Source organism: Mobula hypostoma, chromosome 6, assembly GCF_963921235.1.
Source record: "Mobula hypostoma chromosome 6, sMobHyp1.1, whole genome shotgun sequence".
In the NCBI taxonomy this organism is placed as follows: domain Eukaryota; kingdom Metazoa; phylum Chordata; class Chondrichthyes; order Myliobatiformes; family Myliobatidae; genus Mobula; species Mobula hypostoma.
The window spans coordinates 54,555,450-54,686,139 of record NC_086102.1 but is presented as its reverse complement, the minus strand read 5'-3'; the positions used below and the strand labels follow the sequence as shown (position 1 = coordinate 54,686,139).

At 41.4% G+C, this 130,690-nt stretch overlaps 1 protein-coding gene across 1 annotated transcript; it reads left to right on the top strand.

The window, feature by feature from the left end:
* Positions 1–10,715: 10,715 nt before the first annotated feature.
* On the top strand, positions 10,716–75,115 carry LOC134347544 (cell surface glycoprotein CD200 receptor 1-B-like). The gene is made up of 7 exons (XM_063049898.1): positions 10,716–10,812; positions 53,931–54,091; positions 55,898–56,218; positions 57,140–57,424; positions 61,363–61,483; positions 72,286–72,310; positions 74,407–75,115. Exons 2-7 carry the CDS (start codon positions 54,019–54,021, stop codon positions 74,491–74,493), a joined length of 912 nt encoding a protein of 303 aa, XP_062905968.1. The 5' UTR covers positions 10,716–10,812; positions 53,931–54,018; the 3' UTR covers positions 74,494–75,115.
* The last annotated feature ends 55,575 nt before the right edge of the window (positions 75,116–130,690 follow it).

Here is a 130,690-nt window from a genome sequence, read left to right as displayed (position 1 = left end):
TTTTATATTCATCATCATCATCATCGTTACATGCCGTGTCACAATGAGGGCGATCGTGGTCTTTGACCATGATTGTTCTTGGCAAACTTTTCCACGGAAGTGGTTAGCCATTGCTTTCTTCTGGGCAGTGTCTTTACAAGGCAGGTGACCGGATATATTATCCATAATCTTCAGATATCGTCTGCCTGGCATCAGTGGTCGCATAACCAGGACTTGTAATATACACTAGCTGTTCTACAACCAACTACCACCTATTCCCATAGCTTCATGTGACCCTGATTGGGGGGCTAGCAGGTGCTACACCTTGCCCAAGGGTGACCTCCTAGCTAGCGGTGGAAGGAGTGTTTTACACCTCCTTTGGTGGAGATGTATCTCCACCTTGCCAGCTTTTCATGCATAACATTTTTATATTGGCTCTAATTAAAACACAGGTAGATCACAAGCCACCTAAAAAGCATCCTGCTGATCTGTCAGCAATATTAAGGAAAACGAAGGGGAATATATAAACCCAAAGCCAGATGATAGTGCTGAAGATGAGGTAGCTGGATTACAAACAGAAGCAATGCATAGTGAGAAGAGGCTGTTCATAGGACAAAATTGCAGTCGACAGGATGGGTCGCAACGTAAAAGGTGGACAAAATTGAGAAGGGTGAATACAGGACTGAAGGTGTTATATTTGAATGTGCGCAGACATGGAATAGGGTGGATGAACTTGAAGCACAGTTGCAGATTGCCAGGTACAATGCTGTAGGCATCGCTGAATCATGGCGGAAAGAGGATTAGAGCTGGGAGTTTAATATCCAAAGATACACAATGTATCAACAGGACAAACAGGAAGGTAGGAACGTTGCTGCTCTGTTGGTAAAAAAAAAATGAAATCAAATCATTGGAAAGAGGTGACATAGGGTCGGAAGGTGATGAATCATTATGGATAGAGCTAAGGAACTGCAAGGATGAAAAGACCCTGATAGGAGTTGTGTACAGACTCCCAAACTAGTAAGAATGTGATTTATGTGATTTACAAAGGGAGATAGAAAATGCATGCCAAAAGGGTAATGTTACAATATTCTTGGGAGAATTCAATATGCAGGTAGATTGGGAAAATCAGGTTGGTGCTGGATTCCAGGAGAGGGAATTTCTCGAGTGCCTACCAGAAGGTTTTTTAGATAGCTCATGGTTGAGCCCACTAGAGGATCAGCCATTCTGGATTGGGTGTTGTGCAATGCACCAGAATTGATTAGAGGGCTTAAGGTAAAAGAACCCTTAGGGGTAAGTGATCATAATATGATTGAATTCACCCTGAAATTTGAGAAGGAGAAACTAAAGACAGGTGTGTAAGTATTACAGTGGAGTAAAGGGAAGTACAGAGGTATGAGAGAGGAGTTGGCCCAAATTGATTGGAAAAGAACACTGGCAGGGATGACAGCAGGGCAGCAATGCCCGAAATTGATGGAAGCAATTTGGAAGGCTCAGGATATATACATCACAAAGACGATGAAGTATTCTGAAGTTCTGACACAACCATAGTTAATAAGAGAAGTCAAAGTCAACATAAAAGCTAGAGAGAGTATATAATGGAGTAAAATTAGTTGGAACTTAGTGGATTGGGAAGCTTTTAAAAACCAACAAAAGGCAACTAAAGAAGTCATTAAGAAGGTAAAGATGGAATACGAAAGTAAGGTTGCCAATAATATTAAAGAGGATACCAAAAGCTGCTTCAGATACATAGACTCTAAATGAGAGGCAAGTGTGGATATTGGATCACTGGAAACGATGCTGGAGAGGTAGTAATGGGGGGTCAAGGAAATGGTGGTAAACTGAACAAATATTTTGCATCAGTCTGCACTGTGGAAGATACTAGAAGTACAGTAGGAATTCCAGGTGTCTGCTTGACCCAGCACGATACAACATTTTATGCAAGGTCAAAGAAAAATTTAGGACACTTCAAACAAATCCATATTTACAATGCTTCCTTTGAATTACATGTAACGGTTTCAAATGCCTGGATCTTCCAAGCATTGCATCCTAACTAAGTGTTAGTTAGTATCATATCCATGCAATGGGAAGATGATTAGGTTTGTACATTTGTAGACAATTAGTTAAGTGCCTGTTTCCTGGTCTGTCTGGCTACAGTTTACTGTTCTGAACTGCATTTATAATTTAATCTTCAATACATATTTGAATCTGAAGGTAAGTGGCTGAAGTCAAAGTTATTTACTACATGTGCTAACCCAAAAAATTGCTCTAACAAGACTACAGATACACTGCATCCTTCCTCTTTGATAATCAGATTTATTTACTAGTTTAGGTTATGAAAGAATACCATATCACAGAGATATATGATCGCCTGTGAGTTAACCTTCAACTACAAACTGTCATGGAATGACTTCCTGGCCGCCTTATATCACATTCCAGGGAGCCACAGCAAATAGAAACATAGAAAACCTACAGCACAATATAGGCCCTTCGGCCCTCAAATCTGTGCAAAACATGTCCTTACCTGAGAAATTACCTCAGGTTGCCCATAGCCCTCTATATTTCTGAGCTCCGTATACTTGTCCAGGAGCTGCAGCTCAACACACCTGGTGCAGATATGGCCGTCCGGGAGGCTGGGAAACTCCAGGACCTCCCACATCTGATACTAAGCACAGAAAACTGGCCTCCCACACATACTTCCTGTCTGTATTCTACTCAGGTAACCTACCTCGCCTCAACCTGTTAATGCCGAAGCCCCATTGAGCCAAAGCCTTCCTACTTTGTCTCTCCCTACTGAGTACTCACTCTATAAAGCTGTCTCCTTTTAAACTCTTCTCGCTGTTCTCACTGGCTGACATCCATGCACTTGCTCAGCTGTGCCCCGATCAAACCGCTGAAGAAATAGCGCTGAGGAGATGTATGCCATCTCTTATACCACTCAAATTAATGATGTTGTTTGCTTTAATTTCAGTGACAATATAAGGTGCCGTCTTGAGCACTGGAATATGCTCCATTGCCAGTTTCCCGCAAGTACAGTCAGTCTCTAATTGCACATGTGCTAATAAAGGCCCCCTTAATAGCCCTGGCCTTTGAACTTCCAGTCTCTGAGCTGCTGATTGATAAACAGTTCCACATGATCTGACCATCTGTTCCATGTGACCTGGCAACAGCCATGCTTCAGTCATCTTGTGGCAGCCCACACTGCTGGATACTTCATCTGCTTTGCAGGAAGGATCGACCCTGAGCATAAGGGCAACCCGTTGACTTCCCCAGGTCTCCACATGTTTTGTCCATAGAAATGGAGAGATACAAATACCAGTATTGTAAAATTTTAATTGCAATTTTAAGGGTGATGTTCATTTGCAGCATCCGTCCAATATGCTGGGAGACACCAGGTGATATCTCCTACATTGTACTAATGCAGGTATATTTGAACTAATTATAACTCATCAATGATGAGCCCCTTAACCAATTACTCCTGTTTCTATACATTTCCAAAGAGTGGCACTTTGCTTCACCTCTGCACAAAATCCACTTTCCTTTAGTCAGTTCCTCTTTGCTAGTCCAAATGTTGGTTGAGACCTTGAATCTTTTAGACTGCTTCTCAACATCCATGGTGCTTTAACAACATAATGGCTAATGCAGCCAATAGCAATGCACATCACAATATTTTATCAGGTTATCGCCTCAGGTTGAGAGATCCATTTATAAACTAGAATAGTAAGACATTGACAAACATGAGAAATGTGTGTCTTGCTTCAGTAAGTTAACGATATCCATATTTATTTGGCAATGAGATATCCTTCCTGAAGCACAGTGTAATTAATTGCATCAACTGAGCATTTAAAAAGGTTGCCAGTGTAGCAGAAATATTGAAGTATCTGTAGTGAATTATGGTGTTTGAGGTGTCAGGCACCATAATTCAACCCGTTTACATGAGTTGAATGCAACCTTTGCACTTGGCTTATTTCATCTTTTGAAAACTGTCTCTTACTCTTTCCGTTCTTTGGGACTCTGCCCGAAAAGTTGACTGTTTACTCTTTTCCATAGATGCTGCCTGGACTTCTGAGTTTCTCCAGCATTTTGTGTGTGTTGCTTGGATTTCCAGCATGTGGAGATATTCTCTTGTTTATGATGGGCTTACTCTCTTATACAAGTTTCTATCCTTAGCACAATGGAGACATTCAGAGAATGAGCAAGGCCTGTCTCACACTACAAACTTGCTCATGTTCCTTGGCCTGTTTTATTTTTGAAAGTCTCATAATAAATATCATGATCACAAGCAGATTCGCAGAATTGGAATGGAGTTCAGATACAAACTGTGAGAAAAGTGTCCCTGTTGTGGCATCTGAATTATCTTGCAATCATTTTTGGAAGAAAAACATAATTTAATGACTCATGGCAATCAAACTTGATCTCAAGACATGCAAAGGCACTAGCAATCTTTATCAGAGGGGCATTGCAACATGCGTTATATCAATAGTTGTCAATCAGACGAGACTAAAATTGTTGTAGTAGTTGAACATTAGTCAACATTAAAAGGGAATGTAAAGTCAAAAATAATGTATTACAAAGAAAAATCAACGAGTACTTGGGGAAAAAAATTGTTTCAACCTCTTACATAGCTTGGAACATTCCCCATTTGTAGGAGACAACTATGAATACATTGACTATTGAAGCACACTAGAAAGTTTTCATAGAACTCCACAGTATTGACCCACATGTGGTTACAACCTGATTGCTGGCAGCCCACTCCATTTCGCAAATGTATGTGATGAACACAACTTGATGTTGTTTGGAAGGTCAAACTTCAGACAGCTGTCCAGGCTGGGATTACTGGTTGTGGGGCAGGTGTGAATTTCCTGCTGGAGGGGCCATTATGGGCAGTGAATTCCCTCATGTAGTGAAATACTGATCTTCTGCACTTGTTCTTCAGGCAGATTGGAGACTAAGTAGACAATAGTGCAAAGATCTGGAGGCACACAGAACATTTCATTATATTTCTAACTGACAGTCTCTGTTGTCTTCACTTTTCTTAGATTCCGTCTTCTACACAATCTGAGTAGGACTCTGCTCTCAGTGAAGGGTATGAACCAGGAGGATGTCTCTGCTTTTGCAGAAGAGTTGATCTCCCATACGCTGTCTCCCCTTCCATAAATCTGCTCACATGTATTATCTCTTTGGTTCTGTAAGAGGAATGAGCTCAAGTCCAGCAACTCAGTTGGTACATGGAGAAAATTCAAAAATTGGAGTTGGAAGTCCTTGTTGCAAGATTCCCTAAAGTTAATTTGTAGGCTGAGTCGGTAGCAAGGAAGGCAAATGCAATCCTTTCAAGAGGCTTTGAATATCAGAGCAGGGATGAAATGCTAGCACTATATAAGGCATTGGTAGGAACACACTTGGAGTATTGTGAGCAGTTTTGTGTCTCTTATCTAAGAAAAGGTTTGTAGGCATTCGAGAGGGTCAAGAGGAGGTCCACAAGAATGATTCTGGCAAAGAAAGAGTTGACATATGAAGACTGTTTGGCTCTGGGCCTGCACTCACTGGTTTAGAAGAAGGAGGGGGGTATCTCACTGAAGCCTATTAAATATTGAAAGAGGGGATGTGGAGAGAATAGTTCCTATTGTGGTTGAGCCTAGGACCGGAGAGCGTAGCTTCAGAATACAGAAATGTCCATAAGAATGGAGATGAGGAGGAATCTCTTTAGCCAGAGTGCCATGAGTCTGTGGAATTCATTGCCATGGCTGGCTGCGGAGGCCACGTCGTTAAGTATATTTTAAGTGGAAGCTGGTAGGTTGCTGATTAGTCAAGGCAACATAGATTTAGATTTAGATTATGAAGACACGCAGTCCTCCTTTATTGTCATTTAGTAATGCATGCATTAAGAAATGAAACAATATTTCCTCCGGTGTGATATCACAAAACAAAGGACAGACCAAGACTGAAAAAACTGACAAAACCACATAATTATAACATATAGTTACAATAGTGCAACAATACCATAACTTGATGAAGTCCATGAGCACAGTAAAAAGTTCAAAGTCTCTCAAATGTCCCACATCTCACGCAGACGGGAGAAGGAAGAAAAACTCTCCCTGCCATGCCCGACCACAATCCATCTCTGAGTCATCCGAAAACTTCGAGCCTCCGAATCAGCTCTCCGACACCTAGTACTGAGCGCCATCTCTGTCCGAATGATTCGACCTCAATCTCGGTCGCCAACAACAGGCAAAGCCGAGGATTTTGAGGCCTTCCCTCCGGAAGATTCCCGACCGCGCAGTAACGACAGCAGTGAACGAGCGTTTCAGAAATTTCTCCAGATGTTCCTCTGTGCTTTCACATCCGTCTCCATCAAATCAGAATTGTCCACGGCCCCTATTTAATGGATACGATATCATTTTTCACCGGAGGGCTGCGCGCTGCTCTCTCTCCTCCCGCCTTGCTTATGGGGAGAAGGCAGGAGAATGGGTTTGAGGGGGAAAATAAATCAGTCATGTTGGAATGGTGGAACAGACTCAATGTACTGAATGGTCTAAATCTACCTGTATGGCCTAAGGCCTTGTGTCTGTTCATGTAGTGCATTAAAGTACCTTTTGACACCTTCCAGTATTACTCTATTGAGCAGAGATTCTAACTCCTCGAGGAGACAGCTGAAGCCACCTCCTATCAGCACATTTAACAGTGGCTGTTTAGATCTTCTGAATCCTTCAGTGCATAGGTCTTTCCTCCCTGTATGTATTCCATCATCGAGGACTTCAACATCATCTCAAATGATCCTGAGTCCTCTTATTTTCCGCAGCAACCTCTCTCCTCCAAGGCTGTATCCTGGCTGCCAAATGATTGCTCCCTTCTCTCACTGCTGCAGAAAAATGTGTTGGAGTTTGTATCAGACCAAGAACTGCCCTGATGGTATCTGTGTATGGCCCATTTTAAAGCTCTGTTTTATCTGTAAACCATCCTACCACCATCTACTCAACTGATTTTGAGGTGGAACCTATCTGGTGTGAACACTAAACACAGCCCACATTTTAGTGCCCTAAGGTACTAAAGGAGATTACATTCTCAACTTGAGCTATAGGCTTTTGTTTGGGTATATCCACCAGCTCACATCCTCAAGCTGCTCAGACAACTGCAAACTCCCTGAATGATGATCCATCAGTACTGACTCTTGTTACCCCAGGATCAGGCACCAGGGTAATCTCGACAGTAAATCGAAAACATTGTTTATGTGCCCTTTGAGGTTTTGCTTTCATGGGTGTGTTAAGGTGGTTGAAGTACAATGATGTAATTCTGTCTGTTGATGTAATACATGCGGGGAGCATTGAATTATCTTTTGTACTGGGTCAGGGAAAGATGAATCCAAAAGGTCGACAGAAATCTTTGTGCCTGGATATACCTAAGGAAAGTGGATGATGATTGAATATGAATTGTTTTTATAAACCTCAATATTGAAATGTTAAATATGAGTAGTTAAAGTCTAGAAATTGTGCATCTTCCAAGTAATTAAAATGAGATTCTGTAGAAAAACCCACCCATTAGTTAATTTCTGTTGTTCCACTGCTTTAAAACCACCATTGTGTAGGAGGCTTTCTCCACACGCAACACTTACAGAAAACACAAAACTAAGATTAACAAATGGAATTTTAATTTCACCACAGCCATCATTGAAGGAATGTTTCCTCCAATTTCCTCTTGAACTATTTATCACATCCATGACCTTTTTTGTAGAATTCATGTCAAATGTTGACATTAAAAAGTGATTTTCCTTCTAGGCAAACGATGTTTATCTTCTAGTTTATGAACAGCAAAGTAAAGCACTTAGGGGGAGAGAACTGATTGGCAGAGAAGCCTACTGTTATCAGAACTTGTCTTTAACTTCCTGGCCTTTTGATCTTTTTCAAAGAACTCAAACTATTGAAATAGGATACGTATACATTCAGGGGTTCAGCCTATTCACCAGCCCAGTAGAGGTTGTGAAGGGCTGTTTCAGTTATCGTCTCCAGGAATAAGAACCCCTGCTTGATTGGAGTAACGTTAGGAGATGTCATAAGATGCTTCAAGGCAAATTATAATGTTTCTGATGTGAACTATCCACAAGTATGATTTCCAGGTCCAATTCCAGTCAATCTTCAAACCACTGACTTGTTAAAATCAATTGTGGTTCAGATGAGCCATGCTGTTCTCAGGAAACACACTGGTTGCTAAAACCTTTCTAATAAGACTGCACAATTCTTATAGAATGTCTGTTCTTAACTATTGTCAAGCATGTCTCCCTAGCCTTAGAATATGTAATAGGTCTGGATCATTGAGTTATTTTATTACCGGAGTTTTTGCGGAGCATGAAAAGAAACACCTCCTTCAGACATACGAACCAAAGCTGTAAATATCTCTCCTCCTAACCTAACTGGCCCCAATCTCCTCCCTCAACCCTGTTCTTCAACTTTTTACTCCAGCCACAACCTCCCTGTTCTCACTACCATTCTCCCTGAAGCCATGTACAGGAGGATCTTTCACCTGACTGGGAGCAGATCTGCCAAAGTGTCAGGTGGAAAGTTCTGAAGAAACAAACTAAATTAACTTAGAGTTACATTCCACAGTATTGTTCACCTTTCCACCTGCATTCACATATCAGGCTTCTTCAAACACCACCATATCACTCCTTAAAGAGATTAGTTTTTTTTGTCATATGAGCATCGAAATATACAGTGAAGTGCATTGTTTGCATCAAACTAAATCATGTGAGAATTGTGCTGGGCAGTCCGCAAATGTTGCCACATTTCCAGCACCAACATAGCATGCCCACAGTTCTCCAACAGTAACTGTACATCTTTAGAGGAAAGCAGAACACCCAGAGGAAAAATGTGATCATGCGGAGAACATACAAACTGGTGGGAATTTGAACCCTGACCTTACACTGGGTGCTGCAAAGCATTGCACTAAGCACTATTCCCCATCCCACTCCTTCAACCACTGATCAGATCCCACTTCTTTAGAGGGCTCCATTCAACTTGAAAATATCAGAGACTTTGTCCTTGTGATAGACATAGTGAAGAATCAATTTTATTCACCCTAATACAAATAGAATTTCTCCATAGCCACTAAACATTTGGCTTTTTAAAGACAATACAGAATAAATATCTCCATAAGCCCAACACATTAATGCAATCATGAAAAAGAGTTTCAGCAGCTCCATTTTAGAAGTTTGAGGAGATCAAGAATATTTCCAGAGATTCTTAAAATTTTCTATAGATATACAGTGGAAAGCACTCTAACTGGTTACATCACTGCACGGGGTTACAACAGACTGAAGAGCATTGTAGACTCAAACAGCTGCATTGCAGGCACAAACCTCTCCACTTCTGAGGACATCTTCAAGGGGCAGTGCCTCAAGGAGGCGTCATCCATTACCAAGTACCCTCACCATCTAGGACATGCCTTTTTCTCATTATTACCATCAGGGAGAATGTGCAGGAGCTGTAAGACCCACACTCAACTGATTCAGATACAGCCACTTCCCCTCTTGCATTGGATTTGAATAGTCCATGAACATTGCCTCATTATTCCTCCTTTTTGCACAATTTATTTTGTAATTTCTGGTAATTTTGTGTCTTTGCATTATACTGCTGTCACAAAACAATAGATTTCACACCATATAAGATAGTGATACTAAATCTGATTCTGATTATTCTTCGTCTTTTACTCATAGAACATGATGGTGAGCTATCCTCCAAACCTTTTCCAATCATTAGTCATACCATTAGGTTAAGACTCTTGGAACTTGACTCAGTCACAATGAGGATTCAGCAGTACGTTTCCAAGTCAGGGTAATGGACCAGCCCAATGCCACAGGGATTAAGAGGTTGCCTACTTAAATTCAATCCTGACTTCTATGCCTCTTGTAGAGAGTTTACATATTCTCCCTATGGCTATGTGGGTTTCCCTTGTTCTTTGATTTTCTCCCATGCTCTAAAGTTGTACATGTTCATAGGTTAATTGATTTATGTAAACCACCCCCGGTGTAAATTGGTTGAAAGTTAATGGGCATATGTGGAAAAAGTGAGTGAAAGGGATATCGGGGGTGAGGATTGATGGGCATGCTCTGATAATCATCATAGATCCAACCAGACAAATATCGTCCTATGTTAGAATGAAAAACGAGAAATACGAGTGTCTAATGTGGTGGCAACATTGTAGCTAAAAGAGTTCTCACATTCCTGGGTATCCTGTCCTGCTGAGTGTTTGGGACAGGAAAATACCAAACAGATTTTGGATAATAGACAGAAGTTAAACTTCAGTGAAAGCAAATTCTCTACTATGTAAAACATTACGTTTATCATAACTGTTAACTATAAGTGGTACAACATTTGACACGATGAAAATTATCATGTTTCATCGTGAATAGTTGTGGATATTCCTGTCATATCTTAAAGTCTCTGCTTAGCAGTAAATATCATTACAATCATGTTTTTGGAGTAAACTGGAAATAATGATTCCAAAAGTATAGTTTTAATAATGGAAAATATAAATAGTTAACATAAAAGAGAATTAGTCCCACACTTAAAAGATTAAATTGAAGTTCAAATGCACAGTGGTATTTGCTTATATCGGAAAATCCTCCTTCCTCTGGTTTCAACTATGCTGAGCTAGTAACACCTCTGAGTCAGAAAGTTGTGGATCTTGTAATCTTTCACTTCAGTGCAGCTCAGTGGTGCATTTGCTATTTTCAGTGCTGGAGGTGCATTTGTTCAATTGAGGTCTGAACCACATGGGACTATTCAGAACAGAGAATCTTCTTGACATACTGCACTAAGTTCCCTCTCCAAACGACATCAAAAGGTAACGTGCTAGTTATTACAGTGTTGCTGGTAGTGTGAACTGGTGTGTATGCTGATAGTCAAATGTACCGTCACAACAACAATTATCATGATGAAGAGCTGTTGGGATATTTCTGTGAATAGCAATAAGATTTTTAAAAAAACATCATTCTGCATTCATATTCCTACTCCTGTAAATTGATGGCAGAATAAAAAAAATCATTAATGCAAATCACCACAAGATAACGAGCATAAAGTGTTAAAGATAAAAAGACCTGCTGATCACTGGTCTTCAAATTCTTGTAAGGCATATTTTGAAACTAGCTTCCCTTTTTTACTAAAGGGACAGATGTAGATTGATCTACTTCTTAATCACTGGCTCTCTGATCAAAGCCTAGGATTTTTTTCTGGGTTCACACCAGTTGAATTCAAATTGAGAATGTAAAAGAGTAGGAAAGAAGTAGGTCAGTGATGTTACTAGGATATCTATTGTACATAGACACCTGAAGAATTATAGTTCTGGTAGCCTATATAATTCAAAATAATCCATAAATAGCTTTGTACTTAACTTGGAACAATTGCTATATATATTTCTTTATTCCTGTAGAATGGAATTATTTAGGCTGGTCTCTGTAATCATTACAGTGCCATGATTGCAGGCAAGACAAATGTATTTGCTGAGATAGAGATCCATAGCTGATTTTTAAAATAATCCTCAGATACTTCCTAACCTCAATCCTAAAAGGTTTAAAATTGGAAGCCTTTTAGGGAAAGAGGACTCTTACTATAGAAATTACCAAGTAATGAAAAAAAAATTCTACAATAATGCTGAAGTTTTGGATGCCATGAGCAAAACTTATAATTTATTATTAATATCATCATCAACCACTTCCCAACACATCTCTAATCACAGCTTTCATTTGTCTCTTTGGGCCAGGAAGTTTTCTCTTTGCGTGTACAAGATAGATTAATGCAACCTTGGCCGTTGACTAACTGTTATCATTTGCACAATCCAATTCTTTCAAACCGATCTCTTCATTTCGTTGAATTTATCAACTTAGAAACACAAAATAAAGAGGTAAAACAGAGCAAGAGAAAATATTCTTATTGGCAGAAGGATCCAAGAAATGAGGAACAGAGAAGGAAGGCAGTTTGCAAAACAACCAAATTTTTACGGAGCAGTTGTCAGGGTCTGGAATGTATTGCAAGGAGTGACAGGAAAAGTAGTGTCAATTGTAATTTTCTAAGGGGAGCTATATCTGAAAAAGAAAAAAATTGCAGGGCTGAAGTGTGAGAATGATTGGATTGTTCTTACTTAGAACTAGAATGGACTAATGGCCAAATAGTTGCTCCTGCACCACAAGCATTCTGTGCTGTTTTATTCAGATACTTTGGTTCTTCTTAAGCACACGTTTCAGCATTCAGATTCCTAAGGATTTAATAGGTTTTATGATCCAAGTTTGCTGCAAACAATCTGAAATTTTTTCCTATGGCAATTAGTTCTTTGACAATTAGTTGATGTACTGCATCTGCAAAAGAATATTTTTCTTACAAAGTGTACATTTATCATATAATAGAAAATATTCTCAATATAGGAATTTTTTGTATATAACAAAGTCAAGACCCATTTACCACAAATGCTTTCATGTGAAGGAATATTTTAACTCATGTATATTTTGCATTTGTTTCATAGAGCTTCCTTACAGGTATTTATAATTTTTTTCAAATTCCTTTAGAAAGTATAAAGCTATTCAAAAACACTAGTAGGTTTTACAAAGTTTAATGGATGGAAAGCCTAAAATCTTCAAACTAATTTCTTCATTTTGTTGAATTTATCATTTAAAAGCCCATTTGACCTCAGTATCCAAATTCCTCATGCATGCTGTCAGTATATAGCTCCATTACAAGAGCACTAATTCCAGTGGAAGCAGATCTTCCAAGGTATGCTAAGTTTGCTTGCCTGGGCAAGCAAGTTGTTGAGTTAATTTTCACTTACAAATTAAAACTGGTGAATGGAATCTTTCAACTTTGATGGATTTGTCAGGCCATCTGAATTGCAAATCAAAATTTCTGGTCCTGACAACCACGCTGCAGTCATAATACCTGTGTATTTCATTTGTTTGTAATGTTTCAAGCAGAAGGTAATAAATTACAACTTTTACAAGTTGTCCTGGGTAGGTACCTCTCTTCCATTCCCACTTCCACCCCACACATAACAGTATTTAAAGAAAACAGAACATGCTGTTTCACTGACAATATCTGCACTGAATATGATGTCAAATTAAACTGCCTGTTCTGTCTGTAAATCTCCCATATTCTTCCATTCCATTCATATTCAGATGGCTATATTAAACTTTTAAACACCACTATCATACCAGCTTCCACCACTACACCCAGAAGCCCATTACAAACATACACCACTTTTAAAAATAACCTCCCTTAAGCTTTCCTGCCTCACCTTAAATCTATGTCCACTAGTACTTGATATTTCAATCCTGGGAAAAGAGTTCAGACCACCTACCTTGTCCACACGTCTCATAATCTTATACAACTCTCTCAGCCTCTGACAAGTTAGAAAAGAAAAAAAAAACAACCCATGCTTATTCAACCCACGGCTAGTACGAGAGGGCACAGCTTTAAGTTGCTTGGAAGTAGGTACAGAAGAGATGTTGGGGGAAGTTTCTTCTTACACAGAGAGTAGTGAGTGCATGGAATGGGCTGGCGGCGACGGTGGTGGAGACAGATACGATAGGGTATTTTAAGAGACTTCTGGACAGGTACATGGAGCTCAGAAAAATAGAGGGTTATGAGTAACTAGGTAATTTCTAAGGTAAGTACATGTTTAGCATAACTTTGTGAGCTAAAGGGCCTGTATTGTGCTGTAGGTTTTTCTATGTTTATAGTATTTCTTTGTGTCTCATACTTTCTTTCCTGGTAACCTGCACCCTCTCCAAACTCTCGTAAACACAAAATACTTTGCAGATGCTGGGGTCAAAGCAACACTCACAACACGCTGGAGGAACTCAGCAGGTCGGGCAGCATCCGTGGAAAAGATCGGTCAACATTTCGGGCCAGAACCTTTCGTCAGGACTGTAGAGGGAAGGGGCAGAGGCCCTATAAAGAAGGTGGGAGAGGGTGGGAAGGAGAAGGCTGGTCATTTCCAGCTGAAAAACCAGTAAGGGGAAAGATAAAGGGGTGGGGGAGGGGAAGCAGGGAGGTGATAGGCAGGGAAGGTGAAGAAAGAATACGGGAAAACACAATGGGTAGTAGAAGGAGGCGGAACCATGAGGGAGGTGATAAGCAGCTGGGGGAGGGGGCAGAGTGACATAGGGATAGGGGAAGGGAGGGGGAGGGAATTACCGGATGTTGGAGAATTCTATGCCACAGCAGACAGGATCTCTCGGTTGCCACCCACTACAACTCTGCTTCACATTCCCATTCCGATATGTCCATACAAGGCCTCCTCTGCTGCCATGATGAGGCTAAACTCAGGTTGGAGGAGCAGCACCTCATATACCGTCTAGGTAGTCTCCAGCCCCTTGGTATGAACATAGAATTCTCTAACTTCCGGTAATTCCCTCTGCCCCCTTCCCCTATCCCTATGTCACTCTGCCCCCTCCCCCAGCTGCCTACCACCTCCCTCTTGGTTCCGCCTCCTTCTACTACCCATTGTGTTTTCCCCTATTCTTTCTTCACCTTTCCTGCCTATCACCACCCTGCCTCCCCTCCCCCACCCCTTTATCTTTCCCCTTACTGGTTTTTCACCTGGAACTGACCAGCCTTCTCCTTACCACCCTCCCCCCACCTTCTTTATAGGGCCTCTGCCCCTTCCCTCTACAGTCCTGACGAAGGGTTCCGGCCCGAAACATTGACCGATCTTTTCCACGGATGCTGCCCAACCTGTTGAGTTCCTCCAGCGTGTTGTGAGTGTTGCTTCTCTCCCAGCTCTCGACATCCTTCCTTTTCTGGGGCAATCATAACAGCTAACAATACTCCATGACCTGCTATGTACTAAGTCATTCTGACTGTCACTATGATGCCATGTTTTTCCAAATGCATGCCAATCCTATCCCTAAGAATCCTCTCCAATAGCTGAAAGATTATATAATTCTCATCAGCCTATACATTCCTGAATCAACCCCATTTCAGTTTTTGAACATTGGTTACATTCAAGTTGCTTGAGGATGCAAAGGTCTATATCAAAGCCCCACCCTTGCCTCTTTCAATGACAGTGCTAATCGGTTTCTTTCTCCTTAAATAAAGATGGAGCAAGTCCTCGAAAAAATAGCTGAAATAATTGTTCTCGATTCCCAGTATATTGGCTGACTATAAAGGCAAGAATGTTATATCAGATTCAAATTTGGTATTTATAACATGAGATTATGGTTGTTTGGGCATGATGTTGCATCAGAATCAGATTTGTTATCTCTGATTGGGAATATGATTGTTTGGGCACTTGTTTACTGATAGACGTTAGAGTTTCATCATCAAAAGTTAGTGCTGAAGCTTAAATAGGAGATTTACTGGGGTCAATGAGGGCAATGCTGATATTACCTTCAGTCTCAAAGCACTAAATTGGAAAGGAGAAAAGATTCCAAAGCCAGTTCTCCTTGTAAAAGAAGCCAGAGGAGAAGAACTCTAAAAGGAAGAGATGTCCTGCCATGAACTGTCAAGGTTTCTACACCATCTTACAAACGTACACCCTTTACCTCCAAGAAGAATAAGAATGGTACTCATAGAAACAGCACCACATGCATGTTCACTGCAGGTCTTTCATCTTTCTAACCCTTCCCTCCTGCATAGAACTCCATTTTTCTATCATCCTTGTTCCTATCTAAGAGTATCTTAAATGGTCCTCATGTATCTGTCTCTACTACCAACCCAGGCAGGGTATTCCATGCACTCACTACTTACTATGTAAAGAACTTGCCTTTGACATTCCCTCTGCTTTCCTCCAGTCACTTTAAAATTATGACCCCTTGTGTTAGCCATTTCTGCCCTGGGAAAAAGTCTCTGGCTATCTAAAGTTCAAAGTACATTTTCATTATCAAAGTATTTATATATAATACAACCTTGAGATTCATCTCCCAACAGGCAGCCACAAAACCCCGAAACCCAGAAACAAACCCCATGTATATGAAAAAAAGACTGTCTAATGCCCAATGTGCAATTATAAAATATTCATGCAAACAGTAACCACAAGCAAGTCGTGTTTCTGGACTGAAATCTGCAAGAGAGTTCCATAGTTCAGCGCAGCGATCTTAAATGGCCTGTACTTCGCTTTGGGCCCTGACACACTGACCTTTTCAATCTGGCCCAGCTCCATCTGAACATTACTTGCGATGATCGTTTGCCAGAAAAACTGTAGTTACCAAAGTATTTAGTTGCTATCCTTAACAACTCCACTCGATCTATGCCTCTTCTCATTTTGTATACCTCTATCAAGTCACCTCCCAAAGGTGATTTGGTGGAACAAATGAAGAAAAACATAACAAACTAAACAGACAGTTCAAAAAAAATAGCAGAGATGGAAGGATTCAAGTACAAACATATACCTGCTTAAACGATTTAAAGATATATAAGGAGAGCAAAGCATAGCATATGGGACACAGTTGACATTTTCCATCTAATCCAAGTTACCATACTTTAGAAAGGATGTGAAGATACAGAAAGGGTGCATTAAGTGTTAGCTGGAATTACTCCAGAGACCAAAGATTTCAAGTAAAATGTTAGACAAGAGAACTTGAGCAGGTTCTTAATGGAGCAAGAAAGACAGGAAGTTTAATGAAGACACATCAGACTGATTTAGTTAAATTAGTTGGAGGCAACTTTTTCCTGTTGGTAGATGGTATAATTAGAATCAGGTTTATTATCACTCATATAGTGTAGCGAATTTTGTTGTTTTGTGGTAGCAGTACAGTGCAAGGCATAAAAATTACAATTAGATACAAAAAAGAAAATAAATAATGCAAAAGAGTAATTCTAAGGTGGTATTTGTGGGTTCGTGGACTATTGAGAAATCTGATGCAGAGGGGAAGAAGGTGTTTCTAAAATATTGGATGTGGGTCTTCAGTCTCCTATACCCCTCCCCAATGGCAGTGATGAGAAAAGGGCACGTCCCAGGTGGTGAGGCTCCTTGACGATGAAAGCTGGCTTCCTGAGGCACAGATATAAAATTCTGTAAGAAACAAATGCAACAAGAACACATTTTTCCATCAGCAGGTTATTAGGATCTGCAATTAACTTCAAAGTTCAAAGTAAATTTATTATTAAAGTACACATACAGTAAGTCAACATGCACGATCCTGAGATTCATTTTTTTGTGAGCAAGCTCAGTCAATCCAATAGCCATCATAGAATCAATGAAAGACTGCACCGACAATATACAAAAGATGGGACAACAATATGCAAAAGAAATGAACTGTGCAAATAGAAAACGGAAGAAAAAATAATAAATAAGCAATAAATATTGTGAACGTGAGATGAAGAATCCTCAAAAATGAGTCAATAGGTTGTGGAAACAGTTCAGGAATGGAGCAAGTGAAGTTGCGTGAAATTATCGCCTCTGGTTCAGGAGCCTGATGGTTGAGGGTTAATAACTGTTCCTGAACCTGGTAGTGTGAGTCCTGAGGCTCCTGTACCATCTTCCTAATGGCTGGAAATAAAGTGGAATCAAATAAATTAGTGCTTTTAAAAAAGGGAAAGGGCAAGATCTGATAGAGAATAATTTGCAGGTTGTAGAAAACTTCATTTTCATATGAGTTATTGTGGATGGATGAGTGGTTGTGATATGGCGTACTAAACAGAGATCTCACACTAACAGGATGTGCTCTTTGAAGATGCGTTCCCTGACTTCCTTCATTCCACTGAGAACATCCATCCCCTTCAGTAACAAACAACAGGAATTCTGCAGATGCTGGAAATTCAAGCAACACACATCAAAGTTGCTGGTGAACGCAGCAGGCCAGGCAGCATCTATAGGAAGAGGCGCAGTCGACGTTTCAGGCCGAGACCCTTCGTCGTCTCGGCCTGAAACGTCGACTGCGCCTCTTCCTATAGATGCTGCCTGGCCTGCTGCGTTCACCAGCAACTTTGATGTGTGTTCCTTCAGTAACAAGTTCTATTTTGTATCTTCTCCACTAACACAGTATTCAAAGTTATACCATTTATAGCAATTCCGAATAATCAGTGGCAAGAAGCTGCAATCCATCTCGTTATGAAGAGATGCAGCCCATCATTAAGTTGCCCAGACCAACTTTAAGTGCTGCAAATTAGTTACGATGCTGAACCCCACAACCGAGGTGCTCTGCTGATGATAAACCTGGTTAGAGCTGCCACATGTAGCAAATGCAAAAATGAGCTGGCATTTCCAAGTTACTGCACCAAATGGTAAGTGAACTTAGTCCACACTCACACCCCCCATTCTTCCCACAACCACATTTTAGAGCTGCAGATCTGCAGCTTTGATCACTTGAGATTATCTGCCAAAGTGCCCCATGAGGTTAAAGGGACATTAGAGCCCAGTATGCCTGAAATGACTGTTCCCCACATCCTGCCCCTTGGCTTCCCTGATGGGTTTAAAATACTCATTACCAAAGGTCATTGATCTGTTTTACGTGTCTCCAATGATCAGAAAAATGGTAAAGGTTGTCCAAATAAGATAATAAAAAACCCTAAAATATCATTTCATCTTAAATTACCAGATAATACTCAATAAACTAAAGAATAAACAAATAATCCATTTGTCAATTTAATTAAAGTTGGTATTCAGTTCAGAATCTGAATGAGTTTTATTATCACTGACTTACATCAAGAAATTTCAGATGAATGGGGTTGTGCTGCATACCCTTCTGGTCTCTAACCTCAGGATGTCCACTGGCGAGGCAGAGGTTATTTGCATCAGCATGTGGCCCTGCCACAGTTTGGCTCTGGTGTACTTACTGTAGCCTGTAGGTGTGAAATTCAGAAGCAAGCCGATCCGAGAAAGATTTCCTGAGTGATTTTCTATGGAATTGCCAGTCAAAAAGCAAGCATGTTGAGGCTTATTGTGCTGCCTATATGGGGAAACTAACAGGCATTGGTGAAGTAACCCAACTTAGACCCTTGAGGCACAGTCAAGATGCAAAATTTGCTTGTACCTGCATCATTGAAGGTTGTGGTGAGAATGGGCAAGGTAAAAGTAGATGCAGACAACTTACTGGCACTGTCATTGTGATAAAGAGCTTTGAGAGGTTGGTAATGAAGCATATCAACTCCTGCCTGATAAATAACTTGGTTCTGTTCCAACTTGCCTACTCATCACAACAGGTCAACAGCAGATGCCATTTCATTGGCTCTCCTCAGCTCTGGAAATTCTGGACAATGAAGGTGCATGCATCAGGATGCTCTTCATTGACTACAGCTCAGCTTTTAACACTATCAATCCTTTGAATCTAATCAATAAGGTCCAAGACCTTGGCTTCAATGCCTCTTTGTGCAATTGGATACTCGATTTCCTCACTTGCAGACCCCCAGTCAGTTCAGATTGACAACAACGTCTCCTCCACAATTGCCATCAATGCAGGTGCACCACAAGGCTGTGTGCTTCGCCCTCTGTTCTACTTGCTTTATACTTAGAACTGTGAATATAAGTGAAGCTCCAATGCCATATTTAATTTTGCTGACAGCACCACTGTTGGCCAAATCAAAGGTGGTGACAAATCAGCATACAGGAAAGAGATTGGGAATCTGGCTGAGTGATGCCATAACGACAACCTTTCACTCAACGTCAGTAAGACCAAAGAGCTGATTATTGACTACAGTAGGAAGAAACCAGAGGACCATGAGCCAGTCCTCATTAGGGGATTGGAGATGAAAAGGGTTAATAATTTTACACTCAGTGGCCACGTTATTAGATATATTTTGTATCAAATAAAGTAATCAAATATGTTTGTGGTCTTCCACAGCTGTGGCCATCCACTTCAAGGTTTGACATGTACTGCATTGAGAAATGCTCTTCCGCACACCACTGTTATAACATGTGGTTATTTCAGCTATTGTTGCCTTCTTGTCAGCTTGAACCAGTCTTGACATTCTCCCCTGATCGTTAACAAGATTAACAAGGTATATTTGCCCACAGAACTGCCACTCACTGGTCATTATTTTTTTTGATTTTGTTTTTGCACCGTTTTCTTCAAACTTTAGAGACCATTGTGGGAGAAATGGTGTGAGAAACAGCTTCTGAGGTACTCAAACCACCTGTCTTGGCACCAACAATTATACAACTCTCAATGTCACTTCAATCACATTCCTTCCCCATTCTGATATTTGGTCTGATCAACAACAGAACATCTTGACCATGTCTGCAAGCTTGTATGCATTGAGTTGCTGCCACATAATTGGCTGATTAGAAATTTGCATTAATTGGATTGTACGGTGTACCTAAAGTGGCAACTAAGTGTAAATTGCAACTTGTTATTACTTCAGACGTTCTTTCCTGGGAACAATACATGGATGCTGTTACTTTCTTGAAAGTTTGCACATATTCTGCATGTCATCAAAAACGTTGATAAACTTCCAAAGGTGCACAGTGGATAGTATTCTAACTGGTTGCATCATGGACCAGTATGGAAACACCAATATCTAAGAATGGGGGGAGAAAACCTATAAAAAGTAATGGACATAGTCTAGTACATCACAGGAAAAAGCCCTCCACAACACTGAGCACACCTAAAAGGCATGCTGACACAATAAAACAGCATCCATCATCAAGGACCCCCATCATTCGGTCATGTTCTCTTCTCAGTGCTGCCATTGGGAAGGAGGTACAGCCAACTTAGTTTCCACACAACCAGATTCAGGAACATATATTACCTTTCAACCTTCAAGCTCCTGAACTATTGTAGATAACTTAGTTCATCTCAACACTGAAATGATTCCACAACCTATGGACTCACTTTTAAGGTCTCAACAACTCATGTTCTCAACATTATTTATTTATTTTGTATTTGCACAGCCTGCCTTCTTTTGCTCATTTGTTTTTTGTCTTTGTCTGTAGCTTTTCATTGATTTTATTGTATTTCTTTGTTCTACTGTGAATGCCTGCAATAAAATGAATCTCGGGGTAGTATATGGTGACATATGTACTTTGATAATTACTTTGAACTTTGTCAGTTCTGCAAATACAATTTCTCCTGACAGAATACATTCCAAAAAGGGTAAAATTATAGAAGTTCACACCACAATTATTCAGTGTTCTTTAGGTGAATTGCAAAATACAAGCATCACTGCTCATGAATGAGGAGAATAGCAAAAGCTGTTTAAACCTCATGATGTATTGTGCTTGTTTCTAAACTCTACAATTTAGAAAAGGATGCAAAGCCTTGAAATAGGAATGATGTTTTGTAGGATCACCATGAGCTTAATGGACTGAATGACCTCCTCCTGTCTTGTCTCAATCTGTATTATGTATGTTGAAAATGTTTGGAGATCAGCTCTACAATTAAAACCTTGTGGAGGATGCATGTGCAGTACCCATTCTCCTGGTACATTCATTAGCTTTGTATAGCAAGTCAGACTCACTACTCAACCTGTAAATATAATTCTTTAACAAGTAAGCTTGCTCTTACAGAAAGCCACTACGATTTAAAAAAAAAGATTTCTTTTGAAGATAAATCCTCAACTAGAAAGTGTGGAAATGTAACAAAGGCTTTAAATATTACCTTTCTTGTCCTGACTTAGGCATTAATTACTAAAGGAACTCAACAAAAAGCAAACAAAAGCAGGGCTGATCCCTTCTGTCATTAGATGTACCCAAGGAAATTGCTTTTCTGCCATTGACAATGTATACGTTCGTGGTGAGTCAAACTGAGTGTCAAAAATGGAGTAGATCTTCATTGCAAAAGTAACTTAACATCTAGTTTTTGTCTGAAGCTGCTTTACTGTAGTGTAAAAAAACTACCATTTATGTGGCACCCTGCACTTGGATAGGACAGTCTTGTCACAGTGCCAAAAACAGGAATAAAATACAAGAATAGTAACTGGTTTTAGTCTTATTAGTACAATTACAGATGTATTCCCCTCAGCAGAACTTAATAGTCAAAAAACTGTTTTGTATTTGACTAGATAATGCAAAGGTTTAATAAACTTAATGATAATGTTAAATTCTACCAAGAGTCTGTGCAACAAAGTCAGCCATTTTGAATGGCCTGGCTGGTCTCTCTCTATATTCACACTACAAGCAGGCTTTGTCCAAGTCCTCTTCATCTAATATCAACTTACCTTTCTATTCTGTTATTTTTTCCATCTTATCTAATTTCTAGTCCTACTATATTCATACAGAACCTTATGGCTTCACTTGATCACTGAAACACTTCTGAAATAATGTAATTGAAAAGTAACAATAAACATAGTGCTTTTTATTTTGTTTGTTTGGTGAGACCAACAGCAGAGGAGCTGCACACCTTCTGTTCTTATGAGGACCAGGCCCCCATGCCGTGTGGTAGCCTGTTGCAGTTGCCCAAGGGAGGAGATGCCAGAGGCACTGTAGCACGATAGACATTGATGCTGGATTGAGTATTGGCCACTCCCTTTGGTGCCGCCCTGCAAGTGTTCGCTTGGGGGAAGACAAATCAGATTGCATTTGTCTGCGGTTGAGAAACTGCTATATACTTCTTGCAGAAACGTGGCTCCAGGTCAGCATCCCATGCACCATCAATCTACAGGATATGACACTTAGGGACCTGGGCTATATTTTTTGTGTGATTACGTTTTATTGTTATGGAAACTATATGTGCTATATGTGATCTGTGCTGCGGGTGACTGTTGATACTGTTTTGCACCTTGGTCCCGGAGCAGCACGGTTTTGTTTTGCTGTATTCATGAGTATGGTCAAACGACAATTCAACTTGAACTTATCTCATTAGCATAGCCATTTCATCACTATTTGTGAGTCTCTACCATTGTTTTTCTATATTGATATAATCTCAGCACTGAACCCACATTAATTGTCTTATATTTGCCCAATGAATTGTTATGTGGAAGGCATAGCCTGAATAAGGTGTGAAAGTACTTCCACTAATAACTTGAAATTGGTCATGTTTAAGGTCAAATGTGTTCAAGACCTTTGAGTTCAGAGCAGGGAGTGGTAACAATGGGATACGTTTCTCAAAGCTCCAAAAGGACCACAACCTCGTCATGGTTTGGAGGCTTGAGTACCTCAATGACCCGAGGAGCTTTGCTGGCTGGAGTCAGGACTTTATGCTTTGGCTCCTAGTAGGATCACCCATTCCAAACAGGTCAAAGAGTAGAAGGCAGAGTAAGGTCCACCAGGTTCCAGGGTTCAGCTCAGGATTACTAAACCTGACTGGTACAACAAAAAGCAATGAAGTGAGGCAGTATTCCTGAGTCTCCACCCAGGTTTTTATGACTGACAGGAGGGAAAAACAAGAGGAAGCTACTGACGCGATGGAGAAAGCTGTGAACATCACCAGAGATGGAGGGCTTTCATTGCTGCCTTAAATGCCAGTGGTGTTATGGGCAAAAGAGAGATATTTATCAAAATGACCCACATTAAAAATACACTAAATGGCTGCTTTCTCTACTGTTATTTTTCTAGGGATGAATGTTGAACAAAATTTTAAACTTTTAGACTGTTGGTTATGAATATAGATAGAGTGCTTATCGACTTGGTAAAAATAGTTCAAAGTAGAACATCATTATATTTATTAAATGTGGTTAAGTAGAAGCTGGCACTGAAAATGAACAACTGGCTAAAATGCTAATACAATTTGTTTGAACAGCTGCCACGTGTAAGAAAATAATTGGTGCTAATACCCTCAGTGACATCAGACACAATTTGGTTGAAAAACTGTTAAGAAATTTTAATTCTGGATCTGTTGTTTTTGCCCAAGCTATTTTGTGCTGTTATGTCTGACCCAATTACAGAAACTAAAATTGACTGTTGCTAGGATTCAGAGCCAAGGGGGGAGAAAAAGGGAGTAAATCCTGAGAGCCATTTTCTAATTATTCATTTGAAATAAAATCAATAAATTAGTAGCACTGTCACCTCTTTGCCCATTGTCCTAATTTTCAAGTCCTTCTGCAGCCTTTCTGCTTCCTCAACATTAGCAGCCCCTCCACCTATCTTCATATTGAACTCAATCTTGGCCACAACGCCATCAATTCCTTCATTTAAATGATTAACATATAGCGTAAGAAGCATCCCAGGACAGACCACTGTGGAACACCACTAGTTACAGTCAGCCAATCTGAAAAGAATCTCTTTATTCTCACTCTTTGGCTAACCGACCTATAATTTCCTTTCTTCTGCCTTCCTCCTTTTTTGAAGAGAGAAGTGAAATTTGCTATTTTCCAGTCCTCTGGAACCATGCCAGAAATGATTGATTTTTGAACAATCATTACTAATGCCTCCACAATCTCTTCGTCTACCAACTTTAGAACCCTATGGTGTAGTCCATCTGGTCCAGGTGACTTATCTACCTTCAGAAATTTCAGTTTCCAAAACATCATATCTCTGGTAATAGCAACTGCACTCATCTTTGCCCCTTGACACCCTCGAACTCTCTGCATATTACTAGAGTCTTTCACAGGGAAGACTAATGCAGGCTACATATTCAATTCGTCTGCCATTTCCTTATCCCCTGTTACTATTTCTCCAGTATCATTTTCCAGCGGTCCAATATCTACTGTCACTTCTATATATCTGGAAAAAAAACATTTGGTATAAATTTTGATATTATTGGCCAGCTTACCTTCATATTTCATCTTCTCATAAGACCATACGACATAGGAGCAGAATTAGCACATTTGGGCCATCGATTCTGCTCTGCCATTCAATCATGGTTGATCTCTTTTCCCTTCCTCTGCCCCACGCCCTGACCTTCTCCCCGTAGCCTTTGATACTGTATCCAATCAAGAAACTATCAATCCCTACCTTAAATACGTCCAACGAACTGGCCTTCACAGCTGCCTGTAGTAATAAATTCCACAAATTCATCACTCTCTGGCTAAACAAATTTCTCCGCATCTGTTTTAAATGGACACCCCTCTATCCTGAGGCTGTACCATCTTGTCCTAGTCTTCCCACCATGGGAAACATCCTTTCCACATCTACTCTATCTAGGACTTTCAACATTTGAAAAGTATCAATGGAATACCCACTGGTCCTTCTAAATTCCAGTGAGTACAGCTATCAAAAGTTCCTCATATGATAACCCTTTCATTCTCGGGATCATCCTTGTGAACCTCCTCTGAACCCTCTCCATTGCCAGCACATCTTCTCTTGGGGATAAGGAGCCCAAAACTGCTCACAGTACTCAAGGTGAGGCCTCACCAGTGCCTTATAAAGCCTCAGCATCCCATCCCAGCTCTTGCATTCTAGACCTCTTGAAGTGAATGCTAATGTGCATTTGCTTTCCTCACCACCGGCTCTAACTGCAAGTTATCCTTTAGGATTTTCTGCACAAAGACTCCTAAGTCCCTTTGCATCTCAGATTTTTGGATTTTCTCCCCATTTAGAAAATAGTCTGCACATATATTTCTATTACCAAAGTGCATGACTAAGCATTTTCCAGGATTGAATTTCAATCGCCACTCTCTTGCCCATTCTCTTAATCTATCTAAGTCCTTCTAGAGCCTACCTGTCTCTTCAACACTACATGTCCCACCAGTAATCTTCATAACATCTGCAAACTAGGCAACAAAGTCATCTATTCCATCATCTAAATCATTGATATACTGCATAAAAAGAAGTTGTCCCCACACTGACTCCTGTGGAACGCCACTAGTCACTGGCAGCCAACCACACAAGGATCCTTTTATTCCCACTCGCTGCCTCCTACCAATCAGCCAATGCTCTAACCATGCAAGTAACTTTCCTGTAATACCATGGGTTCTTAACTTGATAAGCAACCTTGTGTGTGGCACCTTGTCAAAGGCTTTCTGAAATTCCAAATATCCAAATCCACTACATCCCCTTTATCTATCCTACATGTAATCTCCTCAAAGAATTCCAACAGGTTCATCAGGCGAGATTTTCCCTTGAGGAAACCATGCTGACTTTGTTCTAAATTGTCCAGTGTCACCAAGTACTTCACAACCTCACCCTTAACAATTGACTCCAACATCTTCCCAACCACTGCGTTCAGGCTAACTGATGTATAATTTCCTATCTATTGCCTTAGATTGGAGTGGCGTTTGCAATTTTCCAGTCCTCTGGCACCATGCCAGAGTCCAATGATTTCTGAAAGATCATTACTAATGCCACCACAATCTCTACTGCTACCTCTTTCAGAACCCTAGGGTGCAGTTCATCTGGTCCAGGTGACTTCTGTACCCCTGGGTCTTCCAGCTTTTTTGAGCACCTTCTCCCTTGTAATAGTAACTGCACTCACTTCTCTTCCCTCACACCCTTCAATGTTTGGTACACTGCTAGTGTCTTCCACAGTGAAGGCTGATGCAAAGTATTCATTTAGTTCATCTGCTATCTCCTTGTCCTCTGTTATTATTTCTCCGGCCTCATTTTCTAGTAGTCCTTTATCCACTCTCATCTCTTATTTTTACATACTTGAAAAAGCTTTTACCATCCACTTGGATATTGTTTGCTAGCTTGCTTTCATATTTCATCTTTACCCTCCTCATGATTCTTTTAATTGTTCTTTGTAGGTTTTTAACTGCTTCCCAATCCTCTGTCTTCCCACTATTTCTTTCTTTATTATAAGTCCTCTCTTTTACTTTTACATTAGCTTTGACTTGTCAGCCACGGTTGTCCTATTTTGCCATTTGAGTATTCTTTATTTTTCTGAATACATCTATCCTGCACCACCTTCATTTTTCCCAGAAACTCTCACCATTTCTGCTCTGCCATCATCCCTGCTGGCATCTTCCAATTCAGTTTGACTAACTTCTCTCTCATACCACTGTAATATCCTTTACTCCACTGAAATACTGCTATGTCAGACTTTACTTTTTCCCCATCAGATTTCAGGATGAACTCAATCATATTGTGATCTCTGCCTCCTAAAGGTTCTTTTACCTTAAGCTCCTTAATCATTTCCAGTTCACTACATAACACCCAATTTAGTATAGCTAATACCCATGCCCCTTATGTTTTTTTATATATATGCCCTCTGTTGGTTTATAAAAGCTTCCCAATCCTCTAACCTCCCACTAATTTTTACTGTATTATCTGCCCTCTCTTTTGTTTTTGTGGTGCATTTGACTTCATTTGTCAGCCAATTACACCATCCTGCCTTTAAAATACTTCCCCACAAACACGAGGAAACCTGCAGATGCTGGAATTTCAAGCAACACACATAAAAGTTGCTGGTGAACGCAGCAGGCCAGGCAGCATCTCTAAGAAGAGGTACAGTCAAAGTTTCAGGCCGAGACCCTTCGTCAGGACTAACTGAAACAAGAGCTAGTAAGAGATTTGAAAGTGGGAGGGGGAGGGGGAGATCCGAAATGATAGGAGAAGCCAGGAGGGGGAGGGATGGAGCCAAGAGCTGGACAGTTGATTGGCAAAAGGGATTTGAGAGGATCATGTGTCAGGAGGCCTAGGGAGAAAGAAAAGGGGGAGGGGGGAAAGCCCAGAGGATGGGCAAGAGGTATAGTGAGAGGGACAGAGGGAGAAAAAGGAGAGAGAAAAAGAATATGTGTATATAAGTAAATAAATAACGGATTGGGTACGAGGGGGAGGTGGGGCATTAGTGGAAGTTTGAGAAGTCAATGTTCATGCCATCAGGTTAGAGGTTACCCAGACGGAATATGAGGTGTTGTTCCTCCGACCTGAGTGTGGCTTCATCTTTATAGTAGAGGAGGCATGGATATACCGACTCTCACAGCTATCTGGACTATTCCTCTTCTCACCCTGTCTCTTGCAAAAATGCCATCCCCTTCTCGCAATTCCTCTGTCTCCGCCGCATCTGCTCTCAGGATGAGGCTTTTCATTCCAGGACGAAGGAGATGTCCTCCTTTTTTAAAGAAAGGGGCTTCCCTTCCTCCACCATCAACTCTGCTCTCAAACGCATCACCCCCATTTCACGCACATCTGCTCTCACTCCATCCTCCCGCCACCCCACTAGGAATAGGGTTCTCCTTATCCTCACCTACTACCCCACCAGCCCCCGGGTCCAACATATAATTCTCCGTAACTTCCACCACCTCCAACGGGATCCCACCACTAAGCACATCTTTCCCTCCCCTCCCCCCGCTTTCCGCAGGGATCGCTCCCTATGCTTTTCCCTTGTCCATTCGTTCCCCCCCCCCCATCCCTTCCCACGGATCTCCCTCCTGGCACTTATCCTTGTAAGCGGAGCAAGTGCTACACATGCCCTTACACTTCCTCCCTCACCACCATTCAGGGCCCCAGACAGTCCTTCCAGGTGAGGCGACACTTCACGTAAGTCAGCTGGGGTGATATACTGCGTCCGGTGCTTCCGATGCGGTCTTCTATATATTAGCGAGACCCGACGCAGACTGGGAGATCGTTTCGCTGAACACCTATGCTCTGTCTGCCAGAGAAAGCAAGATCTCCCAGTGGCCACATATTTTAATTCCACATCCCATTCCCATTCTGATATGTCTATCCATGGCCTCCTCTACTGTACAGAAGAAGCCACATTCAGGTTGGAGGAACAACATCTTATATTCTGTCTGGGTAGCCTCCAACCTGATGGCATGAATATTGACTTCTCAAACTTCTGCTAATTCCCCACCTCCCCCTCGTACCCCATCTGTTATTTATTTATTTATATACACACATTCTTTTTTCTCTCTCCTTTTTCTCCCTCTGTCCCTCTCACTATATCCCTTGCTCATCCTCTGGGCTTCCCCTCCCCTTTTCTTTCTCCCTAAGCCTCCTGTCCCACGATCCTCTCATATCCCTTTTGCCAATCAACTGTCCAGCTCTTGGCTCCATCCCTCCCCCTCCTGTCTTCTCCTATCATTTCGGATCTCCCCCTCCCCCTCTCACTTTCAAATCTCTTACTAGCTCTTCTTTTAGTTAGTCCTGAGAAAGGGTCTCGGCCCGAAACTTTGACTGTACCTCTTCCTAGAGATGCTGCCTGGCCTGCTGCGTTCACCAGCAACTTTGGTGTGTGTTGTTTAGAATACTTCCTCTTGTTTTTGATGTATCTCCTCTGTGCCTTCTGAATTGCTCCTGGAAACTCCTGCCATTGCTTCTCTGCTCTCATCTTTGCTAATGTCCCCTGCCCATCAACTTCGGCCTGCATCTCTCTCGTGCCTCTATAATTCCCTTCACTCCACTATAATACTGATACATCTGATTTTAGCTTCTCCCTCTCAAATCACTGGATGAATTCTATCATATTGTGATCACCGCTTCCCAAGAGTTCCATCACCTTATGCATCCTAATCATACCTTGTTCATTGCACAACACTCAATCCAGAACTACTACTGCCCTAGTGAACTCAAACACAAGCTGCTCCAAAAAATCATCTCAGATGCATTGCACAAGTTCTCTCTCGGGATTCAGCATCAATTTGTTCTTCCCAATCTATCTGCATATTGAAATGCCCAATGACTGATGCAACATTGCCTTGGTGACATGCTTTTTCTATCTCCCACTGTAATTTGGAGACCACAACCTGGCTACTGTTCTGAAGCCTGTAAGTAACTCCCATCAGAGTCTTCTTACCATTGCAGTTTCATAACGTTACCCACAAGGATTCTATATCTTCTGATTCCATATCACCTCTTTCTAAAGATTTCAATTCATTTTTTTACCAGCAGAGCCACTTCTCCTCCTCTCCTTACCAGTCTGTCCCTTCAATAGATTGTGTATCCTTGGATATTAAGCTCCCAACTCCAATAGTCTTTCAACTATGACTCTGTGATACCCACAATGTCATACCCGCCAATCTCTAACTGTGCGACAAGATCAACTACCTTATTTTGTATACTGTGCGCCTTCAAATCTAACACCTTTAGTTCTGTATTTCATCCTTTTCAATTTTGTCTCTCTTACAATGCAACCCATCCCAAAAACTGGAATTTTACACTATCATTTGCTTGTCCTTCCTGATAGTATAGGCTTCCATAAATAAAAACTGTGTGAGGCATTTTATGTTTAAGAAAAACCGTAGCAAATCAATTATTGAATTCCAAAAAACTGAATACAAAGCCCGGTAAAAGTACGTCACATAATTACATCATCACGTCAGGCCAGCTTCTTAAAGTGAACCCCAACTCAATTTAGGAACATGAGAATTATTTATGTTTCCACCAATTACATTACCCTACATAGGCCTTCCCAGAATTTACTAAAACCGGCATTGTGAGTCTGTCCGGAGTTTGGGTAGCAGAACAGTAGGTGCCTCTGGCTCATCCAGAGGTGTGTAGACACACTTATGGTAGTGTCATGATAGCAGGGGCATGGTAATGGAATCCATCAAAACTTGGCTGGTTTAAGGTGATCTACCGAGGGACACTAGGATTTACTCATCTCATCTATGATAAAGTTCTATTATCTCCATTCCAAAATGCGGAATGGGCCATCATAAGGGGGCCTAAGGGGATGCTAGTGTGCATCATGGTGGACAAAAACAAATGAGGTGGAACGTAGGTCAACAGGAACCCTAGAGTGCAGTACACCATGATGGACGGTGGGAATAAGTGTGAAGGAATTGAATTTACTGGGGAGGGTGGAACACTGTTGAGAGGCCAACCAGGCAGTCACGGCATTAGGAATGAAATCACCCCTGGCGTTCGTAATGGCTGTCCGTATACCCACTCAGCCGTGGACAAGTCCAGGTCCTCTTTTGGAGCCGTTCTGAGCACCAACAGGATCCGCAGGAGACAATCATGCCAACACTCAATGGTCAGAGCAGTCTTCAAGGAGCGGTGAAACCACTCGTGTAGGCCATTGGACTGCAGGTGATATGTCATGGTGTGATGCAGCCTAACACTGAGGTTCTGGGCCATCGTAGCCCAGAGAACTGATGTGAATTAGGGACTGTAGTTAGAGGAAATATCAGATAGGGTGCCAAACTGAGTAACCCAGTTGTTGATGAATGCCTAAGGCACGTCTGTGGCCATCGACGATGCATGGTACGGTCCACCATGGAAGTGAGTGAAACTGCAGGAGGGGGAATACAACCAACAAGGTCCACGTTGACATGGTCAAACTATCACTCAGGGACCTCAAAAGGTGCCAGTGGCACCTGGATATGGCTTGATGTTTGCCAGTGGGCACTCCACACAGGCGGCTCTCCAGTCACACTTTTCTAAGGCTGAGTCACACAAACTTTAGTGCAGTTTCTGTGAGGCCTTCCGTCCTGGATGCAATAGTCCACGTATGGTGTTAGAAACAGTCCACCTCCAGTTTGTGGGCATGATGGGGCATGGACAGCTGTTTGGGACAGCACACAGGAGAGAAACCCTAGCTTCCCCACACTTCATGTCAGCCAACTGCAGGTTTGTGACTCCTGTTGTGAAGCCTGGATCTCTAGGTCAGTAGCATGGTCAGCTGCCTTGCCAGCACAGTCAACCCCTATGTGTAAAGTCTCAATGGCTGGTCATGAGAGACAACCAGCCACAGCATTTTCTTTTCTCCCTGATATGTTGTATATCCATTGTGAACTCTAATATGGAGGCCAGGTGGCATTGCTGCCATGCAGACCAAGGATCTGATACTTTAGCCATCACATGTACGAGGGGGTTCATGGTCAATGAACGCTGTGAAATGGCGATCCTCTAGAAGCAAACAAAAATGGCAGACAGCGTGATACAGACTGAGAAACTCACGGTCAAATGTACTATGCTTCCTGAAGGGCGGAATGGAACTGCTGGCTGAAGAAAACGGGTGGCCACTGGAAGATCTTTATCTGACATAGCTGTTCGGTGAAAAGCTCTCCCAATCTAAGTCGGGTCTCACTGATATACAGGAGGCCACACTGGGAGCACTGGATACAATAGATGACGCTGACAGACTCACAGGAGAAGGCTCACCTCACCTGGAAGAGCTAGCTGGGGTCCTAAATGGTAATGAGGGGGGAGGGGGAGGGGTAGGTGTAGCAGTTGATCGGCTTGCAAGGAGAAGTGCCAGGAGGGAGATCAGTGGGGAGGGTTGAATGGACAAGAGAGCTGCGTAGGGAGAGATCCCTGTGGAAAGCAGAAATTGGGGGGGGGGAGGGGAGAGAAAGTTGTACTAAGTGGTGGGATCCCATTGGAGATGGCAGAAGTTACGGAGAATTATGTGCTGAATGCGGAGGCTGGTGGGGTAGTGGGTGAGGACAAGAGGAACCCTATCCCTGGTGGATTTTTCACTCATCTGCCCTCACCCCAACCTCCCGCCACACCACCAGGGACAGGGCTCACTGAGCACAGAAAAGCAGAATCTCCCACTGGCAACCCATTTCAATTCCACTTCTCATTCCCATTTCAACATGCCAGTCCACGGCCTCCTCTACTGCCACGATGAGGCCACACTCAGGTTAGAGGAGCAACACCTTGTATCCCATCTGAGTGGCCTCCAACCTGATGGCATGAACATCGATTTCTCAAACTTCCAGTAATGGTTTCCCCCACTTCTACTTCACCATTCCGCATTCCCATTTACTTCCCCTCCCATTTCACCCATCATCCACGACTTGTATTTCTTCCCCACCTTCTTTCCCTGACTTCTCACCTTCTTTTCTCTAGTCCTGCTGAAGGGTCTCATTCAAAACGTCTTTTCCCCAGGTGCTGCCTGCCCTGCTGAGTTCCTCCAGCATTTTGTGTGTGTGTGTGTTGCTTGAAATTATCCCTTATTGTTTAAGAGCCTGATGGTTAAACACCTGTTCTTGAACCTGGTGATGCAAATCCTGAGGCCCTTCTCCCTTCTACCTGATGGCAGCAGTGAGAAGAGAGCATGACTGGGTGGTGGGGATCACTGATGATGGATGCTGCTTTTCTGCGACAAAGTTTCATGTAGATGTTCTCAATGGTTGGGAGGGCTTTACCCATGATTGACATAGCGGGCCAAATCCACTACTTGTAGGATATTCCATTCAAGGGCATAGGTGTTTCTGTACCATGCTGTGATGTAGCCAGTCAATATACTCTCCACTACACATCTATAGAAGTTTATCAGCATTTTGCATGTCTTGCAGAATCTTCACAAACTCTTCAGGAAGTAGAAGTTCTGCTGTGCTTTGCAATTGCACTTGCGTTCTGGCCTAGGACAGGCCTTCTGAATCAGTAACACTTAAGAATTTGAAGTTGCTAACCCTCTCCACCTCTGACCCTCCAACGAGGATTGGGTCATGGGCCTCGAATTTCTTTCTCCTGAAGTCTACAATCAGCTCCTTGGTCTTGCTGATATCGAGTGAGAGGCTGTTGTTATGACACCACTTAGACAAATTTTCAGTCTCCCTCCCATATGCTGATTTATTACTACATTTGATTAGGCCCAAGAAAGTGGTGTCATCAGAAACTTGAATACTGTATTGGAGCTGTGCTTAGCCACACAGTCATAAATGTAAAGCGAGTAGAGCAGCGGACTAATCACACAGCCTTGTGGTGCAGCTGAGCTGATGAAGTTCATGAAGAAGATGTTGTTGCCAATCCAAACTGACTGGGGCTGCAAGTGAGGAAATCCAGGAGCCAATTACTCAAGGAGGTATTGAGGCCAAGGTTTTATTGATTAAGTTTTAAGGGAATGATGGTATTGGGTGCAGAGCTGTAATCAAAAAACAGCATCCTGGTACTGTATGTGCATCTTTGTCCAAATGTTCCAGGATTGAGTGAAGAGACAATGAGATTAGATTAGATTAGATTCAACTTTGTTGTCATTGTGTCGAGTACAGATACAAAGCCAATGAAATGCATTCAGCATCTGATCGAAAATGCAAAGAATAGTGTTATTTACAAAATAACTGCAAATAAAAAAAGTGCTACAGCACACAAATATAAAAGTACTGAGACAGTACAATACGGATGCAATACTGCTTAACGCTGTGATGTGAGGTTCAGCAGGGTCACAGCCTCAGGGAAGAAGCTCTTCCTGTGCCTGCTGGTGCAGGAGTGGAGGCTCCTGTAGCACCTACCGGATGGGAGGAGAGTAAAAAGCCCATGGTTATGGATGGTATCTGCAATGGACCTGTTGCACTGGTAGGCAAATCGAAACGGATCCAAGTGGCCTCCCAGACAGGAGTCGATATGTTTCATTACCAAATAAGGATGGCATTGGAAAACTCAAACATAAAGGGTAAAAAAGTGTTAATTTAAAATGCCACACCAAAGTTTGCAAAGAAGGCCCAGTTCCTTATACCATCTGTGATAAAGTAGCCAGTGAGCTAGATTGCATGGAGGATGAAGGAATTCTTTTCAAGGTTGAGTAGAGCCCATGGGCAACACCAGTGGTCCCAGTAGCCAAGAAGAATGGGTCTATCAAAATCGGTGGTGATTTAAAGGTTACCATCTGTCCTCTGCCCAGGAGAGAGGAAATTTTTGCAAACCTTTCTGGAGCAAAATACTTCAGCAAAGAGCCCTTAGCTGAGGCCTACATGCAGATGGTGATGGCAGAAGAATCCAAAATGTTTCTCACCATAAACGCTCACAAAGGGCCTTATCGCTAAAATGGGCTTATTTTTGTAGTAGCACCTGCACTCATGTAGAAAGCAATGAATCAAGTGCTGCATGGTTACTCAAGCACTCAGTGTTAACTGGATGACATCATTGTTACTGGTAAGGATGAAAAGGATCATCTCTAAAGCTTCAAGATAATGCTAAAAAGATTGGAAGATAATGTGCTCAGAACATGACATGATAAGGGTAAATTCTTGAAAGCAAACCTCACTTACAGCATTCACAAGTGTGCTGAGAAAATTCAAGCAAGGTCAAAAGATTTGTCAATTACTGTAACAGGTTCGTGCCAGAGCTGTCTATTTTGCTCCACCACTTGAACTCAATACAACAGCATGGAAAGAAATGGTAATGGACAAAGCAGTGTGAGATGGCTTTTAAAAAGAGTAAAGAAATGGTGACATCAGACACTGTACTGACACATTATGATCCATAGTGTCCACTGAAGCTTGTCTGTGATGCCTCACCTTATGATATAGGTGCTGTCCATGTCACATAATATGAGAGATGGAAGTGAATGCGCTATAGCCTTTGCATCATGTACCCTTACCGTTGCAGAGAAAAATCATGCATGGATTAGTAGAGAGGCTTCAAGTCTGGTTTGGGGTGTAAAACGTTTCAACCAGTACTTGTATGCGAGAGAGTTTACCACATTCCTGATCATCAATCCCTGGTGCTCCACTAACAGCAGTAGCACAAGTGCAGAGATGGGCTCTGTTTCTTGCAGGACACATTTACAAAATTGAATTCAAGAGGACGACTAATCATAGAAATACTGATGGATTTTCCTGTTTGCCCTAGACAAAGGAAATAGCAGAAAATTTACAAAAAAAAACACTCCTCTTGGCGTATTCTCTTCAATGCCAATCAAAAGTCTCCCTATTACGGCAGAGATGATCTAAATGGAAACTAGAAAAGACCCTACGCTGTGTCACCCAAAATGGCTGGAATTTGCAGCTGAAGTTCTACTTCCATCACTTTTACCAGTACCAAGATAGTCATAGTCATAGTCATAGTCATAGCCATACTTTATTGATCCCGGGGGAAATTGGTTTTCGTTACAGTTGCACCATAAATAATAAATAGTAATAGAACCATAAATAGTTAAATAGTAATATGTAAATTATGCCAGTAAATTATGAAATAAGTCCAAGACGAGCCTATTGGCTCAGGGTGTCTGACCCTCCAAGGGAGGAGTTGTAAAGTTTGATGGCCACAGGCAGGAATGACTTCCTATGACACTTTGTGTTGCATCTCGGTGGAATGAGTCTCTGGCTGAATGTACTCCTGTGCCCAAACAGTACATTATGTAGTGGATGGGAGACATTGTCCAAGATGGCATGCAACTTGGACAGCATCCTCTTTTCAGACACCACCGTCAGAGAGTCCAGTTCCATCCCCACAACATCACTGGCCTTACGAATGAGTTTGTAGATTCTGTTGGTGTCTGCTACCCTCAGCCTGCTGCCCCAGCACACAACAGCAAACATGATCACACAGGCCACCACAAACTTGTAGAACATCTTCAGCATCGTCTGACAGATGTTAAAGGACCTCAGTCTCCTCAGGAAATACAGACAGCTCTGACCCTTCTTGTAGACAGCCTCAGCGTTCTTTGACCAGTCCAGTTCATTGTCAATTTGTATCCCCAGGTATTTGTAATCCTCCACCTTGTCCACACTGACCCCCTGGATGGAAACTGGGGTCACCAGTGCCTTAGCTCTCCTCAGGTCTACCACCAGCTCCTTAGTCTTTTTCACATTAAGCTGCAGATAATTCTGCTCACACCATGTGACAAAGTTTCCTACCGTAGCCCTGCACTCAACCTCATCTCCCTTGCTGATGCGTCCAACTATGGCAGAGTCATCAGAAAACTTCTGAAGATGACAAGACTCTGTGCCGTAGTTGAAGTCCGAGGTGTAAATGGTGAAGAGAAAGGGAGACAAGACAGTCCCCTGTGGAGCCTCAGTGCTGCTGATCACTCTGTCGGACACACAGTGTTGCAAGCACACGTACTGTGGTCTGCCAGTCAGGTAATCAAGAATCCATGACACCAGGAAAGCATCCACCTGCGTTGCTGTCAGCTTCTCCCCCAGCAGAGCAGGGCGGATAGTGTTGAACACACTGGAGAAGTCAAAAAACATGATCCTCACAGTGCTCGCTGGCTTGTCCAGGTAGGCATAGACACGATTCAGCAGGTAGACGATGGCATCCTCAACTCCTAGTCGGGGCTAGTAGGCGAACTGGAGGGGATCTAAGTGTGGCCTAACCATAGGCCGGAGCAGCTCCAGAACAAGTCTCTCCAGGGTCTTCAGAAACTTGCCCTTGACAGAGGCTGCCTTAGTTGGACATTGAGAGTTATTGTATCATCCTAGTTGAGAGCTAAAGTGTTGGAGGAGCTACATGCAGGTCATCTAGGAATGGTTAACATGAAAGCATTGGCTCAAAGCATTTTTCTGGTGGCCTGGCATATATCAGTAGATCCAGCAGCTTGCTATGCACTATACAGGATGCCAATATGTCCAGAATATGCCAAAAGCAGCAACCCTCCATCCCTGGAAATGGTCTATATTGCCCTAGCAGAGGATTTACATGGAGTTTGCTGGACCGTTCATGGGCACAAATTTCTTAGTAGTAGTGGATGCAGCTACTTCCACACTCTGGCCAGAAGTGTTCCCAAAAAACTCCACTACAGCCTTGCACGCTGTTGATGTACTCAGAAGTCTGTTCTCAAGGACTGGTGTTCCAATCAATGACAGTGGACCACAGTTTGTGGGTGAACAGTTTCAGTTATTCCTAAAAATGAATGGACTAGGATACATTACATCTGCACCTTACCTCGCAGCTGCAAATGGCTTGGCAGGAAGGTTTGTCCAGAGTCTGAAGAATGCACGGCACTAACACTGAATCAGAAGCTCGCCAATTTCCTCCTTGCATATTGTACTGCAACACACTTCACAACCAAAAACTCACCAGCTTTCCTGGGTCGTCTCTTGCGTCCACGCTTGGAATTCCTCAAACCCAATCTCGGAATGGGAGAAACAGCTGAGACAAATTGAAGGCTCCTCAAACAGTGAGGTTCAATTTTTCACTCCTGGACAAGCAGTCCTCATGAGGGACTAGAGAGATGATTGAAAGTGGGTACTCAGAAAGATTTAGGACAGAACTGGACCACTCTCCTACACAGTGGAGACTGCATCTGATATCATTTGGAGACGACACACCCATCAGTTGAGGAGAGTATAGTCAATGGTTAGAGAAGAAAGCTGAATACTGCCATCAGAATTCTTGTAGTCTGAGTTACATCCCCCACTAACCATGGAGGAGGCCCCAGATCCTGAAATTGTCTCAGCTACCAAGCAGGAAGATGTTGTCCCAAAAGAATAAGAAATCCTCCACAGCAATTAAATCTTTAGGTCTGAATGGGACAATTAAAAATTTACTATTCTGTGGATGTCAGTATATATAAGTTGTATTATTAATAAACGGTGTATATAGTTGCGATCATTCTCTATTAGAGTTGGAGTTCATAGCTAAGCAGGCAGGAGTGTTGTGTTTAATATTTGAGTAATATATACTGTATGTTTACAGTCTAAGCATCAAAAACAAGAAATGCTGAACAAGCTAACATTTGCAGGAAAAGACAAATAGAAGTACTAGTACAAGTTAAACCTGTCTTGGTTCTAACCTCAAATCATATTTGCCCAGATATTGCTATATCAATGACCTTCAGGTAGCAGTCTAGAGATGATTATAAGTATTTTTTTTATGGCAGCATAAATCCTTGGATTGACTTACACTGAAGATGTGCAGCGGGCAGACCAATACACAGGACAGGTTTACCTGAAATGACATAATAAATTAGGTGATCCTGCTTTCTTTTTAAAGTTTAAATTCTCTTAACAACCACCATGAGGGTGAACACGAGCAAACAGGATGTAAATGCTACCACAATCTGATCTTGTTAGCATTGTGTTTTATCAAACTTATAATGTTTGATCTTATCACAATTCAAGCTACTATGGTCTGAACAATTTGCAACCTACAGCAATACATCTAGTAGAGCACAGGGAATTTAAAAGCAGCACTTCTTTAAGACTGGTGTTGTAAATTTAAGAAAGATATATATTTGAGAAGACTTATGTAAAAAACTGAAATTCCAGTTCTTATTCATGGCAGACAAAGTACACAATTTCCAATCAAATCAAGTTTAATTATCATTCAAACCATACGTGGATACAGATGAAAATGAGACAGTATTCCTCTGAGGCAAAGTGCATAACATGTATTCAAAATAGTGAGAGAGGAAAAAAAAAGCACATCATTATGCATGTATAGTCCAAAGTCCCAGAGCGACATGGAAATTGATGGCACAGCTCCCAACAATTTCAGCCTGTCAATCCACTGATTGAACACTGGATGGCAACACTGATGGGAGAGGCTAGCTCCCCACCAAGCACGGATGCCTCACTACACTGCCTCCTGCAGCTTCTCACCTGGACTACAGCAGCAAGCAAGCCCACAGCTTGAGGCCTAGTCTTCATCACAACTGAGGCCATGCTGTTGTCTCATTGCCTATCTTTGCACCAAACAAAGGAAACAGGACTGTGGCATATTAAGCAACACACATACAAGTTGCTGGTGAACGCAGCAGGCCAGGCAGCATCTCCAGGAAGAAGTACAGTTGACGTTTCGGGCCGAGACCCTTCGTCAGGACCAACTGAAAGACGAGATAGTAAGAGATTTGAAAGTGGGAGGGGAAGGGGGAGATCCAAAATGATAGGAGAAGACAGGAGGGGGAGGGATGGAGCCAAGAACTGGAAAGTTGATTGGCAAAAGGGATAAGAGAGGATCATAGGACAGGAGGCCCAGGGAAAAAGAAAAGGAGGAGGGGGGAAGCCCAGAGGATGGGCAAGGGGTATAGTCAGAGGGAGAAAAAGGAGAGAGAGAAAAAGAATGTGTGTATATATATATAAATAAATAAATAACAAATGGGGTAAGAGGGGGAGGTGGGGCATTAGCAGAAGTTTGAGAAGTCAATGTTCATGCCACCAGGTTGGAGGCTACCCAGACGGAATATAAGGTGTTGTTCCTCCAACCTGAGTGTGGCTTCATCTTTACAGTAGAGGAGGCCGTGGATAGGCACATCAGAATGGGAATGGGACGTGGAATTAAAATGTGTGGCCACTGGGAGATCCTGCTTTCTCTGGCGGACGGAGCGTAGGTGTTCAGTGAAACGATCTCCCAGTCTGCGTCGGGTCTCGCCAATATATAGAAGGCCGCATCGGGAGCACCAGATGCAGTATATCATCCCAGCCGACTCACAGGTGAAGTGTCACCTTACCTGGAAGGACTGTCTGGGGCCCTGAATGGTAGTGAGGGAGGAAGTGTAAGGGCATGTGTAGCACTTGTTCCGCTTAAAAGGATAAGTGCCAGGAGGGAGATCGGTGGGAAGGGATGGGGGGGACGAATGGATAAGGGAGTCGCCTTATATTCTGTCTGGGTGGACAATCTAATTGAAAATCTATCATCTTCTGGAGAGTTGAGATTTTACACTACTTTAAATATCTTACTGTACCATGTATTTACTTAATATTTGGAACACAACTATGCATTTTGTTTTATTTCCCTACAGTCCTTTCATATTATTGGTGCAACTATAATCAACTATAATCAGATTTTTATTTGCTAAACAGTTACCTGTTATTGATTTCCCAATAAAAGGTATCGAAATACTTAAAATTAAATATATAACCCTGCAATTGCCAATACTTATAATTATTTAGGAAATATACATGACTTCTTCCAAGTTAAATACCTATCAATTTGGTCTAAAAACTAGCTTTACTTGTGAATTTGCTAATTATGTCAATTTTTAGCACATTTAATCCAATAAGAATATGATCATCTGGAAATGGTTCAAACACAGAACATTGGGATTCTGGGTTTGAGTAGCCTCTGCACAGGTACCTACCCACAAAAAATACATGTTTCTATGAAACTCAATGAATTCCACTAACCCACTATGTAACATGTTATACTTTTGTTTTGCAATCAAATTAGTAACTACCATCAAATGCTGTTGACCTTCAGTGGAGTAATATGTTCAATTCAGTCTCATCTGCAAGTGAGTTTGTCTGGATTGAGCCTGTGCTGAACTCCCTATTAGCTTGCAAATTCCTGACCACTGATTGCTTTTGTTTTGAGTGAAGTGTGATTTAATGTTGTTTCTTTTATAAATGAGATCCCATGAAAATTCTTCCAGTCATACCCTATACTATTTGCTTCATCACTCTGGTGCAAGAAAAGCTTCATTTAGTTCAGGTGTTCCTTCTGCTGGTCTGCAAAGCTGAAAGGCATAAAGGTGGAAGGCCTTTATCCTCCTGTGTATATTAAAATAGGTAATTTCTGACTAAGGTGATAATTACTTTTTGAGGTAACAATTTTGACAAAATACATTTCATTGTACTTAAGACTTGAAGCTAGTGTAGAAAAATTAATAAGACAATACACCTGTGTTAAAAGACTGTAGGAGAGATGCACATGATATTTATGAGTATACTCTGATCTTCTTCAACCTTCTTTCACTTCCTCATTTCACAAGACATATAGCAGACGCCCTGTTTAACTCCATATCAACAAAAAAGTAATGAAATACCATTAAGGCTATTTCTAAAAACATTAAATTTACCACAAGAGTACCAGATATTATTTGCACCACATAATGAAAAATTAGGGCAAGCAATTAGTTAATTAATGTCATGCAGAAAGATTTTCACCTTGCCTTCACCCCCTGTGAAATAGTGTGCTTATTCTTAACAAAGAGACATACATAATGTGCACAGGGCAAATGTTCTCCCATGAGAAAATGAAGAACAACTCCCCAATTAATGATAGTAAACCAAATAGTTAATAATTAAGGCTAGAAATGGTTAACACAAATTCACATGTACAAATCAAAGGGATCTGCCATTTAATTAGATTTTAACCATTAATCAAACTAGTTATGTCATGGCATAAACAATTAATAACTCAGATTCTCCTCTCACTGAAGAAAGAACAGTTTACTCCACTCACCTGAAGTACAATCACATAAAGCTTAAGTTTGTCTGTGGAAATTTCTCCTGTTCCTATTTTAAGTTGGGTATGGTATCCACCACAGTGAATCTGTGAAGTCTGAATAGAATGAGCTGCATGGAAGGTCTACAACCAATCAGATTGAGGAATGGTCAAACAGGGACAGAAACTACTAAAGAGGAACACAACTGCAAAAAACATGCAGTGTATTTAGATTATTAACTCAGATTTTGCAGCATGAATGACACAGATAGTCTGAGTACCCACCTGTTTCAAATACTTTAATTGTTGGAAATGGTTTTGAATTTGTATGGTTTAATACAGAAATCCTAAAGTTGTTGGTAATTCAATGTGCTTTCAGTGGCAAAATTGTTTACAATTTTTTCCAATTTAATTAAGAGATGTTACTGAATTAGAACTATTTATTAACTGTACTCAGTGAAAAGTACTTTGAAAATATTCATTTTTCTCATGAGGGTTAACTCAGATTTTAGCAAGTACTCTGACACTAACAGATAATAAATATTTATTGTAACTTTCTTAGATCATTATTTTAAAATAAGCTTCTACATCTTAAAATATAAAGAAGTTAGTTTTGAAAAGTTACCAATGGACAATGATTGCATATCTGTTTATTTGTTTATTGTACAATCACCATAAAACATAGGAACAGAATTAGGCCATTCAACCCATCGAGTCTGTTCTGCCATTCCATCATGGCTGATCCCGAATCCCACTCAACCCCATACTCCTGTCTTCTCTCCATATCCTTTGATGCCCTGACCAATCAGGAAACTATCAACTTCCACTTTAAATATACCCACGGACTTGGCCTCCACTGCAGTCTGTGGCAAAGCATTGCACAGATTCACTACTCTCTGGCTAAAAGTAAATTCCTCCTTACCTCTGTTCTAAAAGGTCACACCCCTCAGTTCTGAGGCTATACCCTCTAGTTCTGGATACCCACACCATAGGAAACATCCTCTCCATATCCACCTTATCTAGTCCTTTCGACATTCAGTAGGTATGTTACCATAAGTAACCATGGTGGATTAAAATTTGTTACTGCTTTCCTGTTTTTAAGGGAAACATAGGACCATAGATGCTGAATCCTGTAGCAAAGAAAATGAGCTGCTGGAGTAACTGACTGAGCCTGGCAGCATCTGTGGAGGCAAAGGGATAATCAATATTTCAGCTTGAGATCCTGATGCAGTGTCACTTCTTGGGACATCAATTACCTGTTCTCCCCCCAGATGTTGCCCGACGCCCTGTGTTTCTCCACCTGTTTGCTCCTGTCTTTAAGAAGTCCATTTCACCACTACCTCAACCTATTACAGAAATTTTGCCCATATTTTTTATCAATTCTCATGTTGGTTATTTTAATGTACTGTTGGCTAGCTTCTCCTGCTCTTCTAGAATTAAACTTGAAATCATCTAAGACTTATTTCCTATATCTACCACACACCAACAGTCACTTATAGACAGGATATTGAACTTTCCATGATATTTAACTTTAAGCAATGTAGAGGAAGCGAGGAAACCTTCATCTTAAAGATTTGAATAAAGGCAGTGTTGTTCCAATACCTTAATCAGAAAATACAGTTAAATCAGTTTGGGTGGATCTAAGAAGCAGCAAGGAGAGATTAGTGTAACTTTGATGTACTGAAGACTCTATGTATTAATGGTAATATAGGACAAAATGTGAAGTAGGAATTTAAAGGGGCATATCAGTGGTTATAAGCTGCAAATCAGCTCTTTTATTTAAGAGGTGATCTCATTGAAATATACCAGATTTTTAAGGGACTTGGCACTGATGATGTTGAGTTGATGAGGGGCTGCCCATTCAAGAAAGTGATGAGAAAAAGATTGTCCACTCAGAGGAGAGCACATCTTTGGAATTCTTCACATAGGCAGGTGTGGCTCAAATGTTGAGCATAGTCAAGACAGAGATTAATTTATTTTTGCCTATGAATTAAATTGGAGCGTACGGAGTTAATGGCAGAAAATGATGGTGAGCTAAATGGCAAAGCAGGCACAGGAGACTGAATCGTCTAACCACTACTCCCATTTCTTATGTGCAAGATTTAGATAGTTTCAGAATGTGACTGGCACCTTTGCGTTTGCTGAAGGCGAATTTATGAGCAAAGACAACAATATTTTGTTTAATGACCCAAGTGTGCTTTCTTATTTTGATCTTTATTGAAGATGTTAATATTCTCAGGAAAAGCAGCAGGTGTTAACATGTACAGGCTGTCAACCACACATTGACAAAAATTAGCACATTAACTCAAGTGTTGATAATTTTCCAGAAATATCCTTGTGATGATAAAAGGACAAGTTATATAAATAAATGTAGTTAATCTTAAACATGCCTTACCACTCTGCATCCCTTTTTTTGTATGGATACAAATATCTCTAATTTACTAATAAGAAAATTAAGGTGAATTATACATCAGTAAAAACTTTTCAGTTCTTTCTCACAACTACCGGTGAACTATGTCTCTGTAGCAGAGATAATATTCTTCCAGACCCTTTAATGTGGTTTCCAGCGTTCATAGAGAAAAGAAACTCCAATCTGTATCTATTGCTGAATTAGCATTGCAAATAAAAATAAAAGACTATGAAAGCAGGTTTTTGATTTGAAGATAACCTTAGTTCAAAGCAATATTTGTAATTGTATTGATCAATAGGAAGCATAAATCAAAATATGTTTTCATTTTTTCTTAACACAATATATTCTCCAAAGCTTAACATGAAAGATGTAAAAATCACAATTGGTCAGAACTTGCTGCCTATAACGTATATATTTTTCTAGATCAGCAGGTGTTGACTTGCTGTCTGAAGTTGTCTCGATTCCCATGGTCAGAGCCCTGACTTTCAGTTGACATCATTCCCATCATGTGGTTTGGCTGAAACAAGCCCCACTGATAATTTAGTTATAAAACTTTTGACAGCTGGCTGAGGCACCTTGCAAAGATTTACCAGCTGTTCAAACCTGTGAAGGACTCCAAACGTTTCTGCAGACCCTGATCTTAAAAACGGTAAAAAAAAAAGAATGTCATATATCAGACTAAAACATCCTAGAAAATCAAAAATTATTATATATAAGTTATATCTTAAACAACTATATATGTGTGTGTGTATATATATATATATGTATTAATATACACACACATAACTTAAACAACTATAGTAATTTAATTAAACTCACTTATCTTAGATCTACTGAAGGGTCCAGAAGCCTTTCCTTTCCATTCCTTTGAAATAAATAGACTTGCTGCTCCCGCACAATTCTAAACAGGTAAGAGTTCAATGCTGAATTCCTCAGGGAACTTACATCAAATTAATGCTTAACCATTGGATGCCATGAAGAATTTTACTAAAGAGGATTAAATAACTGAAATCATTGCATGAGTTCTTAAATTGCAGCACGAATTTCACAAGATGCGTAATTTGCCTCAGTTGTGTGATTTTCACCACATACAGAAAATTAACAACAGTTCAGATTTGAACACGGGAGCAGGTCTGGCGTTCTGTTGTGATAGACTGGAGTTAAGAGAATTCTGCATAAATTCATAAGACCATAAGATATAGGAGCAGAATTAGGCCATTCAGCCCATTGAGTCTGCTCTGCATTTCACCATGGCTGATCCAATTTTCCTCTCAACTCCAATCTCCTGCCTTCTCCCCATATCCCTTCATGCCCTGACCAAGCAAGAATCTATCAACTTCTGCCTTAAATATACATAAAGACTTGACCTCTACAGCTGCATATGGCTAAGAATTCCACAAATTACCACCCTCTGGCAAAATAAATTCCTGCCCATCTCCATTCTAAAAAGATGCCCCTCGATTCTGAGGCTGTTTCCTCTGGTCTTAGAGTCTCACACATCCATTCCATCAAGACCTTTCACCATTCAATAGGTTTCAATGATGTCACCCCTCATTCTTCTGAATTCTGGTGAATACAGGCCTAGAGCCATCTAACACTCTTCATATGACAAACTATTCAATCCTGGAATCATTTTTGTGAATCTCTTTTGAACTGTCTCTAGTTTCAGCACATCCATTCTGAAATAAGTGACCCAGAACTGCGCACAATACTCCAAAGGACGCCTCACCAATGCTTTTCAAGTCTCAACATTACATCCTTGTTTTTATATTCTAGTCCTCTTGATATGAATGTTAATATTGCATTTCCCTTCCTCACCACAGACTCAACCTACAAACTAATCTTCAGGGAATCCTGCAGAGGGACCCCCAAGTCCCTTTGCATCTCAATTTTTCATATTTTTTCTCCATTTAGAAAACAGTCAGCCCTTTCATTTCTTCTACAAAAGTGCATGACCATACACTTCCTGACATTGTATTCTATCTGCAATTTCTTTGCCCATACTCCTAATCTGTCTAAGTCCTTCTGTAGCTTCTCTTCTTTCTCAAAACTACCTGCCCCTCCACCTATCTTCATATCTTCCGCAAACTTTGCAACAAAGCCATCAATTCCATCATCTAAATCATTGACATATAACTTTAAAAAATAGGTCCTAACATAGGCCCAAGTAGAACACCACTAGTCACCGGCAGCCAACCAGAAAAGGCTCCCTTTATTCCCACTCTGTGCCTCCTGCCAATTAGCCACTGCTTTATCCATACTAGAGTCTTTCCTGTAATACCATGGGCTCATAGCTGATTAAGCAGCCTTATGTGTAGCATATTGTCAAAGGCCTTCTGAAAATCCAAGTACACAACATCAACTGATTCAACTTTGTCTATTCTGCCTGTTATTTCATCAAAGAATTACAACAGATATGTTAGGCAAGATTTTCCCTTGAGGAAACTATGCTTATTACGGCCTATTTTACAGCCAAGTACCCTGAGTCCTCATCCTTAATGATCAACACCAACATCTTCACAACCATTGTGATTAGAGTAACTGGCCTATAGTTTCCTCTCCTCTACCACTCTTCATTCTTGAAGAGTGGAGTGATATTTGCAATTATCCAGTCTTCTGGAACTATTCTAGAATCTAGTGATTCTTGAAAGATCATTACTAATGCCTCCACTTTCAACGACCTCTTTCAGAACCCTAGGGTGTACACCATTTGGATAAGGTGACATCTATCTTCAGAACTTGCAGTTTCCCAAGAACCTTCTTTATAGTTATGGTAACTTCACACATTTCATAACCTCTGATATCTGGAATTTCCACCAGACTGCTAGTGTCTTCCACAGTGAAGACCAATGCAAAATACTGATCTAGTTTGCCCGCCATTTTGTTGTCCTCCATTGCTATCTATCCAGCATCATTTTCCAGCTGTCTGATATCCACTTTCATCCCTCTTTTACACTTTATCTATCTGAAGAAACTTTACTCCACTGTAATTCTGATACATCTGACTTTAGCTTTTCCTTCTAAAATTTAACAGTGAATTGATTCATATTATGATCACTTGCCCTAAGTTGTTCTTTTAACTTAAGCGCTGTAATTCTGGTTCATTACACAACACCCATCCAGGATAGCTGATCCTCTAGTGGGCTCACCACGAGCTGCTCTAAAAAGCCATCTCATAGGCACTCTAGAAAAATCCCCCTTCTGGAATTCAGCACCAAACCAACCTCAAGGAAATCTGCAGATGCTGGAAATTCAAGCAACACCCACAAAAAATGCTGGTGAACACAGCAGGCCAGGTAGCATCTATAGGAAGAGATACAGTCAATGTTTCGGGCCGAGACCCTTCGTCAGACGAGGGTTGACAGACAGAACATTGCCCTTTTGTCATGCATTTTATACCTTCCACTGTCATTTGTAAACCGCATCTTTATTACTGTTTTGGGGCCTGTATACAACTCCCATCAGGGTCTTTTTACCCTTGCAGTTCCTTGGCTTTATCCACAATGATTCAAAAACTTCCGACCCTATGTCACCTCTTTCTAATGATTTGATTGCCATTTTATGAACAAAGCAGTGCTGCTCCCTCTGCCTTCCTGTCTGTCCTTTCGTGACAATGTGTATCCTTGGACATTAAGCTCCCTGCTATAATCTTCTTTCACCCATGATTCAGTGATGCCTACAACATCATACTTGCCAATCTGCAACTGTGCTGCAATTTCATCTACCTTGTTTCTAAGCCCCTTGGCTCAACGGGCTTAGGCGGAAACGGGCGAGGCGAGGGAGGTTTGGCATTCATTTTCTGTTGTTATTTGAGGAGAGGGGCAGTATGAGTGTGAGGGCAGTTTGCTGTTCTCGGTGTCCGATGTGGGAGGCCCTGGAGTCTCCAAGCCTCCCGGACGTCTACATCTGCGCCAAGTGCATCGAGATGCAGCTCCTAAGGGACCGCGTTACAGAACTGGAGCTGCAGCTCGATGACCTTCGTCTGATCAGGGAGAGTGAGGAGGTGATAGAGAGGAGTTGCAGGCAGGTGGTCACGCCGGGGCCACGGGAGGCAGACAAGTGGGTCACGGTTAGGAGGGGGAAGGGGAAAAGTCAGGTAATAGGGAGTACTCCGGTGGCTGTGCCCCTTAACAACAGGTACTCCTGTTTGAGTACTGTTGGGGGGGACAGCTTACCCGGGGGAAGCGACAGTGGCCGTGCCTCCGGCACAGAGTCTGGCCCTGTAGCTCAGAAGGGTAGGGCAAGGAAGAGGAGGGCAGTCGTGATAGGGGACTCAATAGTAAGGGGTCAGATAGGCAATTCTGTGGACGCAGTCCAGAGACCCGGATGGTAGTTTGCCTCCCTGGTGCCAGGGTCCGGGATATTTCTGATCGTGTCCAAGATATCCTGAAGTGGGAGGGTGAGGAGCCAGAGGTCGTGGTACATATAGGTACCAATGACATAGGTAGGAAAAGGGATGAGGTCCTGAAAGGAGAATATAGGGAGCTAGGAAGGGAGTTGAGAAAAAGGACTGCAAAGGTAGTAATCTTGGGATTACTGCCTGTGCCACGCGACAGTGAGAGTAGGAATACGATGAGGTGGAGGATAAATGCGTGGCTGAGGGATTGGAGCAGGGGGCAGGGATTCAAGTTTTTGGATCATTGGGACCTCTTTTGGTGCAGGCGTGACCTGTACAAAAAGGACAGGTTACACTTGAATCCTAGGGGGACCAATATCGTGGCAGGGAGATTAGCGGGGGCTACTGAGGTGACTTTAAACTAGTATGGTTGGGGGGTGGGAATCAAATTAAAGAGGCTAGGCGTGAGGAGGTTAGTTCACAACAGGGGGATGGGAACCAGTGCAGAGAGACAGAGGGATGTAAAGTGAGGGTAGAAGCAAAAAGTACTAAGGAGAAAAGTAAAAGTGGCAGGCCGACAAATCCAGGGCAAGCATTAAAAAGGGCCACTTTTCAACATAATTGTATAAGGGCTAAGAGAGTTGTAAAAGAGCGCCTGAAGGCTTTGTGTGTCAATGCAAGGAGCATTCGTAATAAGGTGGATGAATTGAAAGTGCAGATTGTTATTAATGATTATGATATAGTTGGGATCACAGAGACATGGCTCCAGGGTGACCAGGGATGGGAGCTCAACGTTCAGGGATATTCAATATTCAGGAGGGATAGACATGAAGGAAGAGGAGGTGGGGTGGCGTTGCTGGTTAAAGAAGAGATTAACGCAATAGAAAGGAAGGACATAAGCCGGGAAGATGTGGAATCGATATGGGTAGAGCTGCGTAACACTAAGGGGCAGAAGACGCTGGCGGGAGTTGTGTACAGGCCACCTAACAGTAGTAGTGAGGTCGGAGATGGTATTAAACAGGAAATTAGAAATGTGTGCAATAAAGGAACAGCAGTTATAATGGGTGACTTCAATCTACATGTAGATTGGGTGAACCAAATTGGTAAAGGTGCTGAGGAAGAGGATTTCTTGGAATGTATGCGGGATGGTTTTTTGAACCAACATGTCGAGGAACCAACTAGAGAGCAAGCTATTCTGGACTGGGTTTTGAGCAATGAGGAAGGGTTAATTAGCAATCTTGTCGTGAGAGGCCCCTTGGGTAAGAGTGACCATAATATGGTGGAATTCTTCATTAAGATGGAGAGTGACATAGTTAATTCAGAAACAGAGGTTCTGAACTTAAAGAGGGGTAACTTTGAAGGTAAGAGACGTGAATTAGCTAAGATAGACTGGCAAATGACACTTAAAGGATTGACGGTGGATATGCAATGGCAAGCATTTAAAGGTTGCATGGATGAACTACAACAATGGTTCATCCCAGTTTGGCAAAAGAATAAATCAAGGAAGGTAGTGCACCCGTGGCTGACAAGAGAAATTAGGGATAGTATCAATTCCAAAGAAGAAGCATACAAATTAGCCAGAGAAAGTGGCTCACCTGAGGACTGGGAGAAATTCAGAGTTCAGCAGAGGAGGACAAAGTGCTTAATTAGGAAGGGGAAAAAAGATTATGAGAGAAAACTGGCAGGGAACATAAAAACAGACTGTAAAATCTTTTATAGATATGTAAAAAGGAAAAGACTGGTAAAGACAAATGTAGGTCCCCTGCAGACAGAAACAGGTGAATTGATTATGGGGAGCAAGGACATGGCAGACCAATTGAATAATTACTTTGGTTCTGTCTTCACTAAGGAGGACATAAATAATCTTCCAGAAATAGTAGGGGACAGAGGGTCCAGTGAGATGGAGGAACTGAGCGAAATACATGTTAGTAGGGAAGTGGTGTTAGGTAAATTGAAGGGATTGAAGGCAGATAAATCCCCAGGGCCAGATGGTCTGCATCCTAGAGTGCTTAAGGAAGTAGCCCAAGAAATACTGGATGCATTAGTGATAATTAGATTCTGGACTAGTTCCTGAAGATTGGAGGGTGGCTAATGTAACTGCACTTTTTAAAAATTGAGGGAGAGAGAAACCGGGGAATTATAGACCGGTTAGCCTAACGTCGGTGGTGGGGAAACTGCTGGAGTCCGTTATCAAGGATGTGATAACAGCACATTTGGAAAACGGTGAAATGATCGGACAAAGTCAGCATGGATTTGTGAAAGGAAAACCATGTCTGACGAATCTCATAGAATTTTTTGAGGATGTAACTAGTAGAGTGGATAGGGAAGAACCAGTGGATGTGGTATATTTGGATTTTCAAAAGGCTTTTGACAAGGTCCCACACAGGAGATTAGTGTGCAAACTTAAAGCACACGGTATTGGGGGTAAGGTATTGGTGTGGGTGGAGAATTGGTTAGCAGACAGGAAGCAATGAGTGGGAATAAACGGGACCTTTTCAGAATGGCAGGCGGTGACTAGTGGGGTACCGCAAGGCTCAGTGCTGGGACCCCAGTTGTTTACAATATATATTAATGACTTGGATGAGGGAATTAAATGCAGCATCTCCAAGTTTGCGGATGACACGAAGCTGGGTGGCAGTGTTAGCTGTAAGGAGGATGCTAAGAGGATGCAGGGTGACTTGGATAGGTTGGGTGAGTGGGCAAATTCATGGCAGATGCAATTTAATGTGGATAAATGTGAAGTTATCCACTTTGGTGGCAAAAATAGGAAAACAGATTATTATCTGAATGGTGGCCGATTAGGAAAAGGGGAAGTGCAACGAGACCTGGGTGTCATTATACACCAGTCATTGAAAGTGGGCATGCAGGTACAGCAGGCGGTGAAAAAGGCGAATGGTATGCTGGCATTTATAGCGAGAGGATTCGAGTACAGGAGCAGGGAGGTACTACTGCAGTTGTACAAGGCCTTGGTGAGTCCACACCTGGAGTATTGTGTGCAGTTTTGGTCCCCTAATCTGAGGAAAGACATCCTTGCCATAGAGGGAGTACAAAGAAGGTTCACCAGATTGATTCCTGGGATGGCAGGACTTTCATATGAAGAAAGACTGGATGAACTGGGCTTGTACTCATTGGAATTTAGAAGATTGAGGGGGGATCTGATTGAAACATATAAGATCCTAAAGGGATTGGACAGGCCAGATGCAGGAAGATTGTTCCCGATGTTGGGGAAGTCCAGAACGAGGGGCCACAGTTTGAGGATAGAGGGGAAGCCTTTTAGGACAGAGATTAGGAAAAACTTCTTCACACAGAGAGTGGTGAATCTGTGGAATTCTCTGCCACAGCAAACTGTTGAGGCCAGTTCATTGGCTATATTTAAGAGGGAGTTAGATATGGCCCTTGTGGCTAAAGGGATCAGGGAGTATGGAGGAAAGGCTGGTACAGGGTTCTGAGTTGGATGATCAGCCATGATCATAATAAATGGTGGTGCAGGCTCGAAGGGCCGAATGGCCTACTCCTGCACCTATTTTCTATGTTTCTATGTATACTGCGCACATTCAAATATAACACTTTCAGTTCTGTATTCAGCCCTTTTGATTTTGTCCACCTTTTATGTTGCAACTCATCCTGTTTACTGCAATTTTGCCCTATCAACAACCTCTCCTCACTACACATTGCCTCTGTTTGTAAACCATCTACCTCACCTTCAGCACTATCATTCGTCGTTCCTATGATCACAACCCTGGAGGTCCTGCCCTTTAAATTAGCACCTAACTCCTTGAACTCCCTATGCAGAACCTTGTCACTCATCCTACACATGTCATTGGTACCTAAATGGACCATGGCTTCTGTCTGTTCACCATCCCACTGAAGAATGCTGAGGACTTGATCCAAGATATCCCGGACCCTGGCACCCGGGAGGCAACATACCATCCGGGAATCTCCTGCTCGACCACAGAACCTCCTGTCTGTTCTCCTAACTAATGAGTCCCATATTACCAGAGCGTGCCTTTTCTCTTCTCTTCCCTTCCCTTCCCTTCTGAGTCACAGAGGCAGACTCAGTGCCAGAGACCCGACACTGTTACTTTCGTCTGTTAGGTAATACCTGCCTGCCCCCTGCAGTATCAAAAGTGATGTACCTGTAATTGAGGGGAATGGCCAGAAGGGTACTCTGTACTGGCTCCTTAACCCCTTTCCCTTTCCTGACTGTCACCCAGTTTCCTGAGTCCTGCACCTTGGGTGTAACTACCTCTCTACATGTCCTATCTATCACCCCCTCAGCCTCCCGAATGATCCAGAGTTCATCCAATTCCAGCTCCGACTCCTTAATATAGTTTCTTAGAAAATACAGCTGGATTCGCTTCTCGCAGTTGTAGTCGTCAGGGACACTGGAGGTTTCCCTGCTTTCCCACGTCCTGCAAAGGGAGCCTTTCACTGTCCTGCCTGGCATCTCTGCCATCCTAGCTGAGCAGATATAAAGAAGGGGAGAAGAAAAAATTTAACCTTGAGCTTTTCTGTCCTTTTGGTTTCTCTGACTGAAGTCTGTCTTCACAGAAGCCTCGAAGAGCTGAAGCCTCAACATCAGTTCTCTGACTGTCCACCTAGACAATGGTCACTGTGCCTTCCACTGCTTTCCTTTCATTTGCAATTGCTAATCAATCCCAAACAACGATTGGCCACTGATAAGAACTCTTTTTCACTGCACCAACCTGTCGCTGCCTTTTGTAATCAGGCAGTGGACCTGATTGAAGTACCCTCCTCTCAAAACTTCCGATGTCCCCTCGTTTGGCTGCTGCTCAAAGCTCTTTAGACTGTATTTTTGACTCTTCCCCCCCGCCCCACTATCTTCCCCTTCTCCCTGGCCAACACTTTCAATTTTCTGTTACCAACCATCACTTCACGGACTGGCCTTATCTCAAACAATAACGAGGTGGCCTACCAGGAAGAAATCTCTCTGACACAGTGGTGTCAAGAAAACAACCTCTTCCTCAATGTCGTAAAAACAAAGGAGCTGGTTGTGGATTACAGGAGGAATGGAGTTGGGCTAACCTCTATTGACATCAATGGATCTGGGGCTGACAGGGTAAACAGCTATAAGTTCCTGGGCATCCACATCACCGAGGACCTCACATGGTCTGTACACACCAGCTGCGTGGTGGAAAAAGGCACAACAGCACCTCTTTCACCTTAGTCGGTGGAGGAAGTTTGGTATGGGCCCCCAAATCATAAGAACCTTCTACAAGGGCACAATTGAATGCATCCTGACTGGCTGCATCACTGCCTGGTATGGAAACTGTACTTCCCTTAATCGCAGGATTCTGCACAGAGTGGTGCAGACAGCCCAGCGCATCTGTAGTCATGAACTTCCCATGATTCAGTACATTTACAAGGACAGGTGTGTAAAAAGGGCACAAAGGATCATTGGGGACCCGAGTCACCCCAACCACAATCCATTCCAGCTGCTCCCATCCCGGAAATGGTACCACAGCATAAAAGCCAGGACCAACGGGCTCTGGGACAGCTTCTTCCACCAGGCCATCAGACTGATTAACTCACGGTGATTTGAGTGTACTCTATATTACATTGACTGTTCTATTTATTATAAATTATTATAAATTGCTAGGATTGCACATTTAGACAGAATTGTAACGTAAAGATTTTCACTCATGTATGTGAAGGATGTAAGAAATAAAGTCAATTCAATTCTCACACTTTCTTATGTCTTTTCTGAATCTTTTCTGTCATTATGCTCAGCTCCAGAGAATTGGTGGTAGCAGGATGACTAAACCTTACGAAAATTTGTGACCTCAGATTTTAGTCAAGAAAAGCATTGCTGACTAAAATGAAAACCTTAAGGAAAAGGCCACCGGCTGCTCTGCTACTAGTGATCATCCTTATTACTCTTTCACAACCAGGTATGTACTCTTTATATTTTTAGAAATTATAAATCATGATTATGCCACCTTTAAACATGTTTCCTCAATTTCTTTTGTTCTGTTATTGAATAGCCTTGGGTTCAGCCATCCAGATCCCAAGCTCTGGAATTTTCTTCTCAAACATTTGATTCTTTACCTTGTTCTTTTAAAACACAGTCTGACCAAGAGGTTCTAATATTTATTCATGATGCTTACGCAATAAGTTCTGAATAATTATTAGAACATCTTTGAAGCATTCCTGTGAAGCTCTTCGAGACTTTTTACTTTACTAACAGCTTTATATAAATACAATTCATTGTATTATATCAATTATTTTAATTATAATTGATATAATTACTTTTCATTTTATCAAGCAGATCAAAGGTCCAACTGAATGTGAGAGAAATGTATACAATATACATCCTGAAATGCTTTTTCTTCGCAAACATCCACGAAAACAGAGGAGTGCCCCAAGGGATGAATGACAGATAAATGTAAGAACCCCTCAGTACGCCCCAGCTCCTCCCTCCTGCGCATAAGCGGCAGCGAGCAACAATCCCCCCTCCCCCCACCGGCAGAAAAAGCATCGACACCGCCACCGAGCACTCAGTGTGAGCAAAACAACAGCAAAGACACAGATTTTCAATTACCCCAAAGACTTTGCGTTTCATCTAGCATACGACATACCGCAGATTCTCTCTCTCCCTAATAAGGGAGAAGGACGTGTCTTCCATTTTTCACCAGCCAGTGGGGAGACATAACGAACAACAAATCCTAGGTAAATGGAAGCGGTTGCCAGTGGAAGTGGTTGAGGCAAATATGTAAGGTACATTTAAAAAGTATGTGGACACGTCTATGGGTGATAAGAGTTCAGAAGGATGTGGGTCAACAAGTGGGATTGGTTTGAATATATATCTTGGTCAACATGGACAAGTATGGGTTCAAGAGCCTTTTTCTGTGCTGTACAACTCTATGGCTCCATATCCATTATCCCATGGCTGTTTGTGCAAAAATAACCAGTAGCATCAGGAAATGAAAACTCCAAGGGCATTCATATTCTAGGTAGATGTCTGTTAACCTTTGCACTTTCCTTTAAGTGGCATCTATTAAGTTTCCACTCAGTTCCATAATTGTGGTGGATAAGCTGCCATCATTACTACTCACTCTAACTGACATCAAGAATTAATTGAAGGTCTTGATACAGAAAAGCTTTTATTTATGTATCTGTCTATTTAGAGATATAGCATGAAATTGGCCCTTTGAGCCACACCACCCAGCAAGCCCCAACTACCTCAGTTTAACCCTAACCTAATCCCAGCACAATTTATAATGATCAATTAACCTAACCAATATGTCTTTGCTCTGTGAGGGGAAACTTGAGGATCGGAGAAAACCCACACATTCCACAGGGAGGACGTACAGAGGTACCTTACAGAGGATGCTGGGATTGAACTCTGAATCTAATGCCCAGAGCTGTAATAGCATTGTGCTAACCACTACGCTACCATGGTGTCCAAAAACAATTGCCTCTCAAAGCTGTGGTGTTGAGCACTGAGCCTCAAGACAATTCACACCCGTAGTAGTGCTGTTCCTATGTAGCTACAAAATGATAAGTAACTGACAATGTGGAAAATTACCTATATGCCCTCACCGCAAAAAAGATACTTACATAAACAGGAAAAACAAGAAAAATATTTTAATGCCGTAAATTATCTGCACATTAGCAGCTACATAATGCTTATTTCTAAATTATTTTACTATTGTTGTTTTTCCCTCTTTACCTTTATTTGCATGTTTCTTTTCTAGGTTTCCCCACTATCACAGAAAGAAGCGCAATGTTAGGTAGTAAGGTCACATTGACATGCCCACTCATTGGCAATGTGACCATGGTATCATGGAAATTCAAAGGATATACAATAGCAGCCCTCAAATGTGAACAGAATGAATCGATTGGATGCTTTAACAACCATACCAGAATGATAATTAAAAATGCAGCATGCAATAAATCAGATCATGAAATCAGTCTCCAAATACAGCCAGTGAACCTTGATGATGATGGGACTTATACCTGTGAAATAACAGGTGAAAACGGAATAAATAAAGTTACTTTCTCCTTGTTAATAACAGGTAAGTTAACAATTATTCTTCAATATTTACCATTCAATAAAATGGCCATTTTTGAAGGGAGAAAAATGTCAATTTTGGCTCAGCTGATGCTACTCTTACTCTGAGCCATCTAGTGGTGAGCTTCTGATCTACTCTAGAGCACTGAGGTCAATAATCATATTTAATTTCTCAAGTAGACACCATAGCCTCTACAGAATGAAAGAGTTCTTTGCAGTATCCAGTTCAATATTTATTCCTTGATCAACATTCCTAAGACAAAAATGTTTCTTTGGCTGCCATGAATGCTGCTATATAACTGGTAGGGAAGGTTCACAGTCCTCAACATTATTTATCTAATTCATATTCAAAGCTATATCATTTTAATCATGGAGGGTTATATTATGACATTAACAAAGTAGGAGGAATTTAAACTATGTTATGATGATGGTGATGATGAATAAATTTAGCAGAGAAACAACCCATGCTTAACAAGACCATCTCCATTTCAATGCTGAGCAACATGAGAAAGACACTGATTATTCATGTTCTTGTCAGATGCCTCTTTCACATAGTGAAATACGGATCATGTTCTACTTCAGACTGAAGCTGACATTTTGTAACATGTTAGACATGCAAAAGCATGGTGTGAAACTTACAGGAGAGATTACTAAGACTTGTAAAGTTTGTATGAATCTCTATTTCAGTAGGTCTTTGATTTCCAAGCCAAAAATGAAGATCAAGTTAGTTTCTTTCGTTAGTTTTTGATTATGTTAGAAAATCTTACTGTTAAACTACTGTGGGTTTAATAATTTGCATGTTATTAATAAATTCCTATAACAGCCAATGTACAATTCTGGAAAATATCAGTTAGAATGGTTGATGATTCAATAACGATTTCAACAATGACGTTTTCAAAACAAAATGTTTTTCTATCTTTTCCAGTTCCTCCCACTGTATCTTTAAACATTGAAAACAAATCAAATGAAACAGCGGCTATATGCATTGCTTCAAATGGGAAACCAGCTTCAGAAATTACTTGGCACCCAATTAATATAGGAAACACCTCAGTAAATAATACCATTTATGGAAACAAAACCATTACTGTACAAAGCAAGTATATTATAACCACCCACTTCTTCAATGAGCAGATAATATGCAGTGTAAGCCACCCAGCATTTAATGGAACACAAAACTATACAATTCCACAGAGCAACAGAACTCCAAACAGTAAGTAGACCTAACTGTGTGCATTTTCATAAATGATCTGATTCTGTCTCCTTGCTGTTCATAGAAACTATAATTAAGTAAATGTGTTGGCACATAGCCAAGTGGTTAAGGCGTTTGTCTAGTGATTTGAAGGTCGCTAGTTCGAGCCTTGGCTGAGGCAGCGTGTTGTGTCCTTGAGCAAGGCACTTAACCACACATTGCTCTGCAACGACACTGGTGCCAAGCTGTATGGGTCCTAATGCCCTTCTCTTGGACAACATCGGTGGCGTGGAGAGGGGAGACTTGCAGCATGGGCGACTGCCGGTCTTCCACACAACCTTGCCCAGGCCTGCGCCCTGGAAACCTTCCAAGGCACAAATCCATGGTCTCACGAGACTAACGAATGCCTATGAATTAAGTAATGGTTGGCTTTGTCTGGAATGTTAGATTCACATGGCATCCAGGTTGAGCTAGGCAACTGGATGCAAAATTGACTTAGTGGAAGGAATCGGAAGGTGGTGGAGGAGAGCTATTATTCAGATTTGAGGCCTGTGACCAGCGGTATGCTACAGGGATTATTGCTGGGACTACTGATTTTATTAACTGTATTGATAACTAAGATGATAGGGATATTAACACATTTAATAACCTTGTGGTTGATATCAAAATTGGTGATGCAGTGGACTTTGAAGAAGGTTATCTAGGATTACAGTGTGATCTATATACAGTGGTGCTAGAAAGTTTGTGAACCCTGTAGAATTTTCTCTACTTCTGCATAAATATGACTTAAAATGAGATCAGATCTTCAAATAAGTCCTAGAAGTTAGATAAAGAGAACTCAATTAAATATATAACACTCAATAAATAAATGAAAAAGTATAATGTTTTCTAATTTATTTATTTATTTGGGTTCTCTTTATCTAAGTTTAGGACTTGCATGAAGATCTGGTCACATTTTAGGTCATGTTTATGCAGAAATAGAAAACATTCTCCAGGGTTCGCAAACTTTCTAGTGCCACTATAAAATGGTGAAGGGGGCTCAGCAAAGACAGATGGAATGTAACTCAAACAAGTCAAGGTGTTGCACTAGGGTGACATGGTAGCGTAGTGGTTAGCATAATGCATTACAGTACCATCAACCCGGGTTTGTTTACCGGACACTGTCTGTAAGGAGTTTGTATGTTCTCCTCGTGACCACGTGGGTTTCCTCCACGTGCCCTGATTTCCTCCCCAGTCCAAAGACATACCAGTTGGTAGGTTAATTGGTCATTGTAAATTGTCCCGTGATTAGGCTAAGATTAGATCAGGGGTTTGCTGGTCATCACAGCACAAAGGGCCAGAAGAGCCTGGTCTATACTGCATCTCAATACATAAATCAATAAATGAATAAATGAATAAATAGATTTTGTCTGTTAAGCCAGGCAGGCACCTCATAGTAAATCATAGGACCCTGGAAAGCGTTGTATAACAGAGAAACCTAGGGGTAACAGGTACATACACTGCCTAGTTCTCTAAAAATAATGATATTGTACAGGTAGACAGGTTGTTGAAGAAAGCTTTTAGCATGCTTGCCTTCATGATCAGGGCAGTGAGTAAAGGAACTGCAATGCAATGTTGCAACCGTACAAGTCTTTGGTGAGAATGCCCTTTGAGTACAGCGTGCAGTTCCAGTCACCTAGCTATAGGAAGGATGTCATTAATCTGGAAGGGGTGCAGGAAAGATTTCCAAGGATGTTCGCTGGACTAGAGGACTTGAGTCATAAGGTGAGGCTCAATAGGTTGTTTTTTCTTGGAGAGCAGGAGGAGGAAGGGCAACCTGACAAAGGTATGTAAAATCAGAAGGGACATAGATAAGGTGGATGGCTACAGTTCTTTTCTTCAAACCAGGGGTATGGGAGTCTAAAACTGGAGGGCAAAATTGAAAGTGAGAGGAGAAAAAAATTAAAAGGATCTTACTTTTTTTTCCCAGAGAGTAATGCAGATAATGAACTACAAAAGGCAGCTGTGGAAGCTGAGTACAATTGTAATGCTTCAGAGATGATTGGATAGTTACAGGGGTAGTAAAGGCTTAGAGGGGTTTATGCCAAATGCAGGTAAATGGGACATGCTGAGGTAGACAAATAGTCAGCCTGGACAAGTACTGAATAACACCATGACTCCTTAAGAGTAAACATAAATAATTTGCAGCAATTTAAAGAATTTTTGAATTTATAATAATGGGTTTGTCTGTAAACCATAGTTTCTGTAATAAACAACTCACAGAGAGTTTGGCTTAAACTTAGTCATTGTATTATAAGGTTGCTATTCACATTTCAAAGCGCTGCAGTGAAGGTACAACCTGGACCTGTTTTTGAAATTTTGAATTCAAATTGTGGGCACCAAATCTGATATAAGATAGTGGCCAATTTGAAAGCATCTGAAGGTATTCTGCTGAGCAATAAAATACTGTGGTAGTAGCAATAGTGGCAGTAGTTGTGTAACTAGCAGAATTACAGACATATTAGTAGGAAAGTGATAAGGGAACTCAATGCAAATGTCAGTATGGTTTCGATAAAGATTTGTCATGTTGCATACCACATTTTCAAAGGTCTTTGATAAAGTATCAAGAGAATGGTTAGAAAATGTAGAGTAAGAGGGAAAGAGTTAGAAGGATAGCATGAACATTGACTTCTCTAACTTCCGCTAATGCCCCACCTCCCCCTCGTACCCCATCCGTTATTTATTTATATACACACATTCTTTCTCTCTCTCTCCTTTTTCTCCCTCTGTCCCTCTGACTATACCCCTTGCCCATCCTTTGGGTTCCCTCCCCCTTGTCTTTCTCCCTGGACCTCCTGTCCCATGATCCTCTCATATCCCCTTTGCCAATCACCTGTCCAGCTCTTGGCTCCATCTCTCCCCCTCCTGTCTTCTCCTTTCATTTTGGATCTCCCCCTCCCCCTACCACTTTCAAATCTCTTACTAACTCTTCCTTCAGTTAGTCCTGACGAAGGGTCTCGGCCTGAAACACCGACTGTACCTCTTCCTAGAGATGCTGCCTGGCCTGCTGCATTCACCAGCAACTTTGATGTGTTTTGCTGGAAGGATAGCACATTAGCTAACAAAGTGATGGGAGTAAAGAGAAGTTATACTGAGTTAATCGGGAGAAAATGGATATTCAAAAGGATCAAGTGATAGGACTGGTGTTATCTATAATTACTTATTAATTATAATTATTAATTAATTATAATTATTTGGAATTGGGAATTAGCAGCTTAAGAGTTTTTGATAAGGCAAGAACAAGATTGGTAATTGTAGGTATAGACCCTCAAAAGCAATCTGATAAACTGATCTATCAGCAAAATTAAAGAACGTCTGTTAAATTGGCATCATCAGCAAGCATTCAAAGAAATTAGCTAAGAAGTGGAAAGCAGAGAGTTGTGACAAATGTCTGTTTTGGTCAGATGCAAAGGAAGTCTATAATAAAGTTTCCAAGTGTTCAGTCAGAACAAGACGGTAATACTTAGGTTATGGTACACAAATCTTTGAATAAGCCAACACACGTGTACAAAGCAGGTTGCAAAATATGTGGGATCATGGGTTTACACCACAGTAGGTAAATAGTTTAGATACTTTCAAAGGGAAAAATGGAATAAAAAGATGTGTCTGAACAATGTGTTGAGATGGATAGAATGGAAAAGATTTGTGTAGAGTCTAAGCACCAATACAGACTCTTCAGCTGTTTCTATGTTGTACAGTATATTCTATGTAATTCTACAGTATGTACACATTTAAATAGAAAAAATAACAATATGACTAATGTAGTCTTGGTTCACAAAGCTTCCCAAAGAATTATCAAATCTTTGTAAAGTAGCAATGCATCATGTTAACATTTTATTCCATGTTGAAATGATACAGTTTATGATTCTAGCAAAAACCAACTTAGCAAATAAACTAAATTATTGCTTCTGTCTTTACAGATTTAAGGCGCATTTCTATGTATTTATTATGTGCATGCCTCATTAGTGGTATCATGATAGGCTTTCTGTGCATCTTTGCAGTAATATATTTTAAACATCTACAAAAGAAAACTTCTATCAGGTGAGCTGAGAATTATATGAAATGTCTTTACTATCATGTTGAGGGAAATTACAATTTAAATGCGCATTTTTCTTTTCTCATCGGAACAAAACGTAGAATTTTATCCTGTTACTGGTGATGCTAGCAGAGCCTGCTCACTACAAGTCTGTCCGTGAGACTCAGAGTTCTTACCTATATGCTTGTCCCATAATGGCCACAGATGACAGTCCTTATTACAAGAGGTTCATTAAAGCAGAAACTGCTAGAAACATTCAGCAAATTATGTAGCAGTAGCGGAGAGTGAAAATTTAAAAAGTTTCACCCCATACCTCTACATCAGAATACATGGGTTTTCTGTTTTAATTCTGTAGAACTCAACAATGAAGCCACTGAAAACAAAATAAGAAAGAAATGGAATTGGATTACCAAATCATTATTGTCCATCTTTCTGTTCCATGCTAGATCAAAAAACAGTCCCTCATTTCTCAAACAATTCTTTTATGTGTTTTAGGGAGTTATCTCACCAAAATTTCATAACCACCGTCTATGCCTCCTGCTACAGGGCCTTCATCCCCAAACCAAAAGATGCGAAACCCTCTCACTGGGGCTCGTAACAAACTTGGCTCGTCAGCTAACTCTGGCTAACAGCTACGAGACTCTGCATCACATGGGTACCAGTGAGAAGTCCACCATCAATAAGCAACACACGTCTAGGGTCGACATGATTCGGGTTCAACCAAACAGGGAAGTTGGAATGTTCTGATGAGAGAATGAAAATATTAGTGAATGCTGTTTATATACAACTCCATGCACAGTTCTTGCTCGCTAGGAAATAACAGATCCTACACCAGCATACGATTACAGTGGAAGTATTTTTACCAATATTTCAACTTTAACAACCAATTAAGAGAAAAAGAAAAGAGACCCTTTAAAGTTAAACCAGTCTAAAAACGCACATAAACATTGGAGCTCATTTCTGTAGTAGTTGGGTGTATCGCTTTACTCACGGCGGTGAACTCCTATCACCGGCCACAGGTCAAAATACCTTTGAAGAATGTTATGAGTAAATTGGTAAACTCAGGAGTTTTGGCACTTACTCCTTGAAACCATTTGTCTACAAAAAGCACTCCTTGCAATTGGGTCTCCCCTTTGGGTGGGATCCTCCAAGTGTCTTCCCTTGTGCTCTTCTCTGCACCTCCTAACAAAAGATTCCAAATCAGACTACTGTCCTTCAGAAATCTGATCCTGCCCAGCTCTCTCAAATGTTCCATCGCATTCCCCACCCACTCCGATTGGCTGACACAACATTCCTAAGCTGAGCAAATGCCCTTTATCTCAGTGAAGTCAAAACACTAGCCTATGAAGCTTAACTAACTGAACACACTATGTTTGCACAAAACTGCTAAAATAAAATGACCACTAGCATAACAGTAGAAATACAACTTTAACCAGGGCATTACATTCTCCCCCGCCACCACCCCCCCCCAGCAAATATATTCATGTCCTCATGATTTTGTAAGCCTTTTGAACTCAGCAAACTATTATTAATATTCAAATGGTTTTCATGATTCCAGGACCCCCAATCCATTTGTAAATGGAAGTTGCATATCTCACTGTTGGCATTGACGCAACACTCTGTTTCCCAGGTGCATCATATGCCAGCCTCTCTGTGGGCTTTCTGACTCTCCAAGACCTCCTTATCTCACCTTCAGCTTCTTCAGCCTCAACCACTCCTTTTGACCATTTTCTTCGGTATGTCTCTCCCTGTCTGTCACTCGTACCTTCCAGCGACTCAGCTCACCCTGCCCCCTGACTGAACTCAGCTTCATCTCCAATTATATTGGAGCCCAGTTTCCCTTCACTGTCTATTATCATGTCTGACTCTGCACTGGTAGCGCACCCTGCCATATCTGAGTCAGGCTGGGATATTCCGACGTTTCTTCATCAGTTCTTGGGAATTTTGCATAAGGTAAAACATATCACACTCCCATTTCCTCATCCTCTGAGTCTGCACAGTATTCAGTGGTTGGATCCTCTGGTTCCTCTTCAAGTCTTTCCACTGAAATCACACTATTGTCAGCTTGTTGCCTTTCTGTTCTCCTTCTTCCGTGCAGAGTTCTTCTACCAGGTGTAGGGTCCATGTCAGACTCTGGGTCAACATGTACTCTTTTGCCCCTGCCCTAGGGGCAAAGATGATTTTGGTGGAGAGTTTTGACAGGACCGCTCCCATCCTCTGGCTTCACCCAGAAAACTGGCAAATTTGGCAACTGGTAAAGAATAGAAACGCAGTGACCAGCCAACTTATGCTTCCTTTGAAGCCCCAAATTTCTTATTAAAACTCTGTCTCCAGGCATCAGTTGAGAGAACCTGATCTTTTGATAATATCCCTTCTTGTTTCCCTGGTTTTGCTTGGCTACCAGCTCAGAAGTTTTTTGCAGTTCTTTCCTCATGTCAGACTCAAACTTAAGATATGTCTTCTGCGGCAAGTTTTCACCACCAGTTCCAAAACAAAGATCTACAGGTAATCTCACTTTGTGTCAGAATATCATGAGTATATCGTCAGTATAGTGGGTATAGTTCATTCTGAGTACAATTGTAGCACTGTGCCAAATGTCCAATATGCTGGATTCACTTGCTTTTTTTGTTGGTATCCAGAGTTCCAAGTATGTCTAGCTTGAATCTTTCAGGCTGAGGATGACCTTGAGGGTGATATGGCTTGGTCCTTGCCCTCTCGACTCCAAGCATGCTCAGTAACTCATGTATGAGCTGACTTTCAAAATCCCTTCCCTGATCACTATATCCATCTCGGGAGGCCATAATGAACAAAATATTTCTCCTATAACATTTTGGCTACTGTGAATGCCCTCTGAATCTTTGTAGGGAACGCTTGAACGTATCTAGTGTAGTGATCCGCGATGACCAAGACATTCGCAGAATCGGTTCTATGGAAAGGAAATCCATACCTACTAAATCAAGCGGTCCCGTTCTTTGTAAATGAGATAATGGAGCAACTCTCCTAGGCAGCATCTTCCTCCGAATACATCGGATGCACGACTTACAGTACTCTTCAAACTCACGCTTCATTCGGAGCTACTAGAACAATTTTGGACAAATCCGTAGGTCTCGGCAAATCCCAAATGACTGAGTCATCATGAAGTGACTTCAGTGCAATCTGCTGGTGCTCCTTAGGCTAAACCAACCAGGAATGCCAAGGTCAGTAGTGGCGCTGCTGTGCTTTCTTCGCAATAATATATAAATGATGGGTCCATGACAGGTCATCTAAGATAGTTTCATTAAGGAATTTAAATTTACTGACTCTCTCCACCTCTGATCCTCCCGTGATTACTGACTTGTGGACCTCTCTGGCTTCTCTCTCCTGAAGTCTACAACCATTTTCTTGGCATTATTGACATTGAGTGAGAGATTGTTGTTATGACACCACTCAGCCAAATTTTCAGTCTCCCTCCTGTATGTTGATTCATCACCCCCTTTGATACAGCCCACAACAAACAACAAACTTTGATATGGTGTTAGAGCTGTATTTAGTCACACAGTCATAGGTGTAATACAAGTAGAGCAGGGAGTTAAGTACACATCCCTGCAGTGTTCCTGTGCTGATGAAGACGGTGGAGGAGATATTTTTGCCAATCCAAGCTGACTGGGGTCTACAAGTGAGGAAATCCAAGATCCAGTTGCACAATGGGATATTGACGCCCAATTCTTGGAGTTTCTGATTAGTTTTGAGGGGATGATGGTGATAAATGCTGAGCTGTAATCGATAAAGGGCATCCTGATGTATGCATCTTTGCTGTCCAGATGTTCCAGGGTTGTATGAAGAGCCAGCGAGATGTTATCTGCTGTAGACCTCTTGCTTCTGTAGCACACCTCTATCAGGCCATTGTCTTGGCTCTGATTTTCCCCACTGTAGAAAACTAGCACATTGCTTTAATACCAGAGGCAGGAAAATTTTCCCACTCTCTGTCCACGGTTTATTGCAAGCACCTCATGTGAATGTCGTTACAATGCATCCGCATCAATGCTTCAACTTCCTGGCTGATATTTAATGCTGAAATCATAAGCGGACAACACCACTAACCAGAGACCTGTGGTATCAAACCTGTCAGTAGAAAAGACATTTTCACATTCCAACATCTTCTCCGTATGTCTTCTTCTCCATTCCTTGGGTATCAGAGAGTCAACAAAGTTGAATGACTTTGCTGTCAACTTCCGAATCCAGGAGACTGTCTTGTCCCAGTTTTCTCACCAGAAAACTAGACACTACCATCACAAGGAAAAGATGTGCAATCAGCATCTCACGTCTGAGGGGAATGTCTCTCCCCAAGGTATTCTTGATGATCACTGTCATCCTGTTTTGTGTGGACAGCCGAAGGTTTCTGCAGTTCAGGTCTCACCAGCACTCCAGCAAGTAAGCAGGACTTTTCTTCATGATCTCCAGAGCATCTACCAGGAGGGCCAAGGCATTGGGCATTCAAGCAAATTTGGGCATTCCTGTCACTCTACTTACTCCTCCAGGACATAACCTTACAGGTTTGGACTAGTTGTACCATACAGTTCCTCATCTATGTTCATCATCCTGCTTAGGAGGAAATTGCACCTTCTCAAAAGCAGCTTGGATCACTGGGTGAATGGATAAGCTTTTGAAAAACTTCTCCATTTCCTTCTCCTTGCATGCCCCCACGTGCCTTCTCATGATGGAAGTATTTGTTCCCACAAGAATGGAAGCTTCTCCTTTCTGGATGGGATACGGGTAGATACGGGATATGGGCTGGTGTATCAATGTCTCAACTACTCCAACATCTGCTTCTGAAAACTCCAGTTTCAACAAGTAACCATTGTATATATAATCATCAACACTAAGCCCCCAAATCTCAAAGTCACTGAGTGGTGTCAACGGTAAATGCGCCAAATACTAGTTGTAAAAGGATCTGTAGAGATGAGAAACTTGAGAACCTGTGTCAAGTATGGCTTTAGCATAAATACCTTCAAACTGCATGGATACATCAGAGACAAGAGAAAATCTGCAGATGCTGGAAATCCAAGCAATACACACAAAATGCTGGAGGAACGCAGTAGTACAGGCAGCAGCTATGGAAATGAATAAACAATCGATACTTTGGACTGAGATTCTTCATCAGGACTGAAGAAAAAAGATGAGAAGCCAGAGTAAGAAGGTGGGTGGAGGGGAGGAAAAAGTACAAGTTAGTAGTTGATAAGTGAAACTGGAAGAGGGGCAGTGGTGAAGTAAAGAGCTAGGAAATTGATAACAGAAAAAGATAAGTGGCTGGAGAAGAATGAATCTGATAAGAGTGTAGAAGATCATGGAAGAAAGGGAAGGGAGAGGAGCACTAAAGGAAGGTGATGGGCAGATAAGAAGATAAGGTGAGAGAGAGAAGCAGGAATGGAGTTGGCGGCTACCCAGACAGAATATAAGGTGTTGCTCCTCCAACCTGAGTGTGGCCTCATCATGGCAGTGGAGGACATGGATCGACATGTCAGAATTGGAATGGCAAGTAGAATTAAAATGGATGGCCACTGGGAGATCTGCTTTTTCTGGCAGACAGAGCATAGATGCTTGGTGAAGATGTCTCCCAATCTACGTTAAATCTCACTGATATTCAGGAGGCCACACCAAGAGCACCAGATACAGTAGATGACACCACAGACTCACAAAGTGTCACCTCACCTGGAAAGATTGTTTGGGGCTCTAAATGGTAGGTAGTGAGGGAGGAGGTGTAGGGGCAGGTGTGGTATTTGTTCTACTTGCAAGGATAAGTGCCAGGAGGGAGATCAGTGGCCAATATCGGTGGAGATACACGAGCTGACATTAACCAAGACACCTTGTCTTGCAGTTCTTTCACTTCATTTTACAAAACTCCTACTTGTGTGACATCAGAGGTCGCTTCAGCAAACAGGGGTACAACTGAGGACATTAGCTGCCTGTTGGAAACCCTCCACTCCTCCATCATATTTTCCTCCTGTCTTACTTCTCTAAGTAGCTCAGCAAGTGAGGGAGGAGGGCACATCTTGTAAGTCATTCAAATACATAGAGCAATCATGTCATGTAACAGCGCATTCCTCACAACTTGCCCCATCCTTAAGCTATTTATCTCAGCCAGTTGAATGGTGCATTTACGGCACAATGCAGCTGACTCTCTAGCCTGAAAAGGTAGACAGAAATGTTCTTCTCTTCCTCCTGGAATGTGTACCTAAACTTCTTCATAAGATCAGCTAGGCTGTCTATCATGCCAAAAGATTTTCTAACGCTTGCATAAAGTTAACTAATGTGACTAACAGGTTTTCTGCCTTTAAGGATCTCAATTCACCAGCAACTGGACCTTTTAAACTCTCTATCAGTCACTGTTTTTCATATTATCTGAGCACTGCTTCTCATCCAGTAACTAAGATGTCTGTTCTGCTCAGGCATCAATTTCTTCTTCTCCATTGGGCGTGGGCTTAACTCCAAAGAACATTCCCAGCCAATAATAACTTTGGCTCTCTGCAGGGATGCTTCAGCATTTATTGACCAGTAATGTAATAGCCCAGAATTTAAATCAGCTGCTGAAGGACCCATTAGACCTCTCACACCAGACAATTCCTTTCCCTCACTTTGCATAAAAGAAAACTTGTATTTATAATCTTCACCCTCAGCTGCATTCCCCCCCCCCCCCCAAAGCTATGGACCAACCATGGCCCTACCTCTCCAGGTGAACCTATCCCATCAGGCAGCATGACTTCAGTCACGTCACTAGTAGTCTGGACTAACACGACACCTTTACCAGCTGATTCCTCAAAACGTCGTTCAATCTGTGTAACTTTCCCCAATACTTTTACAGAGCCCAGCACTCTAAGTAGCAGTTCATCGGGGATTTGGACAGCAACTCAGCTCAGAACACAAGTGAAACACCCTGGTTTCTTTGGCTGTGTATGTTTAAGGAAGACACTTTCAAGTCCTGCCAAACTCATGGGATTGAGACAGCTCAATCCCACCCCAAACCCAGGTTGTGTGGATGCTGTGTAATTTGCTATCCCAAGACAAATTAGTGCTATGAGATAACAGAGAGTACACTGCATATGATTAAAGGAATTATACTGATGAATCTTAACTTAACTAACGGGTTAGTAAGAAATAACAAAGAGAAAAGGGCCCATTCTAATTAAACAGTCAAATGTGCACAAATTGGAGCTCATCTTAAACTTCTCTGTCACTCACGTCTTTCACAATCCATCTTGAACAAACGGGTCTCCCACAGGATTGTATGCTACGACCCCACCCCCACCCCTCCAGTTCTCCGCAGCGTCTTCTCTCTCCATCTCCTGCCGAACAAAACCCCAGGCCAAACTTTAGTGGCCCTCACCAGAGCAACCTCCGCTTAATTCGACCATCCTAATTGGATGGCATACATTTCTCCTCATCTCTTATCTTCAACAATAACCCAGAAAGGCTGAAAACAAGCTGCTCTTACAGAACTGCCACAATGAAATACATACAGCATAACAGTAAAAATATGAAACAAGGCATTACACAAGCATTACGGTGTTTTACACTTTTTGTATCACACCAGACCTTACCTCAGAAGTATTGGTACTTCCTCTTTGAAACTATTTGTTGGCATAATGGACCCCTTGCAATACAGTCTCCCCTTCGGGTGGGATCCTCCAAGTGTCTTCACTAGACCTCTTATCCCCACCTCCTAACAAAAGTCCCCAAACCAGACTACTGTCTTTCAGAAATCTAATCCTGCCCAGCTCTCTGAAACGTTCCATGGCATTACCCCCACCCCCACCACAATTGGCTGACACAACATTCCTAGGCTAAGCAAGCACTCCTTACCACAGCTGCAGTCAAAACTCTAGTCTATGAAGCTTGACTAACCAAACACACTGCATTTGCAGAAAACTGCTAAAATAAAATAGCCCAACAGCATAGCAGTAGAAATACAACTTTAAGCAGGGTATTACATATTTTTCGCTGTTTTTGGAGAAAGGTGGATTAACAGAAGAAAGATGTGCTGAACAGGGCTAGGTTAGGCACATGGCATTCTACTTCTGAACTACAAGCTGAGGTACATCCGGATCCAGCTGACTCAGATTACAGAGCAAAAAGAATTCAATCCAACCTGGCAGTATTATCAGGATAAAAACTGCTATCAGTGTTTTCCTCACCAGTTAAATGGCTGTACCTGGATATGCAATGGAGTTCCTAATAGAAGTAGATTCATCCACTTCCACCTAGACGGTCCACCACAGCAGGACAGGGCAATGTTTGAAAAGCAGTTTGATTCTCCAAGGTCTAAGGATATAGAGAATATACTTTACTTTATACTTTATACTTCATTGTTGCCAAACAATTGATACTAGAACGTACAATCATCACAGCGATATTTGATTCTGCGCATCGCGCTCCCTGGAGTACAAATTGATAGTAAATAGTAAAAATTTAAATTATAAATCATAAATAGAAAATAGAAAAGGGGAAGTAAGGTAGTGCAAAAAAGACCAAGAGGCAGGTCTGGATATTTGGAGGGTATGGCCCAGATCCGGGTCAGGATCCATTCAGCAGTCTTATCACAGTTGGAAAGAAGCTGTTCCTAAATCTGGCCGTATGAGTCTTCAAGCTCCTAAGCCTTCTCCTGGAGGGAAGAGGGACGAAAAGTGTGTTGGCTGGGTGGGTCGTGTCCTTGATTATCCTGGCAGCACTGCTCTGACAGCATGCGGTGTAAAGTGAGTCCAAGGACGGAAGATTGATTTGTGTGATGTGCTGGGCTGTGTTCATGATCTTCTGCAGCTTCTTCCGATCTTGGACAGGACAACTTCTTGGACAGGTATAGACAATAACCTGTGATAAATTTAAGCCCACAAAGGCTTTTCAAGCATATTGTGGACACCCCTGAATCTTCCGAGAATAAAGTCTTATTTTTGAGACCACAAAGGTCTGGAGATATAGATAACCAGTTGTTGCTGATGTCCACAAATGGACAACCGAATCTGAAATACTGTAGCGGATTTTCTCTGTAATAGTATTTTTGGCCACTGAATTAATAATCTTTTCTACAACACATCTCTCCACCACAATGGAATGTCATCTCCAATTCATTCTCCAAGTGTATCAGTACACACACTTTCCATTCATCAAATCTCCCTTCAGTCTTTTCCAAAAAGTGGTGTGTTGTACCAGAAGCTTCAATACAGAAATTCTTGTTGAAAGTAATGTCAGGCTCTGTGGGCCTGATCTTGCTGATGAAGATCATTGCCTGAAACCCCTCACCCTATCACTCAACATGAGTGCACGTGAAAGCACACACAGACACACACATCCCAAGCCAAGGATGTAAAGGGCCATAATGCCAGAATTCAGCAGCATGGTATTAAAGACAGCAGAGTTCTGGAAGCATAGAGAAACATCGTAATCCAGTAACAAGGGGAGACAAGGCTCTGAAGACTGACTATTGACTTCAGGAAGAGGAAACTGGAAGTCCTTGAGCCAGTTCTCATCAGAGGTGCTCAGGGTCAGCAACTTCAAATTCCTCAGTTTTATCATTTCAGCAGACCTGTCCTGGGTCCAGCACATAAGTGCCATTACAGAAAAAACACGACAGTGCCCATACATCCTTAGAAATTTACAAAGATTTGGCATGCTATGTAAAACTTCTACAAACTTCTATCGATGTGTGATGCAGAGTATATTGACTGGATGCATCACACCCTTGAATGGAAAAGCCTACAAAATATAGTGGATATAGCCCAGTGGGCAAAGCCCTCCCCACCAGAAAGCATATTTACAAGGAGCACCATCATAGGAAAGCAGCACCTAGGACCCCACCATCCAGGCCATTCTCCCTTCTCACTGCTGCTATCAGGAAGAAGATACAGGAGCCTCCAGACCCACACCACCATGTTTAGGAACAGTTAGACTCTTGAACCAGAGGGGTAACTTCACTCACCTATCACTGAACTATTCCCACAACCTAAGGACTCTCTTTCAAGGACTCTTCATCTCATGTTCTCTATATTTGTTGTTTGTTTATTTATTTATTTGTTTGTTTGTTTGTTTGTTTTCCTTCATGTATTTGCTCAGTATATTGTCTTTACGCACATTGGTTGGGACAGTCTTTCATTGATTTTATTGTGGTTCTTGTATTTACTGTGAATGCCTGCAATAAAATTACTCTCAAGATTGTATTTGGTGAAATATATGTGCTTAGATAACAAACTTACTCTGAACTTTGAACACTCCAAAAATCCAGGTAGCTGGCATCTCACTGTCATACCTTCCTTACTCACCCCAACTGCATATGACGGGGCTGTTCTGTTCTTGGCCTTGATTTCTGACCACCAACTTGTGCATTTTTCATGCCAGCATTGTGGTTATCATTGGTGCTTTCTGTACACCATACAAGCTCACCGCCCCACCCTTGAACACATGGCAGCTTTCCTTCCATCCACAAGACATCCATGATTAAGACATGGCCTCCTGTAATTTTCTGAGCCATGTGACAGTTGGTGCCCACTATTCCATTTACTTTTTCCCAGGGAAATTCCTTTCCAATGACTGTGTGGTTGAATTTATTAATTTCAGTACTTTTCTCCCGCTATACAGACATACAGTATAGACTATAATAATGATGACACGACAAAGTAAATGCCTTAAAATTAATTGCTTTATGACAATTATTGGTGTCTTTTATGTTTTATTTGTATTTCATTTTACAATCACCAAGTATTCACACAACACTTAGAAAAGCAAACAAATGCTTAAAATCTTAAAATATTTCATTGTCAGCTTTGCTTTCTCCCCACAGAAGTACTTGCAATTCTGGACCAACTGAGGTAAGTATAATTTATAACAACTTATATATTTAAAACTATAAAATACTAGTGCTTTAACACCAACATACAGTGTTTACAGGCTTTGAGGAGTAAGAGAGACATGTCATTTTTAAAAAATTGTTTGTTTAATTTAGCTTTACTGTTAGATTTTCTTAACCTTGCAGATTTCGTTTGCAATTGTAGGCGAATACTCAAGGGCCAAACAGGTAGTCTGTCAATCCTCTGGTAAATTAGATACCTAGTAGAACAGTTTGACTGACCTTACAATCAGTTGACTCAGAACTTGTAATAAAAATAGCAACTGCTGGAAACACTAAGTCAGTCATATAACATCTGTGGAAAAAATGAAGTGTTTGCCAAAGGGTTTTTGACCTGAAACAGGAGGTTTGTTCCTCTATCCACAGGTGTTATCTGACCTGCTCAATGTTTCCATTCAGATTCCTGCTGTCTGTTTCTGCTTTTTATTTCATTTTTTCAGCATCCAGTATTATTTTATTATTTTCAGAACTTGTGCTTTTAGTAGATTTATAAGAGCAGTGAAGGATCATTATCTTCAAAAGTCATCAATTCTGTTCAAATGGAATGGCCAAAGACCAAAATGAATAGGAATAGAATAAGAATATTATCTCATTAGGGACCTTAAAAGAGATCTTGTGGAGGAGGAAGGCAGGCAATAAAAGTAGATTAAGATACTGTAATGAAAAGTTTGGCCACATTCAAGGTCAGGGGAAACTTGATTCTGAGGTGATCCAGCCCCTGTCACTGAGAAAAATAGAATTACTGAGGAGTCTTTCAAGATATGTGAGTGGTACCTCAAGGCTGTAAGATGACTAGAGATATAGCCATGGTTTAAAAAAAGGTGAGAGGAGTAAGTGTACCTGGTGCTCTTTCTAGCATGCTTCCAGGTTGTCCACCTGATCTGATGTGGGGATATGATGAGTCAGAAGACTACAGACTGCTCCTGATGATGCCCTATAGCCTCTCACAGATGCTCAATATTGAACACCTAGAGCATTATTATGGTGGCCAGGATTTTGTTTGACATCATCTGTGACAGTTTGAGTATCTTAATAAAATAAAAAATAAAAATAAACCTAAGTTGAGAGAGTGACCGCCACATTCAAACTTTTCTTGATTTTAAAAAAAACTTGACTAGTTGAGTATATTTAATATTTTAGTATACTAAAGCTGTAAAGTACCTGGGGATGGAGTAGGAAAGTGGAACTGAAGAGGAAAATAGGTTTTGATCTTGTTAAATGATGGCATGGACTCGAAGGGTGGGAACACTTTATTTCTTTTTCTAATTCTCAATGTTATCAGATTTGAAATCTACCATCAAATTGAAATAAGAAATCAAAGCAGGTAAACAAGGACAGAAGGAAGACTGAGTTTAGGAAAATAAGTACTGGCAGAGCAGTGATAAAAAGTTGTCAGTCTCTTTCTAAAACACGGCATGTATTAGGAGTTCTATAATACCTATGCTGAAGGATAAAAGTGAAAGAAACAGTAGGTAGTAGATCTAAATCTGTAATTTCTCAGTCAAGCAAAAGAATAATCAACCAAACCTGATGTTAAAGTGTACATTGTGCACAGTAGGAGATTATTGAGTTGAAATGAAGCTGGCCTTCAAAGCTCTGATGTTTAGAATTATGAGGAAGGATAGTAAATTTACTTTCTCCGGCTGGAAAAGAAGGGATCCGAGTGTTTGGATGCAGGTCCTGCTTGGGAAAACTATAAATGGACGGAACTGTTAATTTGAATTTTGCTTCGCCATCAGTCTATCCTATTTAATTCCACCCTTATTCATTACTCCTTCAGTTTTAGGTTAGAGCTTTTCTCCCTGATGTGCTGGGCTCCAATTGTTGTGATATGAAAAATGACTCATATTTGAAATAGTAATTCTGCTTCCCTCCCCACAGTTGCTACTCAACTAGCTGGGAATTTCCACCATTATACTTATTATTTTTATAATTACTGCATTTGCAATGGAGTATTGAAGGACTTATTCATAGTTGCTGTCATCAAACTGTTTTATGTCTGCTACAGTGCCAATGTTAAAAATTCCTATATTAAGACTTCACTATTTTTGCTTCTAGGGTGTAACTCAATCAAACGGACCTTTTATACAGATGGAGAACCTCATTTATGATACATTACAGCCAGAAGAAATGAGGCAACCATGAAAGTATTCTGCTCAATCATATTACACATTTTTGGACCAGATATAATAAAATATTTATCCCATGCCATTATATTTAATACTACTATAAGTTTAGTGTTATAAATGTGTCAAAAAGGGTTCAGAACTAATCAGGAGTATCCAAAATTAGCAAAACCTCCAAGCTGCTTTTTTATATTTACCACATCAACAGATGTGTTCACCAATATGTGGTGATAAGCAAACAGAAAAACATGCAACTGCTCTGCTCTGCTCACAACCTGACCCAAGCACCTGATAAACAGAGAATGCCTACTATCAGAAATTAGTCATTATAGTCATTGTCTGCCATAGTCAGCTATAACCAATAAAACCTATTTCTTATAGTCAGCCATCATGTACACATCAGAAACAAGATAAAATACTCTCCATTCAGTCATAACAATATGATGCTAGCTATTTGTGTGTGTCACTCACATCAGCTTTCCCTCCCCATTAGCAACAATCTATCACTAAATACTAATCAACTTGCCAACATCAAGGTTGATGGGTGGGACACCTGATCATCAAATTCACATCTGGATATAAATGATAATAATTAATAAAATAGATTAAAGGAGGACTAACAGCTGAGTGTCAAGAGTAATTCTGAAGTGTATGGAACAATCTACCTGAATTACTTCGTGGATAATCCTTAACTTCTCGTAATCGCACAAACCAGTCATATGGCTTTCCACTCTTCTCCTGTGACATGGATAAATTGTAAACAGCAAAGAGAACGGGGCCAGGTAATGCCCATGCCGTACTGCTGGAGATTCGAAACTTGGGCTAGTGCATCTGTAGTTTAGCTTCAGTTCCAATTCTGACATCTCCTTGTCAAAATGAAACATTTTTCAGTAATGGCATGTCCATAAAAAGTAAAGAAACTCCAGTCTGACTTGTTAGACCGTTAAACTTAGGCCATTTGGCCCATCGAATCTGCTCCGCCTTTCTTTATGGCTGATTTATTATCCCTGTCAATCTCAATTACCATCAAATCAGTCCTCTTCTGATCAAAAACAAAGCAATTGAACACCTCAACTGTGGTATCAAGTGACACTTTTTCGTTAATAACTTTCTCACTGCTGGCTAGTTTGGTCAGTGACAAGAAGAAACCATTTTTTTCCCTCCACAATTGAACAGGAGAAATGGAATGGCAGTGATTGTTGTTAATATTAAGTCAACTTTTGATCAAGTTTTGCAATCAAGAGCCCTGGAAAACTTGAAGTTTTTGAGAATTGGTGGGGGGCGGAATCTCTCCATTGGCGAGAATCAAAATTCATCATAACTAGAAGCTCACTTGGACCAACTAAAAGTGTATTCCAGGAGCAAGTCAAAGTTTGGGTATCTTGTGGTAGATGAACCAACCTTGACTCCCCAATACTTTTCCACAATCAACACTTGGAATGAACACATTGCTGCCTGACTGGATGATTTCGGCTACAAGAGTAACAATCACCAGAGACAACGAAGTGTTTTGTAATTGTACTGCAACCATCAGCTTGAATATTTAATATTGTCACCAGTGACCTACCTTGCCCACCATCTACAAAAAATTGCAATGTTCTTTCAGCAGCACTTTCCAAATCTGTGAATTCTATCACCAAGGACAAGAATATATTGTATTGCCAGCATTTGCAGGGTCTCCTGCTGGTTACACACCAACTGTAGATGGAAATTTTTCATTTTTCCCCCAGTGGACTAATTCCTGCAATTCCTACCAACCAGCACTGAACACTTTAATTGGAAGGGCTACAATGGTTCTAGAGGGAGGGCCATCACAACCTTTTGAAATACAGTCAAAAATGGGCAGTAAATACCAGCTTTTCCAGCAATGCCCTACTCCCAACAAATGACAAAGCAGTGTTACTGAACTAAGAGCAATGCCATCATAGTGAGTAGAAAACAAACTGTCAAGATGCTTTGCATTTCTCTAACTCCCATGCCTATCTATATCTCTCCTTAAGCAGCTGCATTCTTCAAGAGTTATGGAACATTTTTTTCTAAGTTCAACCTCTGAAAGTCAGAAGAGTGTATTTTTATGCTTATATTTACCAACAATATGTACCAAGCTGTATATAGAGTGTAAGTGAGCTGCACGTGACAAGTAAAAATATATCAGAGGAAATGAATAAGGCATTTGGCACAGTTCTGAGAGATGGTTCAGAATTTACCTGAATCATGTAGCTGTTAGGTGATGATGTCTGTTTGAAACATCCTTGTGTTAGTGAGCAACGACAGCCTCACTGTTTCATTGATAAATCTGGGCCTCAGTACAGACCAAAAAGCTAAGTTAATAGCTATTGGAAATGCATGGTTATTATAGAAGATGAATTAATGAGTAAATATAATGAGTAGTTTTCATATTATCTATTCAAAAATATTAGCCTCCTATTTCTGTATCTTTCAGTGCATTGCCTTCTAGTGTTTCCCCTTTGAAATGGTCTTCAATAAATCTTGTTCATGATGCTTTCTTTTAAATCATTCATATTAACATCCAGTGTTATAAATAGAAGCTCATTGTAGATATAAATGGATATTCAGTGCTGTCAATATAAGTCAAGATGACCCTTATTATAAAGTATTTTTAATGTAGTTCTTACAGCCCAATTTTGTAGGGAAGTTCAACAGGGGAATGAAGTCTCAGCAAGTGAAATCCAGAGCTGGGTGGTATACCTCAGGCAGGTTTCCAATTGCACCTAATTGCAGATGTCACTGTCCTGCAGCTTGCCACTTCTCCAATTCCTCATCTAGAACTCAGAGGATACCCACAGTGACTACAAACATGCAGCTATATCATTAACCTTTGAACTGACCCCCGTAACTTTTACCCCAACCATTTCCTGAGCTTTGCCTTCTCCAATAATCACCAGCCCACTAACTCATCCTGGTAGTTACCATCCACAAAAATCCCAGGCATCAATGCTCATCATTCCCCAGCCCAATTCCTGCCCACAATGTTTGACTGTCAACCTCCTCCTGCAGTCATCATTGGTTGTTGTCCCTTGTAGATCCTGCTATCAAATCCTACAGATACTAACCAATATCCCTACCTTCAGCTGTTGGCCATCCTTGTCAATCCTTAGCTATTGATTTCTCCCAAACCCAACAATGGCTACACGCAGTTCCAATACCATCTTCAAATTTGCCATGTTGTTGGACAAATCAAAGGTGATGGTAATTCAGTCTAGTGGAATGAGATAGGACACCTGGTTGAGTGGTGCTGCAACAACTTCTCAGAGTCAACAAAATTTGAGAGCTGATTGTTGAATTCAGGAAGGGGAAGGAATGCAATTACACATGAGTCTATATTGGGTGGACAGAGTTTCCAGCTTTAAATTCCTGGGCGTTAACATATCAGATGATCTGACTTGGGTGCAGCACATAGATGTAATCATAAGGAAAGTGCACTAACATCTTTACTTTCTTAGGAGGTTTGGCTTGTCACCAAATACAATACAAACTTTGGCAGATATACCGTTGAATGAATCCTGACTGGGTGCATCTTGGTCGGGTATAATAATTTAAAAACACAGTAATGTAAGAAGCTGCAGATGGTGCATCTGCCCAATACATTAAAGGCACGTCCCTCCCCACCACTAAAAGTATCTCTGGAGGATTGAGTATTCATCATCAAAGACCCCAACCATTCAGGCCATGCCATCTTTTTGCAGCTACCAACAGCCAGGAGAAGCCGTAAGTCCCACACCCACAGGTTCAATAACAGTTCCTTCCTTTAATCCATTTGGTTCTTGAACCAATGTACAAGACCCGAATCAAAGACGAAAACATCTGCAGATGCGAGAAATCCAAGGAACACACACAAAATGTTAAAGGAACTCAGGTGGCATCTATGGAAAAGAGGAAGTATTCGACGTTTCAGCCGAGACCCTTCATCAGGACTGGAAAAAAGACAAAGGGCTGGAGAAGGTGTATCTGATAGGAGAGGATAGAAGACTATGGAAGAAAGGGAAGGGGGAGGAGCACCAGAGGGAGGTGATGGGGAGGTAAGGAGATGAGAAGAGAGAGGGAAAAGGGAATGGGGAATGTTGAAGGAGGATAACCTGAGCGTAGCCTTTTCACAACAGTAGAGGAGGCCATGGACTGAATGGGAATGTGAAATAGAATTGAAATGGGTGGACACTGGGAGATCACACCTTTCTCTAGGTGCTCAGCGAAGAGGTCTCACAATTTATGTTGGGTCTCATAATAAACAGGAAGCCACGCTGGGAACACTGGATACAGTAGATGACCCCAACAAAGGTGAAGTGTCCCTTCACCTGGAAGGACTATTTGGCGCCCTGAATAGGAGTGAGGGAGGAGGTGTAGGGGCAGGTATGGTGCTTGTTCCACTTGCAAGGATAAGTGCCAGGAGGGAGATCACTGAAGAGGAATAAATGATAAATGCACAAAGGAGTCGTGTAGGGAGTTATCCCTGCAGAAAGTGGAAAGTGGGTGGGGGGGGTGAGGGAAAGGTACTTTGTGGTGGGGTCCCTTTAGAGATGGTGGAAATTACAGAGAATTATGTGCTGCATACGGAGGCTACTGGCATAGTAGAAGAGGACATGATGAACCCTATCTTTGGTGGGGTGGCAGGAGGATGGGTTGAGGGAAGACGCGTGAAATGGAAAAGATGCAGCTGAGGGCAGCATTGATAGTGGAGGAGCAAAAGCCCCTTTCTTGAAGAAGGAGGTAATCTCATTAGTTCTGGACTGAAAAGCCTCACCCTGAGAGCAGATGTAATGCATGCGGAGGAGCTGACTGAAGGGCATGGCATTCTTACATAAGACTATAAGACCATAAGACCTATGAGCAAAATTAGGCCATCTGGCCCATCGAGTCTGCTCCGCCATTCAATCATGTGACAGGGTGGGTAGAGATCCAGCTAGCTGCTAGAATCAGTGGGTTTATAAAAGATATCAGCAGATAAGCTGTCTTCAGAGATAGAAACAGAGAGATTGAGAAAGGGGATGGAGGTGTCAGAAATAGACCCAGGTAAGTTTGAGGGCAGGGTGGAATTTGGAGGCAAAGTAAATATAATTGATGAGCTCAGCATGGGTGCACGAAGCAGTCACAATGCAGTTCTCGATGTGGCATAGGGAAAGTTATACAGTGATACTGGTGTAGGCTTGGAACATAGACTGTTCCACATAGCCGACAAAAAGGCAGCCATAGCTGGGACCCATGTGAGAACCTGTGGCTACACCTTTGGTTTGGAGGAAGTGGGAGGAGCCGAAGGAGAAATTATTGAGAGTGAGGACCAGTTCTACCAGACAGAGGAGAGTGGTGGTGGAGAGGAACAGGTTGGGTCTGTTATCTAGAAAGCTTTAAGGCCCTCCTGATGGGGAATAGAGGGGCTGGACATCCATGGTGAAAATGAGATGATCAGGGCCAGGGAACTTGAGGTCATTGACCAGATCCAGAGCATGTGAAGTGTCACGGATGTGGGTAGGAAGGGACTGAACCCAAGGGGAGGAGGAGGTTGTGGATAAATAGAGTCAAAGTATGCAGATGTAAGTTCAGTGGGGCAGGAACAAGCAGAAACAATGAGTCCTCCAGGATGGGCAGGTTTGTGGATTTGGATAGGCGGTAGAAGCAGGTGGTGTGGAGTAACGGAACTATGAGGTTGGTGGTAGTGGATGGGAGATGACCAGAGTTAATAAGGTCAGTGGTGTGAGGGACAATGACCTGGTGCTCCTTAGTGGGGTCCTGCTCGAGGGGTAAATAAGAGGAGGTGTCTGAGAGTTGTCACCTGGCCTCAGCAAGGTAATCAATATAAGCTGGCAATCCTAATCAATTCAGGTTAGCAACACTCTGACCATTTGACCACTTTGCACTAAAAATTGACTTTTTGGTGTAATTGTGTTTGTTCTTGTAAAAAATGTGTAAGTTTATGCTTTCTTTCCCCCTTTGAATGCTGCTTATATATTGCTATGTGCCTTTGATGCTGCTGCAAGTATTTCATTACACCTGTGAATTGATGTGCTTGTGCAAGTGACAATAATCTTGAATTTGTCTTTCATCCCTGAATTCACTGAAATTTGTGCAAGTGGAACTTTGAGTAAAAACATGTGTTTCCTTGCCATGGAGCTTGCCCCCACCCCCAGCTAGAAATCTTTATCAGCATTATTCACTTTCTAGTTATGCACATCTTTTAACCATGTAAAGTTAATAGTGACATGAATAGAAAGTTAGTGCTGATGGTGATGTTACCAATCAGATTAGCTATCCTCTAAAGGGATAAATGATTCTGATGCCCACTTAACTAGCAGCCAATGCAAAGAATGTAAGCTCTGTGTTGATTGTTGGGTCATCCAGTTGTGTTGATTACTGTCTTGCTGGTAGTGCTGTTAAATAGTTTATATCAGCAAGGGTCAAATATACTTGCAAGTTGTCAGTAATTAAATTCAGCTCCTATGACTCAGAGCCAGTCTGCATCTCTTCAATGGGATGTATTATGTCACAGAGATAGATGTTGTCATTGAAAACGGGGAAAAAAGATGAGGAGTGGCTGACCAAGGGAATTTATGGATCATTGGTCTTTTGAAGCATAAGGGAGATGGAAAGGAGATTGTCCTTTAGAATACCATGCCGTAAGACTCCAACAATACTCAATCCTCCTGACCCACACCTTCTAAGAAGGTCGTTCATTCAGGATTGGAATCTAACATACACACACCAGTTCTCACCTTCTCACATCTCAGATTGCTACAGGCTTCACATCTTTTTTCACAAGTTACACATACTGTTAGGAATTCAAGTCTGACACCCAATCACATGTTCCTCTCTCTTTTAAGAAAATATTTTGCAAAAACAGACGTGGCTCAAATTATGCAGGAGGGGAGAGGAGCAACACACAAGATGCTGGTGGACTCTCAAGTCTAGATGAAGGATCTCAACCTGAACCATTGACTGTCCTCTTCCTTCATAGATGTTGCTTGAACTGTTTTCCTCCAGCATTTTGTATGTTGTTCCAGATTTCAGAATCTGCAGTCTCATGTCTATCCGGAAAGGAGAGGTATGCTCAAGTATTCACAAGGATATGTTGGCCATTGTGTGAGGGCCAGTGCTGAGACAGAGACCTTTTGTAGAACAGAATTCACTGAAAGTGATCTTAACTTCACACCTTACCTACTCGCAGCAGATTTTCCCCTTAAAACTTTTCTGAATCTAGGCACATGCTATTTACCTTCTCCTCTTGCCACATTGCAATATTACCATTCTCCTTCTTTCATTTCAGATGTCAAAGCACTCTATTCTGGCCAGTCAGTGAAAGCAGAGCAGGTGACAATGAAGATGAAGAGACACAATCACATCATTTTACACTTCAGCTCAGATACTCACCTGATCTAATGTAGAGAATAGTAGAGACAAGACCCTGACACCAGTGTGCTCTAAACTGGACAAGAGAAATCAGAACCTAGGTCCAAAGGTCAAGATTACATACTGGTTCTACTGTGGAGATGAGGATTTTGTTGAAACATGACGTGGGGAAAAAAAAACTGTTTACTGTAAACATCAAAATATCTGGACATTGGCTCATCGAAAATAATGTATTTTGTTCTAGACTTGTAGAGATACTGATATCACAGGGGCCTAACTATAGTGTAGCTTCTGAGGAACAATATCTCAGCTTCCTGAGAGATATGGGTCAAGCTGCCCAAACTTCAAGGGCTACCATGGAGGCTCAAAATGCAGAAATCATGACAGTTGATACCAATGTTCAAAGGGTTTCTATAGTGTCATGACAGTCCATGAACCAGTTATTATGATGGCAGAATTTCAAGATGTGCTACATGGATAGTTTTTGCTTTCTCATGGGCACTTTAGTTTTACTTTGTCTGTTTGCTAAACACAGTATCTGGACTTGAAAAGCACTTTTCTTTGGAAACATCAAGAAAATGCTCGGTAAATGCAAATTTAATTTGTTAATAAAATCATTGCCTTTGGCAAAGACAGGATCACTGATTTTCTTTCTATATAGTCATTAGCTCCCCTCTCAAGAGTGTGACTGATAACAGCAGCTGTAGCCTGAAAGAGCCCGAGGTGAAAATACCAGGAGAAAGCTCTCACTCAGTGCCAGTGGCAATGCACCACTGACTGGGGGAGTGTCCGGCAAGGCTTGCTATAAGTTGTATGATCCCACCTCTTCTCTCAGGAGAAGGTAAACAAATATTTTGGATTTCATTGACAGCAGATCAAGCAAGAAGTAAGAGTCTAATGAGATTAAGAAATAGAAAAATAGAAAACAGTAAAGAGAAAGTACTGGCAGAATTAATGACAGTAGAGCTGATGAATTTGAGACATCAGAGACTAAAGACAATGGAATTTGAAGCAAAAGAGAAGATGGCATAAGAAATTTAAGGCAGACAAGTGAGAGGAGTTGCACTTTGGGAGGACCAACCAGAGTAGGATATACACAGGGAATGGTAAAGCACTGAGGAGTTCAGTAGAACAAACAGATCCAGGATTACAAATCCATTATTCCTTAAAATTGGTGTCATAAAGATGGCTTTTGTTACATGGTCTTCATAAATAAAGGTACTGAGTAAAGGAATGGGATGTTATATTGAAGTTGTACAGTACAAGATATTGGTGAGGTGAAATTTGGAGTATTGTGTGCAGTTCACGTCACCTACCTACAGAAAATGTGTCAGTAAGATTAAAAGAGCACAGAGAAAAATTACCAGGATGTTTCAGAGACTTGAGAACCTGAGTAAAAGGTTGAATAGGTTAGTGCTTATTCCCTGGAGCATTGGAGAATGAGGGAAGATTTAATAAGGGTATATAAAATTATAAAGGGTATGTGTAGGGTAAATCCATTTCCCTCCACAGATGCTGGCTGACTGCTCAGCTCCTTCAACATTTTGCTTTTTGAACTGATAAAGTCCTTTCATAAAACTGATAAAGAGAACACAACTACAGCTGTGAAGATCCCTGCTGCACCTGATGACCGTGTGACCTCCATCTCAGAGGCTGATGTTAGGCTGTCTTTAAACAGAGTGAACCCTGGCAAGGAGCAAGGTCCCAATGGAGTACCTGGTAAGGCTCTGAAAACCTGTGCCAACCAACTAGCGGGAGTATTCAAGGACATTTTCAACCTCTCACTGCTACGGGCGGAAGTTTCCACTTGCTTCAAAAAGGAAACAATTATACCAGTGCCTAAGAAGAATAATGTGAGCTGCCTTAATGACTATCACCCAGTATCACTCACATCGACAGTGATGAAATGCTTTGAGAGGTTGGTCATGACTAGACTGAACTCCTGCCTCAGCAAGGACCTGGACCCATTGCAGTTTGCCTATTGCCACAATAGGTCAATGGCAAACACAATCTCAACGGCTCTCCACAAGACTTTAGACCACCTGGACAACACAAACATCTATGTCAGGATGCTGTTCATCGACTATAGGTCAGCATTTAATATCATCATTCCCACAATCCTGATTGAGAAGTTGCAGAACCTGGGCCTCTGTACCTCCTTCTGCAATTGGATTCTTGACTTCCTAACCGGGAGACCACAATCTGTGTGGATTGGTGATAGCATATCCTCCTCGCTGATGATCAACACTGGCGCACCTCAGGGGTGTGTGCTTAGCCCACTACTCTACTCTCTATATACACATGACTGTGTGGCTAGGCATAACTCAAATACCATCTATAAATTTGCTGACGATACAACCATTGTTGGTAGAACCTCAGGTGGTGATGAGAGGGTGTACAGGAGTGAGATATGCCAACTAGTGGAATGGTGCCACAGCAACAGCCTGGCAGTCAATGTCCGGAAGACGAAAGAGCTGATTGTGGACTTCAGGAAGGGTAAGATGAAGGAACACGTACCAATCTTCATAGAGGGATCAGAAGTGGAGAGAGTGAGCAGTTTCAAGTTCCTGGGTGTCAAGATCTCTGAGGATCTAACCTGGTTCAAAAATATCGATGTAGTTATAAAGAAGGCAAGACAGCGGCTATACTTCATTAGGAGTTTGAAGAGATTTGGCATGTCAACAAATACACTCAAAAACTTCTATAGCTGTACCGCAGAGAGCATTCTGACAGGCTGTGTCACTGTCTAGAATGGTGAGGGGGGGGGGGCTACTGCACATGACCGAAGAAAGATGCAGAAGATTGTAAATTTAGTCAGCTCCATCTTGGGTACTAGCCTACAAAGTATTCAGGACATCTTTAGGGAGCGGTGTCTCAGAAAGGCAGCATCCTTTATTAAGGACCTCCGGCACCCAGGGCATGGCCTTTTCTCACTGTCACCATCAGGTAGGAGGTACAGCAGCCTGAAGGCACACACTCAGAGATTCAGAAACAGCTTCTTCCCCTCTGCCATCTGATTCCTAAATGGACATTGAATCTTCGAACACTACCTCATGTTTTTTCAAATTTACAGTATTTCTGTTTTTGCATGTTTTTAATCTATTCAATATATGTAATTGATTTCCTTGTTTTTTTTTTCTCTCTGCTAGATTATGTATTGCATTGAATTGTTGCTGCTAAGTTAACAAATTTCACGTCACATGTCGGTGATAATAAACCTGATTCTGATTCTGATAACAAAACAGAAAATGTTCCAAAAATTTCACTAAACAGGAAGCATCTGTGAAAAGAGAAGCAGTTAACGTTTCAGGTTTGTGACCCTTCGTTAAAACATCTGACTCATAAAGTCCAAAGTAAATTTATTATAGAAGTATTTATATTACTATATACTGCCTTGAAATTTATTTTCTTGCATTCATTTACAGGAAAAAATGATAGAATTTACGATAAAACTATAAGTAAACAGGCAAAGACAGACAAACAGCTAATGTGCAAGAGAAGACAAACTGTGCAAATAAAAAATTACTGAGAAGATGAGTTGTAAAGAGTCCTTGAAAGGGAATCGGTAGGTTGCAGAACCAGTTCGGAGTATCAGTGATTGAGATGATTCATTCAGGTTCAGGAGCCTGATGGTGATAGGGTAACTGTTTGTGAACCTGCTGGTGGTGTGATGTAAGGCTTCTGTAAACCCTGTTGATTGATAGTAATGAGAAGAGGGACGGTCTGGATGGTGGCAGTCTTTTTTGATGGACCTTGCTTTCTTGTGGTGGCACTCCTTGTGAATGTATTCAATTGTGGGAAGGCTTCTGCTGTGATGGACTGAGCTGTGTCCATATTTGTGCAGCTTTTTCTGTTTCTGGGCATTAGTGTTTCAAAACCAGGCTGTTACGCAACCAATTAGGACACTCTTCCCTGTGCAATCTACCGTTTAACTTAAAAACTGTTATAGAATATATAATATTTTTAGATTAGATTAGATTCAACTTTATTGTCATTGTGCCGAGTACAGATACAAAGCCAATGAAATGCAGTTAGCATCTAACCTGAAATGCAAAGAATAGTGTTATTTACAAAATAACTGCGAATAAAAAGTAAGTGCTACAACACACAAATATAAAAGTACTGAGACAGTACAATATGGGTGCAACACTGCTGAGTGCTGTGATGTGAGGTTCAGCAGGGTCACAGCCTCAGGGAAGAATCTCTTCCTGTGCTTGCTGGTGCGGGAGCGGAGGCTCCTGTAATGCCTACCGGATGGGAGGAATAGTAAAAAGTCCATGGTTAGGGTGAGATGTATCCCTGATAATGCTTTTCGCCCTGCCCAGGCAGTGTTTATGGTAGATGTTCTCAAGGGTGGGTAATTGGGTGCCGATAATCCGCTGGGTAGTTTTCACCACATGCTGGAGTGTTTTGCAGTCCAATACGGGACAGTTGCCGTACCATGCTGAGATGCAGTTGGTGAGTATGCTCTCAATGGTACAGTGGTAAAAGTCCGTTAGTATCCTGGGACAGAGGTGAGCTTTCTACATGCTCCACAGGAAATAAAGGCATTGTTGCGCCTTTTTGATCAGGATAGAGGAGTACAGGGACCAGGTGAGATCCTTCGAAATGTGGACACCAAGGAATTTGAAGCTTGACACACGCTCCACTACAGTTCCGTTGATGTAGATGGGGACGTGAGTGTGACTCCTGGCATGCCTGAAGTCCACAATGATCTCTTTGGTCTTCCGGGTGTTAAGGGCTAGATTGCTGTCGGCACACCACGCAGCCAGGTGCTGGACCTCGTCCCTGTCGGCTGTCTCGTCATCCCCTCTGATCAGACCAACCACCATGGTGTCGTCTGCGAACTTGATTATGGAGTTAGATCCATGTACAGGAACGCAGTCATAGGTGAAAAGGGAGTACAGAAGAGAGCTCAGCACACAGCCTTGAGCCATGCCAGTGTTCAGGGTGAGAGTGGAGGAGGAAAGGTTGTCTAACTTAACTGATTGTGGTCGGTTAGTCAGAAAGTCCAAGGTCCAATTGCAGAGTGATACGCTGATACCAAGCTGATGAAGTTTGGTGATCAGCTTGGAGGGGATCACAGTATTGAATGCCGAACTAAAGTCAATGAACAGCATTCTGATGTAAGAGTTGGGGCTGTCCAGGTGGGTCAGGGCAGAGTGAAGTGCCATGGAGATGGCATCCTCTGTTGACCTGTTGGTACGATAGGCAAATTGATGGGGGTCCAGGGTAGAGGGCAGACAGGATTTCAGATGTGATAGAACCAGTCTCTCAAAGCACTTTGCAATGATGGGGGTGAGTGCAACTGGGCGGAAGTCATTCAGGCCCGTGGCAGTGGAATGCTTCGGCACTGGCACGATGGAGGCGATCTTTTTGTGGGGACAACTGCGTGGGCCAGGGACAGATTATAAATGTCCATGAAGACCCCGGCCAACTGCCCTGCACAGACTCTGAGCACACGGCCAGGTATTCCATCTGGACCAGCTGCCTTCCGTACATTCACCCTGCTCAGGGTGGCGCAAACATCGGAGGTGGAAAGTGAGAGAGGCAGTTCACCAGGTGGGAGATCCGCTTTGAGGGTGACCTCCATGTTCCATAGGTCAAAGCGAGCATAGAAGTAATTGAGCTCATCAGGGAGGGAAGCGGAGCTGGAAGGGGGCACAGTACTAGGTGGTTTGAAGTCTGTAATGACCTATATGTCATGCCACATGCGCCGGGGGTCCGAGGAGTTGAAATGCTCCTCGATTCTCTGTTTGTATATGTGTTTAGTCTGAGAGATTCCCCTCCTCAGGTTGGCCCTGGCTGAGCTGTAATCCTCCCGATCTCCAGACCTGAAGGCTGAATCTCCGGCTTTGAGCAGGAGGCGAACTTCTCTGTTCATCCATGGTTTCTGATGGGGGGAAACTTTTATTTGTTTTTGTGCTGTCACTGTCTACACACTTGTTGATGTACTCAAGGACAGTAGCTATAATATCATTAAAGCTATTGTCAATATTAATAGATATTTAACATACATAATTAATCACCATCTATAAAACATCAGTCCAAAAGCCCAAAATCCAAGCATGTTACCTACATCATGGCAAGATTATGTTTTTGGATGATTTTTGTGGTGGAAGCATGCTTAAAAGACATAGGTCTACAACATCTTTTAGTAGGAGTCTGGGTCTACTTGGTTCCATACTTGGCAATTCATTTTGAACCTGGATCACATGAACACAGCATTAATTTGACAGTGATTCAGGGCAAACTTTGTGAACTTATCCTGTGGTATTTCCTTCCTTATGGTCAGTCAAGCATTCTTGTTTGTGATTGAGTGGATAAAGATCTTTTTGCCCAGGAGAATAAGATTTTTAAAAATTCTTCACACAAGCTTGAAGGGAAGAGTGTTCTAAACAATAGAACATGTCTTTTATTAAAAGAAATGCTCCATCAATCTTTCAAATGTCACATTTGTCAGCAGTCCAAACTAATCATATTTACATTTAGACGGAAAAATTACTATGTTGAAAGACCCGAAACAGCCGATGATTCCAGGAACATCACTGAAGTTGTGTCCAGAAGCATCAATAGATGTATGTACACAGCGGACATCTGATTTTAAAAACGCAAACACGAGGAAATCTGCAGATGCTGAAATTTCAAGCAACATACATAAAAGTTGCTGGTGAACGCAGCAGAAAGGTCTCAAAGCTTTCCGCTTCTTTTTGGAACCATCAGGAAGGTCTCAAAGCTCTCTGCTTCTTTTTGGATTCTAGACCTAACTAGTTCCCCTCCACCACCACTCTGCTCCGTCTAGCGGAATTAGTCCTTACTCTTAATAATTTCTCCTTTGGCTCCTCCCACTTCCTCCAAACTAAAGGTGTAGCTATGGGCACCCATATGGGTCCTAGCTATGCCTGCCTTTTTGTTGGGTTTGTGGAACAATCTATGTTCCGTGCCTATTCTGGTATCTGTCCCCCACTTTTCCTTCGCTACATCGACGACTGCATTGGCGCTGCTTCCTGCACACATGCTGAGCTCGTTGACTTCATTAACTTTGCCTCCAACTTTCACCCTGCCCTCAAGTTTACCTGGTCCATTTCCGACACCTCCCTCCCCTTTCTAGATCTTTCTGTCTCTATCTCTGGAGATAGCTTATCTACTGATGTCTACTATAAGCCTACCGACTCTCACAGCTATCTGGACTATTCCTCTTCTCACCCTGTCTCTTGCAAAAATTCCATCCCCTTCTCGCAATTCCCTGTCTCTGCCACATCTGCTCTCAGGATAAGGCTTTTCATTCCAGGACGAGGGAGATATCCTCCTTTTTTGAAGAAAGGGGCTTCCCTTCCTCCACCATCAACTCTGCTCTCAAATGCATCTCCCCCATTCCACGCACATCTGCTCTCACTCCATCCTCCTGCCACCCCACTAGGAATAGGGTTCCCCTTGTCCTCACCTCGCCTCTGGGTCCAACATATTATTCTCTGTAACTTCCACCACCTCCAACGGGATCCCATCACTAAGCACATCTTTCCCTCACCACCCCCCCCCCCCGCCAGCTTTCCACAAGGATCGCTCCCTACGCGATTTCCTTGTCCATTCCTCCCCAATGATCTCCCTCCTGGCACTTATCCTTGTAAGCGGAACAAGTGCTACACATGCCCTTACACTTCCTCCCTCACCACCATTCAAGGCCCCAGACAGTCCTTCCAGGTGAGGCGACACTTCACCTGTGAGTCGGCTGGGGTAATATACTGCGTCCGGTGCTCCCGATGTGGCCTCCTATATATTGGCGAGACCCAACGCAGACTGGGAGATCGTTTCGCTGAACGCCTATGCTCTGTCTGCCAGAGAAAGCAGGATCTCCCAGTGGCCACACAGTTTAATTCCCCGTCCCATTCCCATTCTGACAGGTCTATCCATGGCCTCCTCTACTGTAAAGATGAAGCCACACTCAGGTTGGAGGAACAATACCTTATATTCTGTCTGGGTAGCCTCCAACCTGATGGCATGAACATTGACTGCTCAAACTTCCGCTAATGCCCCACCTGCCCCTCGTACCCCATCCGTTATTTATTTATAGACACACATTCTTTCTCTCTCTCTCTCTCCTTTTTCTCCCTCTGTCCCTCTCACTGTACCTCTTGCCCATCCTCCGGGCTTTTTCCCCCCTCCCCCTTTTCTTTCTCCCTAGGCCTCCCGTCCCATGATCCTCTCATATCCCTTTTGCCTATCACCTGTCCAGCTCTTGGCTCCATCCCTCCCCCTCCTGTCTTCTCCTATCATTTTAGATCTCCCCCTCCCCCCCCACTTTCAAATCTCTTACTAGCTCCTCCTTCAGTAGTCCTGACGAAGGGTCTCGGCCCAAAACGTCGACTGTACCTCTTCCTAGAGATGCTGCCTGGCCTGCAGTGTTCACCAGCAACTTTGATGTGTGTTGCTTGGACATCTGATGACATATCTCAGAGCAGGGATGTGATGCTGAGGCTTTATAAGGCACTGGTGAGGCCTCACCTTCAGTATTGTGTACAGTTTTGGGCTGCTCATCTTAGAAGAGATATGCTGGAATTGGAGTGAGTTCATTGGAGGTTCACAAGGATGATTCCAAGAATGAAAGGGTTATCATGTGAGGATCATTTGATGGCTTTGGGTCTGTACTCGCTGGAATTTAGAAGGATGAGCGGGGATCTTATGGTAATCTTTTGAATATTTAAAGGCCTAGAGAGAGTGGATGTGAAAAGGATGTTTGTCATAGTGGGGGAGTCTCGGACAAGAGGTGCACAGTCTCAGGATAGAGGGGCGTCCTTTCAAAACAGAGATGCGGAGAAATTTCTTTAGCCAGAGGATGGTGAATTAGTGAAATTTGTTGCCACGTTCGGCTGTGGAGGCCAGGTTGTTGGGTGTATTTTAAGGCAGAGATTGATAGTTCTCGATTGGACATGGCATCAAAGTTTACGGGGAGAAGGCCGGAAAATGGAGCTCAGGAGGGAAAAAAAGATCAGCCATGATTGAACAGTGGAGCAGACTCAATGGGCCAGATAGCCTAATTCTACTCCTATGTCTTATGGTCTTATAATCAAAATTTCCCTGTTACAGTAGGTACATAATTAAACAACTGTCACTCTTGATCTACATTTAGTGACCTAGTAAACATTTGTTGTCCTTATCTTTCCTCATACAAATAAATCACTATTCTGCAGAAAGGTGTCTGAATCATACAAAGATCTACATGTCACACTGGATAATTATCACTCTTCCCAGTTCTTGTGATCAGGAGAGGAAGATCCCTGACTTTAGGTAACTGCAATACAATGTGGTCACCTTTACTTGCCTACAAATCACCAGAACTCTTCTCACGTTGCAGCAGTCTGTTTATAACAAGGCAGAACTTGTAGCCCTTTTGCATCGAGGCATCCTAACCAGAGGTCCAAAAAAGGCCATGAGTTTGTCCACGAGAAATTTTCTGGGAACTAGGAATGCTTCTAGTCATCCAACAAATTTAAAATAACTAACCCAAGTGCTTGCACGCACCTAGCTCTCAGGGTGTTTTTTTTTACCCCTATGATATCCTGCAATTTATTTTCAGGAATCTGCTAGTCATGATGAGTCACAGTGAGAAATGCAAAACAAAGATGGATTTCATCACTCTAATATATTTAATTAAAAACACAGTAAAACAATTTATTTACCAATATACAAGTCTGTCACTTAAAAAAAATACTAATCTCTGAATTTTTAAACTTTATGCTCCTGCACATACACAAAAAAAACCTATTTCTGTTCAATTTGTTTACATTTATTCTCCTTATTTTGAGAGAAGAACTAATCTTAAAATTCAAGTTTCAAGTATTTTGGAAAACCAAACCAGATTTTTACGAACAAAGTTGGATGAAAGGCCACAAAAATTTTCTTGCTTAAACTGAAAAACATCCAAATCTTAATAAGTATGTAGCAGGAGAAACCAGTCTTCGGCAGTGGCAAAAACAGCAGCTGGATTTACACCTTGCTTGAATAGTAAAGAAAATAAAAATAAAAGAGAAAGATTAGCTTTATTTAGCACGTGTACATCGAAACATGCAGCTAAATGCATTGTTCTGCGGCAATGCCCACAATCCAAGTATGTGCTGGGGCAGCCTACAAGTATCACCATACTTCCGGTGCCAACATATCTTGGCCACAATTTACTAACCCTAACCCGAACATCTCTGGAATATGGGACAAAACCAGAGGAACACCCAGAGGAAATGCATGGGGTCACAGGAAAAATGTACAAACTCTTTACGGACAGCAATGAAATTGAACGTGAATCACTGGCCATGTAATAGTGTTACACTAACTGCTACGCTACCGAGCCATACCTATAGGTATAGTTTGACAGACCACTATTCCCCATTGTGCTGTAATTCTTAAGACTGATTTCCCTTCTGAAGACTTATGAATGCTATTTTAACATTTTTATAAACCTCAGGCAAACAAAAGAAAAACATTTTACAGATGATTCTTCTTTGAATCATAATGAAAGCAGAATAGATTATGATGGAAAAACCTTCCATAATAAATTGCATCATTGCCTCTTGATGATATACAGCAGGATTCCCTTCATTAACTGGGTTAAGATTTACAGCAAAAGCACAGCAAAGGAGTACGTTTCATACTCAAAATAGGACCTCTGTACAATGTAAATATATAGTAAGACAAAGTACTGTCAGACTAACCTAGAATCATTCATGAATATCATCTAATGTTTACTGCAAAAATAAATTGCATTTCTAAATATCTTCAATGTCTCCCAGTTGGGTTCATTTAAATGTAATCTGGAATGGGATAAGTTAATTGTATTGAATGGTGCTTCATAGAAATGGGAAAGGAAGGCAGAGACGCAGGTGGAGAAAATGGGACATTGCAGCTACTCTAAAAAGCAACAATCACAAGGAATAAATCTCATTTTAACTCCAACCAAAGCATCTTTACAATAAAAAATGTTATGACTTTCACAGTAAAGTCAGTATATAGCATTTACAATTCCAATAATCATCAACAAAGCTGAGTATTTGCTTGCAGATGATAACTGGTCACCACATAGGACTGTTTCTCTTGTGAAATCTGTTATCTGGGTAACACCTCCTCATACTCTTGTGTATCTTGTTCGGATACGGTAGTTTCTTGAATGTGATGATAGTTAATCACTGCGTATTCACAAGCGCTGGGACTCGGATTTTCTTCAATTGAAGCTCTTGATTTGCTGTGGTCTATTGTGGCATACAAAATTTCTTCGTTTTTCTGCATTTAGAAATTACAGAATTATTTCAACTTGCGTTACATGTCCATGGAATATAGTGTGGCTATTCTCAACAGAATACACAGTGGAAGTTAAAACCAATAGATACCCAAAATGTGCATATTTGAAGACCTGTTATCTATTCTCAGATCTCAAGTCACTGCCGTATTTTTACAAGGCACCCCATCCCCACTGAACTTAATATAACTGCATCTCTAATAATTTTTGCTGTGTATCTATTTACAAGTAGATGCAATTTAATTTATTTATTGAGAATTGGCCCTTCTGGCTCTTTGAGCCATGCTGGCCAGCAATCCCCTGACTTAATTCTAGCCTAATCATGTAGTTTTGAGGAAGTAGAGAGGCTACAGAAGGACTTAGACAGATTAGGGCAAAGAAATGGCAAATGGAATAGTGTTCGGAAGTGTATGGTCATGCACTTTGGTAGAAGAAATAAAAGCATAGACTATTTTCTAAGTGGAGAGAAAATTCAAAATCTTGAGGTGCATGATCCCTTAAAGGTTAATTTGCAGGTTGAGTTGGTGGTGAAGAAGACAAATGTTATGTTTGCATCTATTTTGAGAGGACTAGAATATAAAAGCAAGGATGTAATTTTAAATGCTTGATAAAGCACTGGTGAGGTCTCACTTGGAGTATTGTGAGCAGTTTTGGGCCTCTTATTTAAAAAAGGATGTACTGATGTTGGGGAGGGTTCAGAAGAGGTTAACAAGAATTATTCCAGGATTGAAAGGCTTTTCATATGAGGAGTGTTTGATGGCTGTAGGCCTGTACTCTCGGCAATTCAGAAGAATGAGAGATGACCTCATTGAAACCTATTGAATGTTGAAATGCCTCGATAAGAGTGGATGCGGAGAGGATGTTTCCTATGGTCGGCGAGTCTAAGACCAGAGGACAAGCCTCAAAATGGAGGGGTGTCCTTTTAGAAAGGAGATGAGGAGGTATTTCTTCAGAACAGAATCAGGTTTAATATCACTGGCATATGTCATTGGCAGTGGTACAATGCAATACATGATAATATAGAAAACAATCAATTACAGTAAGTACGTATGGATATTAAATAGTTAAATTAAAAATAGTGCAAAAGCAGAAATTATAGAAAAAATGAGGAAGTGTTCATTGGTTCAATGTCCATTTAGGAATTGGAATGCAAAGGGGAAAAAGCTGTTCCTGAATCATTGAGTGTGTGCCTTCAGGCTTCTGTACCTCCTCCTTTACAGTAACAATGAGAAGAGGGTGATGGGGGTCTTTAATAATGGATACCGCCTTTTTGAGGCACCACTTTTTGAAGATTTCTTGGTTACTACAGAGGTTAGTATCCATGATGGAGCTGATTAATTTTACAACTTTCTGAAACTTACTTTCATCCTGTGCCGTAGTGCTGCTCCCCGCAGACAGTGATGCAGCCTGTCAGAATGCTCTCCTCATCTGTCAAAGTCTTCAGTCTTTCAGGTGACAGATCAATTTTCCTCAAACCCCAAACCGCTATCATGCCTTCCTTATAGCTGCTTCTGTATCTATATATTGGGCCCAGGTTAGATCCTCAGAGATCTTGACACCCGGAGATCTCTAGCCAAAGAGTAGAGAATCTATGCAATCCATTGCCATAGGTGGCTATGGAAGCCACATCATTGGGTATATTTAAAGCAGAGGTTGATGGATTCTTGATTAGTCAAGGCATGAATGGATACAAGGAGAAGGCAGGAGATTGAGGCTGAGAGGGAAAATGGATCAGCCATGATGAAATGGTGGGGCAGTCTTGATGGTCCAAATGGCCTAATTCTGCACCTATATCTTGTGGTCTAAATTTAATTTCACACTTAATTTTTCCTCCTTTTCCATCAGCTCTCATGTGTGGCTTAATAAAGCATGGAAGGAGAATCAAGGCATTTCTATTCACTTAATTTAGAATGTGGAACAAGATGTGAAAGGAACAGTAACATTTATAAAGTGGAGCTTGACAGATTGATGTATAGTTCAAGTTGGGCCAAATTTAGGGTAGTGAGTGCAGGTTTGGCAATTTTGTAAACATTCCCAGCACATGAGCTGAGGTGTATTATTTAAAATTGACTAATGTTATGAAGCATTTGTAACTGTGCCTATATTTTTGTGTATGTTGCTATTGGTAAAACAGACACAGAGACAGAAATTGTTAGAAATTGCCACCTTTTACCCTTGCAAGCATCAGGAAATTCAGGATTCTCACACTAAAATGCAGCTCCCTTATTTCCTGTACCTCTAAACATTGCCGCTGACTTTTGCAAAAATCATTACAATAAAAATTAAAGATTCTGCCTCCACCGCCAGTAGAGCAGTTATAGGTTCAGACACTTGTCCACAAATTATTTATTCCGTCTGCTATTTTATTCATTAGATATTTCTACTAAAGTGAATAATTTCAAATTGGATTTTTCAGAAATATAATTTTGAAGTTGTTTTGTTTTTACATGTTTCACTCCCCTCCATAAATTAATACAAATAGTTATGCTCCTGTAAAGGTTCGCTCATGTGCGGCCGTATGAGGATATACCACCTGTTTAGCCAAAGCCTGCATCCACCTCTGGAATGGATATTCCCCTCCAGCTTTGTAAAGCTGTGAGCTACTTCCTTTGCAGAGCATGCAGTTCGAGGGGGATCTTACCCAACATCAGAATAAGGCTGGAGAAAGGAGGTTGAAGGATGAGACAGAGGCTTGCAAAGGGAGAATTAGCCGTGGTTGGTGAGGAAATACAAGGAGTGGGGACAATATTGGACTGGTCAGTAGTGGATGCAGCCACAAAAGTATTCATAAACAATAGGGTATAATTGTTGTTGGGAATGTTCAATGTGGTTATTATTAAATCTGTTAATATCCTGAAGATATTAGCATTGATCACTACCTTAAACACTCAAAGAAGACCACAGATGCCTTAGACTATATAGCAAAGGTTTAGGTAAGTCTGGTTCTCTTTAAATCATGCTGAAGCAGGTGATAAATCTTTGACTCAGACGTTTCCTTGTGTGAGGGAACAATTTTCAGGCCTAATCTGCACAGAGCACTTTTCTGTCTGTGACAGAAAGACCTCACTCTGAATGTACTGTTCACCTCTACACACAGTGAACCAAAGACCTGAAATTATCTGCAAGTGGGCATTCCACTGCAGAGTATACTTAATGCTCTTTAATGAGATTTGTGATAATACTTTGTGTAGTAATAGAACTTTGAACCCAACATCTTCAAGAGGGCGGAGCTTAGGAGGACGATGGCTCCTAACAGCGACTCCTCTGCTTACATCTTCAGAAACAGCTAAACTTCTACCTTTAGTATCCCTATTTTTTCCTTTCAGGGTTCTTTTGAAGACCCTGACCCGGAGTTACATGCTAACTTCGGTTCTTTGCGGAAATGGGACCCGCTCTCAGGGTCTCATGTCTGGCCGCTATTCAATACGCCAAGGATGCAGCCTAGAAGACTTCAGGGTTCCGGGATTTTGTGGCTCTGGAGGTGGACAGACTTGAGGTCGGTGCCACCGCAGAAAACTGGTGCGGCATGGGAGATGGAAAATCGAAAGCAGCGAGCTGGCTGCTGGCTGTGTGTCCAGAGACCCGAGTTCTTTGGGCACAGAGCTCGGAAGAAGCGACGCAACAGACTTTTAACAACAAAACAGCTCACTGGTTTATGGTATGCCTCCCCTCTCGCTGTGAAATGGGGACACCTCTTTTTCCCTTATTAGGGAGAGTAGCCTGTGGTAACTCGAATACCGGTGAACGAGTAGTCTTTGGGGTATTGCGTCTTTATTAATGCTTTGTTGCATGCTTGAGTGCTTGGTGGGAGGTGTCGTTGCTTTTTTTGATGGTGGGGGATGGGGGTCACTGCTTTGCTGCTGCTTATGCATGTGGGGGGGAGCTAGAGGGCTTTGGGGTTCTAACATTTATCTGTCATTCATTCTATGGGGTACTCCTGTTTTCGTGGATGTTTGCAAAGAAAAAGAATTTCAGGATGTATATGGTATACATTTCTCTGACATAAATTTACCTATTGATTCATAGAGTATTTGGCTGAACTTAAAACAAAATACTACAAGCTGCTGCCAATTTGAACTAAAACCTACAAATGCTACAAACACGGTCAAACCAGGCAGCATCAGAAAAAAAGTAGAAAGGTTTCAGCTGATGGCCTTTGTCAGACACTAAATTCACTTAAATATTGCCAGACTGTTAAATATTTGCATGTTTGACATACATTCATTCATAATCAAAATATTTCTGCAAGCACTTTCAATACCACCTCTTTAGTCAAGAAAGCACAGCAGTGTCTCCACTTCCTGAGGAGAATGAGGCAAGTAAGGCTCTTTCCTCCTCTCCATTCCAGCCAATTTTTACAGCAGTACCATTGAGAGGTACTGACCAGCTGTATCACCCTCTGGTATGGGAATTGCAAGACGTCTGAGCAGAAGACCCTAGAAAGAATTGCAAGGACTGCTGCAGGGATCATTGGGGTCTCTCTTCCACCCACCCAGGATATTTATCAGGAGTGATGCATACGCAGAGCCCTTAGCATTGTCAAGGATCCCTTCCCTATATCCGACAATCTCTTTGAACCCCTACCGTCAGGCAGGAGGTACCGTAGCATTAGGACAAGGACTGTTAGGATGGTAAACAGCTTCCTCCTCCAGGCTGTGAGATGACTGAACTCCCTGCTACCACCCAGGTCTAATCACTTATGAAGCAGTGATTACCAATACCAGTATACTGTTTAATTTTTGATTTGTGTTTTAAATGCACCTTACGCTAAATGAAATTTACTGGAATATATTTTGTTATTTGTAAATTTATTTGTGATAATATTACTTTATGTGTTGTGTATGAGTTATATGTGCTGGGTCATGCACTTGCATCTGCGGGAATGTTGTTTGGTGGTATACACGTATATGGTTGACAATAAACTTGAACTTGAAAAAAGGTAGATGTACTTTAAATGGTATTTCCTCAAAGGAGAGCATTTTTTTAAAACTCTGCACTCTCCAAGTATGTAAGTATTAAAAAACAAACTACTAATGCTGGAAATCTGGAACTAAAAACAGAAAACGCTGGAAACACTCAACAAGTCAGGCAGCATCTGTGGGAATTGAAACAGAGTTTACAGTTCAGGTGGAAGACACTTCATCAGAGCAAGGAAAGTGAGAAAAAGAAAATAGGAATATCTGTGTTAGGTTTAGGTCTGTGTTGCTGTGGGGATAAATTCTGGGCTGATGAAGAACAGGTGTTGCAAAAAGCAGGTCAGAGTGTGCTGATGGAGAGGAAAGAATGATGTACCTGTATCACAGGTGGCTGATAGCAAGAATGGTCAGTTCTGAAGTAGTCAGAGCAAGCAGTTTATGGGGAGTTGTAAAGTTCAATTTTGATCAGGAAGGCTACAACATGCCCCATGGAGGATGAGGTGCTATTCTTCAATCTTGCATTGAGCCTCACTGTAACAGTTCAGAAGGCCACAGATAGAGAAGTCAGACGAAAGCTAGATGAAGAATCCCACGAGAAAAATCTGCAGATGCAGGAAATCCAAAGCAACACACACAAAATGCTGAGGAAGGATCTCGCCACGAAATGTCAGCAGTTTACCCTTTTCCATAGATGCTGCCCGGCCTGCAGAGTTCCTCCAAAATTTTGTGTATGTTGCTGAAGAATTATGTTTGTTTTGTTTTTGCTGCAGAAGTAGTACATCAATAAAGACAAAAAATGTGTTGATACTCACTGTTGTCTTGTTTTCTTCCATTTCACCTAAAATTGATAACATACATTATTACCATTTTGATTGTAAACATGCGAATATCAGTCTGCAATCCCCCTCTCAGCCACCATTCCCTTCTGACCCCAGTATGATCACCGCCTATCTACTCTAAATCCTTGGTGTCAATCCTCTGATTGCCAAATGACACAGACTGCCCTCAGCTTCAGTCCAGGACAGCACAAGAAGAGAAGGGTATATCTCCGTTCAGTAATGCTTGAAGCTCGTAGTTTAAGGTGGAGCCACAAATAAAGCCATTGCTGACTTGTTGCACAAGAAATATATGGTACACCAATCTTGACACACAAATTCAAATCTGTAATATTTAAAACTTTAATTAGATTGTGATGACACATAAGCACCCAAAATGATAACTATTCATCAGTTTTTAGAAGATGTTTCCTTGGTGATAATTCTAAAGTCTACACTTCTGCTTGATTGTAATGAGATGATTGCTCCAATTCACTGAAATCTGTTTTAACTCTTCTGCTCCATGATCACAAATGCCCTGATCCATGCCAGCAAATTCCAATTATTCACATGGAGTGTGAAGGAATAAATGAAGGTAGAGCTTTGTCATCAGTCATAGCAAAAGGAAAAGCTTAACAGCCTTACATCTGGTGATAACCATATTTTAAAGTGCCACACATGCATGTCGCTTGTCATATTTGCATTCAAGGATGTCAAGTAAAAAACACCGTACTGCTGAACAAGCTAGAACATTGCAAACAAATAAAAAACTTCAGAAGTAATCTGCATTGTAGAAAAATTCAACACATACTTTCCAGTACATCTATTAGGAACAACATATAAATATGCAGATACTTTATCATATGATGCATTGTGTGTGACTCAGTATGAAATAAACCTATGAGTTCTCACTGTCTACATCTTCATGGCATACTCTAACTTATGGCAATGCAATAACTTGGGAGCCCTGCTAGTAATGACACAAGGAGGGGAAAGAACATCAAACGGAACATAAAATGCAGAAAGACTCAAATGGATTTTTTTGGTGACTGCACAATTTTTGTTCATTTCACTTTAAATCAATTCGGAGTTGACATGGATACACTCCAGAAAGCCTTTCATAATTATATTCCCTTTGACAATTCCAATTAAGGAAATTATAAATCAAGTAGCTTAGTGAAAGGAATTTAGTAGACAGATATACTGTAGATGCTAAATGGCCTCAAACACTAAACGCTCCTATGTTCAAGAACCTTCCCTTAGTACTTCTGAAAGGTAAACTCAACCCAAATTAATGAAGGTTAAGTTCAATTACAATGCAGCACGTTTCTATGAAGTAACTATTTCTTGTTGGAGAGAAGCCAAGTTAAGTCAAAAGAAAAGGTAAAACAAAGTCCCATTATAGTTAGGGTCATAGAAATCTGTTATTATGTATTTCTGTGAAACACAGAAAATACTAGATGAACTCAACAGGTCAGTAATCTATAAGATATCAATAAGCTTGAAAGAATGCAGAGAAAATTTATGAGGATGTTGCCAAGACCTGGGTGATAGGGAAAAGTTGAATAAGTTATGACTTTATTCTGTGGAGCACAGGAGAATAAGGGGAGATCTTATAAAGGAAAACAAAATTATTGGGAGGGGGGTTAATTAGATAGGGTGAATACAGGCAGACTTTTTCTCCTGGTGTTGGGTAAGACTACAACTGGAGGTCATAGGTTTAGACTGAAAGGTGAAAGATGATATATTTAAGAGGAATTGAAGGGAAAAACATCTTCACTCAGAGGATGGTGAGTGTGTGGGTTTAATGTTAAATTAAACATTAGAAAAGTTTACATTAGAAAACTTAATGTTAAATTAAATTAAACAAGAGAAGTTACATTAGAAACATGGATGGGAGGAGTTTAGTCCATTAGCAGATAGATGGCGCTAGGCAGAAGATTAGGTTGTTATGTACTAAATGGGCCAAAGGCCTGTTTCTATGCTGTAGTACTCTGTCAATTATGTCAGGCAGAACCTATCGAGAGAAATAAACTGACATTTCGAGCGGAGTCCTTTCGTGAGCCCTAATGAAGGGTCTCAGCCTGAAAACTATTCATTTCCCTCCTTAGATGCTGTCTGACCTGCTGAATTCCTCTAGTATTTTGTGTGTTGCTCAAGATCTCTTATATCTGTAGAATCTCTTGTGTCTCCGAGACTTCTGTTCAGTAGGTTGTTCATTGTCTTGCTTGCTATTCTGGAGAATCGACCATTATACAAGATTTTTTAGTGGTTTGATCACTGAGCAGCCTCAACTTTCTCCCCTGAAATTAATGCTACATCATTCTTTCCAGAAAGAAGTGAATGTATTTGCAGTTTGTATTGCATGCCACTTATCATCCTGATCTAAATGTTTTGGACTAGTGTAAAAGGTAGTGGCAATGGGTATTGGTAGAACCTGTCAGACAATTTTAAAACTTGCTTAAGTGCCATTCTGATGGGATTTTCAGTACTATCTCCAATTTTTCACTTCCTTCCATATATCATCTGTTTTTTTATCTGTTCTGTCTGTCATGTATAATATTTCTAAACAAAATTCATGAACACATTCCATAAAATGAATTTTGCATGGTGTGGTTGGGTTTCCATGGGACCAAACTAATTGGCGTAGTAGCTGGGTGATGACCACAAGGCTGAATAGTTTCTAACTATTTCCAGAGTTTACTAGAACTAGCCCTAATTACATATCATTGCCAATCTCACCTCCAGGCATGAAGTTAAAAGCCCCAAGCCTCAAATCATAATTATTTTTCTTAACTTTAACAGCTGCTGGGAAACTCTAAAGGAATGCTGCCTTTTAAGGATTATTGACCATCTGGGCCAATATATAATATTGACTCAGCTGGCAAATATATAATTATCATAAGCAAAATATAATTTGCCTTTGAAATGAATGCAAATGTTTGGAAGGCATACTTCAGATGATGACATAAAATGCTGTTTCAAAATAAATCTCGTGGATGTGTGGAAGGGCAATGTTGCCCTTAAACCATTGCATAGACCTTGTAGAAGCAAAGTCCCATCTTCATAGAGGACCCCCTCCCATGATTTAAGCAGCAGAAACATGCTAAGTAGGAAAAATTCAGAATAAATAGCATAAATCAACACTGGTGTCACACGATGCAGTGTGGATCATCAGCAGCAATAGAAATGTATACCTCTATAATCTGTCATTTACAGCCCCACATATCCTTTACATCTACCATTACTACCTCGACTGTCAATCGAGTTGGGAGTGCAGATAAAGAGCACCAGTGCACATAAAAGTGGTTAAGATGCAACAGAGGACTGCAAGTGCCCTAAACACTGAAAGCAGTGATCTCTCACACAACAGATGGGATCCAAACACTACAGTGTTTTGCCCCAGATTGTCAGGTAATGTAGTGGATAATGAAATATCTAATTGGGGAGGTATACCTGCATCCTCAGTGATAGTGGGGCTTAGCATGTGAGTGCTAAAGATAATGCGGAAGCATTTAGAAATGTGCAGCTGTAAGTGTTGAGTGGAGAGTTGTCTTGGTTTCTTCCTGGGATGTCCACCATCAGAGAAGCCAATCATCTGCTAATATGATTCACTCCATGCAATATCTAAAAAAACGGCTGACAGCACCAGATACAGCAAAGGCTATGCAAATATACATCTCAGTTGTAGTCCCAAGGACCTGCACACCAGAAATATCTATGCCTGGAGCCAAGCTGTTCCAATACAATCACACCATCGACATCTACCGGGCAATATGGAAATTTGTTCAGTCGGTCCTTCCCTCAGTCATTAGGGAAAGTATCACCAACAGTACCATCGAGTGACATTTACTGATGAATAACCTGTTCACTGATTCCCAGCTTGGCTTTTGTCAGAAGCAGTGGAATTCAGATTTCAGAACAGCCTGGCCCATGTCTACCTGTATACAAAATTCCGGAAGGCAGAGACAGAGTGGACAGACAGCACCACTTTCCTTGGGTGACAATATCAGAGGTAGAGTGAGCGGAGGAAAGTTTAGGGAAGATGTCAGAGGGAGTTTTTTTTTACACTGAGAATGGTGGGTGGTTGGAACACTGCTAGGGATAGTGATAATGGCTGATACAATAGGGACATTTAAGAGACTCTTAGATTGGCATATGACGTAATAAAAAAAATGGAGGATTATGGACTGTGTAGAACAGAAGGGATAGAATGATTGTGAAGTAGATTTATGCTGATCAGCACAACACCATGGGCCAAAGGGACTATACTGTGCTTTACATTCTTTGCTCAACATTCAATTTGCTTATTAAATGTCAAAATTCTACCTGTCTCTTCATATTTCAGCATTATGATTGATGCGGATGATCCCAATAGTCTGGTACCTACTGTTTTGTTCTCTAGAGTTGCAGTTCGTCTTGTATGCAGTTCTGTTTTGTATGAACATCACTTCCAGTTCGTAAGCTGTTTTTACATCATTTCCTGCATGGGATAATTTGGATTTCTACTTGAAGCACACATGGTGGAAAGATCTCCATCTCCATCCACTCTTTATCTGCCCTTGAAACAGCAATATCTGGGAGTCTTAAGTTTTCTTAATATTGGTCAATGTTAGGTAGATGTAGGAAGTATTATATTTATCACTAATAAGCTAGCCACATGGTCACACTGGTCTACACTGCATAGCGATGGAATGTTGCATGTGTGGATTACCTTGGTTAACACTAATCATGAGAATTATCGATAATAATGGTATATTCAGGCATGTGACAATTCTGTATTAAATCTGACATGTTTAACTTTCTGCAGTTTTGCAAGTTTTTCCTCATTAAAAACCCTGTAGAACACTTCCGTCTTGGATGATTTTTGAGAAGGTGTTTAAGACCATAAGATATAGGAGCAGAGTGAGACCATTTAGCCCATCAAGACTGCTCTATCATTTCATCATAGTTGATCCAATTTTCTTCTCAGACCTAATCTCCTCCCTTCTCCTGGTATTCCTTCATGCCCTGACCAATCAAGAATCCATCAAACTCTGCCTTAAATATACATAAAGACTTGACCTCCACAGCTGCCTGTGGTAAAGAATTCCACAGATTCACCACTCTCTGGCTAAAGAAATTTCTCCGTATCTCCGTTCTAAAAGGATGCCCCTTTATTCTGACACTGTGTCCTCTGGTCTTAGAGTCTCCACCACAGGAATCATCCTCTCCACACCCACTCTATCAAGGCTTTTCCCCATTCGATAGGTTTCAATAAGGTCACCCCTCTTTGATGCCCTGCCGAAATTTGTACATAAACACTGCAAGGGCAGTAAACCTATTATGTAGTAGACACTAGTAAATGGGGGCAAGTTTGAAGTGAGCCCTTCTTTTGCTATAAAGATTTAGCTGATTATCATAACAACTTGCATACTTGCATTTAAGGAACACCTTTAATATAGCAAAACTGCTCACACTTCCCAGGAATCTTGCCAAGCAACAAGTGAAGATGGTAGGACGGTGACCGAAGACTTAAACAGCATCTCAGAAGAGGAAGAAGGAATTTTAAAAAGGACTAGAGAGGGATCTAGAATCTCCTTTCTGATCCTTCCTGCACATTTCATCTTATTTTAAGATGTTGCTCAAAATCAAACCCTTCCCCCCAAGCCTTGGGTAACATGTCACACAAACTTCATTTATAGTGAAATGAAGCTCAGAAATGCAGGTTGTTATTGAAGCCTGCTGTACCTCTCTGACAGCTATTGACCCTACCCCACTTAACTACAGTATCTGGTATAGCTGCAGGTGGCAGTGTTTTGGGGACTGCCACATGAATGACAGTACTGAAACATGAACAAACAATTGCAAATAACTAAGCTGCAATTGCAGATTCCAGCCACCAGGTGTAACTGTGGAGCAATACACAGAAAATGCTGGAGCAACTAATTTGGTCAGGGCCCTCTCTCACTATTTCTCTCTCCTCCCACACCCTTATGACCCATCCATCACCTCCCTCTGATTTCCATCCATCCCTTTATTCCATGGTCCACTGAATTCTCCTTTCCGATTTTTCTTCTGTCTTTCACCTCTTCCACCTAGCATCTCACTACTTTTCACACTTCAGAAACTTTGATTCAGGGATTCTACTTCCAGTGAAAAAGTAGTGCATTCAGTAATACATATTTACCATGGAAAATGTCATAGACACTAGGGAATTCAGGGAAGAGAATAATCATGTCCTGAAACATAATTACGAAAGGTGAGCTATTGCCATTCTTGAGGGATTAGATAAATCCCAAGGGCCCTATCGAGTGTACCTTAGGACATTGTGGAAGGATGAGAAGAACATGCAGAGGCCCAGCAGAGATATTTATATCATTTTTAGCCATGGGTGAGGTATTAGAAGACTCAAGGATGATTAAAGGTGTGATATTAATTAAGGAATGATTGGCCGGTGAGCCTAACACAGGGGTGGGCAAGTCACCAGCAGTGAATCTGAGAGACAGGGTCTATCTGTATTCCGAAAGGCAATGATTGATTAAGAAAAGTTAACCTGGCTTTTTGCGTGAGAAATTGTATCACACTAATTCGAGTTTTTTTTAAATATTTGACTAAAAGGATTGACAAGGGCAGGGTAGTAGATGATGTCTACATGGACTTTAGCCAAGCTTTAGACAAGATCCTTCCTTGTAGATTGGTCCAGAAAGTGAGATTGCATAGAATCATGGGATGTTGGACACAAAATTGGCTTTGAAGGAGTTGGAGAGGCAGAAGGTGGTACTAAAGTAATGTTTTTCAGATTAGGCTAGCGTGCAGCAGGAATCAGTGCTGGGTCCACTGTTACTTGTCAATCATATTCAGGATTGGAATAAAAATGTAGGTGGCATGATTAGTAGTTTTACAAACGACACCAAACATGGTGATTGCAGAACTGGAGATCAACTGGAAAAGTAGGCAAAGGAATGCAGATGGAACTTAATTAGATGAGTACAAGGTGTTGCAGTTAGGGAGTTAAATCAGCTGTTGTGAAGGGCTTACACAAAAAAAATGACCGGGCCTTGGGGAGTGCTCTAGAACAGACAGACCAAGGGATACAAGCCCATAGTTTCTGGAAAGTGGCAATTGTGATAGCCAAAATGGTGACAGAGGCATATGACATGCTTGGCAGTTCCATAATGTTAATGGAAGTGAGTACAAGAGTCAGGGCCACAAACATGAGAAATCCAAGGCAACACACACAAAATGCTGGAGGAACTCAGCAGGTCAGGCAGCATCTATGGGAATGAATAAACAGTCGACCTTTCAGGACAAGACCCTTCATCAGGACTGGAAAAAAAAGATAAGTCAGAGTAAGAAGGTGGGAGGAGGGGAGGAAGAAGTACAAGGCGGTAGGTGATAGGTAAAACTGGGTTGGGGGAAGAGGTGAAGTAAAGAGCTGGGATGTTGATTGATGAAAGGGATAAAGAATTGAATGTCATGTTCAGAATCAGTATTAGGTTTATTATCACCGGCAGGGGACATGAAATTTGTTAACTTAGCAGCCGCAGTTCAATGTAATACATAATATGGAAGGGAAAAAATAAATAAAATAAAGATAATAATAATAATAAACAAGTAAATCAATTACAGTATACGTATATTGAATAGATTTTTAAAAATATGCAAAAAAAGAAATACTCTATATTAAAAAAAGTGAGGTAGTGTCCAAGGGTTAAATGTCCATTTAGGAATCGGATGGTAGAGGGGAAAAAGCTGTTCCTGAATCGCTGAGTGTGTGCCTTCAGGCTTCTGTACCTCCCACCTGATGGTAACAAGGGCATGCACTGGGTGCTAGAGGTCCTTAATAATGGATGCTGCCTTTCTGAGACACCACTCCTTGAAGATGTCCTGCGTACTTTGTAGGCTAATACTCAAGATGGAGCTGACTAGATTTACAACCCTCTGCAGCTTCTTTTGCTCCTGCGTAGTAGCCCCCACCCCACCCCCCCATACCAGACAGTGATACAGCTTGTCAGAATGCTCTCCATGGTACATTTATAGATGTTTTTGAGTGTGTTTGTTGACATGCCAAATCTCTTCAAACTCTTAATGAAGTATAACCACTGTCTTGCCTTCTTTATAACTACATTGATATGTTGGGACCAGATTAGATCCTCAGAGATCTTGACACCCATGAACTTGAAACTGCTCACTCTCTCCACTTCTGATCCCTCTATAAGGATTGGTATGTATTCCTTCGTCTTGCCCTTCCTGAAGTCCACAAGCAGCTCTTTTGTCTTGCCTTGACATTGAGTGCCAGGTTGTTGCTGCAGCACCACTCCACTAGTTGGCATATCTCACTCCTGTACACCTTCTCATCATCACCTGAGATTCTACCAACAATGGTTATATCATCAGCGAATTTAGAGATTGTATTTGAGCTATGCCTAGCCACATAGTCATGTGTATACAGAGAGTAGATCAGTGGGCTAAGCACACACCCCTGAGGTTCGCCAGTGCTGATAGTCAGCGAGGAGGATATGTCATCACCAATCTGCACAGATTGTGGTCTTCCGATTAGGAAGTCAAGGATCCAATTGCAGAGGGAGGTACAGAGGCCCAGATTCTGCAACTTTTCAATCAGGATTGTGGGAATGATGGTATTAAATGCTGAGCTATAGTCGATGAACAGCATCCTGACATAGGTGTTTGTGGTGTCCAGGTGGTCTAAAGCTGTGTGGAGAGCCATTGAGATTGTCTCTGCTGTTGATTTATTGTGGTGATAGGCAAATTGCAATGGGTCCAGGTTTTTGCAGTTATATGGGATGTTGGTGAGGCTGTATATGGAATATCGTGTGCAGTTCTAGTCACCATACTACAGGAAGGATGTGATTAAGCCAGAGGAGGTGCAGAAAAGATTCTCAAATATGCTGCCAGAACTGGGAGGCTTGAGCTACAAGAAGAGACTGGTTCTGTATTCTCTGGAACAATGGTCACTGAGGGGTGACCTTAAAAATATTTTATAAAATCATGGCACATAGTTAAGGTGGATGGTTATAGTCTTTATCCTAGGGTAGATGAGTCTAAAACCAAAGGGTATAGATTTAAGATGAAAGGGGAAAGATTTAAACCGGACTTGAGGACAAAGTTTTTCCAACAGGAGGTGATAGGTACATCGAACAAGCTGCCAAAGACATGCCAGAGGTGGGTACAACTAGAACATTTAAAAGACATTTATTCAGGTACATTGATAGGAAAGGTTTAGAAGGACGTGGACTAAATAGAAGCAAATGGGATTTGCTCAGGAAAGTACTTTGGTCAGCATGAACAGGTTGGGTTAAAGGGCATGTTTTGGTACGGCAACTCCATAAATCTAAATACTTTGGAAAAGTCAAAACAATTAAAATATGCTATTAATTAAAAACAAATTGTATATATAATTGAGCAAATAAATGACTTGAAGTTCCTATGCCATTTCCAAAAGGGAGCAAATTCAGTGTTCAGATGCTCCAGTGGATGGAACTGCCAACTTTGGTGCCTTGCACATTCGCACAGGAATTCAAAGCTAGGGGCACAAACACAAAACCACATGTTGCTCAGTTTTCAAAGATTCAAGATTCAAAAGACTTTATTGTCATTCTAACCGTACATCAGCTCTGCAGGGCAGAATGAGACAGCGTTTCCCAGGAGCAGTGCAATCATAACATAACAAATGCAACACTAAATAATAAACATAACAATAAATAGTAAAACACAACAGCCACATGTCAGTTAAAATCAAGTTATAAGTGTCCAGTGCAAGTTAAAAGTGTCCAAAGCAGAGTCAGATAGAGCAGCTATTTAGCAGTCTGACTGCCTGTGGGAGGAAGCTGTTTAGTAACCTTGTGGTTTTAGTTTTGATGCTCCTGTAACATTTGCCTGATGGCAGAAGAACAAACAGTTCATGGAGAGGGTGTGAGGGGTCCTTAATGATGTACCGTGTCTTCTGGAGGCATCGACTCTGAAAGAGGTCTTGGACAGAAGGTAAGGAGACCCCAATAACCTTCTCTGCTCCCCTAACCACCCTCTGCAAGGCTTTTTTGTCGACAGCACTGCAGCTGGAGTACCAGGTTGTGATGCAAAAGGTCAGCACACTCTCAACCACGCCTCTGTAGAATGTAGTTAAGATGTTAGTGGGGAGTGATGCTTGTTTAAGCTTCCTCAGAAAGTGCAATCTCTGCTGGGCCCATTTCACAATCCCAGTGGTGTCCCTGGACCAGGTGAGATTGTCTGAGATCTGCACCCAAGGAACCTGATGCTTTCCACTCTCTCCACTGTGGAGCCACTGATGCTGAGGGGTGTGTGCTCAGGCTGAGACCGTCTGAAATCGATGATCATCTCCTTGGTTTTGGTGACATTAAGCATCAAGTTGTTATCCCTGAATCAGCTCTCTAGGTGTTTGACCTCCTCCCTGTACATTATTTCATCATTTTTGCTGATGAGCCCCACCACTGTGGTATCATAAGCAAATTTAATGATCAGGTTCTCCTTGAATCTGGCTGCACAGTCGTGCATTAGCAGTGTAAACAGCAATGGGCTAAACACACAGCCTTGTGGGGATCCAGTGCTCAGTGTGATGGAGTCAGAGATGTTCCTGCCAACTCGGACTGACTGTGGTCTCTCTGTCAAGAAATCCAGAATCCAGTGACACATAGCAGTGCTAAGGCCAAGCAGCGATAGTTTCTCCACTAGTCTCTGCAGGATGATGGTATTGAATGCTGAACTGAAATCAATGTACAGGATTCTGGCATAAGCGTCTTTGTTGTCCAAGTGAGAGAGAACTGTGTGCAGTGTGGTGGATATTGTGTCCTCCGGAGAGCGATTTGGACGATAAGCAAACTGTAGAGGATCCAGCGATGAGGGGAGGCTGGCTGTGATATGAGGCTTGACAAGCCGTTCAAAACATTTCATCACTATGGGGATCAGGGCAACGGGACGGTAATCATTCAGACAGGCTACAACTGATTTCTTTGCTACAGGGATGATTGTGGAGGTTTTGAAGCATCTGGGGACAATGGCTTGACTAAGGGAGATGTTGAAAATGTCTGTCAGGACATCTGCTAATACATCAGCACATTCCTTGAGCACACGTCCAGGGATGTTGTCAGGACCTCCCGCTTCCCGTGGGTTGACCCTGGCAAGGGTCCTCCATGTTTATTCTGGATCAATGATTGGAGCCGGCTGGTCAGATGGTAAAAAGGGACTGGCTCTCCCCCTTGCTGTAGTGTTTGATGCTTCAAAGTTACAGAAGATGTAGGTGCACAGCTGTATACATAAATATAGGAATAGAGAGCCACGATAAATCCTTAGGGTAATCCAGACGTAATGAAAAGACCATAAGACATTGGAACAAAATTTAGCCATTTGGCCCATTGAGTCTGCTCTGCCATTTTATCATGGCTGATCCATTTCCCTCTCAACCACATTCTTCTGCCTTCTCCCTTCTCCCTGTAACCTTGCATATCCTGACTAATTAAGAACCTATGAACCTCCACCTTCAATACACCTAGTGACTTAACCTCCACAGCTGCCTGTGGCAACAAATTCCACAAACTCACCACCCTCTCCTCATTACCATTCTAAATGGACGCCCCTCTATTCTGAGGTTGTGCCCTTGGGTCCTAGACTCTCCCACCATTGGACATATCCTCTCTAAATCCACACTATCTATACTTTTCAGCAAGCAATCTGTTTCAATGAGGTCCTCCTTCATTCTTCTAAGTTTAGTTATTTATTGAGATATAGCACAGAATGGGACCTTCTGGCCTTTCAAGCCACTCTGCCCAGCAATACCCCAACTTAACTGTACCCTAATCATGGGACAATTTACAATGGCCAATTAATCTACCAACTGGTATGTCTTTGGACTGTGGGAGGAAATTGGAGCACCCAGAGGAAATCCACACAGTCATGGGGAGAACCTGCAAACTCCTTACAAGCAGTGGCAGGAATTTTACCCAGGTCACCTGTAATGTAAAGGATTGTGTTAACCACAACACTACAATGCCACCCCAAATTCCAGCAAGTAAAAGCCTAGAGCCATCAATCGCTCTTCATAAGACAAGCTTTCATTCCTGAAATCATTCTCGCAAACCTCTTTTGAATCTTCTTCAATGTCAGCACATCCTTTCTTCAATAAGGGGGTCCAAAACAGCTCACACAATGCCCCGAGTGAGGCCTCACCAGTGCCTTATAAAGCCTCAACATTACATCCTTGTTTTTATATTCTAGTCCTCTCGAAATAAATGTAAACATTGCATTTGCCTTCCTCATCACTGACTCAACCTGAAAATTAACCATTAGGGAATCCTGCATGAGGACTCGCAAGTCCCTTTGCACCTCGAATTTTTGAATTTTCTCCCCACTTTGAAAATAGTCTATGCTTTTATTCCTTCTACCAAAGTGCATGGCCATGCACTTCCTGACACTGCATTCCATTTACCACTTCTTTGGCCATTTTCCTAATCTGTCCAACTCCTTCTGCAACCACTCTACTTCCTCAAGATTACATGTGCCTCACCCATCTTCATATCATCCACAAACTTGGCCACAAAGCCATCAATTCCACCATGCAAATCAATGACATAAACAAAAAAGGAAACGGTCCCAACACCGACCCCTGTGGAACATCACTGGTCACTCTCAGCCAATCAGAAAAGGCTCGGCTCCCTTTATTCCCACTCTTTGCCTCCTGCCAATGTTCTATACAAGCTCATATCTTTCCCGTAATACCCTGAGATATTATCTTATTAAGCAGCCTTATGTGCAGCACTTTGTCAAAGGCCCTCTGAAAATCCAAGTACACACCATCCACTGATTCTCCTTTGTCTGTCCTGCTTGTTACTTCCTCAAAGGGCTTTGTCAGGCAAGATTTTACCTTTAGGAAACCAGGCTGACTTTGACCTGTTTTACCACATATCTCCAAGTAACCTGAAACCACATCCTTAGCAATCAACTCCAACATCTGTCTTCCTCCCTTCTTGGAGTGATATTTGCAATTTTCCAGTCCTCAGGAACCATTTCAGAATCTAGTAATTTTTGAAACATCATCACTAATGCCACTACAATCTCCTTAGCTACCTCCTTCAGAACCCTGGGGTGTAGTCCATCTGGTCCATGTGACCTTTCCATTTCCCAACTACCTTCTCCTAGTACTGTAATAGCAACTGTTCTCACTCCTGCCCTCTGACACTCTTGAACTTCCAGCATATTGCTAACATTGATAATTAACAGTGAAGACTGTTGGAAAACAGTACCCAGGGCACGCTCTTTTCTCACTGCTACCAGGTAGGAGGCACAGAAGCCAGAAGGCACACATTCAGTGATTTAAGAACAGCTTCTTCCCCCCTGCCATCCAATTCCTAAATGGACATTGCACCCTTGAACACTACCTCACTTTTTAAATATATATTATTTCTGTTTTTTTGCACAATTTTTAAGCTATGCAATTGATTTACTTATTTATTACTATTATTTTTTTCTTCTTCTATATTATGTATTGCATTGAACTGCTGCTGCTAAATTAACAAATTTCACAACACATGCCGATGGTAATAAACCTGATTCTGATTCTGAAAATACTTATTCAGTTCATCCACTACTTCCTTGTACCTTATTACTACATCTTCAGTGTCATTTTCCAGTGGTCCAATATCTATTCTTGCCTCTCTTTTTCTCTTTATATCTGAAAAAAAACCTTTGTTATCCTCTTTGATATTGAAGGTTAGCCTGCCTTCATAGTTCATCTTCCCTCCCTCCCCCATAGCTTTTTAGTCACCTTCCGTAAATTTTTAAAAGTTTCCCAATCCTCTAACTTCCCATTAATTTTTGCTTTTTAATATGGCCTCTCTTTTGCTTTAAGTTGGCTTTGACATCCTTTGTCAGAGACAGTTGTGTCATCCCGTCTTTAGAATACTACTTCTTCAGGTGTATCTATCCTGCACCTTGCAAATTGCTCCTAGGAATTCCGGTCATGGCTGCTCTGCTGTCATCCCTGATAGTGTCTCCTTCCAATCTACTTTGGCCAGCTCCTCTCTCATTCCTTGGTAATTCCCTTGACTCCGCTGTAATACTGATAATCTGACATTGAAGAAAAGCCATTACAGGTGGCTTTGACTACCACAGAATATAAAAGAATGAATGAATCAAGGAAAATATTGCCTGGCATTACAAGAGAAGGAAACAGTATGGCCAAAAGCTAAAAAAAAACTTTGAGAAGCAAGAGGAGGGATAGTCTACCACTGTTAGGTGGAACTTCAGAAAGAGACCCAAAACTGATAGCAATTTTCAATACATTTTGAAATAGTTTTATCAATGTCAATTTTAACATGCCCTCACTTGGTCACAATTGCCAAAGTATCGCTTTATTTCAAGTAACTAGACAGGGAGCTGTGCAGTATTTAATTCCAGTATTCAGAACATTATATTGCATTTATATTTATAACCATGCCAAAAAAGATCAGTTCCTTTACTCGTTTCCTTCAGACTTGTTTAATTGAGTCATTCTTAGTGACTACGTCACTTGTCCGATAAATTTCTCAAATTCAAAGGAAGTGTTTAAATAGGCGTATAATGTGGACTTCTTGGATAATTCATAAATTATTTTCATTGGGTAACAGTACTAGGTATTGAACTGAAATGATAGTCTGGTAATTTCAAGAAGTTACTTTGAAGTTCCAATAGTTTACAGAGCGCATGTATGGGGGAGGGGGGTGGTGGGTGCATTTTTCAATTTTTGTCCCTGCATTTGGCTAGAAGATTGTGTGTAGTTGAATTCATAGAATCACAGAATGACACAATATAGATTGAGGCATTCTGTCCATTGTTGTCACACTGCTGAGTAATGACAGTAATCTCATTCCTTGCTCTTTCCCCATACCACTGTCATTTGTTTCAATAAAGTATTTTCCAACTTTGCTTTTGGATGTTACACCTGAACCTGATTCTACTACCCTCTGAAGTACTACTACTACGACGTCGACTCAGGCCTAGGGGGCCGGCGTCGGGCAACTATTACTAGTAGTTGTAGTCGTACCCTCTGAAGTAACATATCCCAAATTACAACATTGTCTCTCTCATCACTTCAACCTTAAACTTGTGCTGTCCGGACTCTGCTACCTCAGGAATAAGTACTTCCATTTGCTATTGAACCTGCTCATGACCTTGACCATCGTTGTTTTTATACTTTTTTTTAAAACAATGGTTTCTTTGAAGAAAGCATCTATAATATTTCCCTTCTAAGGATTGGAAGAATACAATTTCCATAATTGACATGCACCTTCCCTAACATCAGTAACTTATGATGCATCTCATGTGAATGGGATGATTCTTCTTGGTGATCATCAACCTCCGTTACTGTTTGTAATTGCATCCAATGTTACTGGTTAACCCTCTTTTACTGCTATAAAGACAGTACATTACCTTCAGTGAAATCCACCCTTCCTTCAATTGCCACCTCACTATTTATAGATTGATAAACGTAACCGGGTGACCGTTGAATATCATTTTTTTTATTGTTAAAGTGCAATTATGTATTCACCTTGGTAATGCTAAAATAGCTGCCTGTGCCTTTAAGAGAAAATGGTGATCTCATTTTGCATGGGTGGAGTAGAACGAAGAGTTGCCATATTCTAGAAATGATGACGTTCAAATGCTTTTCCCAGGTTTGGTGAGGAAAGATTTTCACGAGTAAATTGATCAGCGCTGGATAACGTGATTGCGAAGATCCTTAATTGGCCTACTAGTGTGAGTGAGGAGAACTTATTTCAAGGTCTAGCCTATGTGTGTTTGGAGGTTAAGCACGTGTGTGCCAAAATTTGTCACTACCGTATTGGTTTTGTATATTTTGTTTAGTTATTTTCATACTGCATACGTAACAAGGGTGTGGTCCAAAGTTAACCTGAGATTGTAATAGCGTGAACTGTTTTGTCATTTTTATTTTGATCCCCTCTTTCTCAAATGCAACATCTAAACAGATAAAGGAATTTAAGACTGGAATAAGTATTTGTTGTCCTGCATTTGTATTTTTCCCCAGGCTATGTAAAAACAAATTGATCTCTCTCTTCACTCTTAATTAACCTAGAAAGAGAGCTCTCTCTGTAAATGCCTTTCCTGCTATGCTGGAAGCGGTAATTGGGTCTCTGGACCTATGAAGTCACAGCTCTACTGGTTGCACCGCAGTTCCACTCCTATTCCTTGAATTTTTCTATAACTACTCTTAATCAATTGTACTAGAACCTGCTAATGCTTAGATGGTGAGTCAATAGGGAATCACTGGTTAGCAACAATGCATGTGAAAGCTGTGGTGTCTGATCTGCTGCTCCCTCACAGGCCGAGTCAGCATATTCTGGCAGTGAAGTTAAAAAAAAAGCCAGTGTAACCATGAGAGTAAGTACTAACAGACTCATTTTGCGAAGTCAAATAATAAGCAGTAAGGATGTCAGAGGAATTTTGCTGTACAAGTTCAAAGGTCCCTGAAGGTGACGGTACAGGTGGGTATAGGGACTCTGTTTGCTCACTGTGTTCCCCAGCACTCGATCTCAAACTGCTCCCTCCTTTGTTGGGCTAGTATGTTCTTGTGATTTTCCCAAATATACTTCTTGTATACTAGATACTTCACCACATGTGAAAAGTGGGAAAAAGACTAATAAACTTATTTCCAATTTCCTCTCCTTTTTATGTATTATTTCAAACATCCTATAATACAGTTTCATAGGTGCAACCACCCTCTAACAGCTTAAGTGGCTGCTTATCATCCATGAAACTAGACAGACTATGGGTTACTTACTTGACTGTAACAAATATTAGAACCCATTTTTGTCACCCTTTAGCTTTGACACATTTAAACCTTCCAGCACAGGATCTCATCAATTTTCTTTTAATTTGAGCACCTTGACAACTGGCTTGGTTGATTATACTCCAAACTGGCATTGTTCAGAAATTTAACATGAATCATATCCCAAGATATTTCATGTAATTAGTGGTATTTCACTTTCATTCATCTGCTAAGCTCTCATGAGAATTTTAACACTACTGTACATCATTAAAAAATTCATTTTCTTTATCATGACATATGCAGTAAGTTTCTACGATTACTGTATAGCAAGCATAGCATTTCCATGCTGTAATTCAAAGTTTAAAAAGTTCGAAGTATATTACCAAAGTACGTATACATTATACAACCTTGAGATTTGTCTCCTTACAAGCAGTCACAAAGCAAAGACACCCCCAAAAGAACTCATTAAAACAGACCACCAAATACCCAGTGGGCAGAGAGAAAAAAAATTCATGCAAACAATAAGAGTCAGCAAATAGCATTCAGAAATGAAGTTTTATGAATGATATGAAACAAGGCATCACTGCAGCTGGCCACAGCCTCAGTTCATTGTAGAGCCTAGTAAATGTTGTGGGACCACAGATGTGAAGCCAGCCACCCTTGCAGACAGAGCAGGCCACAGCCTGAGTTCAATACAGAGCTGAGTAAACATTGCGAAGCAGTGAGCACAGCTGGCCTGTCCCTTGCCTCCGGTCCCAATACCTGACCTTTTCAATTGTATGTCAATTATATGAAGCCACACTTACCCAATTCTTTATTACCTTCCTTTCTGTAAAGAAAGAAAAAGAGAATTAAAATAACTCTCATGCTAGCTTTCATTTCAATCATTTCACTTCTTTGTTCAAGACACCATTTTAATCTTGAAAGATTATTAATTGGGTTTAAAATGTTGAATAAAGGAATTAATTGGTTCGCTATGTAAATTGGGACTACCAGTTATAGCAAATAAGAGCCATTCATGTACATGTATTCATTTTAGGTATATAGATTGTCTTTACTTTGTAAATTGAAGAATTATTCTTTCAAGGGACATAAATCTGAAATGGAGTATGAACCAGAAAGGAGTTAATCTAAAGTGCTGCTGAAAAAGATATTGAAAAGCCTTTTCAATAGTAGGCAAGGTAGCAAATTGGAAGTGTTATGAAGTAACACAAGGTATGGAAGATGGTTAACCCAGAGTACTGACTACTGGTGATTAAATTCCAGTTAGGAGGTAGAGAATGGATGACAATGTATGGCAGGTAAAGACAAGAATTGTTTTAAAAACCCAGAAGTAGTTGAAAGTAAAAATCAAGATTAAGAAACGCTGGGATCCAGTGTGGCTTATACAGAGGTGGAGATTGAAAGACTGGTGAAAAAATATTTTAAAAATTTGATGAAGAAAAATTTCAGAAGATGGGAGGGATAGGGACGTTTCGATGATGAAAGCAAACAGCTTACAAACTGTAGATCTAAGAAATGCCATCTAAGAAATTGATGAACACACATTTCCTACGTGCTCAGTCAAACAAGAATAGTCTTGTGTTTATCGACCGAGCAATGGCAAACGCATGTTCAGATAACAGAGCCATAGTCATGAAATGAAAGGTAATGATAGCGAGGACTAAGCAAATTCAGCACGGATTTAACAAAGGAAAATCATACTTGATGATTTTGCTGGGGTTTTTGGGATTATTGCAGGTAGAATAAATGATGGAGGACAGAGAGAGTGATCTTTACAGACTCACAAAGGCTGTTGGACAATGTTCAAAAAGTTTGAGCACAAAGAATTGGAGAAAAATACCAGTGTGGACTGAGAATTGGTTAGTATACATGAAATGAAAGAATGGAAATAAATTTGGCAGATAGTGACTAATGGGATATGGATGGGATCAATGCCTAGGCCTCTATATCATTCACAATATACTGTATGTCAACCATTTAGCTGTGATGATCAAATGTTGTATTTTGAAATCTCTAATAATACTAAGCAGCAACAATATTTTGTGTGCAGCTGTAAAGGGAATGATCAGATATTTCCATTTAGGACCACTGCATCTGAAATCCACAGTCACAGCCATGGGTAGAATTAGAAGTGGTAGAGGCAGGTTCAATTTTCTCATTTAAAGTTAAATTGGACAGGTATATGGACAGGAGAGGAATGGCAGGTTATGGACTGAGTGCAGTTAGATGGGACTACGTGAGAGTAAGTGTTTAGCATGGACTAGAAGGGCCGAGATGGCCTGTTTCCATGCTGTAAAGGTTATATGGTTATAAACTAGTGGGATTATGAGTACAGGGGACATTGGAAGGAGGCTTCAAAGGGATATATAGAGGGTACAAAAGGGCAAGAAGATGACAGGTGAATAGGTAAGCAAAAATATTAAGGACATTTCTCAGCCATTATGTTAGGTCCCACTGTGTGTAGTTTGACCACGATGTGCCATTGAAGGAATGCAGCAAAGATTTTCTAGGCTGGATTCAGGGAGCAGATGCAACATACAAGATGAAACTGAGAAGACTCTCCAGAGATTAGCAAGTATGAGAGGAGGTCTCAATGAAACTAAAAACATTCTTAAAAGATTGAATCCCAGGAAAATTGATTTCCTCACTAAAGATCTGGAATGATAGAAAAGTGTTTCAGAAAAAGTAGGCTGTTTAGTATTAAGATTCATGAAGATGACTTCACCCAGAAGCTGGTAAATCTTTGGAATGCTGTACTCCAGAGAACTCAACCATTGAATTTACTTAAAAGCAGGGAATGATAGTTTTCTGGAATTTGATAGAATTAAGGGATAAGAGGATAGCACAGGAAAAGATACCTGAGAGAAAAAGACCATTAGCTGTACTAACTCAAGGCTGAGCGCCTTATTCCTGCTCAGTGGAGGACACAGATATAAAATGACAAAAAAAAGCAGGAGATGCAAGGGTAACATTGTTAAAGATAGTCTGAAATCAAAAGACTAGAGCCCTGAGTGCCAATGAACTATAAAGGAGAGATAAAACTAAATTACAGAGCAGGCAGCCAGTTTGATGCTGTGGTCAACAGTGTCAAATATTATACTGTATATAATGTGGGGAATGAGGCAAGGTGGCAATTCCACAAGCACAATCTGTGTGCTAAATTGATAGGGGATCGCAAGGAAAGTCACCTCTTGCCTAACAATATTCTTTCTACCCTGTAGTTAAGGACAGGCAAGCTGAATAATTCAGGGTTAGGTGATAAAAATGCAATGTGTTACAGAGAGAATAAACCAAATTGAAATTATGATAATGTAATTTTTCAGCAGAATTCATAAATATTAGGAGGCAGCTTTTGACACAACTAAGCACACTGTCCTTTCTCAGCTCATCCCTATCAATAAATGGTGGAGGATTACAAACACCTGGGGATACGAATTGATAATAAACTGGACTGGTCAAAGAACACTGAAGCTGTCTACAAGAAGGGTCAGAGCCGTCTCTATTTCCTGAGGAGACTGAGGTCCTTTATCATCTGCCAGACGATGCTGAGGATGTTCTACGAGTCTGTGGTGGCCAGTGCTACCATGTTTGCTGTTGTGTGCTGAGGCAGCAGGCTGAGGGTAGCAGACACCAACAGAATCAACAAACTCATTCGTAAGGCCAGTGATGTTGTAGGGATGGAACTGGACTCTCTCACGGTGGTGTCTGAAAAAAGGATGCTGTCTAAGTTGCATGCCATCTTGGTCAATGTCTCCCATCCACTACATAATGTACTGGGTGGGCACAGGAGTACATTCAGCCAGAGACTCATTCCACCGAGATGCAGCACAGAGCGTCATAGGAAGTCATTCCTGCCTATGGCCATCAAACTTTACAACTCCTCCCTTGGAGGGTCAGACATCCTGAGCCAATAGGCTGGTCCTGGACATTTCATAATTTACTGGCATAATTTACATATTACTATTTAACTATTTATGGTTCTATTACTATTTATTATTTATGGAGCAACTGTAACGAAAACCAATTTCCCCTGGGATTAATAAATTATGACTATGACTATGACTAAATAACACAAGCTTTAGCTATTCATTCACTGGGCAGTGTTACTAACAAGACCACTATCAACTGCCCATCTCCTGTTGCTCCAAAGGATCTAATCGTAACTCATGATATTGTGCTTTTACTATGGACCTGGAGGCAGAGCAAGGCAAGGATGGCAGATCTCTTTCCTAATGGAGATTAATGAACCAGACAGGGTTTATGACAATTGGGTATTTCTGTGGTCAGCTATTACAGTGGATGCCAGCTACTCCATCATTCCAGTTTAATTAATTAGTTAAAATTGTCAAGGTGCGCTTCCATGCTTATCCACCCAGTAGATTTTCTTTCCATTAATCTAACATCATCTCTGGTCCATCTGATCATTTTTCACTTGATCCCTATTACTTTTTATCTTCATACCATTGCTCAGCAATCTCAGCTAAACACATAGTATCAGTTTCCAAAAGCCACACTGATACCATCTATTTCTTCTCCCTCACTATCCCTTGGACCCTCGTTGTCTTTAGAGTGATGGGTTGCTTTTCTAGTAACTAGTACTGGAAGAGCAAAGGTTTTCTCCAACTAAATGTTGGGAATGTCAACACCATTATCAGACCCTTCCACAAACTGCATCCCAGCCATCAGGTCCATCATTTTCTCTGAAAGAAATTATTTGCAACATTTACAATACATATTTTTGACCACAAGGTGAACTCATTAACTACATCATTAAGACTGTCTATTTCCTCCTTTGTTACTGCATGCTTTAACCCATACCTCAGCACATTTGTTAACACAATCCTCCTCCAATGTTCTGTCATCAATAGCAATGTTTATTCTAACATTTTCCTGGCCAACATGTTACACTCCAGAGATCTCAGTGCCTTCTGTGTCCTAACACACACCAAGGTCTCCTCACACATGTTCACCCTAACACCTGTGCTAACTCACTGACAATGGCCCTTAGATAAGTGACACATTAAATATAAAAATTTTCATATTTTGATTCACTTCCCTTTTTAAGTTTACCCCAATTTAATTCTATAATCACTTTCAGCTAATGGAACCCTTGCAATATCTACACTTCTCCAATTCTTCATTTATGTATAATGATCCATTGTTTAATTTGGTCCACCACTAGTGACCACTCCTTCAGCCATCAGGCCCCAAGTTTAAGGATCTTTTCCCCTTAATTTTCTACTCCTCCATCTTGCTGCATGTCAGTCAGTCAGCGGGTGCCGTCCCGAATCCGGGGCTGGTGGCTATGCACCTCCATCTTCTTCGATCTTGCGCTCTTTTTCTGGACTCAGCATAACTCAACCCAGTCCATTGCCTCACATTATCGTACCAAGTGGTTTGCTGCCTTCCTCTTTCCCTCTTTCCTTCTATCATTCCACCCAATGACAATTTCTGCGTCCACTACCTCTTAACAAGTGACTGGCATATTCCAGCTTCCTTCTCTGCACATTCTTCAGCAACTCCTTTTCCCTCCTCGCTCTCTTCAACACTTCCATATTACTGACCTTCATCACCCATCTAATTTTCTGCATTCTCCTTAAACACCACATTTTAAATGCCTCCAGTCGTCGTTGTGCTTCCTTGCACAAGGTCCACGATTCGACTCCATACAACAGACTGCTCCAGACGTAGCATTTCCAAATTCAACAACGCAGCCCAAAGTCCAACCTCTTGCCACACAGCACGTCACTTAGGCTCCAGAACGTTGATCTTGCAATCTCAACTCTTCGTCTAATTTCTGTATCACATTTCCCATCCTCTGTGACCATCTGTCCCAAGTACACAAACTTCTTGACTTGCTCTATGCCTACGCCGCTAATTTTGATACCGATTTTGGGGACTTCTTTCTTCCGTGATATTACCATCATCTTCATCTTTGCAGCATTTATTTTCATTCCAAATCGTTCACCTTCAGCATTTATCTTATCTACTATTCTGAGTAACTTGTCCTCAGTCTCAGCTTTGAATCATCTGCATACCTCAAGTTGTTCACCATCGCTCCACCAATTTGGACACCAGCTTCATCATTCAACACCCTGAAGATTACCTATGAGTAAATGTTAAATAATAAAGGGGAGATAATGAAGCCCTGGCAAACCCCTTTTTGGATCTCAACTTCCAGTGAATTTCCACCACTAGTTCTTATTACTGCCTTCTGATGCCAGTACAGGCTCGCAATCAGTCGAATATCTTTCCCATCCAACCCCAATGAGTTCAGGCAATTGACCAGCTGTTCATGATTGACTCAGTCATGTATGACCATTGTCATGTGTGCAAATGGCAGCTGAAGAATGTCTCCCCAAAAGAAGGTGCATAGCTGAACAAGCCTGGATGACGGATCACATTCTGAAGCTCATGGAAGAGAGAAGGAAGCACAAGAAGGACACATCTAAGTACAAGGAATTGGACCGACAAATAAGAGCAGAATGTGCAAAAGCTAAAGAACAATGGTTTATCAAATGGTGTGAAAAGATAGAGATTATAGACATGTTGCATCATTCAAGGGATATGCACATGGAGACTGCAGAGATGACCAACAGGAACAAGAAACGATCAAGGACTGGCATTATTCAAGACAAGGACGGGAACATACTCTTTGAGAATGACAAGGTGGAAAGTAGATGGATGGAATACATTAGGGAATTGTACTATGATGCTAGAAATGATCAAGTGAGTGAGAAGAACAAGGAAGGTCCAGAAATTTTCGCAGCAGCTATTGGAAAGTTAAAAACTGGTAAAGCTTGTGATGTAGATGGTATTGCAGTCGAAATGTTGAAATGCCTTGGCGACTCGGAGGTTGAGGAGATCACGAGGCTTCACAATACAATCTACTCAACAGGAAAGTGGCCAACAGGTTTTGTGGTGTCAGAGTTTGTCATAATCCCAAAGAAAAGTAAGAGCATGAAATGCTCAGATTTTAGAACTATAAGTCTTCTAAGTCGTGCCTCCATGATCTTGTTATTAATACTTCTAAGCAGAATAAAAAGGACAGTTCTTAATGAAATTAATGAGTGCCAGAGCGAATTTATATTGGGTAAGGGTACCCTTGAAGGGATTTTCAATTTGCAAATGATTGTGGAACGAGGTCTAGAAAAAAAAGACATTTACATATGCTTCCTGGATTACAAAAAAGCTTTTGACCGCTGGTCAATTGCCTGAACTTCCTGTATGATGTTCCTCAAAATCTTTGACAAATTTTCAGTTACAATTCGATACTTCTCACAGCGCTTAATATCAAATTTTCTTTGAAAATCTTCAAACCTGTTTACTGGGCATCTCTGGAAATGCAGCTCGTTAGTTCCTGGCTAACCATCAGTGCACTGCACACGAGAAACCCACCCTTCTCAGGCTTTGTACATATAGGGTGTATATGACTTTGGTCCAGTCAAATCGGTGAGGTTGGGATGTCTTACCCACCCCAACCCCGGTTCGTGAGAATGCTGTGTGAAACACTGCCTCTGGCAATTGCCCATCAGCAAGAAATAATGGACCATACACTGCACATAATTATAAAGAATTATATTTAAGAATATTGACTTAAACAAACAGTTATTAAAGGAAAAAAGGGAAAAACAACAAGGGCCCATTATACTTCAACAGTCACATGTGTATAGTGGAGCTCAGGTCTTCTAGAAGCCATTGTTTTTGATCTATACACTGCACCAACTCCTATTCACTGCTTCCCAGTAAAAGTTCCCATCTTGGCCTCCATTGGGTCGCACGTTCCTGCCGGATTAAATTCTATGACCAGTTCTCTCAAGTTTATTTTGTCTCTATCTCCTGCCGAGAAAGCCCCTGACCCACTTCAGTGTTCATCACAAAACTGCTCCCCAGCGTTCTCTAGAACCTTCTCCCAGTTCCGCTCCACTGTTTGGTTGACACATATTCCTAAGAATCCCTTATCATTAATGGTAACCCTAACACTGCAAGCAGAATAAACTGCTTCTACAGTAAGACCCTACATAAAATACCCGACAACATTATCAGTAAAACCCTTACCAGGGTGTTACACTCTCCCACCACCAAAAATAGTCATGTCCTCGTAACTCTGAAATTTGTTAAGCCCTCATTAATAACACCGTTTTCAAAGGAATTTCATGATGTCAGGACCTCCAGTCCATTTGTAAATGGTAGTGATATATCTCACTAGGGGGATAGATGCAACATTCTGTTACCCTGGTGCAACATAGGCTAATCTATCTGGGGGTTTCCTAACTCTTTGAAACCTCCTTATCCCATCATCTACTTCTTCAGTCTCAGACACTCCTTGGGATCTTTCCTAGCTACATGGAGAGGCCTCCCCCCATCTATTATCCATTACTCGTGCCTTCCAGCAACTCAGGTCCCCCTGTCACTTGACTAAGCTCAGCTTCATTCCTAGTTAATTTGGAGCCCAGTATCATGTCATAGTCCAGCTGCAAGCCTGCCTGTCCACTGCAAGAGTTACTCTACTGCAAGAGTCATCCCCCCTCCCCCCCGCCACCCCCAGTTTCATCTGCATCAGAGTGGGGAGGTTTGGGAATCCTTTCGACAATTATTGGGGACTTTGCATCAGGTAACATGTACTACACCTCCATTTACTCATCCTCTGAGCCCCCTTCAGATCACTTCACAGCTGTCTTTCTGTTCTCCCATGTCACCAAGGAGTCCTCCTATTAGGTGTAGGATCCATGTTAGGCCCTGCGTCCACATGTACCTCATGTTCCAGATGTAGAAGGTATTTCTGATGGAGAATTTTGACAGAGTCATCGAAGTTGAATAACTTGGCTGTCAACTTTCCCTTTCCAAGAAATGGTTTCTCTCCTGTTTGTCTCACAGGAAAGTTAGACATTACAGTCATCAGATAAAAGGTGTGCCTTCAGCATTCGCACCTGAGGGTGACCTCCCTCTCCAAGGTGTTCCTGACAATTACTATCATCCTGTTTACCTGTACAACTGATGGCTTCCGCAGTTTACGCCTCACCGATACTCCAGCAGGAAAGCATGATTCCTCTTCATGGTCTTCCAGAGCACCCACCAGGAGGGCCTTGGCATCAGACGTTCTGGGAAATTTGGGGTTTCCCATTACTCTTGCCACTTCCTCAGGCCATAACATGACGAGCTTGGACTGGGTGTACCACACAATTCTTCGTTTGTGCTCAACATCCAGCCTAAGATGGGCATGCACTTGCTCAAAAGCAGCTCTGAACACCCAGTGAATGGACAAGGTTTTCAACTCTCTTCAACCCTTTGCTTGCAGCCTCCCACTTGCCTCCTTACAATAGGAGTATTTGTTCCCACAAGAATTAAAGCTTCACCCTTCTCGACCCCTCTGGACAAATCAACATTTACGTATCAAGGTCCTCCCACGTCTGACTCTATAATAAGTAACCATCATACGGATAGTCATCAGTACTAAGGCTCCAGAGCACTGAGTGACGTCAATGGTAAATGCGTCACATACTGGTTATAGAAGGATCTGTACAGCAGAATAACCTGAGAACTTGTGTCAAGTATGGCTCTAGCATAAATACTCTTGATTCATAGAGATACGCAAGAGCTTGGTCCCACTAAGCTTTCAGGAACAGGGTTTTTCTCTTTAGTTATTTCCTTGATACATTAATTGAAACATGTTCCCCCCAAGACGCCAGGCCATTCTCTCACGGGGTCTCTCCAAAGTTTCCGACTTCCCCTTCTGTTTAGGTAAACATGGGCTCACTTTCCGAAGGTATTCCCATCCTTCACACTCCCGCCTGAAATGCACCTCCTCACCACAGTTGTAGCAAACAATACCGGTCGCTCAGCTTTTTAAGGGACCCCGTTCAATAGCAGGCCTATACTTAGTACGTCCCATCAGTAGGTCCGGCTTCCTATTGACTTTGCCATGCTAAACCCGCTGATATCAGCCAAGATACCCCAGCTTTGAACTCCTGTAACACCACTGTCTGTGGGACATCAGGGGTCTCTTCTGCAACTGGAGCTACTACCAAGGACTGTGCCTTGCTGACAGAGGCCTCCAGCTCCTCCATCATGTTTTCCTCCTCTCTTACTTCTCTGATCAGCTCAACAAACGAGGGAGTGGGGAGCATACTACGGGACATTTGGAGGCTGAAAGCAATCATGTCCTGGGACAGTTCACCCTTTACCACTTGGTCCATTCTGAATTGATTCACCTCAGCCAGTTGGATGGCCCTTTATGCCACAAACAAAGCAGCTGTCTCTCCAGCACTAAAATATAGGCAGAAAGTTTCTCCCCTTTCTCCTGAACCCCATAATAGGCTCTGTTTGGTTTCCTGCCATGCCAAAAATGCTTTCTAATGCTTGCATGTAACCTGCAGAAGTAGCCAAGGGGTTCTCTGCCCTTTAAGGATGTCACTACCTCAGAAGCCGGACCTTTTAGATTCTCTAGCAATCGCTGCCTTTTCACATTATCAGAGCACTGCCACTCATCCAGCTTCCGAGAGGTCTTCTCCACTCAAGTATCATATTCCTCCACCCCATCAGAGATGGGTTTCACTCCCAAGAGCATTCTCAGCCTATGATAACTTTGAATCTCTGCCGGTGCACTTTCCCATTTGTCTGCCAGGGACGCAGGGCCAATACCAACTCAGAATTTCCCCCCCCCCCCTCACTGGATGACTCATTAGACCTACATTGGACCACTCATTCCCCTCACGTCTACACTCCCCTCTTCTCTGAAAGTATGGATGGCCGGGTACTCCAACAGTACCAGTCCCTGATGCTATAACGGTACTTAAAACCCTAACCAGCAATTCAACTGGGGTGCAGATATCCACCCCACTCAGAACACAGGCATTAGTTATGGGCAATCTCTTTGAATTGCATCAACACTAATCCCTGCGGCATCCATAACCACATATCTTAATCATTTTCCCAGACAATTGTTTAACATGGGCCTATACACAAACCACTTAATCAATTCTTAGGGCAATCACACAGCATTCAACAAATTCAATCCAGTATGATAACACCCACAATGAAACCCCTTTTACTGGGCATCTCTGGAAATGCAGTTCGTTAGCCCCTCGCTAACAGCCACTGGATTCCACGGCAAAGCGCCCAATTTTCTCAGGCTTCGTACATCTAGGATGTACACAACTTTGGTCCCACCAAATCCGTGAGTTAGGGATGTCTCGCCCACCCAAACCCTGGTTTGTGCGAATGCTGTGTGATTTACTGCCCGCAGCAATCGCCCATTGGCAAGAAATAACAGATTGTACACTGCACACAATTATAAAGAGATATATTTAAGAATGTCATCTTAAACAAACAGTCATTAAGGGAAAGAAAGGAAAAAACAAGGAAGGCCCATTATACTTCAACAGTCACATGTGTACAGTGGAGCGCAGGTCTTCCAGAAACCATTGTTGTTGATGTACACACTGCACCAACTCCTATTCACTGCTTCCCAGTAAAAGCTCCCCTCTTGGGATCCATTGGATCGCACATTCCTGCCAGATTAAATTCTATGGCCAGTTCTCTCAAGCTCCTTCTCTCTCCATCTCCCACCGAAAAAGCCCCTAACCCAGCTCAATGTTCATCACAAAACTGCTCCTCCAACATTCTCCGGAACCTTCTCCCAGTTCCACTTTCCTGATTGAATGATACACACCTTTTTTTGTTAATGGTAACCCAACCACAGCTAACAGAACACACTTCTTCTACAGAAAGACATTAGCAGTAAAAACTTTACCAGGTGTTACAATAGGTTTACCCCAGTTTAATCCTATAATCACATTCAGCTGATGAAACCCTTGCAATATCTAAACCTCCAATTTTTCATTTTTGTACAATGATCCATTATTTAATTTGGTCCACCACTAGTGACCACTCCTTCAGCCATCAGGCCCTAAGTTTCAGGATCTATTCCCCTTAACTTTCTACTCCTCCATCTTCCTGTATGATGTTCCTTAAAGTCTTTGATCAGTTATCATTTCATACTGTGGGAGGAGAAGACAGCGGCGCGACCCAGCACGTGCGGCCTCTTCAATGAATGATATCTGTATTTGTCAAGTAGGATGCTGTGCACAATCCTGATTTGATGGAGACAGATGTGAGAAGCACAGAGGAAGATCTGGAGGAACTTCTGAAATGTCCACTTCGCTGCCACTGCTACTGTGCGATTGAGAATCCACGGAGGGGAGGGGCCAGAATCCTCGGCTTTGCCTGTTACTGGCGACCGGGGCTGGGGTCGAAGCACTCGGCAGAGATGGTGCTCGGTGCTGGAGGGCTGGTCAGAGGCTCTAAGTTTTCGGACGGACTCAAGAGTCAGCTGTGGTAGGGTGCTTCCAGGGTGCTGCATCGGCAAGTTTGCGGTGCTGGAGGTTCATGGCAGGGAGAGTTTTCTTCCTTCTATTGTCTGCGTGAGATGATGAGACTTTGAGACTTTTTAAAAATCTTTTTATTGAATTAGTACACAAAAGGTAAACCATATAGGCGCTAATACACTGTTGCAATATAACTTTACAAGAAATATTAATACACAAAAATAATTAGTACAAACAGTGCAGTTTAAATATAAAATAACAAGGTAGTATAATAGTATACTAATTTTCATATATGTCAATAAGAAAAGGAAAAAAAACCCAAAAAAAACCCAAAAAAAACCCACCGTTCAACTAATCTAAAAAGCAAAGTAAAGCAATGGACTAACTAGGAATCAAGTAGAGTTAAACAACTTAAAACAATCACGTCCTCAAACCCGACCTCCATTAAAAACAGTTAAAAAGCAAGAAGAGAATGAGAATATGGACCGAGAGAGAGAAAAAAAAATTACATTAAATGAAAATGTTGAATAAAAGATCTCCAGGTCTGTTCAAATTTAGCTGAAGAATCATAAAGATTACTTCTATTTTTCTTCAAATTTAAACATAGCATCGTCTGGGAAAACCAAAGAACATAGTTGGAACATTAGTCTCTTTCCAGTGTTATAAAATACATCTTTTCGCCATTAAAGTAAGAAATGCAATCATTCTACGGGCTGAAGGAGAAAGATTACTGGAAATTTTAAGTAATCCGAAGATAGCAGTAATAGGATGGGGAGAAATATCTATATTCAATACCTTTGAAATAATATTAAAAATGTCTCTCCAAAAAGTTTCCAGAGTAGGACGGGACCAAAACATATGAGTTAAAGAGGCTATCTCCCCATGACATCCGTCACAAAGAGGATTAATAGGAGAATAAAAACAAGCTAATTTATCTTTGGACATATGTGCTCTATGGACAACTTTAAATTGAATTAGGGAGTGTTTAGAACAGATAGAGGAAGTATTGACTAGTTGTAAAATATGCACCCAGTCATCCGCCGAAATAATAAAACCCGATTCCTTTTCTCAATCTGACCTAATCTTATCAAATGGAGCTTTCTTAAGTTTCATAATAGTATTATAAATAATAGCCGTTACACCTTTCTGACATGGATTAAGGTTAATTATAGTATCTAAAATTTATGTAGGAGGTAGCGTTGGAAAGGAAGAAAGTATAGTACTTAGGAAATTTCTAACTTGGACATATCTAAAAAAATGTATTCTTGGTAGGTAAGTTATATTTGTTAGATAATTGTTCAAAAAACATAAGGGAACCATCTAAAAATAAATCCAAAAACCGTGAAATACCCTTAGTCTTCCAAATTTGAAAAGCACGGTCCGTGGAAGAGGGGGGAAAGAATATGTTGCCTAAAATAGGAATCGCTAGCCCAAATTGATTAAGATCGAAAAATTTTCGGAATTGAAACCAAATACGAAAGGTATATTTAACTATCGGGTTACAGACCTGTTTGTGGCGTTTCAAATCAAAAGGAAGAGAAGAACCTAAAATGGAGCCAAGTGCATAACCTTGACCAGATTGTAATTCCAATGCTACCCATTTAGGAATGGATAGTGTATCTTGGTCAAGTAACCAAAATTTCATGTGTCGAATATTAATTGCCCAATAATAGAATCTAAAGTTAGGTAATGCCAAACCTCCATCTCTCTTAGCTTTCTGTAAATGTATTTTACCCAGTCTCGGGTTTTTATTTTGCCAAATAAATGAAGACATTTTAGAGTCAACTTTGTCAAAAAAGGATTTTGGAACAAAAATCAGTAGTGCCTGAAATACATATAAAAATTTTGGCAGAATAAACATCTTAACCACATTAATACAACCAATCAAAGTTAAATATAATGGAGACTATTTAAATGAAAGTTGAGTAATATGATCAATTAAGGGTAGGAAATTAGTCTTAAATAAATCTCTATGTTTACAGGTAATTTCAATCCCAAGATCTGAAAAATAATTATTAATTAGTGACTTTTTTTTTACCATGCCCATGGTCTGTTCTTTATCAAATTACAGTATTGCTTTTTACTGTTGCAACTATATGTTATAATTATGCGGTTTTTGTCAGTTTTTTAGCCTTGGTCTGTCTTGTGCTTCTGTGATATCATACTGGAGGAACATTGTATCATTTCTTAATGCATGCATTACTAAATGACAATAAATGAGGACTGCGTGTCCTCATAATCTAATCTAATACTTCTCACAGGGCTCAATATCAAACTTTCTTTGAAAAACTTCATGCAAAATAACTTTAGAAACTTGGCTTCATAAGGCTACTTTAATAGTATTTGTTACTGAGCAAATTCATAAATGAATATTCACGTGAGTACTTTTATAAATAACAAAAACTTGCTTTTACCGGGAAGCAGTGAATAGGAGTTTGGTGCAGTGTGTACATCAAAAACAATGGCTTCTGGAAGACCTGCGCTCCACCGTACACATGTGACTGTTGAAGTATAATGGGCCTTTCTTGTTTTTCCCTTTCTAAGTTCCTCTAATTTTCCTTCAAAACTTTTTTATTCATCTGGCAGCAAATAGTTCTGTTAGCTTCATTGCGGCTGCTTTAAGTTTAATACATAAAGGAGAAGTCACATATTTTTCTACGTACTTGATCTGGTATTGGGAATGAACCTGGTCAGGTGTCAGATCTCTCAGTGGGAGAGCATTTTGGAGGTAGTGATCACAAT

What these genes read in the sequence shown, in the direction of transcription:
- LOC134347544 (XM_063049898.1), top strand. Translation starts at nt 54,019, where the DNA reads ATGAAAACCTTAAGGAAAAGGCCACCGGCTGCTCTGCTACTAGTGATC. An exon ending in TTTCTCCTTGTTAATAACAG is followed by an intron (nt 56,219 to 57,139) that starts GTAAGTTAACAA and finishes TATCTTTTCCAG; the next exon opens with TTCCTCCCACTGTATCTTTA. An exon ending in CAAAAGAAAACTTCTATCAG is followed by an intron (nt 61,484 to 72,285) that starts GTGAGCTGAGAA and finishes TCCCCACAGAAG; the next exon opens with TACTTGCAATTCTGGACCAA.